Here is a 121,896-nt window from a genome sequence, read left to right on the forward strand (position 1 = left end):
TATGGTAATTAAATGATAAAAATTATTTGGCTTTAGTGAGGCAGGAGTGTTGGATGGGATAGGTTTGGGGCCCATCTTGAATATTTTAGGCGTTTCATTAGATTCATTTTTTTTCTCCTTGATCATAGAAGGGATGTTATTTTTAAAAATATAAGAAACACAACGCAAGAAAACAAATTCCCTAAAATCACATGACTTGGATATTCAGTTTTATGTATATAAAAAGACTAGAGGGTATATTTTCTGTTCATATACCTAATATTTTTTCCCCACAAGTCTAGTATCTATGTACAATTTTATCCTCTTGGTTTTTTACATTAACAATGTATTACAAATTTTTTCCATGCCATTTAAACCTTTTTTCCAAATAACAGTTTTAATGATGATACAAAATTTTATTGCTGGATATCATATACCTGATTTAACTAGATACCTGCTTTTGATCCTTTATGTTTTCTCACCTTTTCCTCCCCATAATGTTGCACTGAACATTGAGTACATTAACCTCCGTGCATTTTTTGTTAATGCCTTAAGATTAATACTTGTGTGTGATATTAGAACCAAAAATGATAAAAATATTTAGAAAGGTTGTGGTGATTTAGACTAATCCATGTATTCATATCTTCTTTAAAAATATTTACTCATTGAGTGAGTAAAAGTAGGCATTGTTTCCTAATCTAAATTCTTTATAAGGTTGGACATTTTGCATATTTATGGGCCATTTTTAAGGGTTTTTTTTTTGTTGAATTTTCTACTCATGCTCTTTGGTCATTTTTCCATGTGGAATATTTGACTTTGAAATTGTTTTGTGAGAACTCTTTGTATATGAGAGTATTAACTCTTTGCTGCCATACTTTTTGTAAAGTGTTTTCCCAGTTTGTCTTTAATCTTCTGGTTTTATGTATTTTTTTTCACTTATAGAAAATTATCGTTTTAATGAAGTCTCATTTAACCTGATCTCTAGCACGATACTCTTTGCCTTTTATTCTGATAAACGGTATCTTCACTATAGAAAAAAAGCGAGTATTCTCTTTTCCTATACACCTTGGCATTTAGTAAATACCCATCAATATTTGTGGGATGAATTAATTTCTTTTGGGGCACCTGGGTGGCTCAGTTAAATCCTGCCTTTGGCTCAGGTCATGATACCAGGGTCCTGGGATGGAGCCCAGAGTCAGGCTCCCTGCCCAGTGGGGAATCTGCTTCTCTCTACCCCCCCGCCCCTCTCCCTGCTCATGCTCTCTTTCTCTCTAAAATAAATAAAATCTTTAAAAAAAAAAGAAACTCCTTTCTTTTTATCATATTAAAGCAGTGTCTACCAAAGTACATTCCTCAGAGCATGTGTTCTGCAAGATGCTCCACAAAAAAGGGTTCCTTAGTCAGCTAAGTTTGGGAACCCCTACAGACAGCATGTTCTTGTTGTTATTCCCTAAGGCACTCTAGCATAGTAAGGGCCCCCAAGAAATCCTGATGAAAAAACCTGCAAGTTTATTTTTTATTTTATTTTATTTAAGATTTTATTTATTTATTCATGAGAAACACACAGAGAGAGAGAGAGAGAGGGAGAGAGAGGGGCAGAGACACAGGCAGAGGGAGAAGCAGACTTCATACAGGGAGCCTGGTGCAGGACTCGATCCTGGGACTCCAGGATCACACCCTGGGCCGAAGGCCGGCGCTAAACCGCTGAGCCACCCAGGGATCCCACAGGTTTAGTCTTTAAACCAGAAGCTCCTTACTTTTTTGTTTGTGTTAACCTCAGTCCTCTTCTCCGCCCCACTTTACGCTCTTGACCTCCCCTGAAACCAAGGTCATGCTGGGCCACACTTGGGCTAACAGCACACTGCAGCCGTGCGGGCAGAGACGAAGGCGGACGCCGTTCACCAGCCCCTGTCGGGGTGATGCTGGAACGTCCATCTGATCTCACTGCCGTTTCCTTTTGCCTCCTTTGGCCAGGGTTCTCGCCTGTTCCTCTAACCCCATGATGGCTGTGGACATCGAGTACAGATACAGCTGCATGGCCCCCTCCCTGCGCAGAGAGAGGTTCACCTTCAAGACGTCGCCAAAGCCGAGCGAACCACTGAGGCCTTGCATTCAGCTGAGCAGCAAGAATGAAGCCAGCGGGGTGGTGGCCCCCACCGTCCAGGAGAAAAAGGTGAAAAAGAGGGTGTCCTTCGCAGACAACCAAGGGCTGGCCCTGACTATGGTCAAAGTGTTCTCAGAATTTGATGAGCCGTTAGATATTCCATTTAACATCACTGAGCTCCTAGACAACCTTGTGAGCCTGACGAGCCCGGAGAGCGAGAGCTTCGTTTTGGATTTCACGCAGCCTTCCGCCGACTACTTGGACTTCCGAAATCGGCTTCAGGCCGACCACGTATGCCTCGAAAACTGTGTCCTGAAGGACAGAGCCATCGCAGGCACAGTGAAGGTGCAGAACCTGGCATTCGAGAAGATGGTGAAAATAAGAATGACATTTGACACCTGGAAAAGCTTCACAGACTTTCCCTGTCGGTACGTGAAGGACACGTACGCCGGTTCAGACCGGGACACTTTCTCCTTTGACATTAGCTTACCTGAGAAAATCCAGTCTTACGAGAGGATGGAGTTTGCCGTGTGCTTCGAGTGCAGCGGACAGACTTACTGGGACAGTAACAAGGGCAAAAACTATAGGATCACCCGAGCCGAACTGAAGTCCGCTCAGGGAACAGCCGAGCCACAAAACGGACCAGATTTTGGGATATCCTTTGACCAGTTTGGAAGCCCTCGGTGTTCCTACGGTCTGTTCCCAGAGTGGCCTAGTTACTTAGGATACGAAAAGCTAGGGCCCTACTATTAGTGACCGTGTGTGATGGAGCGCAGGGAAGCCTCGCTGCAGTCGCAGGCAGGTGGAGATGGAAGCCAGGATGAAAGGTGAACTGCCGTTATGCACGGTCTTTGCAAAGAAAGGATCCTATTCACTTTTTTCTTAAGCCAGCAAAACCAGACAGGCTGAGATCACAGGACCGGTTTCACACTCAGAGTAGATGTGGAGTGCCCGGTCTGCTTGGCACCCAGGGTGGCCACGAGCACCATAGAGGTGCTGGAAGAGCCTTGGGCAGGAACCAGGCCTGCAGGCATTGCCGGCGAAGCTGAAGGAGGCAACGAGGAGTGTGCCCTGGCTTCCTGGAGGAGCCACTCCTCTCTCCCCTGGGATGTGCAAAGTCAGCCACCTGAAAGTCACTCCATCCCCAGCCATTTCCCACTGGACCTCTGCCGTTCATTTATTGGGTGCTCTCCACCCAGCCGGGTCCTTCCTGCCTGTTGATGTGGCTCTGTGTCCACAGCATGTACCTCACGCTTGATCTCTGTGTTTTGTTTTTTGGGTTTGCTTTTTTTTTTTTTTTCATTTTGTTTTCTCCACAGTTCATCTAATGTTCAGGAAAAGATAATCAAGGCAAATTATTAGCCTGTGACAGAAGCAGGCACTTCCTCTTTCTGACCCTGCATCTGTTTTCCAGCAGAGATCACCGTCTGAGTTATCAAAAGTAACTGGCTCCTGCACCGGGTTATTAGACTTCTGGCAGGCAGGACAGTCTGAGTGGGACACTTGCAGCTTTTCCTCTTGGCTTTCGAAGTACTCACTCCTACCCTGAGTCACCAGATAGCTCAATTACAAGATTTGTTTGAACTCGCTCAGCTGGTTTGCAGGCATCCCATGCTTCACAAAGGGATTTTAGACTCTCCTTCCTAGAGAGCCCTCCTTCATGCTGTGTTAGGACATTTTGACTTGCAGATCCCATATATCCTCAGAGCCTTTGGTGAATGTTTGGTTTTACTTTGACTGTGATCTGCGATATCCAGGACTCTTTACAAGCACCCGGGGACTTTGATTTGGGTGTTCTTATTTATGACGTGTGAGTATATATAAAGGGACAGAGGAGAAAACCCTTACCAAGTTCTCATATTTTATTTTCAATGTTTGGCAACTCTGAAATATCAGAGATTAATTGTTCTTAACCATATTGGACAATGAATTAAAAGTCTGTTGGTTCATACTGTCATGAGACTCTTGGGACTTTCACTGACAGATGGATCCCCAAACCCTGTGATTTTTTTCTTGGGGAAGATTGGTTTGTACTGGGGCAGGGGTGTAAAAAATATTTTTACATATATATTTGGAGAAGATTGGGTTGTTTTTTTTTTTTTTTTTTTCTGTTTTGCTTTTGGAGCTTAATTAAATGTTTTATTTTCCATTTGCCTGATCTTAGGAAAGGCTATCCACAGCTGCCTGGATTTGGAGGCACAGCTACTGGACCCTGCAAGCAGAGTCTTCTTTTGCTTGCATGTTCCAGATCAATTAGAAAAGACCTCCTGGTTTCTGTGGCTCGGGTCTTTTTTTTTCCCCCTTCTTTTTTGAACTTTAAAATGTTTTGATTTTTTAAATGTTCTTAAGTGATATTTGATGTAATTCTTGTTCCTAAAACTGGCTGTTACTAGTCTGCAATCGAGTGCTTTATTTTTTATGCCTCTCCCAGATGGGTAGGACTTGGGGATTACATAATTTATGGGAAAGTTGCATTTTTATCTTATGCTGAAATTGGGCAGAACTGTGTTCTTTCTAAACCTGTCTTATATCACGTACGCAAACGGTATGTTCAGTGTTACAAATACGGTGATCAGAACTATTGACAGTGCAAATCAAAATCAAAGGGAAACAAACCATTGTAGATAGGTCGTGAATTTGTTTTGTTTTAAGAAGTCCAGTTCCTCCTCCTCCAAGTCAGGAAAGGTACAAGGTGCACTGCCATTGACAGGTTACCAGACTAAGAGTAACAAGACCATCTATATTCAAAAGAAAAATGCCTCAAGAGTCTCCTGTTTGGTTTTCAGTAATGATGATCTTAAGACATTCCCACGTCAAAAGTTGAAATATGGTAATTCAGCGATAAATATCTCTTAAAACAGCCATAAACTCCCCTGCCCCTGTTCCTTCCTCCCAGCTTACCCCAGCTTTTTTGCTGGGGGCACTGGCTGCAAACTACCCCGCCTCTACTGCCAGTCCACCTGGGATGCTCGCCCTACCAGGCAAGTCCTCACCTGCTCCCAAAGACCCTCCTCTGACTAGAGAATGTGGTTGCAAGACTCCCCTGTCAGCATCATGGTTCAGGGAGGCAGAGACATCGGAAGAATACTGTCTTTTTTTCACCAGTCGGTCTCTCTCCCTTGGGCCCAGTTTTGTCCCAGAATATCAGCAGGGGCCTGGGATCTACAGAACCGCTCCTTATATCCGGAGCTCACCATCAGTAAACAGGTCTACACACTTCAGACTGTATAGGTTTCTTAGTTGGAGACGTCATTGCGGCCTGGCTTGGGGGTTTCCCCCTCATGCAGCTGCTGCTTATGGTGACAAATGTCCCCTGCCCCCCACAGCCCCAATGCCCTTTCCAAGTTGCCCCCAAAGGATGGGCCTCCCACCACTGGTGCTGTTGTCCAGAAATAGGGAAGCAGCTTCATTTCGTTTCCTATTTATTTCCCCCAAATGCCCTGGGGAGCATTCGCAAATTAGGTGCAATAAATAAGCTGGACTATAGAAAGATACGTAATAAATAAGCTTTCAGTATTTCCTGGAAGAAAGGAAGCATTTGAATGGGTTTCTTTTTATTTTTATTTTTTTAAGTATTCTGATGATAGGGGAACTGGTGAGAAATAATAGGAGTTCTGTAGTTCTCCAGAAATCAAAACCATTTCAGAGTCAACGTAGAACTTGTTTTTTTTCTCTAAGCTTTCATTTTACTGGTGGCAAAACATTACTCTTTCAAAGTCCTTTCAAGATGTAAATTTCGAACTGCTGAAAGAATGTTTTGTGGTTTTGATCTCTGCATATAATTTGCTTTTAAAAAACAAGCATTACTATAGTCACTTGGATGTTAAATGGGTTACATATATGTTTATAAGCCAAAAAAAAAAAAAAAAGTGCCATCTTCTGGGTCTTCCCTCTCGGTGGACAGTGAATGAAAGAAAACCTTGACTGTTCTTCATTTGTTTCCTCATTTAAAATTCCTCCGCTGGGTGCGGTTTGCCAGGGTAGGCCTCCTGGCTCTCTGCTCTGGGAGGCCCCCATCGCGATCACTGAGAGTGAGCATAAAAAGTCACAAGTGTAATGGGATCTTAGGTGTCATCGAAGACATTCTGGCGGCTTCTCTGCACTTCCTCAAGTGGAACATATGGTAAAGCATTACAGCCCCGCTGGTCAAGCTGTGAAGGGCGCTGCAGTTTCAGTTCCCGGTTCCTAGAGCCCGCTGATGCTGTGGGGACTCCAGGAAGGCAGCTGTGACGACGGTGTTTCACTAGGACCGCAGCGTGAATGTACACCCGAAGGCTCGTCTTCATCCGATGCCTGAAAGTGCCTTGTCAAGAAATGTCCGCGCGTTTTAAAATAAATAAATATTTTTGTACACAAAGTTAAAAGGGAAATGCACTTTAAAATCCCAAGGATCGATGTCTTTTGTGTGGTCTAAGAGAGTGGATGGTTCGGCTCTCAAACACAAACATGGAATAAAGGTAGAAAACACAAAACTGAAACTGTTCTATTTTAAAACTGACTCTATTCTGGGAGTCAGAGACTGGTGAGAATTTTCTTTCTTTCTTTTGTTTTTTTTTAAAGTAATCTCTGTGCCCAACTTGGGGCTCGAACTCATGACCCCAAGATCAAGAGTTGCGTGCTCTGCCGACTGAGCCAGCCAGGTCCCTGGGGACAATTATGTTGAATGAGTGTGTCTCCACATATAGAATGTAGGTTTTCAGAGGATGGATGTCCGTCAGTGGCTGAGTTAGAGAGCTAAGACACGGGAGAGGTGGTAATTGCCTGTTAGCCGTCACAGTGGTCAAGGTTGGTCATAGCTAAGAAAGTAAGTGCTAGAGAAGCACAGGGCCAGTGTTGCTCCAAATCCATTTGTACTGATCTGAGGGCATGTCTCCTACCCTCTCACTTGCTCTGGAAGCCTAGTTTGGGTTTACTCTTTTCAAAGGTGGGAAAATTCTAAATGGCCATGGTAGCTTTTAACTGCTTGTCCAGATAAACTGTAACCAGCAAAAAGCAGCTCCTGGTGGGACCTCCTTCTTCTCCTTTGGGTGTCAGACACTCATCCTAAGTAAGATTTCCAGAGATGTTTTATTTCAAAGTTAGATGGGATGGAATTAGAGGCAAATTGCTGCCAGATGTTTCCTGTCACTCAGTCTGCGCCACGCTGCAAAGGCCAGTAGGGGACCTGCAGTGGGAAGGCTGAGCAGTATTGAACCTCCACACCTAGTAAATAAGTGCAAAAAAGTTTTGCGATGAGCTACGCACATGGCATAACTGCCTTTCTCAAGACCGTCAAACGCTGCCTGAGGTTTGCCTTCACAGAAAAGGGAAAGGGGAGGGGGAAATCAATAGTGGTTTTTACGAACATCTATTCGAGATTCAGTATGGTTTTCATAATCATTACATAATCCTAACTGGTGAGATAAACATCTTGGAGATGTCTGGAGGGGGGAAAAAAAAGAAAAAGGAAAAAAAAAAAAACACTTTTCTAGGGCAATGTCCCCAGAATAGCAAATATCCAGCTCTGAATTATTTGGTTGAACTTTTGCTGCTTATCTACCACGTGCAAAGCAGTGGTAGGTACTTTTTCTACCCAACCCCTATAAGAGATATTCATGTTTTCGGTGAATCCTCTGATAGCCAGGAAAAGCAGTGTCTCCTTCTGTCTCTCGGTATTAGGAGTCGGGAAGCCTGGGTCCTGGCCTGGAATCTGTTGTTCCTTGTTCAGTGCTCTACCAAAGGGGCCCTGCGTGGTTTTAGCAGGGATAAGGCAACCAGGGGATCCTGGTGGTGCCCTGAGTACTTAAGAGTCAGCCAACATGTACATTCGAAAAATGCTTCTAAATATAAACTTGTAAGAAATACCACGTGTACGATGTCCCATTCTTCATGAGAATCACAGGAATGAATAGCATTCCAGACGACGGCTTGGACTTCATAAAACCAGTGTTCAAACTGAAGAGATGCCAGCTTGTTTTTATGGGTAGAGATATGAAGGTCCCCTGAGTGTTTCCAAAAGTCACAGAGCCTATCAGTGACAAAGCCAGGGGGACCACATGGGTCCTTTATTCTTTTTCCAAGGACTGTCCCCCCAACACTGAAGTCACTCGTACAGAACTGACACTAAAATGGTCATTCTGAAAATCAGTCCCTCCCCCTGGAGAGATGCGATCCCCTGGGGAGGAGTGAACACGCACATCTGTAGATGCAAATGGCACCTCCCGACCAAAGGCTTCCTCAGCATCTGTGAGGTCCACAGGCCACACGGAAGCATGAATGCAAACAGTACATGATTTGGGTATCCAAGGGCCCATGGACATGATCGGTGTCAGGAATCCACCAGAGGGGCCTATGGCTACAGAGGTATTCTAGCCCATAGGCAGGACTCATGGCCTCAGTATTATCTTTCACCACAAGGGAAGCCCTGTCATGGCACAGGAAAGCTCTAACCCTCCTACCTCTGCCTTCACTGTGAAGAGCCCTTGGTCAGGAGATAGAGACGGAGATCTCAACAGAGGTCTGTATCCACCTGGGATTCTCTCTGGTAGGTGACATGTTTAGTTGGCATCAGTCATCTGACAAACACGGATGTCCCTCCCTAGCCTCGGGCCCTCTGCTGGACTTGAATTTGGCAAAGGTAGGATGAGAATGCACAACGCTCACTCTTCTTTGTGGTCAAAAACTTTCATAATGATCCGGGATCCTGGCCCTCCACCCCAAAATGCAAGATCAGATGGTTAATCATGGGTCGGGAACTTTTTTCTGTAAAGGGCCAGAGAGTAACTATTTTAGGCTTTGCAGGCCACATGCAGCCTCTGTCACATAGACTTCTTTAAAAAAAAAAAAAAAAAAAAAGCTTTAAAAATGTAAAAACTGTTCTTAGCTGTGGACTATAGAAAAGTCCAAAATCAGGCCAAGGGCTCAACTTGAACTGCTGGCTGCTGTTTGCTGATCCTGGTTGAAGAGTCATCTAGAAAGAGTGAGACTTCAGAGTGGACTCCCAGACCCTCGGCCGAGGTCTGGAATCAACATCTGTTTGTTCATTTAGAGACCATATAGTTTCTAGGCCAAATGTGAATGCTCTTGAGAAGGAGCAGAGCTGCTATGAATTACCAGGGAGCACTCTCTGTGAGCTCGAGCAGCCCAAGCAACCCCTGCCAAGTGAGTCCTGGCGGTGCTCGCGCATCCTGGGCCTGTGGGATCTCCTCAGGCCTCTGGGGAGCCCAGAAGCCCAGGCTAGTCATGAGCTGGAATCACAGTTCTGGCTGGATAGTGCTTTTTTTTTGGATGGGTTATAATAGAGTGGTGATTTTGTCTGGTGGTTTAGATGTGTTTATGTTGGTTAGGTTTTCTGTTTCCTAATTGTAATACTGATGGCCAAACGCCTCTGCAAACTCCAGTCAATTCGAAAAGGAAAGGGGTTATTAATGGTTTGGACGTGTAAGTCCTGCTGCCTCTTTCCTCTCCACCCTGTCCCTACCAAATAGGGCACAGCAGAGCTCCCTGAGAAACTTGTTTACTGTGACGGAGATGGAGGCTGAACCTAGCAGCACTGCAAGCCCCAGTCCCCAGAAAGTAAGGCTAAAGTGCTCCTGGGAACGTAGCCAACTACAGGGTCTCAGCTCTTCTCTTTCTGGCCCAGAAAGTTCAAGAGGCCTTAAGAAGCACAGGAAATCAAGGAGGTGGAACTTCCTCTCCAAAGCCCTCGGCCTCCTTTCCTGCTGGCCATCTTTGTGATGCAGACACACATGCTCTTCCTTTTAATCCGTCACCCCCTCCTCCTTCTTTGACCATCAGCTAGAACCAAAGGAAGGTCTGTAATGCCAAGAAAACCCTGACCTTAATGCTGTGGGGATTTGGAAAGGTTTTTTGTTTGTTTGTTTGTTTTAATTGGTGTTTAATTTGCCAACATATAGCACAACACCCAGTGCTCACCCCGCCAAGTGCCCCCTTCAGTACCCATCACCCAGTCACCCCAACCCCCCACCCACTCCCCTTCCACTACCCCTTTATGAAGCTGCAGCTTACCCAAAGGGAACTCCACCACCAATTGGGGTGGGGAGGGTGAAGCTTTCCAGAGTCCACACCTCTTTCAGAGAAAATAGGAACACATCACAACCTGCGCTGTTACAGTTGGTGAAACAGAGAAATTTCTCACTACTGGGCCCATCCCCGGGGGCCACCTTGTTACTTATCCTTTGGTAGACACCTTGGTCCCATCTGAACATGCAACTATCCAGGTGACGTTTCACTGGTCTTATATCACACCGTTTTACCAAACGTTATCATTATTATTATTAATCATTCACCATTAATCAATTATCTATTGAAACATCACCCAAGTATGTTTGGAAATTCTTTTTGCAAAAAAAAAAAAAAAAGGAAATTCTTTTTGCACATGGTTTTTGCACATTTGCTCATGCAATCAAGCATTTGTTAATTTGAATTCTCCAGTCTCCAGGAGCTTTTCCATCTGCTGATCAATCACCGCACCACCTTGAATCCTCATGCATTATCATTACACACACACACACACACACACACACACACACTGAAAGGAAAAATTAAGGAAAATTATTTTCTTTTCAAAAATCCCTTTCACATCGCTTCATTTTTCTGTTCTTAAAAGGGGAGTTTCTGCCCTAGAGCTTCAGACCAGGCATTCTCTGTTGTAGCCAGGAGTAAGAACAGCCCTGAATGAGCACCGCTGCCCGCAGTAGCTGGAGCAGGGAAGACTTGTACAAGTCATTTGTTCTTCTCGTCCTTTCTAGCACCTCTCACTCCTTCTCTGCTCTGGGTCCCTGCTATCTCCCCAGGCAGGGAATGCGGAGACACACAGTCTCGGTCTCCTCTCCAAGAACTTCAGCTCTTAGGGACGGCCCCCTTGGACAGGAGTAGCTGGTGGTCTCCAAATGTTTTCTGAAGCCCTGGAACCTGTTCCTAAACTAAACCTGATGTGAGGGCAGACTGGGTGGCTCAGTGGTTTAGCGCCATCTTTGGCCTAGGTCATGATCCTGGAGACCCGGGATTGAGTCCCACATCAGGCTCTCTGTATGGTGCCTGCTTCTCCCTCTGCCTGTGTCTCTGCCTCTCTCTCTCTCTCTGTCTCTATGAATAAATAAATAAAATCTTTAAAAATAAGTAAATCAATCAATCAATCAATCAATCTGATGTGAACCCAATTTGTAAAATAAATAGAAAAGAAATTGAACCTAATTTGTAAAATAAATAGAACTGCCCCCCCCCATGTCAAGCCCCACATTCAGCAGGGAGTCTGCCTGTGGATTCTCTCCCCCTCTGCCCCTCCTGCTTGTGATCTCTTTCTCAATCTCTCTATAAAATAAAATATAAATTAAAATAAATTTCCACCTTGCTGCCCAAGGGAGAAATTGCAGGAAGCAGGGGATCACCCTCATTTCACACACACACCCCCAACACCAATGGCACTTCCTAAGAGCTCTGGGACCCAGAAATATGACTGAGAACCTTTTCCTTTAGAGCACTGAAGTTTCAAGGCTCTTGCTTCCTATGCGAGTGAGTATAGTTCAAGGATATCCTGTAAAATAAAACAAAAGCAAAGCTGAGAAACAAAACCTCTAGAGGAGCAAAACACAATTTAACCCCATATTATGCAAAAGGACTCGATTATGTTATGGAAGATAATTATTATCCTCTTTCACAAAAAAATCATTGGCTTGTTCACCAGAACTGCATTGGAGTGGCCTATTATCATAGGTAAGTGTCTCACATTTACATACAAATATTAAACTTCATGACAAGGCAAATTCTATTCCATACTAACAATAATACACAAAACAAAATTACTGAGTGCTTCTACTAGCAAGGTTGTAGTTGGGGCCCAGTGCTCCAGGGAATATAGAAAGAAAAAGATTGGGGCACCTGGGTGGCTCCATCAGTTAAATGCCTGCCTTCGGCTCAGGTCATGTATCCCAGGGTTCTGAGATTGAGCCCCGTGTTGGGGGGCGGGGGTCTTGGCTCAGCAGAGAGTCTGCTTCTCCCTCTGCCTCTGCCTTCTGCTCTGCCCGTTTGTGCTCTCTGTCAAATAAATAGAATCTTAAAAAAAAAGAAAGAAAATAAAATCATCGTCACCAAGCTATATACAGTCTCTTTGTTAGTACTGTTAGCCTTTTCTTCTCCTGAACTGCACAGGCTTTCACTCCATTTACCTGCATGAAACTAAAGCCCCGGGGCACCTGGGTGGCTCAGTCCCTTAAGTGGCCAACTCTTGGTTTCAGATCAAGCCATGATCTCAGGGTCGTGAGATGGAGCCCAGGTCAAGCCCAGTGCTCAGGGGGAATCTCCTTGTGGATTTTCTCTCTCTCTCCCTCTGCCCCTCCAGCTTGTGCTCTCTCTCTCTCTCAAATAAATAAAATTTTAAAAACAATACAAAACAAAAACAAAAACAAAAAACAAAAAACAACTAAGCCCAGACAGACAGTATTCAGGTTTCCTTTAAAAAAAAAAATTAACTTTCTTACTTTGAAGTAATTGTAGGTTCACATGCAATTTGAAGAAATAATGAGAACCGGGGTACTGTTTACCAAGATTCCCCCAATGGCAACATCTGGTGAAAATATAATTCAACTTCACAATGAGGATGCTGACATTGATATGGTCAAGACATTACAAAGGCTTCCCATATTGTCCCTTTATAGGCACGCCCAACCTTGCTCCCTCTGTTCCTCCTCCCCTCCCCCACCCCCATCCCACCCCAGGCCTTGACCCCTGGCAACCACGAATCTGGTGTCCATCATTTATAATTTTGTACTTTTGAGAATGTTTTATAAATGGAATCATACGGTATGTAGCCTCTGGGGACTAGTTTTTTCCATTCAGCATACTTCCCAGAAGATCCATCCAATCCTCCCATGTATCAATTTGTTCCTTTTTATTGCTGAGCATATTCTATGGCATAGATGTTCCAGTTTGTTTAACAATTACTATCTTGAAGAGTACTTGAGTTGCTTCTAATTTAGGGTGATTACAAATAAAGCTGTTATGAATGGTCACCTGCAGGATTTTATGTGAACATAAGTTTCCATTTATTCGAGGTAAATGCCCAAGAGTGATATTGCAGGGTCATGTGGTAGGGCCATGTTTAGTTGTGTTTTGCTTTGTTTTGTTAAGATTTTATTTGTTTATTTGAGAGAGAGCGAGTGTGCACAAGCAGGGGGAGAGGCAGAGGGAGAGGAAGAAGCAGGCCTCCCATGGAGAAGAGAATCAGACATGGGGCTGGACCCCAGAACCCTTGGGATCATGACTTGAGCTGAAGGCAGATGCCCAGACACCCAAGCCATGTTTAGTTTTTTAAGAAACTGCCAAAATGCTTTCCAGAGTGCATGTGCCATTTAATAATGCCACCAGTAATGCATGCAATTTCTTCACATTCTCATCAGCTTTTGAGGGTGTCTTAATTTTTAATTTTAGCCATTCTGAGAGGACTGTAGTGCATCTTACTGTGCCTTTAATCTGCATTGTCTTAATGGCTGATTAAGCTGAATATCCTTTCACAGATGGCTTAGTTGCTCTATGTACCTTCTATGGCGAAACATCCATTCATGTCTTTTGCCCATTTTCTAATTGGATTATTCAGAGATTTTTTTGTTTTTTAACTACTGAGTTTTGAGAATTCTTTAGATATTCCAAATACCAGCCCTTCATCAAATGTGTAGTCTGAACATATTTTCTCTTAATTGATAGCTTCCCTTTGCATCCTCTTCACATGGACTTTCTCAGAGCAAAAAATGTTTACTTTTTATTAATTTACCCTTTTTTCCCTTTATGGGATGCTTTTATGTCTAGTCTAAGAATTCTTTGCCTAGCACCAGATCCCAAAGAGTTTCTCCTATGTTCTGTTCTAAAAAGTTTTACAGTTTTTGAATTTTAAATTTAAATACACCATTCATTTTGAGTTCATTTTATATTTTGTATAATCTGAGAGGCTTAGGTGCAGGTTCATTCCTTTTGCCTATAGAAATCCACCTGCTTCAGCACTATTTGTTGAAAAGGCTGTCCTCCTTCTTCTATCTTGGTCAAAAAGCCTCTGTATGTGTGGGTGCTCTATTCTGTTCCATTGGGGTATGTGTCTATCCCTCTGCCATTACCACACAGCCTTGACTATTGCAGCTTTATATAGTAAGACTTAGTATCAGGATAGTGATTCTTCTCAATTTATTCTTCTTTTTCACAACTGTTTTAGCTATTCTAAGGAGTGTCTTTTCATAAGAATTTTAGAATAATCTACAGCAGCAGCTATAGTGGCTTTCCGATGTTCCTACTGTAATGCAAATTCTTCACATTCTCATCAGCATGCACACACACACACACAAACACAAACACATGCACACACACTGAGAAAGCGAGATTTGGATCTTAGTATCCAAAGAAAGGTCTTTCTAGTGCTATCATAGACTATACTTTCACTCTCTGTTTTCCTTGTCGCTTTGCCATCTTTGTGCTGTGGTTCAGGATGTGGCCATGAATCATAATATTTCATAAGGCAGAGTAAAAAATTCGAGAACCACATACTGTTAGAGATCATGACGTCCAATCTCCAATTTGACAGATGCACACAATGAGTCTGGAGAAATTAGGAGAGTTGCTGAAAGTTGATCAGAGTTTATGGCAGAAGCTTGCCTGTAACCAGGGCCCTGACTGCCGTCCTGAGCCTGTAAGTCCTGCTACTCGGCTCTGAACTTCTAGTAGCATAATTCACAGCAGGGCCATTTGCTCACCTGGATCAGGGTCCTGCTTGCATCAGTTCTATTAGCCTCTGTATCAGAGGCAGGGAGGGAGGCCGGGTGAGGAGGTGAAATAGAATAGGGCTTTATTTGTCCCTCTGACTGCCTTGACCAGTTCTGCAGTTTATAAATTTCCATTCTTTCTAAAATGTAAACAATGGAGGTGACCAATATACTAGAGAAAAATGGACATGAGTCCTAACTCTGTGTTACAGTGAATGGGCTAGCTGGAAGAAAAAGACAAAATAAAAACAAACAAACTTTAATCAGCCACTAATTGCAAGTCACTGTGGGTGATTGCCTAAGTGTACCATCCTGTCCTTTGCCCTCAAGGAGCTTACAATCAACCTGGAAGGGCCAGCAAGTACTTATTGCTCAAGTGACAGGAAATGTGAGTTCATCATTAGGTAACCCTCATCCTGACTATAGGAACACATTTATTTTTCCGGTGCTCATTACAACAGAAGTCAATACGGCATTGAGGATGAATAGTATAACCACTTGGTGAGAACTACTGAAAAATCAATTGTTTGTTTTTGTTCATCTTTCATTAGGCACGATGCATGTCTAGACCAGTTGAAAAGCATTCTGCTGATTTAGCAATGTTAAAATCGGTGCTGATAGCCCTGTTCCTGCTGCTATAGCTGAGGCCAAAATGCACTGCAGAGTGTACAAGCACTACCTCCTTCCACCCTCCTGGTGATAATTACAGGCCTGAAGTAGACTTAGAGACACATAAGACCCCTTTATGTCAGTAGCCATTCCATATTGGTAGATGGGCTGTCCTGTGGTTAATTCCTAAGGTGCATCAGTGAACCAAGAAGTGACTATTAAGGATAACTGCAATTTAGTCTTTGGTATTTTTTCTTCTAATTAAGAAACACAAATTTAGCTTCCTTCCTCTTCTTTCTAATTTAGTCCAGCAGTCATTGGGCAGGTACAAGTAAGTGATCACAGGGCCTGGGTAAGGATAGTATTGGAATGAGGTGGCAGGGGCAGCTGGTGACAGCCAGGAATGACAACTTTACAAAGACAGTGTCAGAGCACGGGAGAGAGGTGGCCTCACATAGTTGGGGGAATGGCTACATACAGAGAACTGAGCAAGTAAACCTACTAAGGATAGTGAGACCAGAGAAACAGAAGGAAGAACAGATGTAAAGGTACATGTGCATACATACATATGTGGGTGGGCATGTGTGTATATATAAAAGTACATGCATTTCTGAGCTCTGTCCACTGAGAGGGCCTGTGACAAGCAACATGCCAGTAGCAGAGGGCACACTGAGCAACCAAATCTTGGCTTCTCAGTATCACTGTCCATGAAAAGGAATCAAGGTCTCTGAGAGAACTAGCTGATCCAGAGCTGGGGCAGGGAAACTACAAGGTAAGCCAGGAGCAGCTTGTTATGGAGATAGTGCTCGATAATAATGGGCATGAGTCAAAAGGGCACAGAAGCCAGGTTCACGGGGCTTCTGGTGTCAAAATCTGGGTCATTTTTGAGCATGAAAATAATTCTTGATAATAATGTGGTATAACCCATGCAGAATAACTCATTTGTTTATAAGCAAACGAACAAACTTAGGAATGGGAGATGAGAAAGTTCCTCCTCGCAATAGAATGCCAACTAATAAATGTGTAGGGAATGATACAATCAGAAATTGTCTAGTTGGCAAACATCATAGTGATAATAAATTCAGGCAAGGAACCTCAACGGGTGCTAATACAAATAGGTGAAAGTAGAATGAGTAATGGATATTTACATGGCACTTCTTAATTATAAAAGAAAAAAGCACCTTTGCATGGAGAAATGGGCAGACACACTCATTATCGAGTGATCAAAGTTACTACTGGGACACAAAGTTAAAGGGACAAAGTGACAGCAGGGGCCACTTGATAGAGAGCATTAGGAACACAATATCACTTTTGCGACATTCCTGCTCAAAGTGCATAACATGGGGCTAGTCATAAGGAAGCAGGGGACAAACCCTCGTGGAGGGTCATAAAGGTCAAGGACCTTAAACCCGTTCTAGGACTAGAGAGACTAGATCATGCGATCCAGAACTGGACCCTGCTGGCAGGCACATCAGGGGTTAAAGGGGCTTGGATGAGAGGTATACAGTTCTTTGTTGCATTCTTGCAACTTTTCTGCAAGTTTGAAATTGGTTCAAAATTCATTGTTTTTTAAATTAAGCCAGCTTAATAATGATAAGCTGTAAAGATGACTTAAATGAGAATAACGTGTGTGGCAGTCTGTAGACAGACGCTGGTCTGCAAAGCTACCATCCTCCATCAGGAGGAGGAGCGTGAGCCGTATTGCACATCAGCTGCCTCACCAAGCACACCTGTGCTTCAACTGGTGGGTTTGTGCAAGCCTGACTTGCTCCACAAAGGAAGGAGAACATTGAATCACATTCTTGACCAAGCCCCTCCTCTCACCAGGGACACTTTGAGCAGCAAATGACATTTATAAATGACAGTGAAACACGGATTGAAACTTCATAAAGGAGGTTATGAAACTGGAGTTCTCTCTCATGAGTCAGGGTTAAAAATAATCATAATTATATGACCTTAAGTGTCCAGCTCTGAACTTACTCCTCAAGGTATTTTGGATGAAGTGACCAGCACCAGTGTGAGCTGGACTGATCACCTCATGGACTTATTCTGGTTTCCATCTCTTGGCATCCTCATAATCCTCAGAGGAGGGGATGCCTCTCCACTCTCCCTTAGTTCATCATGGAATCTTCACCAAATGAACACTGGTTAGACCCTTGCCATGGAGAAAAAAAATATCAATCAAAGAAGCATGTTTAAGTGAATTAGTGTGGAAAAATACTTCACCCAACATTAAGAAAACCCTCCTTGTAGCTAAAAGAGATATTTCTTGAAGATTTCATGCTTAGAGTTTATGTCTAGCAAACTGGAAAACAAACATCTTTCCTTGACTCCCTTGACTATAAAAGTTCTTGGCCATCTATTTCTTTCTTTCTTTTTTTTTTTTTAAGACTTATTTATTTGAAAGAGAGAGAGTACAAACAGGGGGAGGGGCAGAGGGAAAGGAAAATCTCAAGAACCCCCCATCCCCTCCTGGGCACAGACACAGGGCTCAACAGGTGGCTCGATCTCACAACCCCAAGATTATGCCCGAGCCAAAATCAAGAGCTGGACGCTTAACTAACTGAGCCACCCAGGCACCCCTTGGGTCATCTTCTTAATAATCCTCTTATTTGAGCAAAATCCTTGTTGGCATGTTCCTCTCACAGTTCTTCATGCTAGTCTTATATTTTGCCCTTTTGGTGAGTTCTACTTGCTCATGCCAAACTGGTGTGAGCCTTTTTTTTTTTTTTTTTTTTCTTGTATTTACACACCAGCCCATACTGTTCTGCTTCTGTTGCCAGGGTAAATAAATAAGATCACCTGATTTGTATACCACAGTTCAGAGGGGCAGGGACTTCAGGATCCAGCAGCTTGGCAGTAGCACACCAAGCTGGTCAGTCACATGGCCTTTGGGGCCATCCAAGTCCACCAGTGGGAGGAACAATTAAAGAAACCAGCAGGATCTTCAGTGCCAGCCTGGCATTGTCAGCAACTTCTACATTCTCAGGAAGAACGTAAACACTACCGCTACCTTGACCCAGTGAATCAATGGTCCCTGCTGCATTAGTTCATCTGTAGCACCTGGAGGTGACACCAAACATGGGGACGTCTGCCCAGAGCTGGGTGTTCCCTCCTAGCTAGCAGTGTTTGTCCTGGATCTGCAGAAACTATTTCATCAGCCTGCTAAGTGCTATAGCATGTGGGTGCAGCATGCAGGCAGACAGAGCCCTGGAGAGGGCAGAGAGGGTTTTCAGAGATCCACAGGAGCCCTGAAAAAGAGATCATGTTGCTGAACCTGTGGTGGCAGCCAGGGTAGTCAGGGACCTAAGGATGGAGCTATATCTGAGGCCCATTTCAATTTGAAACTTAAAAAATACTACACTGCTTGAAGCAGGTTCTCCACCATTTGGTTTCTCTGGCTTCTGCCTACCTCCATGGTCTCCATTCGCCAGATCCACTACTACCCGCTGACTCACCTTCAACCAAAGCCACGTTGCTTGGCAGTCCCCACGTAACCCACGCTATTTCCTACCTCTGAGCATTGCTCATAAAATTCCTTCTGCCCTGTTGACTAAAGGCCCAGTCCTTGGCTTATAGAGACACTCAGGCATGGTTGTTGAGCTGAGCTAATCCTTTTCTTATTGTGAACTACACAAGCTACTAGAGTTTACTTGTTGCCCATTCTTTAAGGATTCCTCTTCTTTTTTTAATTTATTTTATTTTTTTTAATTCAATTTGCTAACATATAGTATAACACCCGGTGCTCATCACATCATGTGCCCTCCTTAATGTAAGGCTTTTTTTTTAAAATCTACTTCCCATAAATGAGAGGCCTAACATGTCTCAGCAATAGGTTAATCCTATCTCAGAGGCATAGACGCTGGTCAGAATTTTAACCCAGAGGAAATAACCTTTTGCATTGGGTTTAACCAACAACACAGCATAGCCCATACAAATATCTCAGCTAGTGAAAAGAACTGCCTCATCCAAACTGAAAAATACCCAGGGTGTGATGATGTCTATTCCCATGTTAACAAAGCACTAATCATCATAGTTCTTAGTTGCCATGGTAATTTTCTCTATTGACTTGATTCCCATGGGTAAGGATACCAAGGCCTTGCCATTCCCCATCATTAAGGCAACTTTATAAATTATCATCCAAACTAGGACACTCTTAAAGGTCAGGAGGACTGATAATAATAATTACTCCAATACAACATGTATAAAAGGAAAGTTTCTGGACAGTGGGGCTATATTGCACACTATCCCTCAGGCTTCATGGTGTCCCATGCAAATACACCACAACAAGGGATTCCCAACTAAATGTGCTTTGTTTTTTTTCTCCCCAGTTTCAATTTATGGTCATTAAGAGCAGAGGTGATGTCTAATGCTTCTTGTAGATTACTTGTAATGTTAGATATATAATATAGTTGCTCAAAAAATATGTGCTGGGACGCCTGGGTGGCTCAGTGGTTGAGCATCTGCCTTTGGCTCAGGGCATGATCCTGGAGTCCCAGGATCAAGTCCCACATCAGGATCCTTGTATGGAGCCTGCTTCTCCCTCTGCCTGTGTCTCTGTCTCTGTCTGTCTGTCTCTCTCTTTGTCTCTCATGAATAAATAAATAAAATCTTAAAAAAAAAATATGTGCTGATTGAGTTCAGGTGAGATATTCTTCCCAAGTGAAAATTTCCCCTGAGTAGCTATAAATGTAAGAATGGAATTTTGCTGAGAAGTTAGGGCTAGAATATTTGGGTGGGTCTTTAGCACAGAGAAAATAGTGTTAACTATGAATAAAATACTCCCAAAATATTGTATGCATTGAAGAAAATTCAAGTGAATGGTAAGATCTGAAATATTTCCTAAAGACAGTGAAATCCTCCTGTATCTTGCTGAGCTAGTACATAGGCTTTTTACTAATCTTAGTACTTTATAAAGTGAGAGGAAGTAGAGGAGCTTGCAGATTATTTTGTTTAGGAAAAAAGTAATAAAATGGGATACTTTTGAACAACGCCAGCTTTGATAATGATAAATGAACATAATAATACTAAAAAGACACAGACTGTAAATACAGGACAGAACCAAGGACCACTTGTGACTCCTATTGCCTCATCTCACAGATGAGAAAATGAAGATCGAGAATAGTTAAATTGCATCCAGTCACCTGTTGCCATTCTAGGAAATGCTTGCTGTGAGAATTTAACAGCATTAACTATCCATCGGTGATTACTACAGCAGTCCGGGGACACTTAAATTGCCATCCCAAGGCATGAATATTGTCATCTGTTAGATAAGGGAAGTGGAAACTTTTCATAAGTTTTCAAAAGTTTTTCCAAGATGAGGGCCTTCTTTTATTCTTTGCTGACTCTACCCCCGACCAGGTCTAAGTTAGCAAACGTGGATCCACTCTTGGAAGCAACAAAAGTGTGAAAAGGGAGAAGGCAAATAGAAGTTGTAAGCAAAAGTGGTGACATCTGGCCCCCTGTGAGTGAATGTCTGCCCTTTGCCATCTTTGGCACAAAGACGATAAAACGTCAACATCTGATTTAGATATCCCCAGAATGAACTGGAGAGTTCGATCTCTGAGTAAATTGAGGACATACGTTTATGACAAGTCAGAAAGCTCCGTTTAAATACTGTTATAGTTTTAGCAATGACCAGAAACGTCACCTTTGTAGGGTCACTTTATTTTTCCAAGCCTCTAGTAATATTTCAAGGGTCTTCACTGACACAAAATTATGAGAAGCAACACCTTGGCATCTATCATTCGCAAGGACCACAGAAAGGTTCAATTCATTTCCCAAAGTTACACAGTGAGTCAAAAGGACAGTGCAGTTTATGCTTCTAACCTTCTACTAGAGCCATTTCTGGGAAGATAAAGCATGTGAAGGCCTTTCCTGGCTGTGTCACAAGCTGCCATTCTCAAAGAAACTGCTCCTAACCCTATATGTACCTCCTTCTACTCCATTTCCTCCCCTTAACAGGATGCCTTTTCCAGCATGATTATTAAAAATAGGGGGGGGGGGGGGAGAGCCAGAGTTGGGGAGGAGAGAGGCAGATCTTGGTGATTCCAGAAACTGACAAGATTTTGATGCCAAGAAGGCATTTTAGTTAGGACTTTCATTCCTAATTTATCTGAAACAAAAACTTGTACACTGATGAATTCCTTAGAGAAGAGGTCCACATCCAACCTACTGTGCTGTGAGCCTAGAAGTGAGCATAGTGACGTGGAAAAGCAGACATGGAAACTGAGTTCTACAGAGGAATTAGAAATGTAAACAATATTTTCCTCCTACCTACCCTAAGCAGGTCGATTCTTTCTGTAGGTGGGAAAGTTTAACCACTCAACCCCAGAGCACAGGCCACCAAAAGAAATGACTATTGTACCTTTGAGCTTGGTCCCTCTGTAGGAATTAGAGCCCTGGAAGCAAAAAGTAGCCTAGCCAATATCAAGGTACCCCTAAGTAATGACAGATAGGCCAACAGCACTGACTGGGCAGGGAGGCTTTAGCTAGAGTCAGAGATTGAAGAGCACCATGTTAAGATCCTGGTTTTGCTTATTCATGTTTAGTTTTTGGAAGGTATCTGGGAAGTAAAGATGTCAGTGACACTCTAGATACTGTTAAACTCGTGATTCACAAGCAAGATCTGGGCAAGAGGCTTCTTTCTAGCTCCTGGCCACCAAAAATAAACCGTAGAATTAGGCTGTTAACAGCTTTGGAAGAGATCTCAGAGTTTACCCAGACTTACTGATGAGGAAGTCAAGAAAGGCACAGTGACTTGCCCAGCATCATACCAGGATGTTGGCAACAATGAGGACTACAGTCAGAATCCTCAGAGTCCTTATCAGATGAACCCATGCCTTCTACAACTACAGGGATTCCCTCCCTTTGGGGTTCCTGGCACTGCAGGGCCCCTTGGACCTAGATATTCTCTCAATTGAGAGAAGGGAATCAGAAAGGTAAATATTTATGTATTTATATGACAATGAATTATATTGACATGTTTTGTCTACAGAGAAGGAGAGGTAAAACCTATAACTACTTTATGCTTACAAGAAAAGAGGTGCTAAAAGTCAGGGAAATCCAGATTTTAGTCCTTCTTCCACATGCATCCAGCTGTGTGACTGAGAGAAAAAATCATTTGATTTCTTTAGGTCTCACTAATTCACTTGCACAATGAGGATAATAACTAGACCGAATTAAAAAATTCTGGGGAGGGCTAAATGAGATCTGTCTATGGAATACTTACCATGGTGCCTTGCAAAGAATACATAAGCTATCATCATTATTTTGGTTTCTGCATGTTAGTCAGCTCCACTCAAAGTCACCTCAAAGGCTGCCCCATATCCAAGCGGACCTTCTTCTGTGTGCTGGAGGCCAGTATCCCGAGATGAGGGACCTTATGAGCACTTTTGCTGAGCAGGGACAGGGATCCCAGCCTGGATATATTTGTCTCATTGACACAGGCATGTACATCCCTCCAGCTAAGCCTTAGCACTCTTTCCACTTCAACTTCCTTCTCTCCAAAACAGGCAGTTGGCAATAGAATAGCCCCCTCTCAGATCAATCTTCCTGCAGATAACAGCCATAAACTCTGCATAAAATATCAAAGACAACTACCAAAAGCACAGGAGAATGGCCAAGAGCAAGCAGAAAGTAGAAGAACCAACACTTGGAAGAAGGAAAAGGCACTTGAGGAGTTCCTGCCTATTTTAAGACTTTGGGGAGACCCAAATTCTGTATTGAAATTTTCCCCAAATCTCTGACTGACCCCTGAACTCTGCAAATGTGGGGTAAAATCCAAACAACCCATGGCTAAAAGAAGTGAGCACAGATTTCAGCCTCTGCTCATTACAAGGTATACAGATTTTAGAGTTTGAGGCCTGCCAAGTTACTCTCCTGTTAACAACAACAACAACAACAACAACAACAACAACAACAACAATTTATCTCTTTGGAGGAATATATGAGAATCCAGACTGTCCATAATGCATTATCATAATGTCTGCCATATAATCTAAAATTAAATGATATATAAAGAATGTGATACTTTTCTTTAAAAAAGTAATCAATGAAGAACAACTGTGAGAGGATATAGATGTTAGAATGAGCAGAAATGGGTTTGAAAGCATCTATTATAACTATGCTCAAAGGCATAAAAAATAAATTCATAATAAGTGAACAAAGAGGAGATCTCAGCACAAAAAAAAGAAACTAAAAAATAGCTAAGAGAAATCTTGGAACAAAATACCCAATATCTGACTAAAAAATTCTTTGGATGTGCTTGGCATATTAGACAAAAGAGAATATTGAGTCAGCAAACTTGAAAATAGGTCAGTAGAAATTATCCAATTTTTTTAAAAAGAGGAACATTTTGAAAAAAAAATGAGCATTTTTTTTTTTTAAAACAGAGCTTCAGTGACTTGTGGCATATATCAAAAGGTCTAATATGAGTAATTGGAGTCCCAGAAGGAAAGAAGAATGAGAATGGGCCAGAAAATAAATATTTCAAGAAATAATGACTGAAGGTTTCCCAAGTTCAGCAAAAGACAATAACTTATAAATTCCAAAAAATTCAGGAAATCCCCAAATATGATGTATACAAAGAAAGTCTAGGCACATTGTAGTCAAATCACTAAAAATCAAAGACAAACAGAAAATCTTTCAAGCAGTTAGCAGAACAGCATTTTATAAAGAAGAGCATCAATGTCAATTTTCACTGACTTCTCACCAGAAACAATGAAGGACAGAAGACCATAGAATAATATCTTTTATAAGTGTAAAAGAAAAACAATTGCCAACTTAGGATTCTATATCCAATAAAAAATATTCCGCAAGAATGAAGGAAATAAGTGTCTTTAGTGAAATAAAGACATATCCAGACAAACAAAACCTAAGATAATTCATCACCTGCAGATCTGAACTATAAGAATGCTATAGTGTAAGTTCTTTAGAATAATGAAAAAGCTATAGCCACTTGGAGTTTCAAAGAGGGATGAAGAGTGTGAAAATGGTAAACATGAAATATTTTCCCACTGAATTTCATAAACGGTGTATATACAATTTCATAAATTCATAAATGGGTATATATGAATGTGTGTAATGTGTATAGATGCATGACAATTGTATCATAAAGACTAGGTGAGGTAAAGGACCTGTCAGATATAAAGGTTTTATATTTAATGTGAAGTGGTATAAAGTAGAGATTGTAAGTTAAAGATATGTATTTTAATCCTTTGAATAACCATCCAAAGCTAATTCATAGAGGTGTAACTACAAAGCCAATAGACAAATTAAAATAAGCATCTAGGGATGTCTGGCTGGCCTAGTGGTTGAGTGTCTGCCTTTGGCTCAGGGCATGATCCTGGAGTCCCGGGATCGAGTCCCACATCAGGCTTCCCATGGGAAGCCTGCTTCTCCCTCTGCCTATATTTCTGCCTCTCTCTTGGTCTCTAATTAGTAAATAAATAAAATCTTAAAAAAATAAAAATAAACATCTAAAGTGTTCAATTAATTTGGGCTGCCTGGGTGACTCAGTCGGTTAAGATCTGACTTTAGCTCAGGTCATGATCGAGCTCCCCTGTTCAGACTCTGTGCTCAGCAGGGAGATTGCCTGACCCTTTGCCCCTCCCCCTGCTCATACTCTCTCTCTCAAATAAAAGTAAAATACTATTTAAAAATTTTTTTAAAATAAATAAAATGTTCAATTAACTCAAAAGAATGAAGAAAAGGAGGAGCAGAGGGACAAGAAGGAGATGAGACCAGCAGAAAACAAATAGAAAAACAATAGGCCCAAATCTAACCAAAATAATAATTGTATTAAATATTAATAAAACATTTCAATTAAAAGGCAGAGATTGTGTTCATGGATAAAAGAGCAAGACCTAAATACATAGTGTCTACAAGGGATGCACAGAAAATATAAAGACGTGGGGCACCTTGCTGGTTCAGTTGGTAGAGCATGTGACTCTTAGTCTCAGGGTTGTGAGTTCAAGCCCCACATAGGAGGTAGAGCTTACTTTAAAATATAGATAGATGATAGATAGATAGATAGATAGATAGATAGATAGATAGATAGATAGATAGATGATAGAAAAAGTAAAGTAAAAGAATGGGAACAGACATACTATGTAAACAGTAAGCATAATAAGACTAAGTAGCAGTAACATTAGGTGAAGTTGACTTCATAAGAATTAAAGTATCAATTTATTAGGAAGACATAAAAATTGCATGTGTATATATTAAAGTATATACAGCATATATATATTCCAAGCATATAAATATATATAAACAAATATATAAAATGAGGACATTGCATGTGATATTTTATTACCCTACATGAGAAGGTGGTAGTGGTGGGAAGTTCTGGTGGCAGGTGGAGATGGAGTGAGGACTGTATTTAGGTCAGCACGAGTGAAGCATTCCACCTCCCCACACAGGAAAATACCTGGATCATCTTCTATAACTTTATGAACAAGACAGCAATAGGTTCTTAGGCACTCTTTGGTATAATTTCCACAACAACCCAGGCATCATTTGGAAATTCTTCATTGGAGCATGTGAATAATTGTATATATTGATAACTAATAAGAACATTAGTTTGAAATCAACAGACTTTCTTGAAACCATTGAGAACTTGCTCTATGTCTGCCATTGTGCTACAGGCTATAAGCTCTCTGCCTTCAAAGAGCTTAAAATATATTCGGGGCAGTAAGCCAGAAAGGTGAAAACAATCCTTAACGATACAAACTGAACTGAAGTTTCAAATAATCAGTGCAGATACAAAGTCACTCCGGTAGGTGGGCATTTAAAATGGGTAGGATTTGGTGAGGGAGTCAGGGGGTGTGCTGTGAGCAAATTTCAAAGGCAATGATCTGGCTTCCCAGGAAACAAAGGGCATGGCATGCTGGCTGGAAAGTTGCTTCCTATCACAATCCTGCCCTTCAGAGGAATGGAGCAGATCGAGACCTAAGGTTATTGTTGGCTCAGCCTTTCAGGATTTAAAAAACAATGTACACGTTTGGATTAAAGCTATGCAAACAATGATCAGGGACTGTAGGCCAGATGTACCCTACAGGAGGTAGGAAGAAAACAGAAATCCCTCTTCACTTCATGCAGGGAAGGTATGTTTTTTATGCCAAGCAAAGCCCCCCAAATGGTGTAAAAAGCCAAGGTCTCCATGGTTGGTGTGATAGATTTCCCAGGCAGGGGATGGCAGAAGCGCTCTTTCCTTCTCTTTGAAACAAAGGAGAATGATTTGCCCCCAAGCAGAAGCAGGCAGGGGATAAGGACTGTATAGCAATCTAAGGAAATGAAGGAGTAATATCCCCCGCCCTATTCCATGAAGTTCCGTCTCCTTACTTGATGTTCCCTCACCATTTTTTTGTACACTCTCTACCTGTCGGAGGCACTTGCTTATCTAACATCTTGGATTTTTCTTCTCACTCTTTTGCATATGGGTGTCTCATTACCACTTGATATAGTAAGTTCTCCAAAGTCAGGACCTGCTTTCTTCTACCCTTTCTGGTGTCCTAAGGTCCAGGATACAGCAATCCTACAAATGGGTGCAGGGTTATCGTCCATGGAAACAACCTGCATCAAGCTGCTTCCACTGTTGCTTTTACTACTCAGGCCTCCACATGCAGGTTGACAGGGCATGAGCTGACATAACCAGCTCTTCAACAGGAGCTCTGAAAGAGAAGTCTATTGATAAACTGGCCCCTGCTGTGTTGTTCAACGTCTGTAACTCCGAAAGCACAACTCATTTCTCCTATCTCACTACAGAAATTCCTTGGAGCAAGAGAAGGTGCCTAGCCTTGAGCCAGACCCAGCTTCATAAAACGTATAGAGTAGGGCCACAGGATGCTATGGGTGAAAGTATTAGTAGATAACATGCTCCCACGACGGAAGCAAAGGGAACTAAATGAAATCCTTGCACTTAACAATGCAATTGTCTTTTTGTCTTTTAACTCTTTTTTAAGTTTATATTTAAATTGCAGTTAGTTAACATACAGTGTTTTATCAGTTTCAGGTGCACAATGCAGTGATTCAACACTTCCATATTTATCACCCCATACTCATCATAAGTGTACTCCCTAATAACTCCATCACCTAGCTCACCCTTCCCCCGATTCCCCTCCCCTCTGGTGGCCATCCGTTTGTTTTCTACAATTAAGAGTCTGTTTTTTTTTTCTTTCTTACTTTTTCCCTTTGCTTGTTCATTTTGTTTCTTAAATTCCACTTATGAATGAAATCATATGGTATTTGTCTTTAAGATTTATTTATTTAGGGAGAGCACAAGTGGAGGGGGTCGAGGGAGAAGGAGAGGGAATCTCAAGCAAACTCTGCACTTAGCAAAGATCTTGATACAGGAGAGCTTGGTTCTTGTCTCACGGAGCTGAAGAATGAATCTCAAATCTCACCGACAAGAGAGAGTTAAGCAAACTGAGAGTTTTTTAAGCAGACAAACAGATAAAGCTCTCAGAAGGGAGAGGGGTCCTGACAGGGTTGCCACTGAGGGCTTTTATGGCCTGTCTTTTATAGGAAACTGACCAGGGACTTGGTAAATTTTTGTCAATATCAGGGTGGATATTTGGAACAAACATGGTGGACTTAACAACTATCATAATAACAAGATGTTTTTGTAAATATCATGAGTCCAAACAAGGTGTTCCCTTCTCTCAGGTTAATATCTCCTCCATAACATTTCTCTACATCTGGGATTTCTGTTTTTTCTGTCTTATCTCTGTTTTCTTGGGATGGCCTGACTCTGGGGCTCTTCCCTTATCTTTCCCTGTCTAGCCCTATCTGCCCCTAACTCATTCTTACATCAATCTCACAACCCTGAGATCAAGACCCAGGTGGAAACTAAAAGTCAGCCACTTAACTGACTGCCACCCAGGCTTTGGTATTTGTCTTTCTCTGGCTGACTTATTTCACTTAGCATTATTTTTTTTTCCACTTAGCATTATACACCCAAGCTCCATCCATGTTGTTGCAGATGGCAAGATTTCATTCTTTTTTATGGCTGAATAATATTCCTATATATATATATATACACACACACACACACATATATATAGAATCCTATATATAATATATAATACATAACATATTATTATATTATTTATATTATATATTATATAATATATATTCCTATATATAATATTCCTATATTCCTATATATAATATTCCTATATTCCTATATATAATATATATAATATTCCTATCTATATTATATATATAATCATATATATAGGAATCCTATATATATGATTATATTCCAATTGGATTATATTCCAATATAATATTGAAATATTATATATATTATTATGTATTATATTATATATATTTCACATCTTCTTTATCCATTAGTTAATGGATGTACACTAAGGCTGCTTCCATAATTTGACTATTGTAGATAATGCTGCTATAAATATAGGGGTACATGTATTCCTTTGAATTTGTTGTTCTTGTATTCTTTGAATAAATACCCAGTAAGTAGTGCAATTGCTGGAGCATAAGGTGGTAATATTTTTAACTTTTTGAGGAACTCCATACTGTCTTCCAGAGTGGCCACACCAATTTATATTCCAACGAACGGTGCACAACTGTTCCTTTTTCTCCAACTGTTCCTTTCTCTCCGCATCCTCACCAATACCTGTTGTTTCTTGCGTTGTTGATTATACAACTTTCAAAAGAACATTTCTAATCCATCATTGAAACACACAAGCTACAAATAGTTACTGAGTGTCTGTCTGTATACGCAAACCACCAAACTGCAGGCTAGCATGGGAAGCTAACTACTTAGAGCAGGCCTTGGCGATACAGCGGACTAAGAAGGTTTTAACGAAAGTTGTTTTTAAATGCATAAATGAGCTCCCAAGAAAGAAAGTGAAATACTCATTTCCCAAGAATACAGAGGTTTTAAAAAGTTTTTAAAACAAAAACAAGAACAAACCCGGAATCCACACTAGCTGTTATTGCGCCTTCTCCAAGGGACCGGTTGGAAAAATGAGCATTATATAACATGGTGATCAGGGCAGTGCTTCCCAACCTCCAACATGCTCATGAATCACCTGGGATCTCATTAAAAGGAAAGTTCTGATTCTCTAGGTCTGGGAGGGACTGAAGTTCTGAGTTTCTAACAACCTTCAAGATGCTGCTAATGTTGCTGGTTCAGGGACCACTTAGGATCTTGGCAGCATTGGGTTTTAAAGTAAACAGCTTGTGATTTCAAACTCAACAAGGCCTGATAGAGATATGAAGCTGGGAACTGAAATCCCTGCATTAAGTTAGAACCCTAATAAGAGTTTCCTCTTCAGGTAAATGATAACCTAGAAAAATGCACCACCAAAGATATCATGAGGAAGTTTTTCTGTTTTGGGCTGGACTCTGGGTAGGGAAATACTGTCTCCCATGAAAAAATAGCAACTCTAGCCTACATCTAGTATGGATGAAGAATTCAAATTTACCCGTGTAGTCGAGAAAACACTAAGTTTGGGAATTAATGAAAAAGCCTGATCCTGAGCCAGTGATACCAGAGTCTTTGGCAGAGAGCAACCATTAGAAGCAGTCTTTAGAAGTTGCCTCAAAACCTATGTCACGAGAGTTTTTCACACACACGCAATCTCTACTGGAGCACAAATAAACAATTACAAAACACATGAGGAGACAACACACTATTTGCAAGAATGACAAGGCAAAACAAAATAAAAAATTAAGACTTTATTCAATAGAATGGCAAATCAAAATATAATATAAAAGGAATGTTTAAAATAATTACATATCCCGAAGGCAAAAACCCCAAGTATAGACAAGGCATTATGAAAAAAAAAACAAAGATTTGAAAATTTTTTCTAAGAGTGGACAAGTGTCATGACAAGATTAAAATGCATGTACTGGGGTGTCTGGGTGGTTCAGTTGGTTAAGCGTTGGACTCTTGATTTCAGGTCAGGTCATAATCTCAGTGTGGTGAGATGGAGCCCAAGCCCTAAGTGAGGCTCTCCACTCAGCATGGAGTCTGCTTGTCCTTCTCCCTCCTTCTCTGTCCCTTTTCCTATGCATGTACATGGACACACACTCTCTCTCTCTCAAATAAATATATTAAATCTTTTTAAAAATTTTAAAAATAAAATGCAAAGTACAGTTTAACTACAGATTAGCAAAACTGAGGAGAGAATATGTGACTTGTAAAATAGGTCCTGGTAATTTATAATTGCAAAATGGCTATGCACATGTTACTCATTAAAAGGCCAGAGAGAAAAAGAGATCAGAAATAGTAAAAAGCATCAAGAGAAGTAGAAGATGGAAAAGAAGGACCAACATTTAGTTGGGGTTTAAGTTTCGAGAAAATGTGTGGGAATTCATATTTAAAAATAAGGAGGAGGAGGCATTAGTCCCAGACAGAAGAGAAAAATAAATATATACCAACACAACCATGGCAAAGCTACAGAACAATGACAGCTACAAATGACTTAAAAGTAGCCACAGGAAAAAGTAAGAAAAGAGAAGAAAAACAGAGAGAGAGAAGGAGGAGGAGGAAGAGGAAGAGGAGGGAGGGAAAAAGGGAAGGGGACAGGAGGGAAGAGAAAAAAAAAAACAATGAGAGAAAAAGACACATTATACAAAGGACAAAAAGTAGCCTGATAAAAGGCTTCTCAATACCTGCAATAGGCATTAGAAGACAATAGAAGAATATTTCCAAATACCGAGGGGAAAGTAATTTTAATCTGGAATCTCTGCAAGGCTAAATTACTAAACACAAGTAGACATGAAATAAGATAAATGCAGACAAAGAGAATATGCTATTCACTGATCCTCAATGAAAACAGTGGACTTTAAGAAGGAAAAAGTAAGGTGCAAACAGCCCCCAGATCTGAATCAATGACAGCAGAACGGTAGGTGGGCAAGACGGGGGGGGGGGGGGGGGGGGGGGGTCAGAAGGCATTCCTAGTGAAAGAAATTGTTGAAATGCACCCAATAAAGACATAAAAGCAAGTACTCTCTCCTTGTACCCTGCTCTATTTTTTTTCACAGTACTTTGTTTTGTTTCTTGACTTTCTCTCCTACTAGAATCTAAATGGCATGAGGGCAAGAACTTTACCCACTGTATTCCCCAGCCAGGCATATAATTGGTGCTCATGTATCTATTGAACACAAAAAATGGAGCCAGCTGGTGCAGAAAGGCCTCAAAGTGTGTGGAGTTTAGACTTCCTTCTCTGGGGAACAGGTGGTATGAGGTAGGGAAGTAACTAGCATTTATGAACATCCACCTGGTCCTGGGCTACACACAATTCCTCTCATTTTACATTGGCTGTGCAGTAACAAAACCCATATGCTAGGGAGCTAAATGAATTGGTCTTTCGATCTGGCCTAAAACATAAGCTGGGCATTTTTTTTTTCATCTCAGTTTATTATTTATAGACATTACTGCCTATTTCCAAGGGAGATGTGGGCTGTGATTGGACATCCAATGTGATGTCACATCCAACTGAGGCAGAAGAGAGATCGTGCTCTGCGTGCTTGGGTAAAGCTTCCACACTCCTGAGTATATCTACATTCAATACCACTTAATGACCTGGTAATTCCAGTTTTCTCACACCTACCTCTGTAGACTCCAGGCCACAGAAACCCTGAAATTCTGGTTCTAGCCATGAATCATTGAAAATCAAAAGGCTCCATCATGAGGTCACAGACAGCCCCACTCCTTGTCAACAGGCTGTCTCATCTTCTATGTTCTCAACTGTACAATGAAGATGCCCTCTTTGAGCCACCTCAGGTCCACTAGCTGCTGTGAAGATGTCAAAGCCAAGCGACTCTCCAATTCTGGCCATCAGCACTCACCAACCGCCCCCCCCACCATCAACCCTGCAGCCAATTCTAGATACACACTGAGCAGAACTGTTCTAATGAATGGTGTCAGACACTGTGTTCTCATTCAAGTCCTGATAGCATGAGGGTGACTCTACACACAGATCTGAGGGCAAAGAGCAAGAACCCTTTCTCTTCCTCTCCTACAGCTAACACAAAAATGGAGAAGGCAGTTTTTGAGAATAGGCGTAGTAGCTGGCGAGCCACGAAAAAAAAAATCACTGGTTATACATCTATATAGCATGAGAAAGCAATGAGAAATAATCCTGATTGAGAAGCACACACAGTGAGGCTGGTGCTGCTGGCTGCCCACCACCTGTGTTCTCGCCTTTTCTCATGGAGCCACATTTTTGCTCTTTGCATGCCTTTTGCAGTACCTGCAACCCTGCCTTCTCCACTCACTTAGCTTCCTGGGCTTGAAACAAGCTTGAAAACAAACAAACAATCAAACAAGCTAAACCTTCCTCTCATCTTCTCTTTACCGTCTTCTTTCTCAGCTCTTTCCCTCCCTCTGAACCCTTGCCAAAATGACTTCTTCTAGACGTTGAAATTCGTCTCCTAAAGCTGTGGTTACGGCTTCCATCCTAGATAGTAAGCTCCATGAATACAAGGGGCACATGCTGGTCCTTCTTGTTAATCCAAAGCTTCACACATAGTAAGTGCTCCATAATTGCTAGAAGGAAGGGAGGGAAAGACGGACTGGTTTGGGAAATGATGTCAACACATACTGTATTCTTTCTAAAGAGCGACTCTCTGAGCCTAGAGACCTTGGAGAAATTGGAAAGGATCTGGTTTCAGACCCACTTTGTGGTAGGACAACAATGTGGTTTCAAGTTCTGTTCTCTCACTGCTCCTAGGTGGATTCAGCTGGCTGAGCAAGTATCCTCTTTCCTCTCTCACTACAAAGATTTGTAGAAGAGGTCCTGCTGTCACTCTAGGCCACCCCTTCTTGTCTATAATTCACCAGCCCCGTAAGGGAGGTCATAGCAGATTCTACTACATTTAGAGAAGGGTGGGGGACGTGTTAGCTTGAACTTCTTCCGTGTTCTCCAGAAAGTGGCAAGCACCCACTATTTTGTCAGGACTGAGGAGAGTGGATGGGAAAAAAGGAAGCAGAAGACACAGACTCGGATTCTGATGAGATTTTGCTCTCATTTTGACAAGATTAAAACCACAAAATAATTTATGAACCACACAATGTTTAATTAGCACAATAATTACTTTAGCGGGGAGAGAGCACTGTTGATAGGAGAGGTAGAAAGAACTTCCTGGAGGGGGTGGGGTTGCAAGGTTATCCTTGTCTACTGTGGACTATGGTAAAATTTCCTGAGAATCTGGGTCTCCAGTCTGTGGCATTACCTAAAACACTACCTGGGCTTTTCCGGGGATAGCTTAGAAGGTTTTAAAGGAGGGAAGGATGTGACCGATGCTACAGACACTGTCTATTTCCCTTCAAAGGACCCACAGGATGGGGATGGAGTCAGGGGGAGGGGTACCTGCCCTGCTGTTAAGTGGAAAAGAAGGGCCCTAGGTGTGCTCCTTTTTAGCTTCCCCACTTTATGATTTGGAGCCCAGGGCTCTTTGTACACAAGAGACAAAGATTTCTTCCTGAATCCAGCCATCCGTGTTTTGGGGGATAGTTTCCGTTTAAAAGTGAACACCCGTGAAAGTAGCACTGGTGGCTGCCGTGCGCCTGCAGCCTGGAGTGGGGTTTACACGCACACTGAGAAGGGCTGACATGTATGGATGCCTCTGGTGATAGCAGCAGTTATATTTAGGCCTGAGCTCAAGTTAAACATGGGAACTCCTGCAATATGCATGAAGAGAGCACAAGAACAAACACAAGTGCAGGGCCAGTAAAAATAAAGAGCAAAGTACAAGACTCAAAAGAAGAAATATGCACAGGCTCTGTGATGGAGCCGGTGAAGCTGGTCACTGTGGGCAAGGTCGGCAGACGTGGGGTTCACAGCAGAGGGGCTTTGCCCAGTGTTAGGAGCCCACAGTGATTAGAATGAATCAGCCAGGACATGCCTTCATTAACCACCCGCTCTCCAGCTGGCTACGCTTAGGGACAGCAGCCTTGTGCTTAAGAAAAGGCCGTGAAACCTTGGAGAACTCACCTAATTTCCCCATATTTTAGTTTCCTTACCTATAAAAACCAGGGAATTGAAGCACATGATACTCAAATTCCCCCTCCGGCTTTAGGACATTTCCAGCTCACCTGGCTCACTGTCTAGAAGACAAAGCTGAAAGACACCTTTGTTTTCTGAACACTGTTGACATAGTGATCTGTTATCTTTACCATGTCCTCTAAGAGATCAACTGAGCAAAAAGCACACTTCCCCTCCCCGCCCTGAACCAAAGACGATCTACTTAAAGCTAAACTACTCTAGGAAAATTGTACATGGTACAGCAGGAGCACACTGGGTGGCGGGGGCGGGGGGGGGGGGGCGCAGCCCTCAGAGGACCTCTGAGCAAATTGGAAAGGGAGCCTCCTCCAGGTGGGCAGAGGTCTGAGGGCCTCACCTCCCAGCTCACCCGTTCCTCCTCTCTGGCACTTCCACACCTGCAGGGTCTCCACAGAAATGGAGCAGCTAACTGCAAATAACGTGGGGACAGTCAGGGTGGTTTATATGCTTGGTTCCCTGCTTACACGGCATCATTTTTATCTACCTCCTAGGACTAGGACTTTTCTGCTTTTTGATTCATGTATGTAATGTATGTATGTAATTAGTAACTCACAAATTCACAAAATGCTGCAGTTTTTTTTATTTACTACTCTATAGAGTAGTAAACTGTTACCCCCCTTAAAGTCAGGGAGAGACAGAGTTGATCTGTGCAAAATGCATGACATACATGGTGAGTATTCCTTAAATATATTGAATAAATGAATGAATAAATGGATGACAACTAATCTCACAGTGGTTCTGAGTTGATTTTGAACCATGGATTTCTTTGAAAGCTGACAAAAGCCAGGGACATTTTCCCACCAAAATGCTTATGTATAAACATACAAAATTTTGCATACAGTTTGGGAGGGATTGCCAACCCCAAGCAGGAAAAGCTTTAGATTTTAAGTGAGGATGGGAAAGTATGAGTTTTTAAGAAAAAAATTTAAAAAAAAGAAAGAGGAGTAGAAGGAAAAGGAGAAGAAGGAGGGGGAGTAGGGAGGAGGGGAAGGAGAAGGTGAAGGAGAAAAAGTAACTAGGAACTGACAGCAAGAATCTAAGGCTTTGACCGATAATTTTCTTTAGTCCTTAAAACCCTTTAAAATAGACATTACTATCTCCATTCCACAGATGAGGAAAATAAATAGCTTTTCCACTGTGAAACATCAGATCAACTATTCAATCTAAGTCTTTTTCACTCCCATACTTGTATTCTTTCTGCTATATATCATTCTACCTTCAAATACTTAGTCAATCCCATTTATTGTGTTTTGATGGAGGAGATCCTCTAAAGAACTATGATCTAAACCTAGTAAAAAAGAACTACAGTTTAAATATAGTCATATATGGGAGCCTGGGTGGCTCAGTTGGTTAAGGGTCGCCTTTGGCTTAGGTCATGATCCCGGAGTCCTGGGATTGAGTCCTACATCAGGCTCCCTGCTCAGTGGGGAGTCTGCTTCTCCCTCTTCCTCTGCCTGCCTCCTCCCTGCACCATCCCTCCTTGGGCTCTTTTTCTTTCTCTCAAATAAATAAATAAAATCTTTAAAAATAAAAATAAAATAGTCATATGTTTGGATTGCACAACTTTATAAATGATTTCTACAGAGTTCTAGAGCAATATATAAAAATAATTTTCCTAAATGTACCTTGCATATCACATTTTGCTTAGATTTTCAGACTAACAGTTAAAATGAAACCAACATAGGGGTGGACAAAGAGACCTGTCAGTTCCTTAGAAAATTAAACATAAATCTACCACATGACTGAGAAATTCCATTCCTTGTGTCTACCCAAAAGAAATGAACACATACATCCACATAAATAGCAGCACGCAAAGGTTCAGAGCACCAGTATTTAAAGTGGAAGCATTATTTAAAGTTAAAAAGTGGAGGAAACACAAAAGCCCATCAACAGGATTAAAAAAAAAAAAAAAGGTATATGATACATGGAATACTACTCAGCAGTGAAAAGCATGAACTAGTGATACATGCTGCAACATGGATGAATCTCAAAAGAAAAATGCTGCGTGAAAGAAGCCACACACACAAAAAAATACATATTGTATGATTATTTATATAAAATCCTGAAAAATTCAAGCTAATCAGTAGTGTTGTAGTATGATTACTGCTTTGGGTAAGAGGTAGGGGAAAGAGGGAACAGAACAAACTTTGAGGGGTGATGAATATGCTCACTCTGTTGTGATGATGATTTTATGGATATAGACATATCAAAGCTCATCAAGTTGTATATTTTAAATATACAGTTTATTATATGTCAATTATACCTCAATAAAGCTATATTTAAAATGTTTTAAAACCCTCTAAAATGGCTTTGATTGCTTTCAGAATAAAATCCACCCTCTCTACAATATGTTATGAACTGCTTATTTATTTTTCTCTTTTCTTTCTTTCTTTTTTCTTTTTTTCTTTTTTTTTTTTTTTTGAAATCTCCCTTCTTACTTACTAAATGGTAAATCTCTTCTGAGGAGAGAGCGTGTTTTGTTTGGTTCACCATTGGATCTTCCGTACCTAGTACAGTGGCTACAAAGGCAAATTGTTAATGAATGAGTAAGGAACAGAAAATCATTACAGGTTGAAGAGCAGTACGGAAAATATGATAGAAAGTATACTATACTACACCAGAGGAGGGAAAAAGAGTAGACATGGAATTGTCACAAAAGGCTTCAGAGGGAGGTAAAACTCAAAGCGTCCTGAACATTGGTGTAAATAGGAAGAGAGAAAATGAGAGGGCCTCCAAAGGGAGTGTCAGTGAGAGTACAGGCAAAGATGTGATAGGGCCTGGAGCTTGTTTGGTGGGAAAAGTAGGCTTACAAGCCTTAATTCCCATAGCAAAGGCATATTTAGGACAGGCAGGATGGACCACTGAGACTAGCAAGAACGCTAGCAAGGAAGTTGGAAGGAGAACAGCAACAGGATGTAAGTCATGAGCATTTCCAAGACAAGGATCACAGGACTTCGGGTGCACTGAGCACTCTTCTCCAGCGATGCCACAGGTACCACCAAAGTCAAGCTGCTCGAGCAAGCCTCCTGGCCAGCCCCATGCTGCTGCCCCTCCCCTCTTATCCTCATCCTCATGGTGACCCTATACACAATCCAGCAGTGATAACTGTCCAAGTGCTTCTCCTGGGATGATCCCAAGGCAAGAAAAAGGCAATTGCCTTGGGGCACTTGGCTTTGGTTTGGGGCTGGTGAAAAGGCTCATTCCTTAATTCAGAAGCAAATGTAGGTGTCTTTAGACATCTTTGTTCTGATGCCTGGTTTTTCTCCACCTTATAAGGGCCTATGAACTGGGGCAGGTTTGCAATCCAACTCCCTTTCTAAACTCAGCAGGAAGCACTTAAAGGGCCTGGCTTTGTTTTGAACAGAGAAGAGAGGAAGCAAAGCAACTGAAAAGCTACTGTTTACTTTTCATTCAATGCTAAAGCCAAACAGAAAGTGTTTGCTCTCTGCTGAATGCTGAGGAATGGAGAGTTGTATCTGAGCCTCATGAATGGGACAGTAAGTGTTCTCTCTGCCTTAGTCCACAGCACCACATTTAGATAATGCTCGAAGTTTACCAAGCACTTTCACACACATTATCTCATTTGATCCCCAGGTCAACCCCATGATGAAAGTCGGGATTATTATGATTTCCATATCACATGTGACCCAGTGCCCTGTAGCTGGGAGGCAGGGGCCCAATGGATGTTTCTTTAACAAGGTCACTAAGGCTAAGTGACTTGCCCAGGGTCACAGAGCTGGGTTAATCAATGTCTTCTCCCTGTCCTCAAAGATGATCCTTAAACACAGAGCAAACTGTAACTACTACAAACACGTATATCATGGGTTTGCGTATCCCTTGGTCACAGGTCCCCTATTTACACTGCTGACTCCTTGCCATTACACAGGAAGCTAATAAGGGGTACCAATTACTGAACATCCATAATGTGCCACGTGCTTTCATTCAGCATCTCATTTAATCTTTATGATCCAAAGAGCAGGTTATATTATCCTCCTCTCTGCAGATGATAAACTAAAGGTCAGCAAAGTGAATGAACTTTCTCAAAGTCACTAGCTGTTCCAACAGCCAGTAAAAAGCAATCAAGATTCAAGTCAGAACTTCTGGCTCTGAGGTCTGCTCTTTTTTCCATTCTGCTATGATGGCTTTTAACTGGGGAATTATCTTTGGGTCTTCCTGCCACACACTACCCTATTCCAGGTACACCCCCCTATCCCACACCCCCACACAACCACACTCATAAGACATACATACACACATCAACCCTAAGGGGATTACAACCATTTTGAGAATAGGAAAAATCATCTGAATCTTAGTATTTTTGAGCCTTTAAATCTAGCAAAGCACTTCAGGGTTTCCTGTCTTCTTCATAAAGACAGCCATTGTTAAACATTAGGGAAGGGCCAGTCTTGTATGAGATGAAATAGCTAGTAATCCCAAAAGCAATGAACCCCAGCAGGAACTCACATTGTAAAACATAGCAAATAATGAGAAACACATTTATGTTCCCCAACCAGTGCAAAGAGAAAAGAGAAAAGGAGATGTGGTCTTTGTTCTGAGCAGTTGGGTTGCTGGAAACTCACCATCCATCAAAAACACTGGACAGAAAGAATGAGCAAAGGCAAGCTCTCCCTTGTGTTGAGAGCAAGAGCAAACAGGTAGGACAGATGGTTGGAGGGTTTTTGCCTCATCAAAGAGGTTCACAGATTGAAAAGTCTGAGACTCGGTGCTTCCAGGGACCAGAGAGAGAGGGAATGCTAGGTAAAACATCAATCCCTAACTCTTGTAGGGAGGCCTCTGGGACGTCGCTCAATGTTCACTGAGAATAGGAGTGAGATGATTTGCTGGCTGTTGCGATTTGTTGTAAGAGTCCACAATGAGCCTCAACATCCATAATGTAATAGGATATTATTTTAAGAATTGGAGCTTGTCAAGAAATAGCATAGCTAATTTTTCTACTTCCCTCAATGCTCTGTCTGCCATCTGTAATATTTTCCAGCAAAGCTTTTAAGTTGCTGATGATTACTATTGTCATTGTCATCATTAAACAATTACATTAAAACAATTATTAATAATTGTTGAAGCTAGCTGATAGACATGTGGGTATTTTTCTGCATTTGAATGATAAAAAATACTTAAAATGCGTTAGCATCCTCTCCTAAAACTCAGAACTTCCCCTTTCTCTCCTTGAAAAAATAATTATTTTTAAAGTCTTAAGCTGTTTTATAAACATTATTTATAGGGATGCTGTGCTTCTTCATTTTGTAGTCCCTCGGTGTCTTCACATCCATACCCTACACTCAGCAAATGTCTTCTGGTAGATAAAGCTCCCTAGAATATTCGGGGATTTACGTTCTGCTTCCTTAAAAGTGTGCTGTTCTCTTGGACAGATGTGCTATTTTCCTGACCCCTGATGAATTAATCCAGATCAACCCAGATCTGTTCTCTGAAGGACCAGTACTGGTCCCCCTTGGTTTCTCTGTGCCCCCTTGGTTTCTATGTGAATGACTTCACAGAACAAACAAGATTCTGGATCTTCAGAACTAGCAGGGACAATGTCACAGAGCTTCTCTTGTTCAACTGGTGCAGGGTGGCGCACCACACTCACTGCTGAGATGTGGCAAGCCTAGAGCACCACAAAACGGCATTTACTTAGTCACCACAAGGCTGTAGAACTTTTTAAGTTCTAGGTGATCCAGTTCTACCATGCGTCTGAGCCAGGTTCACCAGGGCCTGCTCTGGCAATTGCAGACTTGCCCAAATTGAAACTAAACTATTGTGGAATAAATAAGTTTCTAAACCAAAATGAAGAAGTAAATCATGCTAATGACCTTGAGAAATGGAAGAAATTTTGTGAAATCATAAACCACATCTCATGCTTTCCAACTGGCCCGCATGCTAGTTGCATGCATATGTGGCTATTATTCCTGCCAAAAAATAACTGATACATGAAACATCACTGTACCATCAAATTCAGAGGCGATGCCACAAATGTATGTAATGCATAAATGCTGTAATTGGCACCATACACTCATCTGTCATAATAATGCTATAGGATTCCAGTAAGACTCCACCATGCAATCAGTGTCCAGAGCAAAACGAATTGGCCTTCACTGCAAAAACATTATACATACAAGCATGTATGCACATTATCTGTTTACATTTGTTGTGGGTTGAATTGTAGCCCCTAAAAATCCATATGTTGAACTCCTAACTCCCAGTACCTCATTTGTGACCCTATTTGGAAATCGAGCTATTGCAGATGTAATTACTTAAAATGAGGTCATATCGGAATAGAGTGGGACCTAACCTGATATGACTGGTGTCTTCATAAAAAAAGAGGAATTTGGAGACAGGCATATTCATAGAGAAAGCACCATATGAACATGAAGGAAGACATTGGGGGGGGGATGCGTCTACAAGCCAAAAAAGACGACTAGCACATCCCCAGGAGCTAGAAAGCAGGCATGGAACAGGTCTCCCCGTCACACCTTCAGAAGGAACCAACCTTGCTGACATCTTGATTTTGGACGTCTAGCCTCCAGAACTGTGAGGAAATAATCTCTGTTGTTTCAGCCACCCAACTTGTGTTATCTCATTACAGTAGCCCCAGTAAACTAATGCAAGATACGTCTATACATATATAAGTCACCAGGTCTCAAGAATTCAAAATACGAACAAGGAAGTAAAAATCTGAATCTAGTTCTAGTGGCCAACCCCCACCCACAGCCTTGGCTCACAGCAGTCACAGTTATCCTCATAAATTGATAAGTAGGGAAGGACTGAAAGAAAAATTGCTCCTGTGGTGCCAAGCAATCTTCACTTAAGTCCCATATCTGTTTATCTATGGCAAAAGCAAATCTTAGTTCAAGTAATTACTAACAGTCTACTTGACCAATTAACCAGTTTCTGAATATAAATGAGATATTTTCTTGTTCCAGCCCAGACTCAGTGAACCTGACCACTGGTCATGAGTGATGACAGTGGTGTCAACAGGAACATTCTGAACAGAATGAGGGCCAATACCCTTCCAACTCTGCTCCTTTAAGGGTTTACATAACATCACAGGAATCTCATAATCAATGCACAGACACACACTTCAATGTAAGTGCAGAAAGCTCTTTCCAACAGCAGAAACCAACACTTCTGCTACTGAGTCCTTTTAGCAGTCTTTAAGAATGTCTGTCTCTTGGGGTGCTTGGGTGACTTGGTTAGTTGGGTGTCAGACTCTTGACTTCAGCTCAGGTCATGATCTTGGGGTCGTGGGACAAACCCCTGCATCAGGCTATGTGCTTAGCATGGAGTCTGCTTAAGATTCTCCCCCTCTCTGTCTGTACTTCCCGCCCCCCCAAAGAATGTCTGTCTCTTTAAAGCTTGTGTATGGATTCTGAAATATAGTTGTAAATCCAATGATCTGCATTTGACTCTCAAACTTACATTTAACATTTTTGGGAACTAGAGAGTTCCTAAGTGCTGTCATATACAAACCAGACACTTATTTTCTTTGGGATTCTTTTGAAAAATCTGATAACATTAGACCTTGACCTAAGAATCAGTGTAAAATTTGTTTTCCCTGATGGATTCATTTATAGAAAGCCAAAATTCAAACTTGAGCATTTGGCACTCAAACGTAAAATAAGAGGAACTTTTTTATTTACGCACAAATAGCAAGAACTCTAACTTTCTTGTATGTGTTGATTTAGGGATGATGGAGAAGGGTCAGTGGAAAGATATAATTCATGCTCTGTGTATTCTGAAACAGAAGCATATTGACCTGCAGTGGCGTTGTAAACTTGCATATGAGAAGCAAAGGGGAACATATATCCATAAATATAAACATTTATTACTTAAAGAAGATTATCTGTGTTCCTGGCTGAATTCTGAACTTGAATGCAGTCTTTAGCTCCTAAATGCTGAGTGTTAAAAAGCAAATATTACACATTATTAAAAAAAAAATAGAAAAAGTACCCTTAATTGCGCCACTCAGAAACAGTTGGGAATATTTCTTTTCTATAGTACTTTCATCCCACTCTCTCAAATTTCAATTACACTGCAAAATTAGTGGTCTTATCTGTGTCTGTCTTCCACTTACCATTACATTGGAGTCTTTTTCTTATTTCACTGCTTTCTTTTCTAAAGCACAATCTGTAAGTGATGAGAGTAGTTATATCTACAGGGAAGGACTGAGGTCTAACTGAGAGAGAGGCCTCCTTCTTATTTCTTCTCTTTTGCACTATTTAGACTCTTAAACAATATGCATGGATTACTTTTCAGTTTAGAAAATGAATACATCTAAAACATCATTTTGGGGGGCACCTGGGTGGCTCAGTCGGTTAAGCATCCAACTCTTGCTTTTGGCTCAAGTCATGATCTCAGGTTCGTGGGTTTGAGCCTCGAGTCAGGCTCTGCATTCATCGCAGACTCTGACCCTCTCCCTGCCCTTCCTCCTGCTTCAGCCAGTTTCTCAAATAAATACAATCTTCAAAAATCAATCAATCAATAAAAATAAAATAAAACATCATTTTCATTGGCTGTGTAATTCCATCATATAGATGTACTTAAATACATTTAGATACTTCCCATCCTTAGCCATGTCAGTTTTTTCCCAAAATTTTACTATCATATATAACACTAAGGTGAGTACCCTTAACATACACACTCATCATCATCACCTATGATTTCTTTTGGGGAGATTTCTAGAACTAGAATTACTGGATCAATGAATAAGAACTTTTTTTTTTAAATTAAAAGATTTTATTTATCCATTCATGAGAGACACAGAGAGGCTGAATGAGAACTTCTAAAGACTTTTATATATCCATGCAAATTATTTTCTAAAATACGGCACCAATGTGCCCTCCCACCAGCAAAACTCCCTGGAGCTCACCTCATCTCTGTTCCTACTGCTCCAACACCCACCTGTTCTCTGGCAAAATTTGAGAAGGATGAAGCAGTTGGGTTTCTAGATAATTGGGTCAGCCAAGCATCCTGGGCCCTTGGATTAGGTTTGCTCACTCAGGTGGGGTTGTCATTACTCACTCCTCAGTACATGCGGGTGTCTGTGTTACACACGTACACACAGGAATGTGATTATGGTGGGACAAATGCCAGGTCGACAACATACAAGCTGTGATCTCATCCTGCTGCCAGTCATCCTTCCTTTGAAAGCAGCACTCCCTCCTTTCTGTCAGTCGTGTCAGGAGATGTTCTCATGGGTGATTTCAGGGAAACTCTCTCCTGGCTCACACTCACGTCACCCTCCTCTGGATCTTATTAGGATTCCCACCAACAAATCTCACCTGAATTCATCTCACCACACCTCTTATCTCCTCAGCAAAAAGCAAAGTGGACTCTCTTACCTAATCCCCCTATTCTTCCTAACGGTATAAAACAAACAACAAAACCCTCAAGGATTGCTGACTACCCAAACCTTGTCATTTTGCTGTTAGCAGAGAAGAGGTGCCAAGAACAAGAAGGCATCATATGTGGGCTCTTGGTAAGACTGAAGAGGTGACTAGGAGAAGAAAAAAAAGTGCATCTTCCCAGGACTCCAAAGGAGAACCCAGAGCTCTCGCCAGAGTCAGTAAGATTCATCTGTTTCCTCCCCACAGAGCAATGTGAGCACTTTCTCACACTGAGTTCTATAACACCTGGGGGACTAGAGAAGCCCCAGTGGCACACAGGACATACATTACAGACCCTTGCCTGCATCAGTCCTTATCAGAACAGAAAGGTGAACCGATAGTTCCCTTGTGGATCCAGGCTCCTTGCTCTAGGACACTGTGTGCCAGAAAATGAGAACAATCTAGAAAGCCTCTCGGTCAACTACAGTCTCTTTCCATGTGTTTTGCAGGCAGTAGAGGTGCACAAGTTAGAGGACTTCAGTAGAGAAGGAGAAAAATGAGAATGATGTAGGAATTAGATTACTTCCATTGTACATTTGAGGAAACGGAGTCTCAGTAATGTCAAATAACTTGCCTGATGTTACACAGTTAGAAAGTGGTTGGGCGGCAGTTCAGTCCTAAGTCTGGCTCATTCTAAAGTATGGGCCATTTCATTCTGCCATGTGTGCTGAGCCCGTGGGCTAGGAAAAATATAATTCTGCACTTCATCACAGAAAACAGAGGGAATGTCTGGTAGCACACTGCATGACCTGGTCGGGGAATGTGCTCGGGCTGCTTGTGGAAATGCTCTCAGACATCCCAGACAGAGCACTCTAGACACTGAGGTGAACATGAGCAATGAGGCAAGTTCCCTGAAACTACCTATGAGAACATCTCTTGACTCAGCTGGTAGAAAAGAAAGTGTGCTACTTTCAAATAAAGGATGACAGGCAGCAAGACGAGACCCCGATTTCCGTTTGTTGAAGTGACATTGGCCCCATCTCACCCACCACCCACAAATGTATGCATGGCCAACACAGGCAGAAATATTTGATGCTAAGTGCCCCGGCAGCTTCCACAGACTTCCACTTCCGTCACATGTCAAATTTCCTTTCAACACCAACTGTGGTTTGCTGGTTCCCAGTCCTGATCCCTTTTCTCTTTTGCTTTGATAAAATGCTTTGGCGGGATGGGCACAATTGGGTTAATGAGTTACAATAAATGCAATTTCAGCAACATTAATTAGTTCAATGTTTAATAATAATTAACGTGAGAAATTAAGTCATTGGACAGCTGTTTGGCCTTATTTTCAGATCACACTTCATTTCATTTTACTTACAGAGGCTCAAGACAGAACAAATGCATACATTGGGATAAACACAGGGTTGAAAAGGTGTCACCTAAAGTGAGCTCTGCTTTCTTCAGGGTTAGAAAGCCTCTTATGAGCACTGAACCTCACTGCTGAGCTGGCCAGGAGAGCCAGAGGTCAGCAACACTTTCATAAGTAATCTCTCAAGAGACCACATCCCACGGAGTGAGTCAGAAACATACCTCTGCATACCTGCGTCAGTACTAGCCATTCCTCCCAAGCCTGCCAGGAATAGGGTGACCGTCTTCCTAGTTTGCCAGGGACTTTCTCAATGCAGCACTGAAAATATCATATCCTGGGCAATTCTTCAGTCCCAGGCAAACTGAGATGGTTTGTCATCCTAGCCAGGAGATGAGGAAGGAACAAAGGGTCCCCAGGTATCATACCTGCCAGTCTCTGCCTCTTTCCCTCTCTCTAAAAGTAGAACTATCTATAACCCTTGTGGGGCCTGCTGCCCATCTAGCTACCTGGGGTGGTCATTTGTGTCAGTTGGGACAGAGTGCAGGTGTCTAAATTTATCCATTTAAATTTTGTGTTACTTCTCTGGACTGAGATGTGTGTATGTATGAGTGTGTACATTAACCCAGATGCAGAAGTAATACATCATCACTGTAGAAAAACTAAAAATAAAGATAAGACAAGAAGGGGATCAAAAGTATTCATACCACCCAGCAGTAACCATTTTGAGAATTTTTATGTATACTTTTGTCAATTATACTGTAGGTATATAGAGAGGTATAAATTATAGGAAGTCCATTCCTGAAAAACATAATTACAAAAATGATCTTCTGAAGCTCTTGTTCACTCAACAATATGGGTATTTATCCATGTTAATGACTATACCTTTACAACATCATTTTAAATGGTCACATAATATTCCATAACATGTATATGCCACAGATCACTCAATAAATGGATTAGGTAGGACATTTAGGCTGCTTTCAATTTTTAATTGTTATAAACAGTGCTGAAACCAATATGCATGTTGCTATGTCACTGAACACATCTGATCTTATTTTCCTAGAATAAATTCTTAAAAGTGGAATTGCTAGGTCACAGAGACTGCACTGCTTTTAACTCTTCTGATATATGTTAGAAACATGTCTTCCAGGGAAGTTATCACACTTGCAATGAACAAGAATGACTATTTCCTTCTTCTTTGAAGAGCCTAGGTTTGAAGTTTCTTAGAGACTACAATCAGTGCAAGAAGAAGCAAAAGACCATTTGCAAAACAATTATTGCATTTTTTGAACTAGAAAGAATCCTAGAGATCATCCAGTTCCACTCCATCATTTTCTAGATGATAAAACTGACAATGAGGGAGGAAAAAGGCTTGCCCAGGATCCATGGTACCCAGTGAATGGCATCCCCCTAGCCTCACTACCCTGACCCCACTCCCACTATTATCCTGGGACTAACTTAGTGAGGGACCAGTGGGTGAAGCCCTCACTGTGAGGCATTCTCTTCTTCAAGTAGGAAGGATCTGAGTAGAGTATAATGAAGCATGACCAAGTAACAGTCATTTCTACTTGCTTTGAAGAGTATATCAATCTCAGATAATCTGCCCCAGACACCCTCTGCACCCTCTGAACTTATTTGCAAGTTATCTCTATTTTTTGCATTTGTAAAAAATGCCCCAACACCACAGACAAATTTGGATTTGGAAGAAGACTGGAGTTATGTCCCTAATACTAGGGATGAAGTTAGGCTTTGATCTGCTTTTCCTGTGATTGTTCCTGGTTATATGAGAGATTATTTGTCTTCTGCATACGCACACATTTTTAAAAGTATTTTGATCAAATAAAATTCTGTTACATTTAAGTCCTCAGTGGCAAAGATTGCCATCGATAGAAGTTAGAAGTCACCTGCTATTCCGTATTCCACAGACCTCCACTAAATGGTAGAAGATTGCTTTAAAAAATTTTTATATTTATTTATTTGGGAGAGAAAGAGAGAATGTGTGGGGGTTGGGGGAAGGAGGAGGGATAGAGGGAGAGGGAGAAGCAGACTCCCTGCTGAGCAACACTCCATCCCAGGACCCTGAGATCATAACCTGAATTGAAAGCAGACACTTACCTACTGAGCCACTCAGGTGCCCCAGAGGACTGCTTTTTTTATGCAAACCATTTCCAAAAGCCAAACTTTGTTATGAATTAGTGTCAGGTATTCCTGTCCAACTCTTTTTGACTCATCCTCTAACTTTTATTGACTCATTTTTTAGCGTGAATCTAAATCAGAGGTCAATAATTTTCTTTTTTTTCTGCAAAGGACAAGGTAGTAAATATTTTAGGCTTTATAAGCCACATGGTCTCTGTCACCACCATTCAACCTTGCCCTTAGAGCACAAAAGCAGAGACAATACATAAAGGATTGTGGAGGTAGTCCAACAAAACTTTACTTACAAAAACAGGCAGTGGGCAGGATTTGGTCCTCAAGCTGTCATTGCTGATCCCAGATTTAAATCATCTAGCTCAGATCGCTGCACTTCCCTCCACCATCATGGTTTCTGATTTACTAGGTTTTGGGAATTGGCCCAAGAATTTGAATTTACAAGTCTCTAAGTGATATGTCGATGCTGCTGTTTGGAGGCCACACTTGGAGAACTTTTGTTCTAGGATATAGTCCCTTAAGCCTGAAGTGCTCAATAAATTATTAAACTCACACAAATCATCACAATTTCTTCTGAGTGACTACAACACTTGTATGTAGTCTTGTTTTTTTGGAAAATAAGCATGACTAGCTTTTGTACCAGTCAGGTTACCAAGTTAAAGTCAATGGAACCCTCTCCAGTTAGTGCATGAGGGAAGGATGTATTAATGCATGTTATAGTGCTCACAGATTCATTGGAAAAGCTGGAGTAATATCTTCTCGGGTCAGCTTCCGGGAATAGCTCCCAGAACAACACTGCAGAGAACGCGTGTACCACCCATCCCTCCTGATTCCTTTCCCAACTCAAGTCCCAGCTGAAGTCTTGTGCCAGGTTGGTCTGATTTTCAAAACTCAAGTCCCCTGTGAAGGCCCTAGGAGCAAGGGAGGCTGGGAAACACAGATTTAAGGGTTTCTTACTGGGAAAGCTAGCAATAAGATGACTATAAAAATATGGAGTAGCATTCAGAAGATTTTAGGGTAGCCACTACTCATACAATCCCATTACTAAGAAAGAAAAAGTACCCAAGGAATGGAAAGTTATAAGGCAATAAAGCTCCAGCTCTCTGGGATTTGTTTTAAAATAATGGGGTTGCAGTGAGCAGAAGGGGTGGTTTAGATGAGGTAGTATTGATCATGAGTTGGTGGTTATTGGCCTGGTGATGGGTACACGGAGGTTCCATTGTTCTGTTCTTTCCACTGCAGTGTATGCTTGAATTTTTTGTAATACAAAAGTAAAAATTTAAAAGCCATGAAAGGCAGAAAAAGAATGGACTTAAGGAGCAATGTCTAAAGGCTCGATGGTATGCCCTCTCCAAGAAGCATATACACTGTAATAAAGCCTTTAGATGGGAGTTATTTTCATGGCAGAATCATTGTTTTAACAATATTCCCAAAGGAAAACAATAAGTGCTTTTTTTACTGAAAGTAGGTCAAGGTAAAGCACTATTACTCCAGTCATTGTGTTTGCTTCACCTGGACAAATACACCATAACAGGTTGTTTCATTTCGGGGAAACAAAAAGGGTCAGAATGACTGGGCTACTATATAGGGTCATCAGCAAATGAACATGCAGGACCCAGTTAAATCTGAATTTCAGATAAACAACAAATCCACTTTCTTAATATATGTGTATCCTGTGTAATATTTGAATATGCTTATACTAAACCTGCTCATACTAAAGATGTATTTGTTGTTTATCTGAAATTTCACATTTAAGTGGATATCTCATATTTTATCTTCTATAACTTATAACTTAGGAGATTCCATCCTCCCCTACTCTTCTCCAACCCATGCCACACACCTTACCTCACCCTGAACTAACCAGACTGGACTTCTGTAATTATGACTCTCTGGGTATTTCGCCATTAACTTTCCTTATTTTCCTACAAAGGCACTCTTCCCAACCCTGGATAGGCTCAGGCTGGACTGTTGGCTTGAAGAGGAATAGGTAAGGAGAGAAGCCATTTGCCTAAATGTCCCCAAGCAAATGCTTCCTAAGATGAGGAAGCCAGACTTCACAGCACCATAAATTCTTCGCAATATCCTTTGGACACAACTGAGATTAAGACCCCTGAGATGTGTAGGCCAGTCCTGCTATGGCATCCTTTGTACATCCAGAAGGGCTCCATAGAATCTGGACTCCAAAGGAAACAAAGAAAGAGTGATTCCATGCTCGAAGGCAGGAGGTATCTCGTCATCCAACCTAACTCTGTCTTGGTTTGTCATTGCCAGTTCCAGACTGTTAACACCCAGATAATCAAGTTTTTGCAACAGGGAAGGCACTTTTGTCTTGTCCTGCCTTGGTCACTTGACAACTCATTAGCATCTCCACTGGAAGCAAGCCAGAGGAAGGAAGTGATAAAATATCGTGAGTCAACATGTTACTTGCCAGGAGTTCTGGTAAAAGGGGTAAGATGGTTTAAAGGAAGAGAAATATAGAAATTTCTATTCTTACAGAAATCTCCTTGAAGAAAACAACAATTTCCCAAGATTGTGGGGATTTCTATTTTCCTGCCCCTACTCCAGTGACAAATCAAGGGTCAAGTCTAATAACCTGGATCTCTCCTGATGAAAGTTTCTCTAGACAGGGACTAAATACCCATCCCTGGAATCATAGGAAATATCTACCATTCATACCTTCTGCTTTTGAGGTTAAATGAATTTTAGAGTTCTAATGGGGGAAATATGGTGATTTTTATAGCTGGCTGCAGGTGGACCAGAAGGAAAGCATGAAGAATTCTTCATGAGGTTAGAACTGCTTTTTGTCCATAAAAACAGTATGAATAGGTATGTTTGGTATAAAAGAGAAGGTACTTCCAGTTTGGACTTATGAGAAGCCCCAACAAAGAAGAAGTAATTGTTTGCTTTGTACAGAACAGGATGGTACTAATGGTGATGATGATGGTGATGATGATGATGATCACGATGATGATTTAGCATTTTGCTGAGGTGGGGAAGACAGGGTTTTAGTGGATGATAGAAAGAAAGAGGTGAGGAAATGGGTAACAGAGGGGTAGAGAGATCCAAGCAAACATATCAGTAGGCAGAGAAGGATGGCTAGAGAGAAAATGCCTGTGCCAGGGATGGCTGAGGGACTCTAGGACAGTGGTATCTAGCATCTACTTTCAAAAACTTTATTTTTTATGGATCACTTCAAGCATGTGCAGTAGTAAACAGACTAGTTTAATGAACTTCCATGTGCCATACCCACTTCAACAATTAACTCACAGCCAATCTTATTCATCTAGAACGCCCCCACCCATTCATTCCCTCCCCTATAAATTATTTTGAAGGAAATTCCAGACATTATATTTCATTGGCAAACTCTCTAGTATAGCAATCAATTTTAAGCAGTAGCCTATCCTGGACTGCACCGTTGTCTCCCTGAATTAGCCAGTGTCCTCACTAAATGCCTGTATAAAGGAAAGACACACTCCTGTGTGTCTCCTTTATTCTCAACACTCTACTACAGCACGGCTGTACTTTGGGCACCAGATGTGTGTGTGGTAGTTTCCCCACACAAAGCAATTCTGTGACAGCAGCTGGGTGTCCTACAACTTAACCCAATTCTGACTCCATCCACCTGGAGATAGTATCAGATCCCACGGGCTAAGGGCTCCACCCCACAAAACTCCATCCCCCCACCAGGCAATGCAGATGCCAAATACAAGTCTGAGTTGTCACCTGTGCTTCTGACAGACTGGCTGTATCTCAGAGGTTCCCACAACACCCCGCTCCCCCGTTAGGTTCAGTTAACTTGCTAGAGTGACTTAGAAAACTCAGGCAAACAGTCTACTTACTAGATTGCTGGTTTATTATAAAAGGCTATAACTGTGAACAACCAGATGGAAGATGTATAGGGCCAGATATGTGAGAAAGGGCTCAGAGTTTCCATGCCTCCTGCTGACGTGTCACCCTCCTAGCACCTCCACAAGTTCACCAACCTGGAAGGTGTCTAAACCCTTCCACCAACCTGGAAGGTGTCTAAACCCTGACCTTTGGATTTTTATGGAGGCTTCATTATGTGGGCATGATTGATTAAGTCATTGGCTATCAGTGATTGAACTCAATTTCTAGTCCCTTTCCCCAACCCAGAGGTCAGGGGGTGGTACAGAAACTTCCAACCCTCTAATCATATGGTTGGTTCCCCTGGCCACCAGCTCACCATCCTTAGGAGCTTTCCAGAAGTTACCACATTGGGTTGACTAGGAGAACATGAACCCATGGAAACCTATAGGAAGATCAGGGCAAGAGTGATGGACTTCCCACAATATATGTGTGTATGGGTGGTGACCCAAGCCATTCTGTCAGGACATTAAATGAAAGTTCACACTAGAAGACTTCTGGAGACTTGTAGGGCCCATCCGTTCAGACAGCAGACTAGTGGGTTATGTGGTCATTTGAACTTTGGTAAGTTCCTCTTTCTGGCAAGCTAATTCTGTATGCATTACAAATGGGAGTAACAATCAACATTTTGTATTATACAAATAGCTTAAAGAAACCAGAACCTTTTACAGTTTTTTTTTTCTCCTTAGAAAAATGAATTGCTTAGGAAAAATAAAAGTAATTGATAGCTGAACTCACATTAGTGTTTCCAAAACAAAATGGTCACAGGAACTCTATTGCCCAAGTCCATTCTCCAGACTAAGAAGCTAACCTTGCCTTTTAGTACCTCACTATCTCCTCTCAGAACTTGGTGATCCTCCTGGATTGTTCTGCCCTTTTACCAAAAGTCTGCTGTCAGCAGGTTTTAAAAAGCATTTCTTTTTAATGTCATTTGTTCCCAAATTAAAATCCCATAATAAATATTTTTCCCCCCTCCCTGTGAGTTTCACTAACTCTCATGAAGAATTTCCCTTTCAAAGTCCTGTCTTCTTACCTCCTCCACTTAAAGCTCCACTTGACACCTGCCTTCCAGGTAAGACAACACCCTTTAGAGCTCATAATCTTGCCAGTTTTGTCTTTACATTTTTTTTTTTTAGCCTCCATAAAATTTTTGCTCACTCAGCACTATAAGCCACCCTCTTCTCTGAGAATTGAGGTTTGTGTACTTGTTAATGATCCAATAATGCCCCTGTAGCCTGTGGAGGACAAGGTCCCCACAAGAAAAGGATAATCTTCTTACAGCCCTAGTTCTGAGACTTGAGTACACATCAGAATACTTGGAGGGCTTGTCAGAACAAAGACTGTGGGAGTCTGATGCAGCAGGTCTGGAGTGAGCCTGAGAATGTGCATTTATATGCAAAGAGGACAATGACCTCGTCTCTGGCTTCTAGAATATTTCAGTCTGATGAAAAAAAAATCCCTTTGTTTGTGTGCATAGCACTTCAGAATTTTAAAATTGTTCTCATATTTAATTTTTCTTTAACTAAACCTCAGCACAGGAGGGAGGGAAATAGCTCCTGGATTTAGGGTTAGAAAACCCACATTTGAATTCTAGCTTACCAAATATTAGCTCTGTGATTTTGGACAAATTACTTAAGCTCTCAGAGGCCAAATTATCTACAGAATAGGAATAAAAATCTCCCAGGTAGATAATAAGTGTGTTTGTGAAAAGACTTTGCAAGCTGCAAAGTGCTATACAAATATAGAATGTTAGAAAACAAGAGAGCCTGTGGTCAGTGTCAGATAGACTGCCAGAGTACTATGGGAACACAGAGAAAGAAGTGGTGCAGTCAGCTGGGATGAGGAAGGGTTGGATGGAGAAGGCTTCTAGAGAAAGGCCAAGTTTTCACGGGCCCTAAAAGTTTTCAACAGTCAGGGAATTGAATGGGGAAGGTATTCATAGGTGAATGGCACATAGGCAAGAAAGATGACAAATGATACAGCTGGTAAAGGGATTAAAGCCACATTACAGGAAGCTTTGAATAGCAGGAAAAGGAGCTTGAGCATGATTCAGTAGGTGATGGGTAGCCAATTAAATGTTCTGATCAGCAACTCAACATGCTTAGAAAATAATGAACACAGGTCTGCTTACAGGGGTGATTGGAGACAGTGGAGGTAGGGAGATCTATTAGGAGTATTTTCCTTGACAGCTTTCCTTACTCTTCCCACCCTGGTTCTATATCCACTTCCCCATATCCCATCGGTGCGGCCTTACAATAAATTCCAATCTTCTCCATTATCGTTATCCTCAGAGAGCCCTCTTCAAAATGCTGGGCAGCTCTGCATTGGTCTTAACCCCACCTTCCGGAGCATTAGAGAACACACTTTCCCTCTTCCTCCTCACATTCCTGACAGCCCTGTGGTTCTCAGCCAGGTTACACTTCTGGTTGCTAAACATGCCTGGGTTTTTCAGCCATTTCTCATTTATTAGAACTTTGGGCCATTCTACCCTTCTCTGGATATAATTTTGTTTCTCCCATATTCAGAAAGAGAAGCACAAGGTCTTGCCAGAGACACTTCGATAATTCAAACTCTTGATGGATGGATAAGAATGTAATTCCCTGCCCCTGCCTCTTTTCCTTGCTGGGTAACTTTATTGGCAATGCTTGAGAAAAGGTTAAGTCCAAGATCCAAACAGGTTCTCCACTTGTCTATGGTGTCACTTATACCTTGGAGCCTTGGTCATAGTTAAATCCTTCATCTCATTCTAACTTGGGTTTGCTCTGATTTATAGTTGAAACTTATATATTGTATATTTTCCCCTTTGGGGAATTTTATGGATGCCAGCCGTGACATTCATACCCCTCGGCTATGCCCTGAAATATGTGTCACATGATTTGCACTTCTTCCTTAAAATTTTCTTCTTTCCTTTTCAAGCAATGATAGTTAACCTTTGGGCAATCATTACACTGCAGTTCCTCACTTTCATTCTCCAAAGCTCAAAGGGTTAACATGTCCATGGCTGAGGTGTGCACACTTTGGAGATCATCTGTGGGTTCACTTAGCCCATTCTAAGTCTCTTTAGCAACAACACAACAGAAATGCACTACCAATAATTTCCCACTTCTAATAATAGGGTCAGTCCTATTCCAAGTTAAGACCATGTTCAATTATTCTGTATAAACAAATCCCATCACCTAACATTTATGTGAAAGCTCTCAGGAGTTCAAAATACCTTTAGACACTTCATTATTATCGTACACAAAACTCCTCAGTAGCTTATCTTTGGTCCCCAAACCCTGAAAACATTTTCCAATATGTGTCTCCCTCATTTCCTCATATTACATAACATGTGTATCTAAGGAAAAATAAGGACAGATTGGATTTTCACTTTGTGTGGAAACACATTTCACTTTGCTTACCAAAGTGAAAGGTCTATCTGAGCTTGGCTGATGAAACATAATGCTTTAATTTGATAAAGATTTTTCTTTCATGTAGCTTGGTGTGGAGGCATACTCAGATTCATTTGGAAAACAATTTTTATTGACTGTGACTCATTAGAAAGAATGTCATGTGCTGGCATTTCATCACCGAGCAGGGAATCTTTCCCTTATAGGGCCTTTGGCTCTGATGTGACTCAAGAAAGGAAAAATGGACTTCTGTGGGAAACCCACGAACTCAGCCAGGACTACATGAATATATGTAAATATATGGCACCCCTGTCACTCTTTTATGTTACCTCCTGTACTGTTGAAGGAAAAAAATTTGCTCTTATGGGCCTGAAAATTAAGAACATAAGGAAATGGCTGATTTTTCCCTTAGAAGAACTAAAATAAGCCAAGAGGACTACACCCTCGATTAGTTAAAACTTCAAGAATTTAAAAAAAGGTAGTTGTGATGGAGGGAATACTACAGGAAGTGTTCATGTATATAAGGGCACTATAAAAATAAAGTATAGTGTTTACTGAATCATGAAATTTTATTAGATATTATAGGACTTGAATCTTTCATGAAATGAATTATTAAAAAGTGAAAGACCCTAAAACAAAAGTCTTGTGGCATGGATATAATTTCATTCCAGTCTGTCCAGTTCTGATTGCATCAGAAGGAAAGCAGCTGAAGTATGTTTCAGCCTATTTAAGAAATGAGAAGCTTTCTAACACCACAAATTTTTCACAGCAGAAGAATATAATTATTCAGTGACATTTTTAAAAGCCTGATATCTGTGCTTTCAAAATAAAAATTAAATATAGAATGATTAACAGCTTGTAATTTTTTTTATTTTAAAGATTTACATTTATTTGTTTGACAGAGAGAAAGAAAGAGCACAAGCAGGAGGAGCAGGAGAGAGAGAAGCAGGCTTCCCACCAAGCAGGGAGCCTGACGCAGGGCTCCATCCCAGGACCCCGGGATCATGACCTGAGCAGACGCTTAACCGACTAAGCTACCCAGGTGCCCCCAAAGCTTGTAATTTTTGAAAAGCTGAACTGGAAAATCAAAAGAATATTATCAAAATCGTTCTACTTGTTATTTTAGAAATGGCTAGTTTCAATGATTTCTACTATCCTCTGTTTTCTTTCCTGCCCACCAGTACTCACGGGGGCCCTCCTCCTACCTAAATATCCCCATGTATACCTTCTCTCATGCTTACCCTTATTGGAAATATTCAGGGCCATAAGTGGAGATATTTTAATAAGAGAATGGAAAATGCCCTTCAATAGAAAAGAACTCTCAGTTTAGATAATAGAGAATGCCTTGCATCTTTGGGATGATTTGACAGATTAATGCTACTTTAAGGTGGTTAGGATACAGCCTTCAGCGAAGATAAATAATGTTGATTCACTGTTCTTCCCAAACGGAGGACAAAGCTGTGATAAAGTTTATGGCTGAGAAGACAACCAATATCCAAATTGACGGACAGCAAAAGCCAGAGGAAGGATTATTCATAGGTTCCTGGATGAAGGTGTTGGATACAGATGAAAAGTCCCGAAGGTGAGCAGAGTAGAAGGTGAAAATAAACTAAAGGAAACCACAGAGTGACGGGATAGTGAAAAGCTAGACCACAGCATGGTTTTGTACTTCAGAAGAGGCAAAAAGATGAATCCCCTGCAGTCTGAGCTCCATGGAAAGACTTAAGGCTGAGGAGGCTCTCCAAATGCTGGTTTGAGATTTTCAGTTCACCTGAGGACACTCAGCGCTAACCCCAACCCTCAGTTTCTCTCTGGGGTGCTACTTTTGTTGGTAGATCGTTCTGTTCCCTTAGCACACTGGCTCCAACTGAAGGGGAGAACACACATTAAAGTCTGGGGAAGAATGGATCGAAAAGAGTGGAGACTTCTATCAAGTGCTGATTCATGAGGGCTTCAGAGATTAAAGCAACAGCAGCAAATAGATTAGTGGTTTAGGGCTGGAGGGGATGAGGGGACAGAGAGGTGGCAGCTAAAGGATATTCAGTTTCTTCTTGGAGTGATAAAAGTGTTCTAAAACCAGCTGTGGTGATGGCTGCACACGATGAATACACACTGTAAATGAGTGAATGGTATGGTATATGAATGACACAGCAATAAAGATGGTGTGGTTTTTTTGTTTTGTTTTGTTTTGTTTTTAAGCCTACAAGAAATTAGAGAGAAGGGTCAATGTGAGGTGAGAGTAAGCCTTAACACAGTAATCTCACAGGGCTAGAAGGTAAAGTCTGGGTATCAATGACCCTGATAAGCAAAAGTATTAATCAAATGCCAAGTAAAGGACCACAGAGAAACTCAAAATCATTATATTCCACATTTCACATCTCTTACGGGAACTGGGTGACTCTCTCATTCTCCAGATACTGCCTTTTCCCAAGTTGAATTACCTTGCCCTGTTGGAGTTCACAACCTATGGGTGTGATAAATGTGTTATACTCCATACACCTGAAAGGAAGGTATTAACCATAGAATGAATCACATGAGAACATTTTCCATGTTTCCCTGTGGAATAGGGACCAATTAAAGAAGCAAATTATGCTGTCCTACCTGGAGAAAGCATTTCTCAGGCAAATGAAATGGGAACTGAAAACTGGAAATGGGTTTTTATTCCTTTATATAATTAGGACACCATTTACAGGACTTGTACTTCTTGGGTGTCCCCCAAAATTCCTCACATAGGCTGACATTATTAGAACTTAAATACTTTCTGCTTTTAATTATATTGAATTCTAAAGAGGAAGCTTAGGCATTCTGTGATGAGTATGCATTCTGCTTCCAAATGTAATAGCTAGACTATAAACTCTAGAAAAGGAAAAGTATTTATCAAACACCAAAGCTCCTTTGAGAAATGACCAAGTCAAGTGTACTGGTTCCCATTAGTTTTATTAAAATGATTAGGAAAAACTGACCTTGCAGATGTCTAGAACCATGAAAGCTTCAGCTTAGAATAATGCCCTGCATTATACTGTGTAAACACCAAAACTTTCCCTTGTGAGTCCAGTAATCTTAGCAACAGCTCCCGTTCCAAACATGCCAAGAAAGATGTTGCTTTGGGTTACGGACACTGGAAAATCAACAGACCAAAACACGCAGAAGAAGTGAGTAGAGAAAGGATTGAGTTGGGTCACCCTGCAGTCTCTGGAGAGCTGCAGAGTAATAGAGCAGATTGCAATGCGCTTGAAAGGTTCTCTTCCCACCCTCTGACTGCCACCACCACCACAGCATCCCTGCTAGGCTCTTCACATGTGGTCTGCCACAATGGCAAGGAAAAGAGAGACTTAAAATGAAGTCAGCCCCAAGATGAGAACATAGCTCACAAACCACAGTTAAAAAAGTTAACTTTGACCTATACGCCTAAGACTGGAGCTAGAGCCCTTCAGATATCAAGGGTTCTCTTTCTATGTGCATTTGCAAGGATGAAATGCATAGGGTAAGTGGGTTAATTGGTCCTTATGAGCAATGAATTCTTATGAGGATTAATTATGAATGCTCTGTGGGTGAATAAGTAAGTGGTTGGGATAAGGGCCAATCAATTTCTTCCTTTCTGTACATGCTGGTAGTTCTGGTAGTTCTGAACACCACCAATGTCCCACCAAATATAACAAAGTACTTGTACTGTGTTTTATTAAATATGTTATTTCAGTAAAACCATATTGTTCTCTGCATTCCCATCTTGAGTATAACAAATCATTATGATTGTATGACTTGTTTATACTTCTTAAAGTGCCATCATACATGCTTGATCTTCATAACTGAGAGAGGCTGATACAGTAACCTTGATTTACACAACTTCTTCACAAAGATTAACTGAATTTCTTGACCACTAAAGTTTATCCTTTTATGTTACCACAATCAAAAAACAAAATCTTAACTAGTCTGAACAAAATTTCTCAAAAATGCACTTCAAAAAAGAAATGTACATTAAAATTAGGAATAATAAAAATTATTTTAAAAAGATTTTGCCTACTGTAGTAACAAGGACTTCTTATTAAGTTGTGATACCTAGGTTCATAGAGGATGTAAAGGAAAGGATCCTCATAGACATTGCTAATGAGTCTATACATTTTGACATTTTTGAGAGATGACTTGATAATATGGATTCAAAACCTTATAAATGTTCAACTCACTGAGCCCACAATTCTTTTACTCTTTTAATAATAGTTGAGTACCTATCAACTGCTAAATACTCAAGATACACTGATGAACACTCAGACCAGCTTCCTGCTCTCAGAAAGCTTATATTCCCCTGAGGAGAGAGAAAAACAATGAATATGCACACAGGTAAATAGAGAAGATAAAGTCAGATGTGATAAATTCTTTTTTTTAAAAAAGATTTTATTTATTTATTCATGAGAGACACACAGAGAGAGGCAGAGACATAGGCAGAGGGAGACTCCCTGTGGGGAGCTCCATGCAGGACTCAATCCCAGGACCCCAGGATCACGACCAGATCTGAAGGCAGGTGCTCAACCACTGAGTCACCCAGGTGCCCCCAGACATGATAAATTCTAAGAATGAAATTACACCATGGGCATGACAAGGGAGGAAGAAGTTGCTTCTGGTGGTGTCAAGAAAGATCCCTGTGGCAGAGAGGTTCAATGCCCTTACAATATCCAGCCTCCCACTCATCCTTGATAAAAAAGAGCTCTAACTAAAAAATAAAATAAAGCACAAAACCAAACTCATCTTCCCTGGCCTTTTGGAAAATCAGGGTAGCATGTGAGATGTAATGAAAGTCATGAGGTAGACATCCAGAAATAGTTCTTCAAAAGTGAGACAGTATTAGGAGAATCACACATGATAAGATTTCAAAGATATCTGGGGAAAAATTGAATTTCAAAGGAGGTAAATTAATGATAAAGGGAAAAGCAATTCTGGCTTAGCTTTGGCTCTGAAAATATATGTCCTCTGATTCCTCTGCTTTTTTTTAAGCTATAAAGCTTTAAGTTAGATTGTGGACACTTTTTGCTTGGAGGAGAGTGTTGGTGGAGGAATGTTATATAATATAAAGGTGGTATAACATTCTATGCTAAAATGTATAGGAAAATTGTATGATACTTGACAGAAGCAAAATGAGCTAGACCTGGCTTCCAGTACTGATTCTGCTCTAATAAACTATGCATTTGGGGGTATCAACTACATACATCATGGATTCTAGCCTCAATTTAAATCATGGATTCTAGCTTCAATTTAAAATGAAGTAATTGGACTAAGTCATCTGTAAGGCTTCATCCAATTTCTGTAAGGCCTTGTCCACATTTCTTTTTTTTCCCTCCTCCTATGAACATATCACACACGCACGCACACAGAGTTTAAAGGTTAAATCCCATTATGATCTTTATAAAATGAACAGGTCCATAGAAAGGAAAACATTATGATTATAAAATAATAAACTATTTGAATCCAGAAAACTTAATATAGCTTTTAGGATGATGAAAGAATGTGTCTATGTTCTTTGGGTATAACATATATATTCTCTATGTACAGTAGTTCCCCTTTATCTGTGGAGCAATACATTCTAAGACCCCCAGTGGATAACTGAAACCACAGATGGTATTGAACCCTATATATACTATATTTTTTCCTATATATACATATGTAGCTATGATCAAGTTTAATTTATAAATTAGGAGACTTAACAGCAGTAACTAATAAAAAACAGAACAATTATAACAATATATTGTAATAAAAGTTATATAAATCCATGTCTCTCTCAAATATCTTCTTATGTACTTGCTCTTTTTCTTTTTGTGTTATTAAAATGATAAAATGCCTACATGATAAGATGAAGTGTGGCAAATAACACAGGCATTGTGACAGAGCATTAGGTTACCATCCACCTTCTGATGATCTGATCTGTCAGAAAGAGGATCATCTGCTTCCCAACTGTGGTTGACTAAAGGTAAATAAAATGGCAGAAAGCAAAACCATAGATAAGGGGGGACCACTGTATGAATAATGTCCCTTAAAGGTAAATCAATAACAGAAACCTAAACTCATACAATGCTGTAGTATTTACAAAGCAATTTTATATCATATCACTTACACTTTTTTAAAAATAGGATTTTATTTTAGAGAGAGAACAAGTGCATTTGTGAACAGGGGGTTGAGGCAAGGAGAGAGGGAAAGAATCCCAAGCTGACTCCTCACTGAGTGTGCAGCCTGATGTGGGCCTTGATCTCACCACCCTGGAATCATGACCTGAGCTAAAATCAAGAGTCACACATTTAACCAACTGAGCCACTCAGGCATCCCTTATCACTTTCACTTTTGAGCCTCACAGTGATTTTAAGAAATAGCTAGGGCAATATGAATTATTCCCTTTTGTTAAAATTTTATTTATTTGAGAGAGAGAGCATGAGCAGGAGGAGGGGCAGAGGGAGAGGGAGAAGCAAGCCCCCTGTAGAGCAGGTAGCCCAAAGGGGGGGCTCCATCCCAGGACCTCAGGAACATGACCTGAGCTACAGTCAGAAGCTTAACCAACCGAGCCACCCAGGTGCCTCTGAATTATTTCTTTTTTACAAATGAATAGTCTTGACACTGAAAGTGTTAAATGACTTGCCCTAGTCTACACAGCAGTGGATTGTCCTTGGACCTTTTCCCAGTTAACCAGCACTCATTCCCACCCGCCACAATGCCAAGCCACTACAGTAACTATAGGCTGCAGTGCTTTCCTCATCCCTCATCTCACCTTTCTGTTCTGCTCATTCCATAGCTCAGCTCAAGTCACTGAGAACACCACCATGGTGAGGCAATGCATTTTCTAAACTTTCATAAAATAGAAGCTATTACAGGGATGGATGTTCAACCTGCTGCTTCACTGTCAACCCACAGAACCACATTTATTCTCTGCAGTACGGTCTGCAGAGGGGTCTAAAATTTCTTTTGAATTTTAGATAAGAAAATAAAATACACAATATATGTTAAACCCCTTCATCTAAAAATGATGACTCACATTACACAGCCCTCATTTTTGACTAAACACATGACCCACTTTGAATCTGCCTAACAGTCCAAACACGATGTGAACAGTAAAGTAAATCAAATCATTGCAATCACTTATCTGGTGTGTTCACAAGATATCAGGCATAAATCCTATATAAGAACCACAATCAGTTGTCCAGATAGTAAATATTCATTTTAATCCAATTAACTAAAGTTAAGCAGGAATATATGAAGATGGTAAATGATGGACCAATTGCTACAATCTTGTTATCACTTTTGTTTGTCATCTCATTAGAATGGATAAAACCACTGCCCCTTCTGAGTTCTCATGGCCTTAATGCCTGGAGGTCTCTCCATGAGCAAATTTCTTTCTCATTTTAACTCTATAACTTTTTATAACTCTATAAATTCAGAAACATTAATTAAGGTTCTATTGTACATAGAGAGACCTAGGAAGTCTTAAAAAGAACTAGTCCTTGACTCCACCTCATATCGCACTTCATATTTAACCCATCAGAAAGTTTCGTGGCTCTACCAGGGGCCTTCTCACCACCTCCACTGCCAGGAGTGACCCCTGGGTGTTTGCAGCAGTCTCTGAACTAGTCTCCCTGCCTCTGCCCCTGACTCCCTGAAGTCTGTGTTTAATGCAGCACAAGACATATCATGTCACCCCTCTGGCTCAAAACCTTCCAGTGCCTTGAGTCTCACACTGAGGAAGTCCCAAATCCTTACCATGATCCCTAAGACCCTATGGGATCCAATCCTTTGACTCCTGTGACCTCAACTTCTATTCCTCTACATGTTGATCACTCTATTTAGCCAACCTGGCTCCCTTGCTATTCTTGGAACACATCAGGCACATTCATTCGTATCTCAGAACCTTTGTATTGGCTGGTGCCTCTGCCCAAAGCAATTTACTTCCAGACTGTCCTTGGCACCTTGTATCACCTCTTTCAAGTCTCTGCTCAAATGCCACCTCTCAAAAAGGTCTACCCCTATCACCATATTTTAAATTGCCGCATAAAACAGAGAGAGAGGCAAACTAAGAAACAGACTCTTAGCTATAGAGAACAAACTGATGGCTTCCAGAGGGGAGGTCAGTGGGGAGATGGGTGAAATAGGTGATGAGGATCAAGGAGTGTACTTGTGTGATGAGCACTGGGTATTGTATGGAAGTGTTTAATCACTACATTGTGTCCCTGAAAACTAACATTACACTATACAGGAATTTAAATAAAAACTTTTTAAAAAATTGCTGCATATACTCCCATCCTCCCCAGTGCTCTCAACCCCCTTACTCAGCTCTTCTTTTCCCCTAGCACTTACAAAATATCAGACTTTCTGTGTTTAAATAAGAATCCCTCCTTTATATCCTATAAAGGGAGGGATTTTTGTCTTATTTTTCACTGTGTCTAAAACAGTGTTCAGTAAGAGAATGCCCAGAAGAATTATTTGGTGAATAAGCAAATGAATGTAGATGGCCTAATCTTTGTTTTGTAAACCACAAACTAGTTGACAAGTGTGATTATTTTATTAAGATTTATTTATTTATTTTTAGAGAGACAGACTGAGAGAGAATGGGAGCAGGGCCAGGAGCAGAAGGAGAGGGATAAGGAGAGACTGTGCTGAGCAGGGAGCTGGATGCATCCTGTCATGGGAGCTTGATCCCATGACCCCCTGATCAAGACTTGAGCCAAAATCAGAAGTCAGTTGCTTGACTGACTGAAGCACCTCAACAAGTGTGATTTCTAAGTGGGGACCCAAAAAGTTGGTGGATTTCTGAGCTGTTTGCTGGCTCTTCCATGTGGCTGCTGAAGTGTTTCCCAATCCCAGTGAATTCTGCATTCATTGACCTCATTCAGCAATTAGAAGTTATGAGAACAGTCCAGAGCTGAGAAAAGTATATGAAAAGAAGAAATAAGTGGTTAACAAGCACATGAGGGAAGAGTGTTTAACTTCAAGAATAATCAAAGAAATATACATTAAAGCAAAGAGATCATTTTTCAACTATTGTGTTAGCAAAGGTTTTTAAAATTATAATATTCAATGGTGGCAAAGGAACAGAGAAAAATGTACTTTCAGACTGCCCTTTAGAAAATAGAGCCCTTTTGGAAAATTATTTGGTGAATCTGTCAAAAGACTTAAAATATTCAGTATTAATTTGCATATTTTTACCCGAAATGTGGAAAAAAAACTTTATGAGCAAAGATTTTATTACATTTGTATTTACAAAAGCAAAATTTGGAGGCAACCTAAATGACCCACAATAAGAAAATGATTAAGTAAACTATACATGGCTCATCAACTTGATTCCATCTTTAATGACTCATTAATACTTTAACAATATGGAAAAGTCCTAATGTGATGCTATAGAACTCCCTTCCTCCACCAGTCAATTAGGGAAAAAGATGGGAAGGAGGCAGGTGAAATATGGACAGAACTGTGCTGGGTCCCAGGCTGTCTGACCCCATCCTTTGAGTTGCACATCCTCAAAGACTGATGGTGTTTTCTGTTCTCCTGCAGGTGAAGATTGTAGTTCCAATGTCTAGAAACCCTACTATTTCCAAACTCTTATTCACAATCTCTCCTTGCAGTTCCAGGCACCATAAGCATGTAGGCACCCAAAGACTAGTCCTGAGGCTCCATTGTTGCCAAGGGGCATTATGAATTAAGGCCCCAGAGTCATCTCACTCCTAAATACATAAAGAATAAATATAAACAAAAATGTAAGGATAGAAGATAACAAATGTATTTGTAGAACAGTAAAGTTGAATCCTATAAAAAAGTAAATCAGAATCAGGACTAATGGCATATAATGGTATGTCTTGATGGGCATCATTTGGCCCTCAGAGCTGCTTTATGATGAGAGTCGGCCATAGAGATAGTTCAGTCACAGGCTACTGTAAATATACTACAAAATGGCCTTACCACATCAGCTTATATTACTTTTAATACATCTAATCCCACAGCATTGCTTTGACACAGTAAGATAATGGGATCCACTCTGAAAAATTTTGGCAGAATATATCGGAAATTGGATAAGTTTCATCTGTGAATGTAAAAAATGGGAGCTCATGATTGCACCAGGTAGCGTTTTGGGTCTTAGAACTTTGTATGCCACTTGATGTTGTGCACTCATCTTTCACAGATGTATTTTAGAAGGTGACTTTTCCCAAACTACTGGTGTTCTTCTGGATTCTTTTGGTAGCAAGAGAGAGAAACCTGACTCAAATTTGCTTAGAGATTTATTTTTAAAAAAAAGTAGCTCACAGAATAAAAAGAAGAGCTCTTTGTTCAACCATAGAACCATAGTCAGAAAAGATAGAAAACCAAGAAACTTCTGGGACTCCAGACATGAGAACCATGACTCCAACACCATTAGGTCTCTGTCTCTTTGTCTCTCACTGCCTGTCTCTTTGTCTCTGTTGCTCTCTTTGCCCCTCTCCTCTCAAATACTGTTTACTTTTCTGTGCCAGTTTTCTTTTCTCTTGTTGCTAATTTGCTTCTTCTCTGACACTGTGGAGGGCAAAAGGGTCTTCCCACCACCCCATCTTAAGAGTTCAGTTAGAAATATCCAAGGCTGGGGTGCCTGGGTGGCTCAGTAGTTTGAGCATCAGACTCTTTATTTCAGTTCAGGTCATGATCTCAGGGTTGTGAGATCAGGCTGCCTGTTGGGCCTCAAGTCAGGACCCATGTCAGGTTCCTCACTCAGTGCAGACTGCTTGAGATTCCCTCTCTCTCCCTCTCCCTTTGCCCCTCCCCCAGCTCATGCTCTCTCTCTCTCTTTCTCTCTCTCTAAAATAAATAAATAAATCTAAAGAAGGAAGGAAGGAAGGAAGGAAAGAAGGATAGCCAAGGTTTACCCTCAGATTCTTACTCCTTGATCAATCATTAGAGCCAAGGAAATGGAAGGAGTCACATAAGCAAAAAAGAATTAAAATATGTAACATTTGTTGAAATTTATTATATGTCAGGTATTTAACACTTTATTTAGCAAACATTTATAAAGCATTTGGTAGGTGCCCTGTTTGGGTACATTATAGACCACTCAATCTTCACAACAACCCTTGGGCAGATGCTATGTTATTCCCATTTTATTAGTGAGCCAACTGCAGCAGCATGAAGAGCTAAGAAACTTGTCCCAGACCACATGGCTAATAAGTGGTAGAGCTGAAATGTGAACCCAAGTAGTCTGGTCTCTGAGTTTATGCTTTCAACCACACCACAGTACAGTCTCCCCACTTCACGGGGTTTAACCTACACGTGAGGTAAACAGTGTAATTGTCACCATTTTACAAAGAGAGAAATGAGACACAGGATATGTCCATTAAATAGTAGGGTCAGGATTCAAACCCACAGAGTCTGAGCCCAAAGTCCACACTTTGAACCATTCTGCTGTGTTGCAGAGTTGGGGGCCGAGGGGCAGGGTGCCTTGGAGAGGAGGAAGAGGTGTAAGAAGATACTGCATCCATTACATTCAGTACAGTATGCAGAGCCAGTCATGCTGAGAAATCCTGTCTAGCTCCATCCTAACCTGATGAGCCAGGCATGCTAAGCCAGAGAAAGCTGTGCTCAAGGCCAAGAAGAGGTCAAGGTCAAGGAAGAGAAAGCCAACAGAGCCATGGTAGGAGGCCAAGCCTGTAATAAGGGTCTGAGGAAAACTTCCACAAAGAGCGAGTCAGCCTGGGACACTGACCGTTCCCTGCGATGGTGCATGTGAAAGAGTACAGAAAGTTGCATTTAAGAAACAGCTGGAATTCTCTTAGAATTCCTAAGAATCCCTACAGCACTGGTACGTCCTTACCCTAGAAAGTCACAGGACTGTGTCAACTCAGTTTCCCTCAGAAATGCCTTCACTGAGCTATGATTTAACGTCATGCTCTCAGCTTTATCAAGAACTCAGTTAAGTAATGTCCATTTAAGGAACATTCCGTGGTCTTCAGAAAACCTGCAACTGAATACATCGTTCTTACCTTATGTAATGAGCCTAACATTCTGCCCACAATTTAGAGTCAGAGAAATATTTCTCTCTCCAGGCAAACATGTGTGCTCATTTTTATCAGGCAACAGGAGTTATATAGTACAATATGTTTCCCTTTTTGCATGGGCCCCTGTGAACCATAAGTTAAGTTTTGTGCTTTATTATTCCAATATCATCCTGGGTTCTTGGATGCCTCCTAATGAATCCTGCTTTCTCTTTTTATCCTGAACCATCTTGGTGTTTGGTTTGTTTGTTTTTTTAACTTTTTAATTGTGAAGTAGAGCACAGATACAAAGGAGTGCACAAAACAAAAACATACAGTATAATGACTATCTCACGATAAATACCCATGTAAGTACCACCCAGGTCATAAACAGGGACTGCCAGCATCCCAAAAGCCTTTTCATCTTCTTTCCAAACACCATGCACCCTTCTCTCCACTCACCCTTCATTTTCCTTCTTCTTCCTTGTTCTAGCAGCTTCAGTTCTTTTTAGATTCCTATTATTTAACCACAGTATACCACTTGATACATGGTTCAGGGCCGCACTTTTTATTTTAATCTTACCTGAATGGAATCATGCACTATGTAAGTCTTCTGTGACTGGCTAATTCCATTCAATATTACATTTGAGTGTATCTACAATCCATGTCATTGTTTATATTTGCAGTTCATCCATTTTCATATCTGTATAGCCTACCATCATATGACTAGATCACCATTTATTTACCTATTTGGCGATTGATCAGCATTGTGTTTAATTTCCCTTGATTGTTAATGTGGTGGAGCATCTTTTTGTATGTTTTTTTCCTTTTCGTATGTTTAGGAGTCATTTGGAAGTTCTTTTTTTGAGCCTTCTTTTTGAACCAAAGAGACGGATTCTCACATGGCACCTCTAGAAGGGACATGGCCCTGCCAACACCTTGAGGGGAGCCCAGCAAGACCCATTTTGACTTCTGACTTCTAGAACTGTGAGGTAATAAATTTAGGTTATCTCAAGCCACTAAGTGTGTGGCAATTTGTTACAGCAACCATAGGAAACTAATACGCCGGGAAAGGGAAGATGACCACTTTGATAATAAAAATAGTTTGCATGAAAACAAATGAAATAACACAATGATATTTTTGCATTATGAAGCTATTACTTCACTGCCCATTTTCCATATTTAATAGCCTATCACTTATAATAGAAAAATGATCTTTAAAATTGAAGTAAATATACATGCAGTGATAGCTATAGATCTTTTTTTTTTTTTTAGCTATAGATCTTAAAAGTAGAATTTGATGAGTATTGACAAATGCATATATCTGTGGAACTGACACCCAAATCAAGTTAGAGAACATTTCCATTCCTCCAGAGATGCCTTGTGTCCCTCTCTTAATTCCCCAACACTTCCTTGCCCCCACCATCCAGGCAACCACTGATCTGACTTCTATTCCCATAGGTTAGTTTTGTATCTTTTAGAACATCATACAAAATCTACTCTGCTGTGTCTGGTAAGAATGTTGAATTTGAAGTTAAAGACTCCAGTACAAGCTCAGGTTCTTGGATTCATCAACTCTCTGAACTTGACCAAGTATCAGCCTTTTGGAGGCTGAGTTTCTTTCTTTCATTTTTTTTAAAAATAATTTTTTACTTTTTAAAAGATTTTTATTTATTTAAGAGAGAGAGAGAGCAAGAGAGAGAGAGATCACAAGAGAGAGAGATCACAAGCAGGGGGTCAGGGCAGAGGAGGAAGCAGTCTCCCCAGTGAGCAGGGAGCCCAATGCAGTGCAGGGCTCTGATCCCAGGACCCTAGGGTCATGACCTAGCCGAAGGCAGATGGCTAACCGACTGAGCCACCCAGGCACCCGAGGCTGTTTCCATTTAGAATATAAACTGCCCACCTCAGAACTTCTGTCAAGATCACAGAAGATCATCTGATAAAAATGCTTTGTCATTTCCTAAATGATGTACACTTGCAACACTTATTTCCAACTGAGAACAGAAAATGGATGTTAACCATCTTTGGATAATGGGATAATAAGCGATTTTTAAATTTTTCTTAGTATTTTTCTATAGTTCTCAAGTTTGTACATTAACACTCATTTCTTTTAAAATAAAAATGTCATTTTAAAATAAATTAGCACAGGAGTGTTTATCAACTAGGATTTCATATCACACACTCTTTTTTGTTAGATTTTTATTTTAAAATTCTGATTCAATTAATAATTCCAATCTTTAAATATATATAGGTGCAAATCATTGTAGAGTTTTATTCGTTTCTACACAAGAAACAGCAGGAAGTAAGATAATAAGAACCCTACACTATTATTTTTCATTTTATAAGTCTAAGGAAAGCCTGAGACAGCATGAAATACATTGCTGCAATACTATACTTAAGAATAAGCCATATCATTTGGTACAGCATGTGTTACTGTTCAGAATCAAAATCCAGGGGCAAGGTCTATGACCTATTCTTGTTTGCTTCTCCAAACAAGCCAGCACATAGCAGGTGCTCAATGAATACTTGATGGATAAATCTCTTTTCTTTATCAATTATGTCACACTTCTAACTTGATCATCCTGTCATCAGCTACGCCCAAATATCCATGTTCTGATTCACTAGTACTTTACAGCAATTTCTATTTCTCTACTTCTCAAATACAACTTAGAATTGTTTTTTTTTTTTTTTTTGATAGCAGTACGAATCACTTAGTTTTTATAAAAGTGATTTGGCTTCAAAAAATAGCCTAAATATCTATTTATTAATGATACCAATCAAAGGTCAGCTATTTTATTAGCACTTTATTCTTCATAATTTGAGTGCTATAGCAGATGATTCATCATGGACATAGGACTGCCAAATGATAGACTTGCCAGAGGCTGCAATGAGTGGGTGAAGTGGGAGAGAAGAGGAGACATGATGGATATTCAGTGTCAGGAGGGAAAGACTTCCTGGAATAGCCTGTCTGTATAATCCTTCCTATTGCCACAGTGAAGAAAGGAAGAAAGCAAGGAAACAGGGAGACAACTTTGAAGGAAGTATAATAGGCAACAGTATTTGGAATCACAGGCATTGCCCCATAGAAAAGGTTTAAGTTTCAGACTTGCACGGATTAGTGTAACAGCTCTCACAAACTGAGATCAAAACGATAATGGCAACATTTATTAAGTGTTTACTATTCACTAGGCACCATTTTCAGCACTTTATCAATATTAATTCTTTTATTTCTCACTACCATCCTATGAGATCCGAGCTATGGAGCCCCCATGTAAGAGAGGAAAGGAAGGCCAGTTATTTAGAGGCATACATAGCATAATATCAGAGCTCATGCTATCAGTCCATTACACTCACTCTGTAACAATGCCTGGAAAGTGACTCTGCATTTACAGTTTGAATTGTAAATAATTATAGTCAAAAAGACCAAAAATTCTCATGATTTAGTGTATAGCCTTTGAGAAAAAAAAAGTGATAATTCGAACATATACCCATGGAGAATGTGTAACCACAGTGGATATTTAAGAAGATCAAAATACACAAACTTGGGACAACTGGAGAAGTAGTTGTAGGCAGGGTCAAGGGGGAGACATTTCCCCTAGTCATATTTCTTAAAGTTACCCCCAATGCCCCATAGGAAAGTAATAGAGCTAGCACCAGAGCTAGGTCTAGTCTCTCTACTTGAAGTAAAAATTTAGCAGATAATATATAGTTCACATCATAGTCCAAATTTTGTTCCTCTCAAAACTTTCTGCCATCATTTTAATGTCCTGAATAAAGAATCTACTTTCAAGGCTTATTGAAGTTCAGTATTAGAACCAGGTGAACCAGGCTCATCTCTTGAGCCCGCTTCAAGAATTATATCTTAAAGCTTATTTCTACCTGAGTGGCAACTGTGCATCACTTTTGCACCATTATCTCTTTGATCCTCCAAGAGAACAAGAAAGATACCATTAAAATCCTCATTGTAAAGAAGATATGAAGAGGCCCTGAGAAGGGGTATGCCGAAGTCCACATAGCTTGCAAGTCCTACATGTGAGACGAGAACCCAGGCTTCTTCCTGTCTTCTCTAATCCTGACCCATGTTAGTGACAACTGCTCAGATTTTTTTTTTTTCAACTGCTCAGATTTACTAACAAGCAACAAACCTGACGGATTTGGCCTACCCCTCTAGTGAGTTATCGGTGAGCAGTGAAATGTTCCAAAAGTGGACTGAGATAAGAAGGTAGAGCTTCTAGAACAGACTTAGAAGATGGAGTTGTCATCTTATGCTAAATGCCATGTTTTAGCGCTTAAAATGTACCAGGCAGCGTGCAAAGTGCTTTGTAGATATTACCTCATCTATCCCCAAAATATCCCTGTGAGGGATATATTATTAGCTCTATTTTACAGATAAGGGATCTGAAGGTTAAACAGGTTAACTGACCAAGGGAACGGTTAGAATCCTGTATGACGGGCCCCTGTGTTCTCCTAGCCAAGTGAGTCAACAGAGACAGGAACAGCAGGCCTGCCCTCAGCACAGAGGCTGACCTTAGCCTCTGTGTGCATGGTTTTCACTCTCCCTCCCTCCTTACCTGCTGGCTTTGAACAATGAGGCTCTTTCTCTGTGGAGTCTTCCTGGTACAGGAAATCCCATCAGGCCTCTGGGAACCTAGTGTTCTTCTGATGCTTTTGTGATATTCCCCTCCCTCAATCCAGAAGGATCTGAACAAGCCAAAAAGAGGTTTACTCCCTTAGCAGGAATGTTTACTGGGACTGACGGTAGGGCAAAAAAATTAAGAAAAATAATGCTTTAACGCAAAAGCTTTAAAAATCAAGATTGATGCCCAAAATAAAGACAGGAGATCCAAGTCTACAATTACTGGCACCACTCACCCCACCCCACCCCTGCCCCATCGAAGCCCTGTTGGATCCTGTCTGTATTAAAATTCTCAACATTTTGTTCATCGTGGATATTTTTTGCATTGATCTTTATTTTTTAAAATATGGCACTAAAACATGATTTATCTTGATGACAGATGAGTTTTTTGTTTTTGTTTTGAGTCCCCTTTAATTTTGTCCTCAAGGCCTCACCCACTTCAGCTTATCCTGGTCCTGGACTGAGTCCAATAAAAACCAGAATCACAGATGATGGGCCCTGATCTCCAGGTGACATTTTTCCCACCTTTCCTTGTCTCCTCCACAGAGCAGCTATCCTCTGTGTCAGCCCCCCAAGTAAGGGACCACTGTGTGCACTCAAGTTCATAGCTGAGCTGCACAGGAGGAAGAAAACAGTCTCCTCCACCCTCCTCCAAAGCTGCAGTTTTGCTGTATTTCTTTCTCCTTCTTAAAGGATACTTTTTATGCCATCAGCTGAGTAACTTGCCATGAGGGAAATTCCTATCTTTGACACCCTCCAATCAGTGTTGACGTGTAATTTTAATTATTGAATTCCTATCACTGTTTCTCTAAGGCAGTGGCTCTCAATCTTCAAAAACAAATCCCTATGTCCAGGCTGCTCCCCAGATCCATTAAATCAGTATTTCCAGAGGCAAGAGCCTGGCATTCATAATCGTTAAAGCCTCCTGGGTGATTCCAATGTGTGGGCAAGGTTGAGAATGACTGCTCTAGCAAAAGGGCTCACTTTTTATTTTCCTCCTTCAGATGGCTTTTCCTGTGGTCCATCCCAGAGACAGTATCAGTCAGGGCTCCAGGGTCTGAAGGAGCCGAGCCAGATTCCATTTCTGGCTTTCCCACGTACTAGCTTTGTGACCTTGGACAAGATATTTTTGTTTCCTCAACTATGCTATGGAGATAATAACAGAACCTACCACTTGGACTTATTTGAAGGACTCAAGCTGAGGCATCTGAAACACCCAGCACAGTGTCTGGTGCACATGTGCTTACATGCCCTCATGCACCCACACACTCGGTAGGAACTATTAGTTATGCATCCATCCTGCAGACAAAATGACAAGAAGCCCAGTGAATAAATCAAGGCAGAACTGCTCTGTTGGAAACCAGGGCTGGGAGGAGACTCAGACCCCACTCTCTTTGCCCGGTGTGTTGTGAACCCCTTGGGAATTCTGGGAAAGAATTCGAAGACCACCAGCATGGCATGTAATGACATTCTGAATCCAATTTTACTCTGTGTGGTGGCTTTTTCTGCCTCAGAACCACTCTGGCCCACTTCTTCTTCTTCTTCTTTTTTTTTTTTTTTTTTTAGATTTTTTTAAAAAATTATTTATTCATGAAAGAGAGAGGCAGAGACATAGGCAGAGGGGAAAAACAGGCTTCCTGTGGGGAGCCTGATGCAGGACTTGATCCCAGGACCCCGGGATCACCATCTGAGCCAAAGGCAGATGCTCAACCACTGAGCCACCCAGGTGCCCCTCTGGCCCATTTCTAATCTCATTTTCAGTGGCAGGCATCTGCTGACTGGGCTCTAGGGCTGCACTGTGGCCACAGGACTTAACAGAGCAGGGCTCCTTGGCCCAAGTAGCCTCTGTGGCCTCAGCTTACTAGTGGAGTAAACAGCCACTAAGTGAGAGCACCAACCCTCCCAAAAGATGCTGCTCTAAATTTCCAGTCCCCTGGCTGGATGGATGTCTCTGTTTGGTTTTTATTTTTATTTATTTATTTATTTATTTATTTATTTATTTATTTATTTATTTATTTATTTATTATACTCAGAGAAAGAGAGAGAGAGAGAGAGGCAGAGACATAGGCAGAGGGAGAAGCAGGCTCCATGCACCGGGAGCCCGACGTGGGATTCGATCCCGGGTCTCCAGGATCGCACCCTGAGCCAAAGGCAGGCGCTAAACCGCTGCGCCACCCAGGGTTCCCGTTTCTGGTTTTTAGGTGTGTGGTGGTGGCCGGAGGGTTGAACGTGTTTCCTGTGCAAGAGTAGAGGTGCCCTGTGCAGGAAGACCCTTAGGGCATCCTGGCTTGGCAAGGATGGCTCCCTTTGGGAAAGAGTAGCTTGCCAGTTTTTTCATTTGAGAGCAACTGTGCTCTATTTGTTTCTTAGAAGTGTTGATTGTTTCAACCCAACTGATCAAAAAATCCCAGCTTGGTTGAGAGACCTCGGCCAGCCTTGGGCTGATCCAGAGAGGGTGAAGCTGAAGTACAGATTGAGATCAGTGTAACTGAGGTTGGCTCTGCCTCAAAAATCATCAGTGCCACAAAATTGGCTATATTTCCTTTTCCCTTAGGGAGGCCCATCTGGGCCCTGCTTGTTCATGTGGCTCTCATTGCTACCTTTCATTTCTGCCAATCAAAATAGCATCTTTTTCTTTTTTTCATAAAGGAGTACTCCTCATACTAAGTTAATCACTGAATAAGCTACTCAACAGTAGGAGTGTTTTGTGTTTTCCTCCCCCGAGCCCATTTCCAGACTCGTTTGGGGAGAAAGTTGAGATAGTGTATATCTCAAGTGTATACACACTAGTGTATAGTGTGTATAAAGTATATGCTTTGATTATTCTTTAGAGAAGCTCTTTTACTTAAGACTTGTGATAGTTGGGCTCTTCAATTGCAAGTAACAGAAACCAACTTGTGGTGGCTTTGCCAGAGAGGGGAATTTATTAGAGTATAAAGGAATACCTCATAGAAGCAAAGACAGGAGGGTGACCAGGCTTCAGAAAGGAATGGGAAACGGAAAGCTCCAGAACACGTCTGCCATTTCTCATCTGTGAAGCTTTGCATGTATGCGGCTTTTCTGTCTCTGCTCACTGGCTTGTACTGCCTTTGTGTACAAGGAGAAATGCTGCTGTCGTCAGAGCACAGTGCTCATCACTTCCATGCAAAATGTGCCCAAAATGTCTCGTGGCTTTCAGTATTGATGCTCAAGAAAAAGAATGTGACTGGTCAGATTCTATCAGCTATGGTCAGTGGACAGATAGCCCAGGGGCTGTCTTCTCAACCAAGGCTCCCAGATCTGGCTGATGACTAGGGTCACTTGTGGGAGTTTATACATATATATAGACCCAGGCCCCACTTTAGAATCTGTAGGAGTAGGGCCTGGGACTCTGCATTAAAAATTCCTCAAGCAATTCTGATGATAAATTAGATTGAGAGCTACTGAGACAAAACTCTCTGATATCCATTAATCTTTCTACGAAGGTCTAATGAAAGACTGCCTCTTAAGCTATCTGCTGTTTGTTGGAGGCTATTACTCTAAGGCTAGAGTGAGCAATTCATTTTAGTGAGAATGTATGTGAGTGGGATGGGGAACTCCCTATCCTATAGAGCACTTGCTGTAGAACCAGTCTAGTGGAAATCTGAGAAGCCAGCTCAGAGTCAGATTTAATATCACTATTCTTAAAGGCTTCATGGTCAGGACTTTTAGACCAAAATTTTAAGAACAATTCTTACCAGGTGAAATCTGGCTCAGTGTTAGGCCAAGCAGATGGCACAGGTACTCTGGTCAGTGTGAGAGTCCAGAACAGGTTTAAAAAATCTAGGTCTTCATGCTAGGGAAAAAACAAAACTCCACTGGGGGGAAAAAAAACCACGTTAGAAAATTAATCTGGGTTTTGGTTCCCATGTATTTGTCTCTTACAACACGCTGTTTCTGCTGCTTGATAAACTATTACCTCTCCTTTTTAATGTCTATTGCTTTGTTCTTTAAGACTTAACTTGTGTTTCCACTTAGAGATGTCTTCTCTGACTCCTAGTCTATTCATCTTTGATTCTTCTCCTTTAATATCCTCTATGTACTGTGATCTTATCATGGATTGTAATAATGTTACTTCTCCAACATCTCCACCTGATGATGGGTAGTTGGCACTTCAGTGACTAAATCTATTTGTATGGGGGTTGGTATGACTGTCCTTCTACTGAACTGATGCAGTGACATGTTTGCTAATCTGGCCCCTGGCTTCCCTTCTGTCCCTCACATCCCCTTTATTTCAAACAGTCAGAGCCACCAATCTCAATGCCATTCTAGGTTCTGGGATCACTCATCCCTTAATCAGAAAATTAAGAAGCCCTAAACCTGTGGCCTTGCATCCAGGATGCCATGCTTGTTAGGACACCCTTTAGCACCGTGATGAGTTCTGAAGATGTTTTATTTGAGTTTTACTCTATGATACTCTAGCTAAATCAGCCACAATTCACTAGGCATGATTCAGGTATTAACTCATTTAGCTCCTACAAGCCTACAAAGAAAGCTTTATAGGGAAAACTGGGAGTACAAAGATGAATCTGCCTAGGCCACACCACCAGTGTCAGAACCAAGATCAAAACCCAGATCTGATCCCAAACCCTTGTGCTTTTAAACACCAGGCTGTACTTTAGGCCCCTTTTGAAACTTACTTCACATAATTAGCTATTTGGCTATGGTTAGAGTAGTTTACATAGTTAGCTATCTTTCCCTGTTTATGCCTTATTTTTTGAATTAGAATGAAATATTCAGTATTTGTTGGTTAAATATATACAATTATGGATAATACATCACTGATCTGAACTAAGTGGCCAACTTCCTATCAGTTATCAAGTACAAAATAATTTTCTAGAAGTATTTATCTGAAAGCTTCCAACAGAACGTGAGACTATGCTTATTTGCATCTCTTCTACTAAACATGGATGAGGAAAAGATTTCTCCACTATTGTCTATAAAACAACTGAACTCCAAGGAAGTCCTACTTCCAAGGTGCTTTTTGTTTTAGGTGTGGCCCCTACATGGTAGGGTCTGAGAACATGCAAGTGCTGTATGAGGACAGAGTGACGGGACCAGCCACAGCCCTCAGAATATTCATAATTGAGTCATCGGAGTCATACAAGCCAAGCCTGAAATTGGGCAGTTAGGGGAGAGCAGTACATACACAGGTCCCCCATACATACCATCCACATATCTGACAGCCCACACAGAACACATTCATCATTCGCCTTAATGGGGGGATTTTTAAGAAGACACAAGAGTTCTAGGGGATATCCAAAATAGGTTGCATTGTTAGTGAGGAAGAAGAAGGGAAATTTAAAATATTAAATTTTTGTACTTCCTCCTTGCTCAAGTATAGTTCAAAGGCTAGAAACCCAATGAGATGCACTTAGACATAAAGCACACTTGAAACTAGTATTGCACACCAGAAACTGTACGTTAACTGGAATATATATATATATATATATTTTAATTTTTTATTTATTTATGATAGTCACAGAGAGAGGGAGAGAAAGAGAGACAGGCAGAGGGAGAAGCAGGCTCCATGCACCGGGAGCCCGACGTGGGATTCGATCCCGGGTCTCCAGGATCGCGCCCTGGGCCAAAGGCAGGCGCCAAACCGCTGCGCCACCCAGGGATCCCTGGAATATATATTTTTAAAGATTTTATTTATTTTTGATAAAGGGAGAGAGAGAGAGTGTGTGTGTGTGTGTGTGTGTATGCGCGCGCACAAGCTGGAGGAGGGGCAAAAAGGAGGGGAGAGAGAATCTCAAGCCGACTCCCTGTTGAGTACAGAGCCTGACTCTGGGCTCGATTGCGCAACTCCTCAAGGATCCTTGAGTCAGATGCTCAACTGACTGAGCCCCCAGGCATCCCTAATTGGAATTTAAAGAAAAACTTAAAAAAAAAAAAAAGGAATAGAGGCAAAGCCCACCTATTCCAACAAATGAGATAAAATGTAGTTGGCAAGGAATCAATAGTCAAATCTTTTCTCTCCAGAGGCTACAGCAAACTAGTGCAGAGCCTTGGAGAGATAACAGATGCACTAGGCAGATATAAGAACCTATGCTTGGGAGCAATAGAGGGAAGGGCTGATTTCAAGCAAGCTCAGGTGTCACCTCCTGAAAGTATAACATTTTCCGCCAGCTTCATTAGCAAACTTTTCATTCTAGATGCAGAGGATAATCACATCTAGACTTCCTCCAAGGGCAGAAAGCCAAAGCACACTGCAATGTGACAAATGAAGCATCCCCATAAGCATAAAGAACAGGGAACTGGCTGCTTTGCCACAGATTTTGAATGTGAGTGATGAGCAGGTGACAGAAGTATAGGCTGGAGGGTAGAGAATGGGGGGGATAACCATATATTATATCTTAATGCATTAAATTTAAGATGCTGGTGACACATTCATGAAATACCCGACAAGCTGGTAAAGAACTTCTGGAACTCAAAAGAGAGGTCAGGGCAATAGATTTTAGGAACTTTTTGCAGGGAGGTGATAAAATCTTGTGCGTCTCAGGGAGACAGTAAAGCAAGGTGAGGACCAAGGACACAAGCTTAAGGAAATATATACTGTCTGAGACATTCTGGTTATACAATCCCCAAGTTTTTCTTCTTCTTTGTATAGAGATTCCTCTCAGCCTTGAGAAATTCCTAATGCTTATCTTATTCTATTCCTTTCTACCTTGAGCAGAAGTAGTAAATTTTCTCCCCAAACCTGACAGTCAAATAGACCTCTGGAATAAATGCCTTTACTCAGCAAGGCCATAAAAAATGTTGTAGTACAGTGCAGTGTTTGAACGGATTAATAACCCTTCTCAAGAATAAAGAACTATGGTATCTGAGACAGAAGATTCTTATTGCATTGATCTCTGTAATTTGAGCAAAGTCACTTATAAGAATGTTTTAAATTTTAAGTTGGAACTGTACTACACACTACACCTGATTTTTTAAAACTCTCCTCCTTTCTCTTCTCCCCAAACACTAACCAACAGAACACAGGTTGCCTACATAAGGAATGCAGGATTTAACACCAATGGTAGGACTTAGGGTTTATTTATTATATTTTACCTGTCTTTCCTGAATTTCTTGAATCACCATCAAGTTAGTGTTTGTAGTTCCCACATTTTTCTCCCTATATACACAGAATGAACAAAAGTCTTGGTCATTGTTCCCTAAGGGGCCCCGTATGCATTTTAAGCAAGCTAGCAGAAGTACAGTGTAATCGCTCAAACACTCAACAGAGAAAGTGATTGGGTTTCAGCTGTCTGCACTGAAAACTGTTTCCTAACATTCCACCTAGTGTGTATGCAGTTTCAACACAGCTTGGGCCTGAATAAGCACTAGACTGAGGTGGGAAGAGCGCTAACCCAGGTGTTCTTGACATTATCTGATAAAGGGAACTCAAAAGGCTTGGTGTTGGCTGGTTGATGGATAAGCTCTATGACATTAATGAGGCAGAAGCAGGCTAGTTTGTTTTACACTCTCCTCCCCTACAAAAGATTAACCCAGTGTTCTCAGTGCTCACTAAGGAAGTCCTAAATAAGAACTTTTATCAAATGTGGACTCAAAAAAAAAAAAAAAAAACCCCACAGTATCACTGATGGAAATGTTTTACAAACACACAGAAATAAGGGTAGAACTTTTCAATGCTCTGGACCAGATGCCTTCATAAGGGGTGTATTTAACCCTATGAGGGGTACTTTAAAACCTTTCAAGGGGTCCTTGAGCAAGGATAATTTTAAAGGAATCTTCTTGCACATTTTTACCTTTCATACATACCCTTCCCTCAAACTGAGCAGTCTGAAAAACAGAACACTGTATTCACAATATTCCTTCCATTCAAAGGCACACTGCTCACCTTCCCAACCTACACCAGATTGTACTGCCTGAGGCATTAAGGTCTAAGTACAGAGTGTTAGTCCTTGGGGCTTCCTGACTTTCCCTATTCTGTATTTCTGTTTAGGGAGATATAGAGATGGGTGTTTGGGGAATTATTAGAATGTGTTCAAAGTCTGGGTATGTGGAGCACCAGGGTGGCTCTGTGGTTGAGCATCTGCCTTTGGCTCTGGTCGTGATCCCAGGGTCCTGGAATTGAATCCCTCATCGGGCTCCCCGCAGGAAGCCTATCTTCTCCCTCTGCTTATGTCTCTGCCTCTGTGCCTCTCATGAATAAATAAATTTAAAAATCTTAAAAAAAAATCTGGATATGTGGTAAAATGGGATACAGCATAAGTAAGAAGGATTTTTATTTAACAAATTGGCCACTTTCTATCTTCAGATTCTTGCCAAGGAAGAACTAGATCCTTCTTGATGGAAGCCCTACCAGCAAAGCAGGAAGTACCTGTAAGAAACACTGAATGCTACAGATTGTCTCATAAGTAACTTTTCCTGCTATTTAAAATACTCTTCTTTAGAATTATCACTGACTGGAAAACAAAGTACCCTTGAGCAGTCAAAACAAGAATAGTTTAGAGATGCTGATCATTTTAATTGTAACTTAAAATATCTTTCAGGATGAATAGAATTTTCATGATGCACTGAATTAAGAACTGCAAACAAAACTTTTCATGATCATATCATGAAATACTCATTTCAAATAGTCAATCTCAATTTATTTAATCTCATGAGATGATTTATATTTCCTACCACCATTAAGAGAAAGTAAACTGGATTCTAGTTGCAACATCAGTTAGTTTTTAGCAGCCTATAGTATTTCATAGAAAAGTCTGATCCTATCTAATACATTTAATGTTGTATTTGATTCCTAATTCTACCAAAAGCCAAACACCTTCATTCAATATATGCACACAGCTTTATCGTAAGAATATCTTGCCACCCTACATGCTAGAAGTTATTATAAATAACTTGTAATTTTAGCTTATAGAGAACTGTGATTGTTACAAGTTAAATAATGAGAAGTAGTAAATTGATTTATCTTGTTTCTTAAATTATGTTAAATCTATGTAATTTTAAGCCTTGACTAATTTTAGACAAGAAGTCTTCGGTGATGTTCTTAATGATTTTTATAATATTCTTCAAAATTTCTTAACACAACGTTTGAATTTTCAAGTCAGGCTTCCTGACAGAAGTCTGATTTAGCTATTTAATCATGAGATGGTGGATATTTGATTTGGTTTCATTATATGGTGGACATCTGCCATAAAGTGATTAAATCTGCAGTCCCAAGGTTTTCATGAATTACATATTTAGTGAAATAAATATTATGATGAAAATATATTTAAAGCACTAACTCTATCAAAAGAGTATATCTGAAAGATGTTTTGGAAGTAACAGACTGGATTTCCCAACTGGGTTAAATATGTTAAATCAAATAAAGCTTTTCTAAGTGAAAGAGTAACAGTTACAATTAACAGTCATTTGATTGTCTTGGTAAAGCCCTCTCGGTTTATGTCCCCAAATTTGAGAATAAATACTTCTAAGTAAGAAACTTTGCTAAATGTTAGCTACCAATTTTCTGTTTTCAACAACAACAACAAAAAATGAACAATAAACTAACCATACTGTCAGCTGAAGGATGATTAAAACTACAATACGATTTTTGACATGGAATTTTAAAAATTGAGGGAAATTGTTTTAATAAAGCTACTTCCATTCCCATCCCTTTATTTAGGGGCTGTTGTCAGGATTTACAAAGATAGAAATGCAAGTTAGATATAGAATTAATGCTGAACCCTCCTTCATTCTAATAATGCCATTTATCCAAGGATATATAAACTAATCAGAAAATAATCTCATTAAAAGTAGACTTAAAAAAAAAAGACTTTCAAAAACTTTCCATTTAATAAGTGTCAAATTTTTAAATGTATATTTTGATCAATTACATAAGATAATTTAAACTCAAAATAGAAGAAATTTAGCACAGCTTTAAGATCACAAGAAAATAAAATTTTAAATGTATATATTCATTTTTGTTGCAAAGATGTAGGACAATGTGATCGATAGGACTTTCAAGCATAAAAACACATAGTAAAATTTTAAGGCAACCAATTCCAGAAATATGAAAATCGAATCTAATGAACTTGACCCCTTGTCCCTCAAACTAGCCTCCTATTCCCAAATATTGTAAACTTCTCTGGGGAAGGCATGCGCTGGTGGTGGTGGTTAGAAAGTGGTCACCTTGTGATCACTTAGTTTAGCTTAGTGCCTGGTCAGTTTGTACAGTAAGTCTCACTACTTTTACTTTTGTCCTGTGTGACAGTACAGACTAAAACATACACTTTCTCCCTCATTATTATTCTAATAATATGACCTCACGTTTTCACAGTTCCATTTTTTTAGGTCTCATGTAGGTATTATGGTAGGGTTTTGCTGTTGTTACATTAGTATAAAGTCTTGTGAGGGAATTGCAATGAAAATATAATTTCAAGAAAAAACAAATATTTGAAATTTTAAATATTTGTGTTATTTTCTGTAATGGTTAATGGTATTAAATTCTACGATATCTCAACTCTGTTGGGTATACCTGAAAGAGTAATGAACATTTTGTTGTAAAATGTCAATATTTATACTATGCTGGGAATTATATCCCTTTGCCAATATTTAAACGTAGGGACAGCTTTAAGTATAATGTTGATAGTTCCCTTTTAAAACTAGTTTTTAAAAAAGTATTAGGGAGTACTTGCACACAAAAGTTTGAAAAATCACTGCTCCAGACAAAGGAAAAGTAAGCAATGACCTTTTCAAAGCCAAAGATAGTTGGGAGCAGATTTTTTTTAATCAGCATTGCATAGACTGAACTAGGAAGGAGAACTTAGCATTTGTTTGCTTTTCCTGGCACCTAGAGGGAAAGCCAAGTATAGGCAGGGATTAAACAGTACTGCCTGAGTCAGTCTTTAAAAATGTATTTATGGTGCATAGTAACAGGGAAGAGTAGGGAACAGCCCATATCTAGAACTCTGCCCACATAACAACTCCTTTCTCAGAGAGTAGTCAACACTTATGCTCTCCACCCTTTGCAATTTCAGAAAAAGGTACTAATCTTATGGAATGTATTTTACCACCATTAATTACTTTGAATTGAGCATCCCTTATGTGTTAGGTTCTGAGGACACACTATATTAAGAACCTGCACTTGAAGAATTTACAATCTTGTTGGAGAGACATAAAAAACATGGAGATAAATATGAATCTGTGCAATGAGTGAACAAATAGAGGAACGTATTGCCAAAGGTCTGGGTAATCTGGAAGCAAGAAGGCTGGAATCAAAGTTGGTCTTTTAAAAAAACCAATGAGAGCACAAGATTGATAGGCAATTTACTGGGGACTGAAACAGGCTGGTGTAGGTATGATGCAGGTATGACGGTGAGTAGAATAGTGATTAGCCAAGAACAGATGGCTGCTATAAAAGCTGGAAGGTAGCTAGAAACCACACTGTGGAGGGGCCTAAATGCCAGCAGAGATCTGCATTTTACCCTAGGAGAAACAGGAAGGTTTCTGAGATCAATGTGCAACAAGGTAGGGTATTTTATTGTTTTTGTTCTTTAGAAATACCTTCCAGTCTTACCCACATTTCCCGTAAGGAACATGCAAAGCATAGTTTATCCTGCAATATGGTGCCAAAGAAACATAGGGGGTGAGGTCATGGGCTTTGCAGTGAAGCTCTGGGTTTGAATCCTCTCTCTGCCATTTAATTCTACTATTTTGTTCTCTTGTTCAACAGGGGGGGCGGATAAGGATTCATATTGTAAATTTGTTATTGAGCATACTATATATGAGTATGCTCAATGTGAGCATGTGAGTCCACAATGATTTTTCAGTTTTCATCCTAAAGAAATTCAAATTTTCCTTGATAACACTTAGAAATTCAAAAGCAGATCTAGCTTAATACCTCAGAATCATCAGCCCTTTACCCAAGTATTAAAATAGGATCCATAAAACAATTACCCCCACCTCTCAGCCTTGTCAGCCTCACTGCAGCCTTCACCTTGAGAACATAGTGAAAAAATTTTATAGCCCTTTCCTTCCCCATTGACTCCATCCCCAACAAGTCTTGCAAGCTTGTTACCTTTGATGTTGAGTATTTCATAATTCCATTCAAAAGGAACACCGAATTACTTTCTGACATGTAATATTTAGTACAATCAGATATTGAAAAGTCTAAGCTGCAGCAAGAGAACACTCATCCCATCCAGAATAACCTATTTGTTCTCAGAATATCAAATGAGCTGAGGTCTCTAAGAGGAGGTGGTATAGCAGAGGAGTAAGGTGCAAAGACTCGAGTTTGACTGCCTAAGTGTGAAATTCATATTAAGTATGGGAATTTCATACTTAATCTTTGCCAAGGTAACCTCTCTATACCTCAATTTTTTCATCTGTAAAATGGAGTTAATGCCTTCCCTACAGGATTCTCATAATAGACTGAAGTGCTTTCACAGTATTCAGTGATAAGCACCTGAACATCTAGCTCTAGGTTATCATGGTACCACAGTTGACTTCTTATTTATTGATGGAGCTTCTACATTTCTATAGACCAAGGAGGTACGAGTAGGCAAACTTTTTCTGCAAAGGGCCAGGCGGTAATGTTTTCAACCTTCCTGGCCAGATGGCCTCTATTCCAACTACTCTGCTACTGCAATCCAAAAACAGCCAGAGAGGACAAGGAAATAAATGAGCATGGTAGCTGTGTTCCAGTAAGACTTTACAGAAACAGAAATTTAATTTCACATTATTTTCATATTACAAAGTAATATTATCCTTTTGACTTTTTTCAACTATTTAAGAATGTAAAAACCAGACTTAGTTCATAGGCTATACAAAAATAGATGGCAGGCTGGATTTGGCCAATGGGTGGTAGTTTACCAGCAGCTCTAGACTCAAAAGTGTATCGGCTTTGGAAGCTTTGTGGGGGCAGGGAAATTTGAAATATGGGTTTGTGGTGCAGAAGAAAGAGGAAACTTCTAAGTATATAATAGAAAAAGAACTACTTAATGCTGCCATTCATTTACTAACACTGGACTCAACCACGTGCAGAACATTCCTGGGATCCCACACTGTTGGCATCAAAGATGTAGAAGTCTCAGTCCCTGCTCTCAAGGAGTTTATATTCTCCACAGTGTCTTAGAAACGAAGTCGGTCTTCAAAATACAACATATCCGATTAGCATTCACAGCATGTAGTTTCTTTGGTGAGCCCGCCTGCAGCCTACACCAAACAGCAGTTATCTTTACTGCTCCCTCTCAATAATTTCACGACCCACTCTTTCCCTCTCCCCCAAATTATTGTTTTGCATGACCATTTGGGGAGTAACATTCATAGTGATGTTACTAAATAAAAAGAACAAGTTGGGACTCCTGCGTGGCTCAGTGATTGAACATCTGCCTTTGGCTCAGGTCGTCATAATCCCAGGGTACTGGGATCCAGTCCCATCATCAGGCTCCTCGCAGGGAGCCTGCTTCTTCCTTAGTCTATGTCTCTACCTCTCTCTGTGTGTCCCTCATGAATAAGTAAATAAAATCTTTAAAAGTATATATATAAAAAAAATTAAAAAGCAGGTCAACTGGTCCTACCTTTATAAAAAATGACCATTTAACCTAGTCTCCAAAGATACATTTTTTTTAAGAGAGATTTTATTTATTTATTCATGAGAGACACACAGAGAGAGGCACAGACATAGGCAGAAGGAATATCAAATTAGAGAGGAGAGTGGAGACTCAACAGAGCAATTACCAATGGTTAGGAAGAAGGTAGACAGAGGGAGAAACAGGCTTCATGCAGGGAGCCCAATGTGGGACTCGACCCCAGGACTCCGGGATCACAGCCTGAGCAGACGCTCAATAGCTGAGGCACCCAGGGGACCCAACATCTCCCTTTTAATAGGTAATTCACTAGAGGCTTCTATGGACTTTCATTTCAATCCAGGTAGAAATCTGTCCCCAGGAGGCAGATTAAACAGGACCATTGTTAGGCAAAAAGGACACTTCAGAAAAACATTTTTTCACAGCTTATGTTTTGAAGTGCTTTATCCAAAAGAACATGGAACAAACAAAACACAGACAAAGTTGCTCTGGCATATATCTCAGTTCGAAAGATCATTAATTTGAAAATAATACAGCAGAAACCAGTATGCCAATATGTCTTAACAAGTGAATATCAGAAAGCAAAGAAATTAACATAGCTAATGACTAAGAAAAAAACAAAGGGTTGTTTGTAAATAATAATTAATAAATATTAATATCATAATGGTAAATAGTATACATTAAAATGTTAATAGTAAAAAAAATGACAAGAATAAAATATTACTAATATTGCTGATTTTCTGGAATACTAAATGGCATTCGTCTCCTAAGCATTTTTTTTTTTTGCAAGAATTAGCAATACTGAATACCTCAAGGATAAGAGAACACAACAAAAGTCAAACCACAGAAAGCAGTACTCTTGATGTTTAAGATCATCTCATCAGAACAGGCATGATTAGTCTCAGCAAAATCCAAACACGAAGTCAATCTGATAGAAGGAATATCAAATTAGAGAGGAGGGTGGAGACTCAACAGAGCAATTACCAATGGTTAGGAAGAGGGTGGTGTCTGCAAATGGAGGGGCTAAGAGGTGACTAAGGCTCATCTCCCCCACAAAAATAACAAAAATGATAAACAACTAATTACAAAATGACAAAAACAGGGAAAACTATGTTTCCCTAAAACAGGGAGAACTCTGGAGGACTAAGGAGCAGCAAAAACCCTGCAGAGCTAAAAAAAAAAAAAAAAAACATGGGAAGGGCAGCCCCGGTGGCGCAGCGGTTTAGCGCCGCCTGCAGCCCAGGGTGTGATCCTGGAGACCCTGGATAGAGTCCCACATCAGGCTCTCTGTATGATGCCTGCTTCTCCCTCTGCCTGTGTCTCTGCCTCTCTCTCTCTCTCTCTCTCTCTCTCTCTCTCTCTGTCTCTATGAATAAATAAATAAAATCTTAAAAACAAAACAAAACAAAACAAAACATGGGAAGCCATCTGGAAAAGCACCGGAAGCATTTTAGCTGTGTCACCTCCTCTTGGTACAGAGCAGCTGGGCACCATGAGGGGTTCTCACAGAGATTCACCTCATGAGAATGAGGAGAGGGAAACCCCAGCAAGCTTCACTGCTGTGGACGTTTTGCAGCCTTTGCTGCTGAAGACCTCACAGTCTTCACCAACACCAATTCTAGCTGCTGTATCTCCTCCTCCCCCAGAGGCCTGTTGTGGCTATGCCCTACTCTCAGAGCTCTGGATGCCACAGCACCTTGCCATGTACAGGACCAGAGCTGCTAGTGCTCTGTGCTCTACCCACTGTGTTGCAACTTTGTCTCTGGGACACCTGTTGCTGCTCTGTGCCCTGCTCTCAAAATCCCAGGTCACGCTTTCCCTGCCAGCACCGGGGTCAGGCTGCACTACTCAGAGATGGGCCCCCACAGGTCCCAGATCACGGCTCTGAAATCACCATAATGGCTAAGCTTCCACTCTTCTGCAACCTTCCCCCTGGGTCCCAAGATGTGGCTTTAGTGGGCCTCCACTAGGGATGTGCTGCTGTGGCTGCTCTTCCAAGACTGCCTCCTGGGCCCAGAGTTAGAACTCAGACCCACCATCCCTATGCCATGTTGCTACTGCACTCTACTCCCTTGGGCCCAAGCCACTCACTCCCGCACCCTGTCATTAAGGGCCTGTGCTGCTGTGTCTCCCTCCCCACCACTCCACCTGAGTCACTGAAAGGAGCCCAACTAGCACCCTGGTTTCACAGAAGATCAGCACATACCTGCACCTCAGACACCAGTGCTACTGCCAAGTGCACCCCTGCCCACAGACCCAGTTGCTGTGGTGGTTCCATATCCATGATCCCAAGACTCCACTCTACTCCTGCTCAGAGTGCCAGGATGGCAGACCAAGTGCCAGGAGGTATCCCCTCAGCTAGAAGGGACAGCTTCTCCCATGGGCAAAATGGGGGAACTGAAGGACTCCAGGAGCCTTTTCCTCTAAGGATCCCAATAGCCCTCACCACCACTGCCACCCACAGGACCTCTGCAGTCTTGGCCACAGAAGACCCCTTCAGGTCTGTACCAACACTGACCTTGGCTAATAGGGCTGCACAGAGAGTAAGCCGCTGTGTTTTCCCAGGAACCAAAGATACTGCACCCCAGCCAGCCAGGGCTCTCACAGCCAGCTTCAGGTGAAAGTTTCCCACCAAAGCCAAAGCCAGGCCAAAAAAAAAGCTGGAAGAGGTCACTGCTCCCGCAAAATGTACAGACATCAATGCAAAGCCATCAGAAACAAGAAAAAGCATGGAAAGAAGATACCACCAAAGGAACACAATAATTTTCCTGTAACTGAGCACCCAAAATTATAGATCTGAGTTACCTGAAAAAGAATTCAAAATAATCATTTTAAGGAAGCTCAGCAAGATTCAAGAGAACATAAATAGGTAACTCAATGAACTCAGGAAAGCAACACATGAACAAAAGTTTGAAAGAGATGGGAATCATAAAAAAGAACCAAACAGAAACTCTGGAGCTGAAGAATACAGTAGTCACTTGTTTTGCTTTCCACGGTTTCAATTATCTGTGGTGAACTGTAGTCCAAAAATAGGGAACAGAAAATTCCAGAAACAAGTAATTCCTAAGTTTTACATCGTGCCCTGAATGGCATGATGAAATCTCAAGCTGTCCTGCTCCACCCTATTGAAGGCATGAATCATCCCACTGTCCAGCATATTCACATGGCACAAACTACCCGCCCACTAGTCACCGAGTAGCCACCTCCTTTATCAGATGGGCTGTTGTGGTTTTGAGGTGCTTGTGTCTAAGTAACCCTTATTTTATGAAATAACAGCCCCTAAGGGCAGGACTGGCAAATCAGAGAAGCTAAAGAAAAGCCTTAAGATGCTTCTCGGTGAAAAGTAAAGTTTTCGACTTAACAAGAAAAAAAAATCGTAGGCTGAGGCTGCTAAGATCTCCTGTAAGAATTAATCTTCCACCCATAAATTTGTGAAGAAGGAAAAAGAAATCTGTGCTAGTTTTGCTGTTGCACCTCAAACTGCAGAAGTTACAGGCACAGTGTATGATAAGTGCTTAGTTAAGATGGAAAAGGCATCAAATTTATGGGTGGAGGACATGAACACAAAATGTTTTGACTGATGGCAGCATGTTGTGCCAGCATGTTGTGCTTTATTTACTGAGCCTGTAAAGGCTTCAGGAGACCTGGAGGATGAGGAGCCTCTGGCTCTGAGGATCCCAATGGCCCTTGCCACCACTGCCACACCCAGGACCTCTGCAGAGACAGTGGGAGCTTGGCCCCTCCAATGATGGGGGATCTCCTAAAACAAGTGATGCCAAGCCATTTACCACAAGTAACAGATGGTTATTACATAGATTCAAGAATAAGTTTGGACTAAAAAACATAAAAACTACTGGAAAGACTATGACTAACAATGAAGAAGGTGTTGCTACATGTTTGGTAGAGTTGAAAAAGTTGATTAAAGAGAAAGGATACTTGGGGCACATGGATGGCTCAATAAAGCTCCGACTCCTGATTTTGGCTTAGGTCATGATCTTAGAGTCATGAGATTGAGCCCAGCATCGGGCTCCATGCTGGGTGTAGAGCCTGCTTAAGATTCTTGCTCTTACTCTCCCTCTGCCCCTACCCTCCCCACCAAAAAAGAGAAAGGATACCACCATCCAAAGCAAGTCTTCAACTGCAATGAAATCAGGCTCTTCTGGAAGAAGATGCCCAATAGAACATACCTTCATAAAAGTGCAAGAGGGGTACCAGGGCAGAAAACATAAGACAAGTTAACTCCTACTATGTGTTAACATTTGTGCAAGGCATAGGATAATCCCACGCAGAGCGTACAAAGCAAAGAACCCGTGCGCTCTCAAAAACGAAAACAAAAATTATCTGCCCATGTTCTGGCAACATAATCAGAAAGCATGGTGACAGCTATCTTTTCTCTGGAATGGTTCCACCAGTGCTTCATCCTGAAAGAGAAAAAATACTTGGAAGAGCAAGGGTTGGAATTTAAAGTCCTATTAATAACAGTGCCAGTACCTGGCCATCTTGAATGTTTGCTATGAAAATGAAAATGTTGAAGTTACATTTTAACCTCCAAATACCTCACTGCTTCAGCCCCATGGCCAGGGCATCATTTGCTTTATGAAAGCCACATACAGGGATCCCTGGGTGGCGCAGCGGTTTAGCGCCTGCCTTTGGCCCAGGGCGTGATCCTGTAGACCCGGGATCGAATCCCACGTCGGGCTCCCGGTGCATGGAGCCTGCTTCTCCCTCTGCCTGTGTCTCTGCCTCTCTCTCTCTCTCTGTGACTATCATAAATAAATAAAAATTAAAAAAAAAAAAAAAAGAAAAAAAAGAAAGCCACATACACCTGCCTCGTATTTGATTGCATTCAACCATCAAGTGATGCAGACCCTAATCTGGGCATAACGCAGGGCTGGAAATCATTCACTATGCTGATGCAGTAACATTCATCAAAGCTGCAGTGGATGAATTAAAACCAGGAACTGTAAATGCCTGCTAGAACTTATCAAGTGAAGTCGTGGTTAATTTTCAAGGCTTCCTGGGGACTGATGGAGAAGTTAGGAGAATCCTTCAGCAGCAAGACAAGTTGTTGAAAGAGGAATTACCAACACTCTTGATGAAGTGAAAGAACATACTGAAAGCCATCAACAAGTGTTAACAAATGAAGAATTAGAAGAACTTCTGGAATCACGTGTAGAAGAGAAGATGAGGGGTGCCTGGGTGGCTCAGTGGTTGACCATCTGTCTTTGGCTCAGGTCGAGAGCCTGCTTCTCCCTCTGCCTATGTCTCTGCCTCTCTCTGTGTCTCTCGTGAATAAATAAAATCTTTAAAAAAATAAAAAAGGAAGAGGAATATGAAGAAGAAACTTAAGTAGAACCAGCAATGTAGACAATCCCAAAATTGGCTGATGTGTATCAAATTGCACAAACATTAAAGGACAAAATTATGGAATACAATCCTTAGACGGAATGCAGCATTAAAGTCACCCATATGATCACCAAAGGATTATAACCTCTACATCATACTTTGATGAGTTAGAAAGACAATCATTTCTGATTATAATGTTCTTCTAAAAGATTTCAGCAAAAAAAACCTTCAACTATTGAGGATCCTCAATCATCATTGTCTGTTCCTGATATCCAACCACTGACATCGTTATGGCTCAATGATTCAGGATCATCCAAAACAGATGATCCTCCTTCTGACGTATTGTCAGAAAGACAACAGTGGCTTAGCACTACTACATCACAGCGCTTATATCATTCACCTCACTTCATCTCATCATATAGGCACTGTATCATCTTGTATCATCGCAGGAAGAAAGGTGAATATAGTACACTATTTTGAGATGACATTCACATAACCTTTATTATAGCATATTGTTCTAATTGTTCTATTTCATTATAAGTGACTGTTGTTAATCTTTTACTGTGCCTAACATACAAATTAAACTTCATCATAAGTAAGTGTGCTTAAGAAAAACACAGCATATTTGGGTTCAGAACTATCTGTGTTTTCAGGTATTCACTGGAGGTCTTAGAATGTATCCTCAATGGATAGAGGGGGGACTACAATATGATGAATAAAATAAAAAATGCAAGACAGCTTCAACAGCAGGCTCAAAAAGGCAGAAGAAAAAAATCTGAGCTCTCTTGATACTATCCAGAGGATAAAAAAAAGTAGAGAAAAAAAAGTGTGGATAGACAGCACAGATTCCGGCCAGAGGAGGGACGGTGGCAAGAGGTATGAGCTGGATAGCAGGAGGAAGGAGGAGGAAGGTAGCAAGGACCACCACTGCTGGGAAGAGAGGATGCTTGGTGTTCATGGTTTAAGTAACCCACACCTTCATCTGCAGTGGACATGGCACTGCCCATGGGAGACTAGTCTCCTTGGTGACTCTGCACTCAGCTGGGCACCCAGAACACAGTACTCTGCCACTTCTCAGATCACCATGGGCCAGATGTCCTCCCTTCTTGGCCCCTGAGCTCAGGACAAGGGCCTGATGATCTGCACTGTAAGGAGGGTTGGGAGGTGCAGGACCCTTTGGTGTCCACACTGGTATGCGCACTGTGCTAGGTAGGGACAAGGTACAGAAAGCTGCCTTACTGGGGATTCTCATTTGGGTCTCACTGTCCCACCCCAACATCCTTTGCTAGAGTTGGGCACCAAGGGCTTTGGAGGACTAGGACCCTCTCCTCTGCCCCCAATCTTGGTGTGCAGGTTGCCCTTTTCTTTGAAATCCACAACCAGCAACCATTGGAAGCCCCTGCTCTGGGCCCACAGGACTGGAACTTTTATGTTCTTATAGACCCTAAGACTTAGAAAAGGGGACCTGGATTCTAAGCAGCAGAATATCTTTGGCTCAGCCATTGAATCTGGCTTCACAATTCAGAAAGTAAAATTGTTAATGCCTTCCTCACTAGGCTTCAATGGTGCGCCTTCCCTTTAAAAAGTATCATTCACAGGGGTGCCTGTGTGGCTCATTGGGTTAAGCAGCAAACTCTTGATTTTGGTTTAGGTCATAATCCCAGGGTCCTCGGACCAAGCCCTGCATTGGGTTTCATGCTCAGTGGGGACTCTGGTTAAGATTCTCTCTCTCCCTCGGTTTCTCCCAATTTGTACTCTCTCTCAAATAAATAAATCCTTAAGAAAACTATCATTCATATAAATATTTTTTTAATATTTTTTAAAAAGAGTAAAGAAAGCCTATTTGTACTATGGACATCAACTGAAACAATATTTGCTTTATAGGAGTCTCAGAAGGAGAAAAAAAGAGAAAGGGATAGAAAACTTATTTAAAGAATAATGCCTAAAAACCTCCCAAATCTGGGGAGATATGATCACCCAGGTAAATGACTCATAGATTCCCAAAAACAGTCAACCCAAAGAACTCTTTACTGAGATACATTATAATAAAAAAAATCTCAAAAAACAAACAAAAAAAAGAATTTTGAAAGCAGCAAAAGAAAAAAAGCCTGATACAGCTATCAGCAGATTTCTTAGCAGAAACCTTAGAGGCCAGAAGAGTGTAGGATGATATATTTCTAAGTACTCAAAGAAAAAACTGTCAACTGTCAACCAAGAATACTTTACCTAGCAAAGCTGTCCTTCAAAAATGAAGGAGAGATACAGACTGTTCCAGACAAACAAAAACTGAGAGAATCTATCACCATTTGACCTGCCTTATAAGAAAAGCTAAAGAAATGCTTAACCTTTGAAGTTCAGCTGTTGTCAGCTTGCTTACTTACACAAGACTATCGTAACTGAGATGTACTATGAAAGCCTCATGGTAATCACAAAGCAAAAGCCGCTAAGAAATATACAAATGATAAAAAGAAAGCATAGTACTACAAAAATAATCAACTCACAAAGACAGAGAGAAGGAAAAAAGGCACTGAAAAACAATCAGAAATCAATTAACAAAATGAAGATAGTAAGTCCTTACCTATTAATAATTAACCTAAAGGTAAATGGTTTAAATTCTCCAATTAAAAGACACAGATTGACTAAATGGATATAAACACAAGACCTAACTATATGTCGCCAATAAGATGCTAACTTAAGCTTTCAGGGCACTCATAAGCTAAAAGTAAAAGGATAGAAAAAGATACTCCATGCCAATGGAAACAAAAGTAGTTATACTTATATGGGACGAAACACACTTTAACTCAAAAGCTGTAACAATAAACAAAGAAGGTTATTATATAACAAATAATGAGGGCCAATTCATCAAGAGGCTATAACAATTATTTATGTACCCAATATTGAACACCTAAATATTAAACAATTATGAATAAATCTGAAAGCAAAAATAAATAGCAATGCAGTAATGGCAGAGGATTTCAATATCTTACTTTTAACAATGGAGAGATCATCTGGACAGAAAATCAGTGAGAAAATAACAGAGTTGAGTGATAATTTAGACCAAATGGACCTAACAGACATATACAGAACATTTTAACCAATAGCAGCAGAATACACATTCTTCTCAAGCACACACAAAATACTCTCCAGGATAGATCATATGTTAAGACACAAAATAAGTCTCAACAAATACAGGAAGACTGAAATCATAATCAACTATCTTTCTGACCACAATAGTATGAAATTACAAATCAATGATAGGAGAGCTGGAAAAGTTTGTAAGTATGTAGAAATTAAACAAAACACTTCTGAGGAGCCAACGGATCAAAAAAGAAATCAAGAGAACTAAAAAAAAAATCTTGAAATGAATGGTACATATACAATGGATTATTATTCAGCCATAAAGAAAAAGGAAATACTATCATTTGCAACAGTGTGGATGAGCCTGGAGAGCTAAGTGAAATTAAGCCTGATGGACAAAAAATACTGCATGGTATCATTTATATGTAGAATTAAAAAAAAAAAAGCTAGTATCATAGAAATATAACCGAATGATGGCTGCCAAGGGCTGGGGATGGAAGAGAGAGGGTAATGTAGATCCAAGAGTACAAACTTTCAGTTAAAAGAGTAAGCTCTGAGGATCTGCTGTATAGCAGTGCTGACTATGGTCAATAACATGGTACCGTATACTTCAAAGCTGCTGAAAGTAGACCTTAAGCATTCTCGCCACCACCAAAAAACAGTTAACTATATGAGGTGATATGATTGTGGTAATGACTCCACAATGTATATCAAATCATCACATTTACATTTTAAATATATACACTTACATTTGTCAAATACTCCTCAATAATTTTAAAAAATGAGAATAAAACATCACCAAATAAAATATCTGAGTCAAAAGGATACTGACAGCTTATAATGCTAAAGTCTTAAAAAGAAATACAATAGTTTTTCAGTACTTTAGGTTACTTCACAAAAAAGAAAAACTGGCAGAGAAATCAGAAGTCAGACTTAAAAACAAACAAAACAATAGGGCGATGTAATATTTCTTTGCCATTCTCAGATTTCCCAATTGCAATTTCAGTTGCTCATGAGCAACTACAGAAGCTGGCAACAGATAATTATGATTTTGCTATGCCATAAAATTGAATTCTAAGGTAAGGTGGCCATGTGGAAAAAAATCACCTAAAAAATATGCCAGTGGACCTCCTGGCTTCCACATCTCAACAATGATTTGTTGTTCTCTACTACTCTGCCCTGGTCCAGTAACTCAGTAAGGATTTGAAGGAAATCCTTTGAAACTTTCAGTAATACTTTATGGTATATTACATGGTGCTATTTGGGATTCACAAAAATTTCAGCATATATCCATTTCACTACCAAAGTTTACTACATAAACGTAACACATCTAGATTTCCCTGTTTTATTACCTCAGTTTGTCTGAGGGTATCACATTCCCCTGTGCCTTCTGTTACCCACTTTTTATTCTTTATTCTTATTCTACAGCTACCACTCAAAGGCAGAAATTCAATCTTTCTACAGCACTGTGGAGAGAATTCTCAGACGAGGAAAAAGGCCTTTTTTCTATGCAGGGTTAGAAGCCTCTTTAAATTCATTTAATTAATATATAAATCAATAAAATAAAGCAGCATCACAACTACTAATAGAAAGTAAAAGAAAAAAAGCAAATTGTTCCATGAAAGGTATCTGGGGAAACTCAACTGAGAAAATATTTTTAGCTTCTAAATAAGAGTTTTGCTTGCTTTTTCAACTCCATAAACACACGTCTTTAGAATTAGTTAAGAATTATTCAATATTTAGTGGTCACTCCTACATCAACTTATAATAAACACATGATATGTTAAAAAAAGCATTATTTGACTTTATTAACCTTACTTGTAATGTTGAAAACAAATACAAAATTAAATGGTGACCCTTATTTTTAGTCTATTTCAAAGCATGGTCTCTTAGATTTAAGAATTAGAGCAGATAAATGTCAAAAGATGGAGGGGAATCAAAAAATGATGTCAAAAAAACCCCCACTGATATGTTTATGTGTTATAAAGTTTGAGCTACAGAGCTTATATTCCTTTAAATGGTATTTTCTTCTGACTTTCCATTAACCTCACCAGTAACTGAATTTTTAACAAGACCCTATAAGCCACCACAAGTCTTCCAACTATAAATTGAAAAGAAATGTAGGCAGATATGTGTACCAAGTACTTTATGAAATTCACCATGCACCGCTGAACTTCACATACAGAATTCAAAAATCAAAAGGACTATGATATTCTTAAAACCCAAAGGCTAGATAAGGCCTTTCCTGCATTGTAAGAAATGACTTGATCTAATGATGTTAATGTAGAAATACATTATATATTTTAACATCAATAAGATATGACACTCAAGGATGGGGGAAGGCCAATAAGCCTTTACATTTTAAAACCAAAAGGGATACGTTTTGGACACCTTAAATTATAAAATTCAATTCTAAGCAGGAACTGTTACTGTGTAACAAATACTGCTCATATCAAAAGTGCTGGTGACAAAAAATTCAATATGCCCTCCCCACAGATCTGTTCACACACATTTATATAAAGAACTATTAACTGCAGTAAGACTGTAAATGTTTAAGGTGCTTAAAATTTTGCACCGCAGGACTAATTCAGTAAGTATTCATCTGCTACCTCTTTGTAGCAACTCCAGTTAGAGTGAATGATCCATGGGCAAAGGGCAAAAATGCTGTCATTTTCTAGAATGTGGCATTTGTGGAGCTGGAGTGCCCTCTATTGGTAATGAAGAAGACACACTCATTAGCTGTCCTGCGTGCATTTTCTCATTAATTCGGAGTTCACATCCGTCTTGAAGCATACGAACTGCTATTCGGGCAATGTTCTTAGAGTCGTCAAGACCACTGTGAGGCCGCCCATCATAATCCATTCCTAGCTTTTCAAGCATTATTGTCAATTTGGTTTGGCTTCTAGGAACCTGAAAAATAAACAGCTTGGTAAATAATTCTTTCGTATTCTATTAAGTCACTGTGAAAAATAAGAAAATGAAAATTAATGGTAATAGCTAAAGTTAAGCAAAGGGCAGATACTCTTAGTTAAATGAAGCAAATAAATAACTCAAACCCTCAGAGCTTTAAAAAAAACTTAAGTTATAGATGAAAATACAAATAGGTAGAATCATCAAGACATCTAAAGAGTTTGCAGTTTTGTAATGTGACAATCATTTATGAAAGGAAATACTGTTCTGGATTTATAGCAGAAGCTCTACCATTTTTTGTAAGTATATGCTCAATATCCAGCATGGATTCCAACAAAGGGCTTGAACTTATGACCCTGAGATCAAGACCTGAGCAAAGATCAAGAGTCAGACACTTAACCACCTGAACCCAGGTGCCCAAAGCTCTGCCATTTTAACCCAAATATTCTTTTCCATGGTATTTTACTCTAATGTTTTTTTAAAAAAGATTTATTTATTCACAAGAGACACAGACAGAGAGAGGCAGAAACATAGGCAGAGGGAGAAACAGGCTCCCTGCTTGATGTGGGACTCAATCCCAGGACCCTGAGGATCATGCTCTGAGCACAAGGCAGATGCTCAACCGCTGAGCCACCAGGCGTCCCTTTACTACAATATATTATTTTACTTGACAGAATCCTTAGATAAATACACACACACACACACACACACAAGTAACCTTTCTATGACTAAAGATAATGAAGTTCAAGAATGAAAAGAAATTATCATATGGTACTTTTCAACCAATTTAAATACCTGCTCCAATTTGATAAATGTAAAAATCTCACTCCCCGAACTCCAATATGCCCCTCCACTTTTGAGACCACTATTTTATCTTCTGTATATGTTAACTTTTATATTCTATAGTTTGTATAGCTATGTCAACTATACATCTTGGGGCCTCAGCTACTTTTTCTGTAAAATAAAACTAATAGTCATACTGCTTACTCATTAGGTTATTGGGAGAATCACAAATCAAATTATATAAAAGCACCATGATAAACATCAATAATTATCCTAAAACTATAATGCTGTAATGCATTCTGGTCCTTTCACTAAATATCATCTAGAAAAAAACTTCCAAAAATAACTTCCAAAATGAACTACTTAGGTGAAATGGACTATTTCTTGATACACAAAATCTACCAAGACTGAATCATGAAGAAAACAGAAAATCTGAACAGATCTACAGTAAGGAGGACTCAACTGGTAATCAAAAACCTCCCAACAAAGAGAGGCCCAGGACTAGATGGTTTCACCAGTGAATTCTACAAAACATTTAAATAAGTCGTAACACCAATCAAACTCTTGCAAAAAATTGAAGAGGAAGGAACACTTCGTAAATTATTTGACAAAGTCAGTATTATCCCCATATCAAGGCCAAAGACACTGTAAGAAAACTACAGACCATTATTATCCCTTATCAATATATATTTTTAAATTTTATTTATTTATCCATGAGATACACACAGAGAGAGGCAGAGACACAGGCAGAGGGAGAAGCAGGCTCCTTGCAGGGAGCCCAACGTGGGACTCGATCCTCGCACCACGGAATCACACCCTGAGCTAAAGGCAGATGCTCAACCACTAAGCCACCCAGGAGCCTCTATCCCCCTTATAAATATTGATGCAAAAATCCTCAACAATACTAGTGAACCAAATTCAGCAGCATATCAAATGGATTACACACCATGACCAAGAGAGATTTATTCTTGGAAAGCAAGGATGGTTCAACATACAAAAAAACAATCAATATAACAAACCACATTAACAGAATGAAGGGAAAAAACACACGATCACCTGAATTGATGCAGAAAAAGCATTGGATAAAATTAAATACCAATTCATAAATACCAATTCAACAAACTAGCAACAGAAGAAAACTACCTCAAAATAAAAAGTCCATATATAAAAAATTTAGAGTGAACATCATCATATTCAATGGTGAGAAGACTGAAATCTTTTCCTCTAACATCAGGACAAGATAGGGATGCTCACTTTCACAACCTCCATTCAAAAGAGTATCAGAAATTCTAACCAGAACAAGTATGAAAAAGAAATAAAAGGGATCTGAATTGGAAAGGAAGAAGTAAAGTGATCTTTGCAGGTGTCATGATCTTATATGTAGAAAATCCTGATGATTCCACCAAAAAACTATCAGAACTAATAAGCAAAGACAGCAAAGTCACAGGACACAAAATCAGCACACAAAAATCAGGTGCATCTCTATACATTAACCATGAAGAATCCAGAGAGGAAATTAAGAAAACAATTCCATTTCAATAGAAAAAAAAAAAATTAACCAAAGAGGTGAAAGACTTGTAAATAAAAAACTACAAAATGTTGCTCAAAGAAATTAAAGACAATACAAATAAATGGGAAGACATCTGTGTTCATAAATTGAAAGATTTAATATTATTCAGCTATCAGTAATACCCAACTTGATTTAAATACAATGCAATCACTAATAAAACATTAACTCAAAATGGATTAAAGACCTAAGCCTAAGAGTCAAAACTATAAAATTCTTACAAGAAAACCAAAGGGAGAAGTTTCATGACATTGGATTTGGCAATGGTTTCTTGGATACAACACCAATAGCAGAGGAAATAAAAGAAAACCTAGAAAAAATAGACTTCATAAAAATTTACAACTTTTGTATATCAAAGGGCATACTATCAAAAGAAAAAGCCCATAGAATGGAAGAAAGTATTTGGAAATCATGGAGTGAAAAAGGACTAATAATCAGAATATATAAAGAATTCCTAAAACTTAACAATACAAAAGACAAACTACTTGATTTCAAAATAGGCAAAGGACTTGAATAAACCTATCTCCAAAGGCATACAACTGGCCAGTAAGCGGGATCCCTGGGTGGCGCAGCGGTTTGGCGCCTGCCTTTGGCCCAGGGCGCGATCCTGGAGACCCGGGATCGAATCCCACGTCGGGCTCCCGGTGCATGGAGCCTGCTTCTCCCTCTGCCTGTGTCTCTGCCTCTCTCTCTCTCACTGTGTGCCTATCATAAATAAATAAAAAAAAAAAAAAAAAAAAAAAAAAAAAAACAACTGGCCAGTAAGCACACAAAAAGCTGCTTAACATCACTCATCATTCTGGAAATACAAATCAAAATCACAATGAGATACTGCTTCACACTCATTAGATGGCCATTATTAAAAAAAAAAAAAAGAAAGAAAACAAAACAAAACAAAAGAAAATAAAAAAGGAAATGAAAAATAAGTGTTGGCAAGGATGCAGAGAAATTGGAACCCTTGTGTGTTGGCTGGGCGAATGTAAAAGGTACAACCACTGTGCCATGGAATTTCCTCAAAAAATTAAACACAGAATTACCATATGATCCAATTCTACCTTTGGGTATATACCCACAGAAATGAAAGCAGGGACTCAGTTATTTGTACATCTACATTCACTGTAGCATTATTCACAACAGCCATAAGGTGGAAGCAATCCAAGTGTCCATCAATAGATAAATGGATAAACAAAATGTGATATATAAATACAATGAAATATTATTCAGCCTTCAAAAAGAAGGAACTTCTAAAACAATGGAATTATTATTTCGCCTTTTACAAAGGAAGGAAATTCTTACATATGCTACAACATGTATGAATCCTGAAGACACTGGTAAGTGAAAAAAGCCAGTAACAGTAACAGTCTGAGCATACACTAGAGAGATTTACCGACCTGCCTTTAGAATAGCTGTGGATTTCTGCATAAGAACAGGGTCCAGTCATTCATAGAAAAGCAATGAACATTTTGCTGCAGCTTTCAACCTTTTATATGTGTAAGTAAGCATCTACTTATTTAACAATATAAAGAATAAGGGCAGAAGTTGTCTAATTTCAGTGGAAAACAAAATCTGTGTGAGCTTATCTCAAATCCAACCCAGAAGTGAGTATTTGTACAGGAAAAACAAAAACAAAAACAAAAACAAACAGCTTCTGCCTTCTCAAAATATAGTTTATGCTTTACTTTTACTTCAAAAACGACATTTTAATGCACACACAGAACTACAAAGGAAATAAAAAACATGTTTGTATAATTTTGTAAATGCTAAACCTACATTTGAGTATGATCATGCCACACGTAAGTTTATTTTCTAAAATCTTGTCTAAAATTATGTCTGTAACCTGTATCTTTCTTTATTCATATTGTTTTAGCCTACTTATAGAAAACTCAAACCTACTTTAAGTTCAAACCAGCTATTAAACAGAAAAGTATTATGCTTGCCTTATAAATCTCTTAAAATTATGAAAAAGAGATTAATTTTTTAAAAGATTTTATTTGAGAGAGAGAGAGGGAGAGCACAAGCAGGAGGGGAGAAGCAGAGAGAGAGGGAGAAGCAGGCTCCCCACTGAGCAGGGAGCCTTACTCGAGGCTTAAACCCTGGACTCTGAAATCATGACCTAAGCCAAAAGTAGATGCTTTACTGACTGAGCTATCCAGGCACCCCTAATTTCAAATGTCATGATCTATCTCCATTCCCAAGAAAGGTTGGGTAAAAAATCATTTTTAGTTTTAAAAAGGAGAAAAGAATACTTTGTACATACCAAAAACTATACATTGTTAGCATCCTATACAGTAAAAATTTGTGATAAGACTTTTAGGTGTCCTTGAATAAGAAAAACAAAACAAAACAAAAGAAGAAAATATTTTAAAAAGAAAAATGTTAAGTTTCCTCAACTTCCACTAATTGGCATTATTGTTGATAACTATTATGAACAGGGGAAAACCACACAGAAAAGAGCAGCCTAATAAATTGGTCAACATCAATAGATCCACAAAAAAATACCATTCTCTACTCAAGAGTGTTGGCAACATTATTGCCTTATGTATCTACAAGTTTCTCAATACTATAATGTACTGTGAGCTGTGGATATTTTTATGCAGTGTGAAAATTACTTTATGGCTTTATTAATCACAAATAATTATCCTTAGAATAAAGTTAAAGGTTTGAGAAAGACATCCTAATGTAAGGATTCATTGTCACCTGGGAAGTATAGCAAAAAAATTAAAAAATTTTTTAAAAAGCAAACCTAAAGACAACTGCGCCCCTACAAATTTACATGAAACACAGAGAACAGAGGCATATCTGAATTAATATCACAAGACACAATTAGCAAAATGTAGACAGTATGAAAACCTACCAGATAAATGACTTCATTTCTTAATAAAAATAGTAACAATAAATCACTAGAGAGAAAAAGGAGGTGGAAAAGGAATTTAGAAATTAAAAATCTGAGAAAGGAGCACCTGGGTGGCTCAGTGGTTGAGCATCTGTCTGACTTTGGCTCAGGGAGTGATCTTGGGGTTCTGGGATCGGGTCTCGCATCAGGGTTCTCACAAGGAGCCCTGCTTCTCCCTCTGCCTATGTCTCTGCCTTTCTGTGTGTCTCTCATGAATAAATAAATAAAATCTTTAAAAAAAAAAAAAAAAAACTTAAAAGAGATATGTCAACCAACTGGAAATGTGTGGGCCTTATTCTGATCCTGATTCAAAACACAAAAGGTACAAGAAAAAAAAAGATAAGGTGAAGGGGAGTAAGAGTTACAAACTCTCAGTTATAAAATAAGTTACACAGGAATGAAAAGTACAGGACAGCCATAGTCAATAATACTGTAGTAACACTGTATGCTAGTGGATGGTAACACATATCGTGGTGAGCATGGTGTAACATACAGAACTGTCCACTATGCCTGAAACTAATAACACTGATGTCAATTATACTTCAATTTTTAAAATTAACTAATTAAATTTAAAAAGAAAACTCTGACTTTTTTTTTTAATTTTTATTTATGATGGTCACACAGAGAGAGAGAGAGAAAGAGAGGCAGAGACATAGGCAGAGGAGAAGCAGGCTCCATGCACCAGGAGCCCGACGTGGGATTCGATCCCAGGTCTCCAGGATTGCGCCCTGGGCCAAAGGCAGGAGCCAAACCGCTGCGCCACCCAGGGATCCTGAAAACTCTGACTTTTTGACAACATTAAGGAATTACTGTTGATTTTTTTCTAAGTGTGATAGTGGTATGATGGTTATGTTTTTTAAAACTATTCCTTATTTTTGGGGGTTACTAATGAAATGTTTACAGATCAAATGAAGTAACATTTGAGATCTGCTTCAAAAGAGTAGGGAAAGAAAATAATAATAATAAATATATACGGTCTTAAAATTAAAAAAAAAAAAAGTAAGGAAAGGGGAAAGTGGGTGGAGATACAGATGAAACAAGGCTGGCCATGAGATTATACCTCTTAAACCTGGGTCAAGAGGATTCATTACACCTGTCAACTTTTGTATATATTTGTAATTTTCCATAACAAAAGTTTTTTTTGAGAATTCGCAAAATGAGTGAAAAGATAAATTCACAGAAAAGGAAAAAATTTTACCAAATATAATCAAAGGACTAGTATCCATAATAAATATGTATAAATAATCACAATATGTATAAATAATCACAAATTGTAATCTACAATTACAAAAGGACAGACCACTCAATTTTTTTAAATGGGAAGATTTAAACAGGGACTACACAAAACAAATTCAAATGGCTAATAACCACAGAAAAATAAGCTCAAGCTCAACCTCATGAGTAATCAGGCAAATGCAAATTAGAACCTTCATGAGGTGGCATCCCACACCAACCAGATTTATAAACATTTAAAATGTCTGGCAATACCAGATGCTGATGAAGACCTAGAGCAATTATAAATTCACCCACTCTTCTGGGGAGAGTGCAAATTGGTACAACCCCCTCAGAAAACTATTTTTGCATTACCTAACATCAATGATGCAATATCATATGAACCAGCAATTCTACTCACAGGTTTATACTCTAGAGAAATGAGCGCAGAAAGGCACCAGAAATGATGCACAAGAAATGTTTAGAGTACCACTGTTCCTAAAAGCCTCCAAAATGGCCAGCCAAAGTAGGACAGATGAACAAACCCCTGTATATTCACAAAATGAAATTCTCCACAGCAATATAATAAACTACAGCTATATACACAACATCAATGGATCTCAAACACAATGTTGAGGAAAAAAGCAAAATGAACAATATAGCCAGTACAATGCTAATTATACATAGTCAAAAAAAAGCAAAAGTAAACCACATGGTATAAGGATACACACATAATATTAAAACTATAAAGAAAAACAAGAGAATGATTTCCATGGAAGTATGGACTATTTGGGAGGGCTCTGGGAGAAAGGAAAGGGATTATGTGAATGGAAGTTATATGAATTTCACTTTAAAACTCCGTTTTTCTGAATGTACATTTCTTAGCTTTAAAAAATGTTAAAAGTACAAAAAATGTTAAGGGAAAGCATCTTTTCTCACAAAACTACTTTAGGATATACTTCACCAAAAAGAGGTTGTAAAGGAAGAAAGCCAACACAAAGTCTAACACATGATAGAAAAGCAAGAAACACATCTCCTAGGATGATTTTAGAAGAAGCCTGAAGAACAAACAGTTCAGATTAGAACAGGATTAAAGGCTCTAGGAAGGTAGTCTCCAAGGAAAAAGGGGGGAAAAAAAAGAAAAAAAAAAAAAAAAAAGAAAATGGACCGACCACTAAGTGCTTTGAATACTAAGAATGACTTACAGTTTGAATGGAGAGTTAATGGGATAAGAAAACGACTAAAGGCCCTTGTAAAATCTAGGGAGAAGTTGTGAATACTCTCCACTGCTACAAGAACATAAGCAGTAAATAATGATTTGATTATAAAGATAATGTAACTAATTAATTAGGAAGACACACAGAGAGGAAGGACATGCAGATATGGTGGTTTTTTCATAGAACTAAATCTTTATTTATCTTCCATTGCAGGAACTCCACAGATACCTCAGACAAAAAGTTCAAGAAACAGGAAAACAAATCATTTAGAAATACGAAGGTAAATATTAGAAGAAATAGCTAAAAAAAGTTGAAACTGGTTGCCTCAGGAGAATAGGAACCAGTACCAGTGAGGGCCTTAGTGGATGAATGCCACTTTCCATAAACCTTATAACGCTACTTAAAAATTTACACTATGCATATGTACTAACTGATAAAATTCAGTGAGGAATATTTGCTCCATAAACAATTCACATACTGAATATCCCTACAGTTTCAAACCTCTCCTGAAGATCATGTATTTACAGTTAACCTATTCAAATAATAGTAACAGATTGAAAGAAAAATAGCTCAATTTTCCAAATTTATATGATCATCCTCATGTTTGGATTATAAAAAATTACAATTGAAGTATATGGCCTTTTTCTGTGAAAAGCACCCAGTAAATCACAACTTAACATATATACAAAATGTAATAAATTTATCATCAAGGGCAGTATAATCAATAAAATAGAGAAATTTTACCTTGTAAAAGTTTCCATATGACTTTCGAATATTGATCCACTTTTTAGCAAAAGGAGGATATTTGAGCCTGCTTAGCCGGCACTGAATATTCAGGAACTTACTCATATCCCACGAACTTGTAAAATCAAAAACAGGGGTGGAAAAATGGTAAAATAAATGCTGTACTGTTCTTAGTAGTATATTAAGTCATTCTATTTATTTTTTATTTACATGTCACCTTTCTTTCTGATATTTATATATATTATCAAGCTTAGAAAAATAACCTCACTAGCTCCAAAATACTAATTCAAAAATAACAAAGAGAAGTAGAAGTCAAGTACATCCGGTTTTTTGTTTTTTTTTTTTTCAATTCTTACTAGACTTATCATGATCAATGTCATGGTTCTGATTACTTGGGCAGACTTCTATCTTGTTAATTATTTTTTCATAATCCTGAAATACCTCTGCTAAGTTTACTTTTAATGCCAGGTTTATGGTATTAGGAAGTTCTTTTGGAGTGTGCTTTGAAACAAAACAAAACAAAAAACCAAATGAAAAATGAAAGTAGTTGGTATAAAGTGGTAAGAACACAATTTGTTCTGTTACAGCATATGTTTCTACAACACTAATCAACTTAAATAAGTAGGAAAATACTAATTGTATAATATGGAAATTGTATTGGTTCATACATGGTTTTTCCTAGGGAAAAGAAGGCAATACAACACCTGCACACATTATAACCTACAGCAGGAAAGAAGAAAGCTCTCAACTCAGCTACTGTACTACCAACAGGAGTACTTTCAGGTATATATTAAAAAAATAAAAAATGAGTGCTTGTCCCCAGGATGCTATTGCTTCTGTACATTTATAATATCCTCTGAGGCAACTTCCACTAATTCTGAGCTGCCTGCCCATGCTGTCCAAATTATTTCTGGATGTTTGAGATATGTCCCAGAATGTGAGGTTTTTACAGAATTACATATACTATGTTATGACAGAAACATCTACATACTTTAGCAGGAAACTGCTCATTCACGTTTAAAATTGACAGATTTCTAAAGAGGTCCACCAACATTTCCCCCAATTTCTATTTTTAAACACAATTATAATGTGACTACTTTTCCTATGTAAGGGTCACTAAACCCTTTATGTAAGTGACATCTCAGCTTTAGTGTACAATCTGTCCATAGTTTGAAACAGAAGTTGATTAGGACTTTCTTCAATCTTAATAGTATTATGGTATGGGAGCTGCCTTGGCACAATGCCTATAATCCTTGTTTCAATCTTTCTGATCTTCCCTCTAAGCTTTTCATCTAACAAATGCTTTCTGAGCATACATTCTGAGTTCAGACTACAGTAAGAAGCATTATGGAAGACTATCAAGTAGCAGAAGTCTCTACTCTGAAAGGATTTTTAATCTCTCTGCAAACAAGTCTTACATAAATAAAGTTTAGACATCAGAATACTTAGATGGCCACACAAATGGTATATATAAAAATTGTAAGACATCGAAAAAAAGAAAAAGATAAGTGTGAGTTGTAGTATGTGGAGTAAAACAGAAGGGCTTTGAATAATAATAAAGAAGTAGTAAAGGAAGAGAGCCTTCTAGTAGAGGGAATAAGTGCACAGAGAAAGGAAACACCATGTGATTCATTAGCCAGCATGCACAGAGTGGACAAGAATGACAGGTACATCAGGCTACACAGGTGGGGGTGGGGGGAGTGCGGGGGTTAGATAAGAGAACCTTGAAAGCCATATTGAAGAGTTTGGACTTCTTTGAGCAAGGAAGTGTCATGATAAAAAGTTTCAGTAAAGGCATTTTCGTTTTACATATTAATATTTATCTTTCCCTAGTCCTCCAGTCCTGAATTAGACTATTATCCTTCTTTTCCCTCCTCTTTTGAGCTCTAGGATGCAAAGCTTAAGTAGAAAAAAAACAAAACAAAAAAAACAAAACAAAACAAAAAAACACAAAGTTTAAGCAGAAATAAAAATTTGAAAGGAAAAATATGGTCTCCTGTGGGAGACCCCAGTACTATCAGAAACCAGTTTTTTGTGGTTATCCTAAAAGTTAAATGGATATGAACATCTTTGATCTTAAAAAAGTAGATAAAAAAGATAATTCTCCTAAATACTCACCCATCTGTCAATATGCAATATTTATACTTTGTTCCTAATTCCTTCAATTTCATCCAGTCAATTACTTTTTTTAGTACCTGAGGGAAGGTATCAGCTCTGTCTACCTGATCCTGAGGATATAAAAGTAAAATTTATAAAAATAAGGGTAGCTACATGTAGTCCTACAAATACCCAAATACGAATGTTGAAAGGAAAGAAACAGTAAAAGAAAGCCTCACTATATTTTAAATTCTACATGATTTCCTTAGCTGAGATCCACCTAACATTTCGTTTTTAAGATAATTAAAAATTCTTCATAGCCAGGCATTAGGGACACTTTCAAGTGAAGTATATAATCCTCCCAAAATTAAGATTCAAGATCATCCCCAGTGTTTCTCCCTTTTTTTTTTTTTTTTTTTAAGACCTCAACCCAATGGCTAATTCTCCAGAATGGAGAAAAGGGAAATAGCTGAAAGCTATGGCTCTGTAACGTGGTCTCTCTATCTTAAAGCTCAGATCTTTGCACAACAGATGATATACCAGATTGATCTTCCTAATTTGATCTGTCACATCACTTCCATACTTAAAATCCTCCAAACATTCCCCAAGGCTTTCAGGATAAGACACACAGACTCTTCATGACGTGGCCTCCATCTACCACTTAAGCTTTATTTTCAACCACTTTCTTACTAGCCCATTCACACTTGAATCATCCCTGACTACTTACAGTTCTGCTGTCCATACCTGAAATGCCCAGTCATTCTTTCCTATTATCATGATTCAGCCCAAGTTCATTAACTTGAGGAAGTCGCGGAACAGCCTTCCATTCCCTCAGTCATAAGCTGCCCATGATACCCAGATAAAACACCAACTTGTCAGTCTTCCTAACCATACTGTGTCACCACTGGTTTAGTCTATCTGTCCTCCTGAATATAAACTGTTGAGTGAGCTGAGGAGACTGATTTGACAATCTCTGTATCCCCAGCACATTGGCAAATAGTGCAGTAGGCACTCATATACTTGTTGGATGAATGAGTAAATGAATAAAGGAACTAAATAAATGAACAAAGAGCCAACCACATTGCACTACAATAAAAAAATTAGAGACCTAAAAAAAATTAAGCTATATATCATGTCAAGTTATAAACAGATAAATTTCAAAACTTACTTTACTAATGATCCAAATTAAACCTTTAGTTTCATCACTACAAGTCCTTAAGAGGAAAGGCTGGGCAAGATTTTACCAGGTACAAAATGTGTTTTTTTACTTTAATATTTTAATATGAAAGATATTTATCAACTAAAAAAAAGTACATTAATTTAATTGCTTACAATAATAATGTTGTTAAACTACTAAATAAACCCTACTTTCAAAACCTCTTTCAAATTCTAGAAAAAGAAACAAAGAATTAGAACCTGAGTAATTCCAGTTAGGTTGATGCAGAAATCAGAAAGTTGTGTGTTAAGCTCTGGTCTCACATACTGCTGGAATGTATCTTCCTACAAAAGAAGGAGAACAAGTTAAAGTATTTTCTATGACTTCAGATACATTATACAAGATACATAATAAAACATTAAGGCACAGAAGGCTGTAATTTTATAGGTGCTCATGGTATAACCCTTTCTAGAATTTTAACAATTTAAGGATAATTCTCCACTCCCGAAGCACTCTAATTTTAATTATGTTTCATAGTTTAAAATTTTTAAAATTATGTTCCATAGTTTAAAACATTTTAACTGCCTGGGTTGCTCAGTCAGTTAAGTGTCCACGACTCTTTGTTTCGGCTCAGGCTGTGACCTCATAGGTCATGACATCGAGCCCTGATTGGGGCCCCCCACTCAGTGGGAAGTCTGCCTGAGATTCTCTCATTTTTTGGCCCTCCCTCAACTTGCGCTCACTCTGTCTAAAATAAATTAATTAATTAAAAAAAAATTTAAGATGGGGCACCTGGGTGGCTCTGTCTTTAGGTGACTGACTTACGATTTCAGCTCAGGACATGATCTCATGAGATTAAGCCCCATGATGTGCTCCATGCTGAGTGCAAAGCCTGCTGTAGAGTCCCTCCCTCTACCCTCCCCACTTGCATGTACACTCTAAAATAAGTAAGTCTTTAAAATTTTTTTTTTAAGATAAAGCAAGTATCTGAAAGCAAGACTTCAAATGAAAGATTAAGTATTTTCTTGAGGATCAAATGTTGATAATTTTGTTTGTAATATCATATGAAACCATAAAGCTTAATAATGCAACCTCAACTTCAATATACTAACAGCTTTTTAAATAATAATAAATTCCTTGAAGAAATGCCAACCTTTAGTTATTACTATTCTCATTTACTCTTGACTACTCCTTATTTATATTGACTCCATTAAACTAAATTCTGAATAATCAAATTGAACTAGTAGTAGTTTAAAGTAGTTAAAAGTAGTTAAAAGTAGTTTAAAGGGTGATAATAATATTATATTTTTGTAGCAATTTTAACCTCTTCAAGAAGCTTTCACACTTGCCTTCTCAACTTATAATCACAAGTCTGTGAACTCTTAAGGCCAGTCCTGTTACCATCAAGCTCAGATCTCAAAGTACTTTTTCCTAGAGCCTAATACTGTCTCCCTAAACAAAACATGCTATCAGTTGTTAAAACTTAAGGACAACCTCAAAGCCTAAAGGCAGCAATCATTAATACCAGGTAGATACAGAGAAAAAGACAAAGAACATTTTTTGTGACAGAAATTCAAATATTAAGAAAAGTAAAGGTTTCATTTCCTAAGAACAAATTCTTACTTCACACTAGTGTATTAACTCAAAGACTTATAAAGGTTACTATTGTAAAAGAGTAAAATTAAAGAACAGTAAAGAATGTTTGAACTTTAAAAGTTAGATGCTTTTTACTTACCAGATATATTGCAGAATAAAAAATTATACTTGATTGAATTTCAGATAAATGAAGTATTTTAAGTATCAATATCTTTATAACTTTCAAAGAAAATCTTTCAAAAATATGCTGCAACTTCCCTTACCAAATATTTAGCAATCGCTTAAGTAAATTACATAATAAGTTAACAGGTGATAAGGGGTGCATTGGTAAGCGCGAGCCACTGAAGGGATTTGAGCAAAGAAGGGAAATGATTTGACTTGTATTTTATAAGGATCACTCTAGGGGATCCCTGGGTGGCTCAACGGTTTAGCCCCTGCCTTTGGCCAGGGCATGATCCTGGGGTCCTGGGATCAAGTCCCGCGTTGGGCTTCCTGAATAGAGCCTGCTTCTTCCTCTGCCTGTGTCTCTGCCTCTCTGTGTGTCTCTCATGAATAAATAAATAAAATCTTAAAAGATATATACATTTAAGGATCACTCTGGCCACTATGTTGAGAATTGGCTGTAGAAGACAAGAAACAGATACTGGTCTGATGGTGAATGCAGTAAATCCAGACAAGAAATTACTGGGGTTCAGACTAGAGTCATAGCAGTGCAGTTAAGTGGCTGGGGTTCTGGATGTATTCAGAAGGCAGAGCAAACAGGAGCTGCTGCTCGCCAGGATACGTGTTGGGAGAGAAACAGGAATCAAGGATGACTCCAAGGTTTCTGAACTGAGTAATTAGAAAGACAGAGCTGCCATCACTCAGAAGGCTGAACATTTAACAGGTTGAGGGTAAATTCCATTTGGGACATGTTAAGAGGTCTATTTAAATATCCAAGTAGAAATGATAAATAAGCAGCCTGGATTTGGGATGGAGGTCCAGGTTGGAAATATAGATTTGGAAGTCATTAGCAAACAGTTTCTAAAAGCTATGGAAGTAGATGAGATTAAGGGAGACGATCTATATAGAGAAGAGGACCTAGGATTAAATCCTGGAGCATCCAATACTAGGAATTATGAAGAAAAGGAGGAACCAGCAAAGGAAACTAGAAAGGGGAACCCAATGAGGTCAAAGACAAAACAAGAGAATGAGGTGTACTGATAGTAACTTGCAGAAGATATTTCAAGGACAGAGTAGTCTAGACCAGGATTAGGTAAAGGTGATACAAATGAGTAATTTTAGTAGAGTGCTGGGACTGAAGACAGTGTGAGTTTAAGAGAGAATGGGAGGAAACAGAGATTTGTAACCTTTTTCAAAGAGCTAAAAAATAGAGTAGCTGGGAGAGAAGTGGGATAGGGTGAAGGTTTATAATAATGTGAAAAATAGCATGTCTGTATGTGATGAGAACAATACAGTAGAAAGTAATAAATCATTAATGTCTAAACAAAAGAGAAGAATTGTGGGCAGCCCAGGTGGCTCAGAGGTTTAGCCCCTGCTTTCAGCCCAGGGCGCGATCCTAGAGACCCGGGATAGAGTCCCATGTCGGGCTCCTTGCATGGAGCCTACTTCTCCCTCTGCCTGTGCCTCTGCCTCTCTGTCTTTCTCTCTGTGTTGCATGAATAAATAAATAAAATTAAAAAAAAAAAAGAAAAGAAGAATTGCTAGAGCAATGTCCTTAAGAAAGAGAATGTGGAATCTAGTAAAAGTGGAACCTAGTGAATTATACAAACGTATTACCTTCATAGCTGTCAACTTTCCTTTTAATTTACTGACTTTAATCTTCTTTGGACAAGGAAATTATTTAAAATAGTCTAATTATAACTAAAAGATGCTCTGAACAACACTAAGAAAAAAAAAACTATGCATTTTAATACAAAAGCCTTTTCGGAGCACCTGGGTGGCTCAGTCGGTTAAGTGTCTGCCTTCAGCTCAGGTCATGATCTCACAGTCCTGGAATTGAGCCCTCATTTGGCTCCCTGCTCTGTGAGGAGCCTGCTTCTCCCTCTGCCTCTGCCTCTTGTGAATAAATAAATAAAATCTTAAAAAAAAAAAACACACACACAAGCCTTTTTATACTTGCTCTTAACACGTTGGTGGCAACTGTTGGTGGCACAGAAGTAATTTCTGGATAGATGAGATGTTGATATACCTTGCTCAGATTTTACAAGGCAAACAGTAGTGTTTAGAGAACTCCTGCTGACTTCCTGAACTAATAACACAGTGACCACAAATATCTAAAGCACATGTATTATATGGCTTGAAACCAAGGTTAGGAGTGTCATTTCCACCCTAAACTTTTTACTAGAAAGATGGTCAGTTCTAAGTTGATTTCCATAATTTGCCATTTTTAGAGATCACAGCATACAGCAGTCTATAGCAGTGGTTCTCAACCCTGACTGCATGTCAACTGAGAAGCTTAAAAACATGGTGATGTCAGGGGTTCCACCACAGAACAACTAAATCAGAATCTCTGGGATAAGGGTCAGGCATCTTTTTTTTTTTTTTTTTTCCTCACTCCCTAGGAGATTCTGATGTCCAGCCAGATAAGTGTTCCAAGCAAACAGGGGAAAAAAAAAAAAAAAAAAACCAACAAAAAAACACTATAATTTTAGCTACTGGAAAAGAAGAGAAATAACCTGAAATTACTTCATTATAGCTTTCCTATTAATCACGTTGATACAAAATACAGAAGAGCAAACAGCCCATTTCTGAATTCTCATTCTAGCTTTAAACCGGCAGATGAGATCCTGCTGAGAGCCCCAGAATAGTTGCTGCTAAGAATAAAACTGAAATATAATAATTTACTTACTATTTCTAAGGTATGGGTATTCAGTAAAACCACAGGAAATTCAATTATTTCATGTATAAACTCAGGTGGGTTACCCTCTTCACAAGTGGCTTCGAAATCAATGATACAAATGTAGTCGTAGTAACTGTCAACACAATTGCCTTCTTTCAACATGAGCTTCTGCTTCTTGTAATAGTTTTTCAGTCTTTTCTTTAGCACATCCTTTACTCCTCTAAGGAAAGAAGAAGAAAATTAACTCCTAGGTGAATTTTGCAATTAAGAATCTGAACTCTTTACATGCTGGAACTTGGATGAACATGAGCAGTCACAGCGTAATTTAGCAGATATCAGCTTAAGCATAAAGAAAGATTTAAAGCTAAAATAGCAAAGAATTAATATCAAGTGTAACACAGCATCAATATTTTCCTTCAGAAGTAACTTTTTGTTTTTGAAGTACTTAAGAACATTTCTCCTATACTGGGATTTCAAACCGTTAAGCCTTGTTAGCATACATCACCTCCACTGCCATACTGCTTTATATACCAAGATGACATTTATGTACTATAAAAACTGAAATTAATGTTCTACATTAATTATTAACTATTAATAGTTAATTAACTATTCTACAGACCAAACACAAATTTCAGAGTAAGACAATTCAGGTAAATGGAACATTTATGCTGTCTCTTTCCTTTCTTTTGGTTTCTATAGGTCAGATAACTAAAATATCTCTATGAATATGAAAACATTATGAGCCTAGCATATAAAGTTGAAAGTCTATTAGCTACTTACCTAAGAAAATTCATTTAGAAGATACCCTAGTGTAAACTACATCCAAAAGAACACTGTCATACTTAGTAGGTTCTCAATGGGAAGGAGGTTTCTTAATTTACCATGGGTAGAATTTAATTCAGGAGATATAAGTATTTCAAAATATATATTCCACAAATGTTGGTTGGAAAAAGGGTTGTTCTAAGTAGATAATGATGGCTGGCAATTGCACTCACGTTTTCAAACATATGTGCTTCTAAAGATTAAAAATCACAAGTGCTCTGATTTCCTTCAGTGTTAAACTTGAGTCCTATTAATGGTTAACAAATACAAAATGCCAGTAAAAATAAAAGGACTTAAATTGTAATTAGTGTGCACTAGACAACTCAGGCATTTTGGTCACATCAGTGATAACTATTAAAAAAAATTTAACCTTTTATTTTCCTTTCTAAACTACCAATGAAAAGGAATCCTATTCATAAGAAATTAACCAAGTTGTTTTAACCAAAAAGTTGTAATGTTTATTTGTGGGCAGCCCCGGTGGCTCAGTGGTTTAGAGCCGCCTTCAGCCCAGAGCGTGATCCTGGAGACCTAGGATCAAGTTTCACATCAGTCTTCCTGCATGGAGCCTGCTTCTCCCTCTGCCTATGTCCCCGCTTCTCTCTGTGTCTCTCATGAATAAATAAATAAAATCTTTAATAATAATATGTTTACTTGCTTGAAATTTTCTAAATTACCAAAATCTAGGACAGAAATCCCTTAACTCCCTTCATACTATTGTGAGCGACTTCTGTGTCATGGGACAGCTCTTGATTACTTTGTCTTAATTTCTCTCTTTCTTGGAGAAGCTATGCTTACTTAAAGGGGTGCCTGCAAACCTCGTGGCAACACAAAAATAACCAAGTGCTCCAGAGAGAAACTTGTCATCTTTAACATTTCCTTTGCTAATATACATGTAAATAATCCCTACTTTTGCCAGTTCTAACTCAGAAAAAGATTCAGAATCTGGTTCTTCTGAATTGTCTCTGGTATGGAGCCCATGAGCTCCATTTGCGGACTCTGGCAAATACCTCTAATGCACAACCCTCCTCTTCATTCTTTATCCTACTTGAGAACTACCCATTAATGCCAATTTCCTGCTAAAATACCTGCAGTGACTCCCTTGTCCTTAGAAGTTACAAAGACGTCAACATACAGTTCCTTCACAACTTGGCTACAACCTATCATTTCTGTATCATCTTCAGATGGTCCCACTCCCCCATAGTACAACTAACACTGCATATAAAACACTGTATGAGCTGCTGCCTAATATGTGATATGCTTTCTTGTTTTGTGACTTTGCTTGTACAGCAGCTGATGAAAAAGCAAGATTACTTAGCAGAAAGCATACCTACAGAAATTAGAAAAGTTCTGAGTTCTTTCTGCCTGAATTGGCCCTTTATCCCTTTTCTGTTTGGCCTATCAATTGTCACTCCTGATTTCCTAAGACAGACTCTATTCTTTATTTGCATGCTGTGCTTGGCCATACTTCCCAACACAGCACTGGTCACACTGTATTGTGATTGTGTGCCTTCCCAAAAGACGGTCTACTTTCCAAAGTGGGGAATATACATATCTATTTTACTTTTATAACTTTAGTCCCTAGTCTGCTGCTTAGAAATCAGTAAGTGCTTGTTGAAAAAATGTACAAACATACAATTAGATCTCTAACTGCCATGCAAGTCACAAGTAAGCAACTGATCTTCACTCCTAGGAAAGACAAAAATTTTGCTCAGAAAATCCTCACAGGCTCTATCTTCGTGATAGAGTCAGAGGGGGGCAGCCCAGATGGCTCAGCAGTTTAGCGCTGCCTTCGGCCCAGGGTGTGATCCTGGAGACCCGGGATCAAGTCCCACGTTGGGCTCCCTGCATGGAGCCTGCTTCTCCCTCTGCCTCTCTTGCTTGCTCGCTCTGTGTCTCTCATGAATAAATATACAAAATCTTTAAAAAAAAAAAAAAGTCAAAGGGAAATGAGGTAAAATTTTTCTTCACAAGTTATCATGCAGACAATCTAGAAGGGACAAAAGTCCACATATGTTCTTTTGAAAAGCAGAGAAGCTCTATTTCAAAGCAAAGGAGGAATATTGCTGAAAAGAGAAAAACGATATAGGGAGACCCAAAAGTAGTAATAGATTTCATCTACTGTAGGCAGTCAACTTTTTTCTTGATGCCTAGCAATTCAATTGTCTACCAAAAATATTCATGCTTTGGGACGCCTGGGTGGCTCAGTGGTTGAGCACCTGCCTTTGGCTCAGGGCATGATCCTGGAGTTCCAGAATCGAGTCCCACATCAGGTTTCCTGTGTGGAGCTTGCTTTTCTCTGTGTCTGTGTCTGTGTCTCTGCCTCTCTCTCTCTCTCTCTCTCTCATGAATAAATAAATAAAATCTTAAAAAAATATATGTATACCTTTCTGGATTCCAAAGGTCATTCTTGCCCATGCCCCAAGTTGAAATAAAGTATTTGTTTTGCAAAAAATTACTAAAAAGTTAGGATGTATATATCTCATTGAAGATACACACATACCCACACAAAGTTGGCTAAGCTACATTGTTTTCTCATTCAATATACAGTTACACATAATACAGACTATCATTCTGCATACTCTTAGAAACTAACATGGAAAAAAATATTTCCCTGTAGGTGATTTTTTAAAGAATTACTTGGTTTCAAAGAAACCCACTTTATAAAAATAACACAAATGGACAAAATAAAAATATATATATATCCAATCTCATTAATAAGGTATAATTGACCATCAATCAAATGAGCAACTAAAAATATTCAAAACATATGTAGTACAAGATAGCTACTCCTATACATTGTCGGTAGATTGTCAAAATATTCAGACTTCAACTCAGCAATCTTAGTCTGTCATCTAAGAGACTGTCAGAAATAATCAGTTACATATAAATATTCATTTACAAGAATATAAATTATAGCTCTATCCGAATGGTTAATAATAGTTATCTCTTTACAGCAGGATTACAGGCAATGGTCAATTTTTTTAAAAGTTATTTTTGATTACCTGGTTTCAAGCTTGAATTCTGAAAGTTTAGCTCTGAGTTCTTCTTTACTCATTCTATTAATGCATCCATTCGTAATAGCAATCTCTTTGTAAACTGGGTCACTGAAATCACTTGCACTGGAGGTAATGAACTTGGATCCTTTTGTTTCTTGACCATCAAATCTACATCGTTGCTTTTTCTAAAAAAAAAAAAAAAAAAGATACAGCTAAATTAATACAAACATCTTAAAGATTCAAACTCCTGAGGCCTATTCATGATACATGTTCAATGAAAAGTGCATAGAAAGAAGAAAGACGTTTCTAATATAATGTACCCTGCTGCTCTGAGTCATGAGATTTCTTAAAGGAAATGAAGCTAAGTAAAAATAGCACTGGTGTTGGGAGCACATCAAAACAGAGCCCCAGCTGACCATTTACTAGCAGCATGACCTTAGATAATTACTTTTAGCCTCTGATCTTCAGTTTCCTTATCTATAAAATAAAGAATAATAACTGTTCCAAGTGGCATTTGGTATTTGATAATGGTAAATAGTATTTAAGCAAGGTTATTGTAGGGGTGCCTGGGTGGCTCAGTTGGTTAAGCGTCTGACTTCAGCTCAGGTCATGATCTCAGGGTACTTCGAAAGAGCCCCTCACCCTGCTTCCTGCTCAATAGGAGGGAGTGGGTAGGTGTCTGCTTGTCCTTGTCCTTGTCCCTCTCCCTCTGCCCTCCCTAACCCCCACTCATGCTCTGCCTCAAATACATAAAATCTTTTTTTTTTTTAATTTATTTTTTATTGGTGTTCAATTTACTAACATACAGAATAACCCCCAGTGCCCGTCACCCATTCACTCCCACCCCCCGCCCACATAAAATCTTTTTAAAAAATTTTTAAAAAACAAAGTTATTAGAAGGATTAAATGAGATTATGTATATCAGGCTCTAGACACCATACCCACTGTGCCTATTAAAGGAAATTTTACTACTATCATAGACTGGGGAACAGACCTTTTCACAAATGACATTCTAAAATTTACAAACAAACCAATTTTTAAGTGAACTTTTACAACATTATGCGTGTCTGTCCATGACTTCCTTAGAATTTTTTCTTAGATTTTATTTATGGAGAGAGGGGGGAGTGGGAAGAGAGAGGGAGAGAGGGGGAGAGAGAGAGTTTGTAAGGGTGGGGTAGGGGAAGAAGGAGAGAGAATCTCAAGTAAAGTCCCCATGAGCACAGAGAATTATGCGGGGCTTGTTCCCAGGACCCTGAGAGATCATGACCTGAGCCAAAAATCAAGAGTTGGACACTTAACTGACTGAGCCACGTAGGCGTCCCCTTAGAATTTTTTAACCTGATTTCATTTCACGAAGTTAACAGAAATTGCCCAATATAAGGACAAAATGGACTAGATAGAAATCTAGTTCAAAACTTCCTAGAACTCAAAGCAAAGGAGGAAATGTATTTGGTTTTAAAACACACAATTTCTAAAACTCATATGTATACAATTATTCAGAAGAACTACAATTACTGTATCATAAATCTTTCCTCTTTCCTTAAATCAAAATCCGTGTTAAGAAAAAACATGACTCAATTGGTAGTCCAGAATTATTAATTTGCTAATATTAAAGTTTGTAAGTTAATTATTTTCCATATGCAATGTCACAAATATTAGGTATGTTCCAGAATTTTCAAAAAGACTTTGGAACTTCCCATTAATCCATATTAAAATTTGTTAACCTAGTCATAATTTTTCACATTGTCCCCATGTGAACTTTAATGACAGATTAAGAAGGGATAACCAAAAAAAAAAAAAAGAAGGGATAACCAGGGACATGCCAAAGACCCTGACTTAGCACTAATCCTAATGGTTCAGGAACTATTTCTTTTCTCAAAGTTCTCAATTTATTATTTTTTAAAAGACTTTATTTATTCATGAGAGACACAAAGAGAGAGAGAGAGAGAGAGAGAGAGAGAGGCAGAGACACAGGCAGAGGGAGAAGCAGGCTCCATGCAGGAAGCCCGATGTGGGACTCGATCCCAGGCCTCCAGGATCACGCCCTGCGCCAAAGGCACGTGCTAAACCGCTGAGCCACCCAAGGATCCCCATCAAAGCTCTCAATTTAATACAACACATGCTTACTAGAAATGTAACACTAGGTATCATACTAGAGCACTCAAGAATTACTCCTGTCTCCTCAGAGGAAAAGATCAGCAATCCCACTGTGTGAACTGTCCATAAACTGAAGAGTAACTATATTGAAGCTTCTTGTTGACAAATGTTTTAATAACTTTATTACACTGATCCTTGACTCAAGCTAAGAAAATAACTAGCTTTCAGTAAGACATTAAATTTATACCATTAAATTTATCACTAGAACTTACTCAGGATAATTTCTCTTTTGTCTTTAAATTGAACTTCATCTTCAGTCAGGTTAAAATTTAGGTCAGCAATGAATAACAGTTTTTCTACCAAAACAGATGGCTCAGTCAATTAAGTAAATTTACTCTTTGACTAAGTCCTCTCTCTCTCTGATTCACTTGCTTAATTCTTATCTAAAACTGTAGCTATAAAAATTACCCACAAATAACACTAAGGCCTATTTTAAATCTGCTGTGAATCTTGATTTCTGTAAAGGAAGATCTGCTTCCTCTCTCAGATCCAACTCAAGCTCTTTCAGGGAAGCTCAGGGCAGTCAAGGTCCGATTTTCTTTGATCAGCCTCTTCTCCCAAATTTAAGGTCTACACCAATGGTTTCCGAATTGGAATCAATCCACTAAGGAAAAGAAGGAAAATATTAGAAACCCCACAGTACTATTAATCTACTAAAATGCTGATTAGCTGACTAATAATACATAGATTGACAATGGCACCTTCCACATGTCTATGTCCACCTGTCACACCTCACAAAAAGTACCGGACATACAATGAGGAAAGGGTAGACAGATTCCATCGTATGAAAATTCACAGTATTGTGACATTCTGCAATCTTCCTGTGTTCACGTAAATGACTATCTGATTTTTGTTATCCTAAATAAGAAGATATTGGAAATGACCATAAAAATCTTTTACATCAAAAAGAGGCTTACTATCTTGCCTTAAGTACTTAGAAATGGTTTTGGTCTTCAAGTTGAGTTATGTACTTTCATTTACAAGACAGGTATTACAAAACTGCTGTCATTTCGGTAATGAGAAAGGGAATAATAGCTTGAAATTTAGGTTTCTTTTAACAAACACAACTTGTCATTTCAACCTGAAAGAAAATATGTTTCAACAATAAGATAAAAAGGTAAATACTTATCAAAAGAAATGTTTCTCTGTAGCAAGAACATTTTAAAAATAGTTATTTTGGAAATGTCTTCATTATTTTATTGCCAAAAATTGCATTACTTACAAAATAACCCCTGCAACTACATATGAAAAAAAAAAAAAAAGCCTGAGAAGTGTAATTTAGCTTGATTAAAATTCTTCCAAAAGAATAGTTCTGATGAAATTGGAACCTACTTGCTGAAAAATAAAAATGCAACACCTATTAGTTTACAAAAACAACTGACTTTAGGGATAATGAAAATGTACTTAGCTGAGTTCCAACAGAATACTCTGCTTGATTGAGAATGAAAAAGAAAACTGTATCACCATTTATTAATAGTATCCAACAGTAAGTTTTTAACAAATTCACTAAAACCAATTTGGAACATAAACTTAAGTCCCTAGATCTCAAAGTTTGAAGACTTTCAAATATAATGAAGTATACTCAACTATTTTTTTAAACCAACTTACAGGATGATGTTATTGACAGTATCTCAGACTGAAGGAGAAAGGTGAGTAAAAAAGTGGTTCTTTAGCGAGAAGGGGCATGGAAGGCTTCTTGGAAAGCAGCATCTTTAAGAGAATGCAATAACTATGCAAAGATCCAAAAGAAGAGCATGCATGGCAAAGGGAGCATACAAAGACCCTTAATAGGAAAGACTATCCACATTAAAACAAACAAACAAAAAAACACAAGAGCAGAAAAGTGAAGCCAGGGGCTCTTATAGCAAAAGGAAAGCAATCGTGTGGTATGAAGTCAGCAATGGAAGCAGGAGCCAGGTTCTGCAGGGCAGCAAACCGCAGACTAGGAAGGGAAGAAACACAGACTTAATGTTATTAAGAGATTATTCTACGGGCAGCCCTGGGTGGCTCAGTGGTTTAGCGCCGCCTTGGGCCCAGGGCGAGAACCTGGAGACCCGGGATCGCGTCCCGCATCGGGGTCCCTGCAGGGAGCCTGCTTCTCCCTCTGCCTGTGTCTCTGCCTCTCTCTCTCTCTCTCTCTCTGTGTCTGTCATGAATAAATAAATAAAATCTTAAAAAAATTATTCTACCTGCTATGTGGAGACCTCACTGTGGATGCAAGACCAAGAGTAGCGAAGCCTCCCGCAAGTACCCATTATTAAGTTGCTCAGCACGTTCCTGAAATGCAATGACCGGTTTTAGCCTTCGGTTATTTACAATCGGCCTCGCTGGTCAACAATGATTTCTGTCAGACAAGGTGAATAAATGAGTTTTAAGGCCGTCTTTACACTTTTGCTCGGTAACCAGGATCTACCACGGAGCTGTCAAAATCACCACCGAGAGGAAGTCACGGGATAGGTCCACATGAAAAAGTAGCAAATGGGCAAAAAGTTCCGACCCATGGGCGCGACCACCTTCTGTTAGGGCTGAGAGGTCATGGGCTTCGGGTCTTAGGAGCGCAGGGCGCGATTTTTAAAACGTACGCTGCCGATTACCTCTACGGGCTCGGCCGGGGGACCGCGGCAACAGCGTGCACAGAAGAGCTGGGGCAGAATTCCCACCAGAACTTATAAAAGCACAGTTCACCCGCTTCTGGTCTTGACTCTACTTCCTCAGGACCAGCGGGCAACCCGCGCGAGAGGCGCCCCAGTGACAACCAAGGCATCGCAGCCGGGGCCGGGGGAGGGCGCGGCCGGGCGCGCGCAGGCTGCGGTTTCTGAGGAGCACCCCAGAGGAGCGGGGCGCGGGCGGGCGGGCTAGTGCGGGCGTCTGGAAGCGCCGGGCACCCACGGCGGGGCGCGGGCGGCCGACTCACCTCGGGATTCGGGTGCTGCGGCTCCTCCCCACACTCCGGCCGGGGCGACTCCAGCCGCGCGGGAGCCACGGCCTCGCCGCCAGGCTGTGTGCTCCGCTCCTGCTCCATGCCGGCTGTCACGTTCAGAAGAGAGCTGCGGGCGCCCCACACTTCCTCTCACTCTCACTCGGCCAAGCCCGAAAGCCTCGCCTTTCTCCGTTGAAAAATTACCGGGCTCGCGTTCCCGCGGCGGCGGCCACACAAACTCGACGGGACACCTCCCACTTCCGGGAGCGTGTGGCGTCCACACGCCGCGCAGGCGCAGTGCGCGGGTGCGCGCGGCACGCTGGCGCCTCAGCCGCCGCGGGGCGGGGAGGGGGGGGCGGAGGCCCGCGCGGGAGAGTCCGGGCTGACGTGGCGCGGCGGGCGGGCGTGCGGCCGTCCTGTCGCCTTCACGCGGGAGTCTAGTCCCTGGAAGCCCCCGCCGCGGTGCCCCGGCTCGTCGCCGTATCACCAGGGAAGAGGAACGAGGCGTGCGGTGGCTGGAGAGGGGAACTTGGACCGCGGCGGGCGGGGAACAGCCGTAAGACCGTTGGCATTTTCCAGGAGGAGGTTGAGACACGTCCGCTCCTGGGCAAGAGCAAGCGGGTCTGGACTTACTAAAAACTCACCAGAATAGAGGGAACCGCTGTTTTCAGACGCGGAGCGGGAGGCAGCTCTGAGAAACTGCCTGAGAGAAAAGGAGGAACTCCGAGGCCCGCGGGTCTCGCCGAGAAGACCGAGGCCTCACAGCGTGGAGGGGACAGCGATTGGCCTTTAGGGGGCCTGGCGGGCCGA

At 39.9% G+C, this 121,896-nt stretch overlaps 2 protein-coding genes and 1 non-coding gene across 10 annotated transcripts in view; 1 reads left to right on the top strand and 2 right to left on the bottom strand.

Moving 5' to 3' along the window:
• The window catches only part of PPP1R3B (protein phosphatase 1 regulatory subunit 3B), an 11,457-nt gene extending 4,902 nt beyond the window's left edge, over positions 1 to 6,555 (top strand). For both annotated transcript variants that reach the window (XM_038560213.1, XM_038560212.1), the window contains exon 2: positions 1,954 to 6,555. In XM_038560213.1, the coding sequence (XP_038416141.1) occupies positions 1,979 to 2,836 (858 nt within the window). In that variant the 5' untranslated portion in view covers positions 1,954 to 1,978 and the 3' untranslated portion in view covers positions 2,837 to 6,555. The remainder of the gene's footprint in view (positions 1 to 1,953) is intronic.
• A 56,679-nt stretch (positions 6,556 to 63,234) lies between these two features.
• On the bottom strand, positions 63,235 to 121,375 carry ERI1 (exoribonuclease 1). Of its 7 annotated transcripts, XR_005371544.1 has the most exons (10): positions 121,081 to 121,375; positions 116,016 to 116,194; positions 112,201 to 112,411; positions 108,014 to 108,097; positions 106,619 to 106,728; positions 104,501 to 104,615; positions 95,784 to 96,084; positions 74,926 to 75,045; positions 71,145 to 71,274; positions 63,235 to 63,500 (listed from the first exon to the last, which is right to left on the bottom strand). XR_005371544.1 is itself a non-coding variant. In XM_038560216.1 (9 exons), the coding sequence occupies exons 4-9, from the start codon at positions 116,066 to 116,068 to the stop codon at positions 95,842 to 95,844; spliced, it is 816 nt and encodes a 271-aa protein (XP_038416144.1). In that variant the 5' UTR covers positions 116,069 to 116,194; positions 118,579 to 118,770; positions 120,356 to 120,443; positions 121,081 to 121,375; the 3' UTR covers positions 92,959 to 95,841. The 7 variants fall into 7 exon arrangements, 5 of the variants coding, with proteins under 5 accessions (XP_038416144.1, XP_038416143.1, XP_038416142.1 ...); XR_005371545.1 differs by lacking the exons at positions 63,235 to 63,500; positions 71,145 to 71,274 and adding an exon at positions 74,378 to 74,395; XM_038560216.1 differs by lacking the exons at positions 63,235 to 63,500; positions 71,145 to 71,274; positions 74,926 to 75,045 and adding exons at positions 118,579 to 118,770; positions 120,356 to 120,443 and having other exon boundaries at positions 92,959 to 96,084.
• MIR8848 (microRNA mir-8848) lies at positions 86,881 to 87,025 on the bottom strand. Its single transcript, NR_128797.1, has one exon. It is a non-coding gene; the product is annotated as a microRNA mir-8848 (primary transcript).
• Positions 121,376 to 121,896: the final 521 nt, after the last annotated feature.

The sequence above is a fragment of the Canis lupus genome, chromosome 16, assembly GCF_011100685.1.
Source record: "Canis lupus familiaris isolate Mischka breed German Shepherd chromosome 16, alternate assembly UU_Cfam_GSD_1.0, whole genome shotgun sequence".
NCBI lineage: Eukaryota > Metazoa > Chordata > Mammalia > Carnivora > Canidae > Canis > Canis lupus.

Excerpts from the sequence above, each read along its gene's own strand:
- ERI1 (XM_038560214.1), bottom strand. The coding sequence starts at position 121,188 with ATGGAGCAGGAGCGGAGCACACAGCCTGGCGGCGAGGCCGTGGCTCCC. Across the intron at positions 116,195-121,080 it reads CGCAGCACCCGAATCCCGAG|AAAAAGCAACGATGTAGATT; the intron begins GTGAGTCGGCCG and ends TTTTTTTTTTAG. Across the intron at positions 106,729-108,013 it reads ACCTAACTGGAATTACTCAG|GATCAGGTAGACAGAGCTGA; the intron begins GTTCTAATTCTT and ends TTATATCCTCAG.